General features: G+C 41.7%; 1 protein-coding gene across 2 annotated transcripts; it reads right to left on the bottom strand.

Moving 5' to 3' along the window:
• Positions 1 to 18831: 18831 nt before the first annotated feature.
• On the bottom strand, positions 18832 to 114582 carry LOC106568132 (ras-specific guanine nucleotide-releasing factor 2). 2 transcript variants are annotated; one of them, XM_045692452.1, is made up of 26 exons: positions 113813 to 114582; positions 97014 to 97120; positions 95133 to 95280; positions 94117 to 94206; positions 93751 to 94004; positions 93585 to 93664; positions 84638 to 84831; positions 84349 to 84458; positions 78306 to 78424; positions 77967 to 78130; positions 77732 to 77798; positions 77421 to 77557; positions 77156 to 77238; positions 76762 to 77010; positions 72109 to 72399; positions 71791 to 71951; positions 71480 to 71707; positions 71150 to 71256; positions 32066 to 32178; positions 26000 to 26060; positions 20324 to 20427; positions 20155 to 20239; positions 19718 to 19995; positions 19465 to 19582; positions 19282 to 19350; positions 18832 to 19173 (listed from the first exon to the last, which is right to left on the bottom strand). In XM_045692452.1, the coding sequence occupies exons 1-26, from the start codon at positions 114089 to 114091 to the stop codon at positions 19078 to 19080; spliced, it is 3792 nt and encodes a 1263-aa protein (XP_045548408.1). In that variant the 5' UTR covers positions 114092 to 114582; the 3' UTR covers positions 18832 to 19077. The 2 variants fall into 2 exon arrangements, with proteins under 2 accessions (XP_045548408.1, XP_045548407.1); XM_045692451.1 differs by having other exon boundaries at positions 71791 to 71922; positions 72110 to 72399.
• Between the last annotated feature and the right edge of the window lie 8125 nt (positions 114583 to 122707).

Raw genomic sequence — 122707 nt, 5'->3', positions numbered from 1 at the left:
TAAAAAGGTAAACACATGCCATTCCGGTGCACATCTAAGTGCTATCCACCATCAGGTTTTGGCAATGGAACACTTTTCAGTGGGAGTTTGCCGATCAGCATCTCACAGGTCTTGATGAGCCAATGTTTTGGATGCAATCGTCAGACCGAGGTAAAGTTGGTTTTATATTCACACATTCAACAGACATTCATCAGACATTCAACAGACATTTGCCAAAAGCCATTTAAAAATGTAAAAACTAATTCACCATTTGTCACAGAATCATCAAACTATTTATGATTTATTCTAAAAATGTCTAGCATATTTTTACAATCTTTGTTTTGAGTAGAAATTCCAGTTTTAACTTGATGGAAATACATACAATCTATAAAATGCCATTTAAAGAAGTATAAATCAATAACTAATTCACAGATTGTCACAGAAACATCAAACTAAGTATAATTTATTCTATAAATGTCTAGCATACTTTTACAACCTTTATTTTGAGTAAATATTCCAGTTTTGACTTGATAGAAATACATAAAATCTATCAAATGCCATTTTAAACTGTATAAATCAATAACTAATTGACTGTTTGTCACAGAAACATCAAACTATGTATGATGTATTCTATAAATGTCTAGTATATTTTAACAACTTTGTTTTGAGTAAAAAATCCAGTTTTGATTTGATAGAGGGCATGTAGTCCGTCTAGAGGGCGTGTGGTCAAAGTTCTAACCAGTCTGTCATACCCTATTAGAAGGGGCCTCTGCATCTTCAGTCATATTAAAATAGATAGCTGGAAAAAACTACGGGATGAAGGGGTCAGGCCTGTTGATGTTGAGACTGGTGTTTTGGGGGTACTCTATTTAATGAAGCTGCCAGTTGAGGACTTGTGAAACGTCTGTTTCTCAAACTAGACACTCTCATGTACTTGTACTCTTGCTCAGTTGTGCACCGGGGCCTCCCACTCCTCTTTCTATTCTGGTTAGAGCCAGTTTCCACTATTCTGTGAAGGCAGTAGTACACAGCATTGTACGAGATCTTCAGTTTCTTGGCAATTTCTTGCATGGAATAGCCTTTATTTCTCAGAACAAGAATAGACTGATGAGTTTCAGAAAAAAGTTATTTGTTTCTGGCCATTTTGAGCCTGTAATCAAACCCACAAATGCTGATGCTCCAGATACTCAACTAGTCTAAAGAAGGCCAGTTTTATTGCTTCTTTAATTAAAACAGCAATTTTCAGCTGTGCTAACATAATTGCAAAAGGTTTTTCTAATGATCAATTAGCCTTTTAAAATGATACACTTGGATTAGCTAACACAACGTACCATTGGAACACAGGAGTGATGGTTGCTGATCATGGTCCTCTGTACGCCTATGACGATATTCCATTAAAAATGCAGTTTCCAGCTACAATAGTCATTTACAACATTAACAATGTCTACACTGTATTTCTGATCCATTTGATGTTATTTTAATGGACAGAATTGTGTTTATCTTTCAAAAACAAGGAAATTAACCGTAAACTTTTGAACGTTAGTGTATATTAGCATGAGTGTTGAAAGATATCAGAGGGTGGATAACAAAAAAAAGCATTACATTTACATTTACATTTTAGTCATTTAGCAGACGCTCTTATCCAGAGCATTAATATAAGAAGTGGACGGTACATGTTTTGTTTTTGGGCTGAATGTATACATTATTGTTACGCTCGTCGTAAAGATGATTGGACCAAGGTGCAGCGTGGTTTGGGTTCATCATCTTTTATTAATGTGAACCAGCAACAAAACAATAAAGAGTAACAAAACTAACGTACAGCCTTGTAGGGCTCAACAGCAACAATACAAAAACAAGATCCCACAAACTACGGTGGGAAAAAAAGGCTGCCTAAGTATGATCCCCAATCAGAGACAACGATAGACAGCTGCCTCTGATTGAGAACCATACCCGGCCAACAAAGAAATAGAAAACATAGATTTCCCACCCTAGTCACACCCTGACCTAACCAAAAGGAGAATTAAAGGGATCTCTAAGGTCAGGGCGTGACAGTACCCCCCCCCCCCCCCAAAGGTGCGGGCTCCGGCCACAAAACCTGACTCTATAGGGGAAGGTCCGGGTGGGCATCTAGCCTCGGTGGCGGCTCTGATGTGGGACATAGACTCCGCTTCGCTCGCGGATCCGCCATCTTCGCTGGCGACTCTGGTGCGGGGATTGTTGCCGGAAGCTCCGGACCGTGGATCATCACCGGAGGAACCAGACCGTGGATCGTCGCCGGAGACTCCGGACCGTGGATCGTCGCCAGGGACCCCGGACCGTAGATCGCCGCAGAAGGTTCCGGACTGGGAACCATCGCTGGAGGCTCCGGACCGCCGACCATCGCTGGAGGCTCCGGACCGCGGACCGTCGCTGGAGGCTCCATGGCTGGAGGCTCCAGATCACGGATCGTCCCTGTAGGCTCCGGGCCACGGATCATCACTGGAGACTCCGGGTCACGGATCGTCACTGGAGGCTCCGTGCCACGGATCGTCACTGGAGGCTCCGTGACACGGATCGTCACTGGATGCTTCGTGCCACGGATCGTCACTGGAGGCTTCGGGCCGTGAACCGTCTCAGGAGGTTCCGGACTGTGGACCTTCTCAGGAGGTTCCTGACTGTAAGCCGTCTCAGGAGGTTCCGGACTGTGGACCGTCTCCGGAGGTTCCGGACTGTGGACCGTCTCCGGAGGTTCCGGACTGTGAAACATCGTCGGAAGCTCCGGACTGGGAACTGTCGCCGGAAGCTCCGGACTGGGAACTGTCGCCGGAAGCTCCGGACTGGGAACTGTCGCCGGAAGCTCTGGACTGGGAACTGTCGCCGGAAGCTCTAAACTGTGAAGGCGCTTCGGAGGCCTGATGCGTGGGACCGGCACAGGTGACACCGGACTGGTGACACGCACCTCAGGGCGAGTGCGGGGAGGAGGCACAGGACGTACCGGGCTGGGGAGACGCACTGGAGACCGGGTGCGCGGAGCTGGAACAGGATATACTGTGGAGGCGCACTGGAGGTCTGGAGCGTAGAGCTGGCACAACCCGTCCTGGCTGGATGCTCACTTTAGCCCGACAAGTGCGGGGCGCTGGCACAGGGCGCACTGGGCTGTGAATGCGCACTGGAGACACAGTGCGTATCACCGCATAACATGGTGCCTGAACGGTTGCGCACTCCTTAAAGCGAGTGCGTGGAGGAGACACAGGAGGACGTACTAGACTGGGGAGGCGCACTGGAGGCCAGATGCGTAAAACTGGTGCATATGACACCGGACTGGTATCACGCACCTCAGCACGCCCGCTCTGCAGCGCTCTCAACGCCAACACCTCTCTCCAGAATCTATCGTCAAGTTCCTCACTCGACTCCCTGAATGGCTCTGGTTTACCCCTCGGCTCCGCCGACCACTCCGTGTGCCCCCCCAAAAAACCCTATCAAATCTAAACTGGAATTTCTACTCAAAGCAAAGTTTGTAAAAGTATACTAGACATTTATAGAATAAATCATATCTAGTTTGATGTTTCTGTGACAAACAGTGAATTAGTTATTGATTTATACTGCTTTAACTGACATTTGATAGATTTTATTTATTTCTATAAAAATTTTCAAAACAAAGATTGTAAAAGTATACTAGACATTTATAGAATAAATCATATCTAGTTTGATGATGAATGTCTGATGAATGTCTGTTGAATGTCTGATGAATGTCTGATGAATGTCTGTTGAATGTCTGATGAATGTCTGTTGAATGTCTGATGAATGTCTGATGGATGTCTGTTGAATGTCTGATGAATGTCTGTTGAATGTCTGATGAATGTCTGTTGAATGTCTGATGAATGTCTGTTGAATGTCTGATGAATGTCTGTTGAATGTCCGAATGTGTGAATATAAAACCAACTTTACTTCGGTATCGTCAGCTAAATGAACAGTAGTAACACATTCAATTTCCATACGCCATCACACAACATGTTGATGTCAAGAGGGGTTTCTTTTATTTATGATGCCATCAATGGGTTCCCAAATATGAACTGAATAGACGGCACCCACATCGCCATAAAGGCACCGTCCTAAAACGGGTTTAACTTTGTGAACAGAAAAGGCTTCCACTCCTAATATGTAGGTGATAGGTTATGTGATGTGCAAAAGGTGGCCAGGTGGAATGCACAACTCTTCTTCCTGCCTTTAGGCCTATAAGCCTACAGCGGAAGCTGTTGAGGATGGATGGCTTATTTGTGAGTGTTGCCTAAACATTTGAAGAATATTTGCCATTGCTGAAGCAACTTGAATTGTCCTAATGGTCATCTATTTGTAGCTATGTTTTTATTTCTAATGGTCAAGCCACAACTGAGCGAGCCAAATAAAACATTTTTGTTGTACTCCATCTCTGACACCAGCACCTATTTCAGTCTCGGAAACGTTTTTTTTTCTTCTTATCTTTTTTTGGTTAACCATTGTATTTCCTGGTACGGCATTGTATATTCCACACGGGCTTTAAAGGGATTGTTTGGACCATACGGTTAATTAGATTAATTAGAAATGCAAATAACCAAGATCGTGCGCGGGCACTGAGGCTGAGAACCAATGGTATTTATCAATTGTGTGCATTGGAAGTTCGAAAGGCGGGGTAGCCTAGTGGTTAGAGCGTTGGGCTAGTAATCGAAATGTTGTAAGCTCGAATCCCCGAGCTGATAAGGTACAAATCTGTCGTTCTGCTCCTGAACAAGGCCGTCATTGAAAATAAGAATTTGTTCTTAACTGACTTGCCTAGTTAAATAAAGGTAAAATAATAAGATTGTTTGATATATCATACTTTTTCATGCCTACGAACATTCTAAATTCCGTTCGTAAGTAGTATTTTAGAATAGTTTCTATGCAATATTGACCAATTTAGACCAAATTGGGACCATTAATGGTCAAAATCATCCCTTCAATAAAGCCCGTGCGGAATTTACAACGCTGTACCATGAAATACAACACCGCTGTACCATGAAATACAACACCGCTGTACCATGAAATACAACACCGCTGTACCATGAAATACAACACCGCTGTACCATGAAATACAACACCGCTGTACCATTAAATACAACAACGCTGTACCATGAAATACAACAACGCTGTACCATGAAATACAACACCGCTGTACCATGAAATACAACACCGCTGTACCATGAAATACAACACCGCTGTACCATTAAATACAACACCGCTGTACCATGAAATACAACACCGCTGTACCATGAAATACAACACCGCTGTACCATGAAATACAACATCACAACCAAAAAAACTACAAGACTGAAATATGTGCTGGTGTCAGAGATTGAGTACAACCAAAATGTTTTATTTGGCTCGCTCAGTTGTGGCTTGACCAGTAAAAATAAAAGCACCTCTACAGAGAGAGGGCTATTAGGACAATTCAAGTTGCTTTAACAATGGCAAATATGCTTAAAATTAGTAGGCAACACTCACAAATCACAAATAAGCCATCCATCCTCAACAGCTCCCTCCTGTAGGCGTATAGGCAAACATTGCTGTTCTGCAGAATTGACGAGTAATGCATTCCACCTTTCCTCCACATTCAGCAGCGTCTATTGCACATCACAACCTATTACTTGCAGATTAAGAGCGGAACCTTTTCTGTTCACATAGTTGAAATAATTTGGGATGGTTCTTTTGTGACTATGTGGGTGCTGTCTATTGCTCCGTTCATATATGGGAACCCATTGATGGCATCATGGCAAAAAAATCCCTCTCGACTTCAACCTGTTGCGCGATGGTGTATGGAAATTGCATGCGTTACTGTTCGTTTTGCTGATGTTTGTATCCAAAACATTGTCTCATCGAGGGCTGTGAGATGCCGATAGGCAAGGTTCCGTTGAAAAGTGCCCTTTGCCAAAAAACCCAGGGTGGATTGCACTTGGATGTGCACAGGAATGGCCAGCCTGGTCTCATAGACTAGACATAGTACAAGTAAATCCGGGAGTCAGACACTCAAATTAGTATGTTTCAGTAAATTATTTTGGTTACATGAGACAGAATTTGAATTCAGGCAAAACAAAAATTGCTGTGGCAGATGGATGGGCATGTAACGCGAATTTCTAGCAACCCAAATGTTGCGAGGTTAAATCTCAACACAGACAACTTTAGCATTTTAGCTAATTGGCAACGTTTCAACTACTTACTACTTTTTAGCTACTTTGCAACTACTTAGTATGTTAGCTAACCCTTCTCCTAACCTTAACCCTTTTAGCTAACAATTCCCCAATCATAAACCTTTAACCTAATTATTAAATTTAACCCTAACCTTAATCCCTAACCCCTAGCCTAGCTAATGTTAGCCAGCTAGCTAAAATTCATAACATGTCATATGTTTTACAAATTCGTAACATATAGTAAGTTTTTCAAGTTCGTAACATATACTGAACAAAAATATATATGCGGCAATTTCAACGATTTTACTGAGTTACAGTTCATATAAGGAAATCTGTCAATTTAAATAAATAAATTATACCCTAATTTATGGATTTCACATGACTGGGCAGTGGTGCAACCATGGGTGGGTCAGGAAGGACATAGGCCCACCCACTTGGGAGCCAGGCCCAACCACTGGGGAGCCAGGCCCAGCCAATCAGAATGAGTTTTTCCACACAAAAGGGCTTTATTACAGACAAAAATACTCCTCAGTTTCATCAACTGTCCGGGTGGCTGGTCTCAGATGATCCCTCAGGTGAAGAAGCCGAATGGGGAGGTCTTGGGCTGGCGTGGTTACATGTGGTCTGCGGTTGTGAGGCCGGTTTGGTGTTACTGCCAAATTCTCAAAAATGACATTGCAGGTGGCTTATGGTAGAGAAATTAACATGAAATTATCTGGCAACAGCTCTGGTGGACATTCCTGCAGTCATCATGACAATTGCACGCTCCCTCAAGACTTGAGACATCTGTGGCATTGTGCTATGTGACAAAACTGCACATTTTAGAGTGGCCTTTTATTGTCCCGAGCACAAGGTGCACCTTGTGTAATGATCATTGTGTTTAATCATCTTGATATGCTACACCTGTCAGGTGGATGGATGATCTTGACAAAGGCTAAAATGGTCACTAACAGGGATGTAAGCAAATATGTGCCCAACATTTAAGAGAAATAAGCTTTTTGTGTGTATGGAACATTTCTGGGATCTTTTATTTCATCTTATTGTAGCGGGTTTCTTATGCACCACAGGAGAACCAAGAAATGAAGAGGGACACCACGGCTGTCTTTTAGGCTTTTATGTTGATCTGAAATAGTATTGTGAAAAGACAGGACAGGAACACATCAGTCTCCAATGCACCACCTGACAAGTTGTTCTTTCTCTCTCAGTGTTTTCTCAGACTCTCACAATCACACTCATACATAAAGCCATAATGTATAGTATAAAATAATAACCAGTCCTTAATACAAAGAATGTATAATCTTAATTCTTAGACAATAGAACCATACCTGCAATAGTATTGTGAAAAGACAGGACAGGAACACATCAGTCTCCAATGCACCACCTGACAAGTTGTTCTACACAGGAGTATGAAGAAAGGTAAAACACATATCCTGTCTCACATCCCCAATACATTGCTAGGTGCTTTCAGTGTTGACAGTACCAAAATACAACAACTCATGTACAAAACCACTGCACCACAAAGAAGTTACAACGTAAAATCGCCTTAGAGGGCAAAAACGACATCCCCCATAATACAACACCATAACTAGTTGGCAGCTCAGCTAGCCGTCTGCATCACAGAAAGAAAGGCATGCTAGCTAGCAACACTTTTAGCACCCTGTAACTATATTAATAACAACAATAAAACTCTGAAAGTTACGTGTTTCGATAGTCTCACATCCCCTTATAACAATATCAACAGCATTAACCTTGGGACGTTTATTTATTTCACGTTACGGACTTCTACAAAGGAGTAATCTGCAACCCGTACCTTTCTCTCTCAGTGTTTTCTCAGACTGAGGAGAGCGGGAGCTATGGGTAGTACCAGGGTGTTAGTAGGTGACGTAAGCACCCAGATAAAATAAAATACATTTAATGAAACAATACCCGAAGATGTTAACATCATTCACCTACTGTAGCTGCCTACCTAACATCAACAGGCATCACCAGTACGCGCAACAATTAAAATTAGAAACCAAAAGTAAAGTTCCTGGCGATCATAGCGATCTGACTCCTCCCTTCTGTCTGAACTTGGAATATTCCTGTTCGCGGGTTTTGGCCACAGACCCTCAACCTGATTGTTCTGTTCTGCGTTGTGTACTATTCTAATAATTTGAAGTTTGCTGGAATAACCATTTTAACTCTACTACACTATGAAACATGGGACCAACACTTTACAAGTTGCGTTTATTTTTTTGTTCAGTATAAATGGAGTGGCTCGGATTTACCTACAGAATAATGAAAAATTATCTGAGACCAGTTGGAAGGTAGATCTTAAATACTTGCAAAGATCCTATAGGATTTGTTTTGGGAAACAATATCTAATGAGCCAATCTATACTTTCTGTAGAAAAAAAACCCATCTGTCTCAACCTCGCAACTAAAAAAAGCGACAACAAAGGAATTGGAGACTGAAATAGAGGTGCTAGTGTCACATTGAGTACAAGCAAACGGTTTTATTTGTCTCGCTCAGTTGTGGCTTGACCAGTAGAAATAAACATAGCTACAAAGAGAGGATCTTTAGGAACATTTTAATGAGTAGGCAACACTCATCAATAAGCCAGCCATCCTCAACAGCTCCCTCCTGTATGCGTATATGGCAACATTGCTGTTCTGCAAAATGAACGAGTCGTGCGTTCCACCTGGCCACGGTGCAACCACATTCAGCAACGTATTTTGCGCATCATATAACCTCAACTGCACATAAAGAGTGGAATCCTTTACTTTTCACTTAACTTAAATAGTTTTGGGACGATGGTTTTATGGCTTTGTGGGTGCAGTCTATTGCTCAGTTCGTATTTGAGAACCCATTGATTGCTTCATGGCAAATAAATCCCTCTTGACTCCAACCTGTTGTGCGATGGTGAATGGAAATTGTAATTGTTACTGTTCGTTTTGCTGATGATTGCATCCAAAACATTGTCTCATAGAGGTCTATGAGATGCCAATCGGAAAGTTCCTGCTGAAAGTTGGCAGTTGCAAAATACCCAAGGATGGATAGCACTTGGATGTGCACCGGAATGGTATCCGTTTGCCTTTTTAAAGTAGGTCCTAAATCCGCGCAAAAATCCTATAAGATTGGTTTTTGGAAACGATATCTGATGAGCCAATCGTACTTTCTGCAGAAAAAGTCCCATCTGTCTCTAAAAACGTCTCTCTGTGAAATGCAGAGTGTGCCAAATCTTCCAACTGAGCAAGATCATCATCTTTCATTCGATTTCCCATTATCTCCGTTTTTAAAATAGTATTTCAACGGTTTCACTTTCACATGTGCCTCTAATTTAACAAATTATTGTACTTTATGGATTATCGTAACTAATTGATTGATATGGCCAAATTATAAAGCATGTTAAAATTATTAAGATATACTGCATGAATTCACAATCTAAATACAATGAAATAGAACAATTATTTAATTATTACTCTCACAATTTCACAAATGTTCAACATATATTTTCCCCAAGCAGTTCGCTTATTCCATAACTTGGCACTGTGCGTATGCATGGTCATGGCTGTGCGTACATTTACGCACACTAACAAGCAAAGTTCATACTGATAAATCTCACACTTTGCGTGGAAATGATCCCATGCATGGAAATATGTACATTCTCCAAGGAAATGCATGGAAAAATACTGCGGTAAAACATCAGGTTTCATAACAAAGTACATGGTCATGTATAAAAGCAGGGTTACAGAATGTTTCAGAATGTGAGAAAGATTCCTGACATTCAGGACTGTAGAAAAACGAAGCAGTCTGAAAGGGGGTTCTGCTACTGCTCTCAGCCAATAAGCTTCACAACAACAAAAATCATCTGAAGAACAACACTGTAAGGAAAGAAACATTTACCTCTTTAATAATAAAAAAGTTCAAATAAATGTATTAATTATTGTGAATATCTGGATTATAGACATATACCCTTTAAACAAAAAATTTTTTGTACATAGAGCACAAACGTTGAGTGTACAAAACATTACAAACACCTTCCTAGTATTGAGTTGCACCTCATTCTGTGTTGTAAGAGCCCCAAGGCACTGCCGCTGTGTTTGTATCCTTCAGATATAAAGGACTATGTAATCAGTTCAATAAAATAGGTATGGTATCAAAATATATCAGCCTAACTTGAGTGTATAATTTTGTTATGCAATACACTGAGTGTATAAAACATTGCACCCCTTTTTCCCTTCAGAACAGCCTCAGTTCGTAGGGGCATGGACTGTATAAGGTGTCAAAAGCGTTCCACATGGATGCTGGCCCATGTTGACTCAAATGCTTCCCACAGTTGTGTCAAGTTGTGTCAAGTTGGCTGGATGTCCTTTGGGTGGTTGACCATTCTTGATACACATAGGAAACTGTTGAGTGTGAAAAACCCAGTAGCATTGCAGTTCTTGACACACTCAAAACGGTGCACCTGTCACCTACTACTATACCCCGTTCAATGGCACTTAAATCTTTTATCTCTGAATGGCACATATTCATAATCCATGCCTCAATTGTCTCAAGGCTTAAAAATCCTTCTTTAATCTGTCTCCTCCCCTTCATCTACACTGATTGAAGTGGATTTAACAGGTGACATAATTAAGGGATCATAGCTTTCACCTGGATTCACCTGGTCAGTCTAGGTCATGGAGAGAGCAGGTGTTGAGGGTACATTATGGTTAGGGTCATTTAGATCATATTGCTAATGATAATGTGTCCGGAGCTGTTGCTTCTACAGACATCCTGTTTGACTGTTTAGGCTTGCATTTCTGTTGTTATATTTAGCCAACTCTTTTTTTTTCGCGTTTTTTCTTCATTACCCACCAAGTCAGCAAACTTTCATGTCTGTCTAAAGGGGTAAATGTTTACTTGTTTACTTTATTTATTTCTCAATACCTTGAGACCCCCCAAAAAACATGCTGCTTAAGAGATTGCATAGGTAAGGCTGCAACATGTTATGTTGCAACCCTGTAATGTCCCGTGTGGCTTAGTTGGTAGAGCATGGCGTTGTGGGTTCGATTCCCATGGGGGACCAGTATGAGAAAAGTATTTATTAATTCTCTACTGTAAGTTGCTCTGGATAAGAGCATCTGCTAAATGAATAACATGTAAAATGTAATGATAGGGAAGAGGGCTGGGGGGAATGGTTCACAGGGGGGTTCTGGGTGGGGAATGATCAATGGCTGGGTTTCATTCTTATTTTTTTAAACAATGGCAACGCTAGCTATTCTCTCTTTGAATTTGAAAGGCCTAAACTGTCCTATTAAACGTTCCAGCTGTCTTGATATCCTAGCAAAAAACCATGTTGATATAGCAATGCTCAAAGAAACACACCTGCTTCAAAAGGACTCACATAGAATAGAGAACCATTTATACAAACTGGCTGCTTTTTCATCAGCCCCAAACAAAGCTAAAGGTATAATCATAATGATACATAAGAAACTCAAAATTACCATCTTGGGTAAAGGCAGCAAAGATCAAGAAGGCAGTATCACTTTTCTTAAATGTATCCATAATGGAAAGAAAATTGCCTTCATTAATGTGCATGCTCCAAATTCATATGATGCTTCGGTTTTTTGATTCTCTGAACAGCATATTGTTAGAATTAAGTTAATTGCATCTGTTTATTGGGACAGACATGAATGCCATTTTGGACGTGAGGGACAAATGGAATAAAACCAACTATAATCCACACACTACCAAGTCTCTCCAGCATATACTCTCTGATTACAACCTCATTGATGCCTGGCGGGCACATAATCCTAAAGCAAAAGAGTACACTTTCTACTCAAACAGGCATAAATCATTCTCACAAATCGATTTCATACTATTATTTACACCTCTATTTCCTTTAATCAAGAAAATTGAAATTCGACATGCTTACTATTGCCAACGTCAAATGTCAGAATCTCCTAAAAGAGCCACAAGATGGAGTTTCAACATTTCATTACTACAAAATCCTCCATTTTGTGAATTGAAATTGAACTAAATGAATTCATAATGATCAATAAAAATTCAGTTAATGACATCCAGATTCTATGGGATGCCACCAAAGGTTTCATATATATATATATATATATATATATATATATATATATATATATATATATATATATATATAAAATGCAACTGAATTTGCATCTGGGTTGAATAAATCACAAAGAAAACATCAGATTTGGAAATGTTGTTAACTGTGTTAGAGCGTTCTCAACAAACACTATTTTCGGACCAGGTAGCTATTACTCTTTCCAAAGTCAAAACAGAAGTTCATGTATTGATAAGACAGAGAGCTGAATGTGCCATCCATGGAGTTAGACTCAACCTTTACTTCCATGGTAATCGTTAATCGTCCCAGTCGTTTACTGACCAACAAGCTACGCAGTAATAATCAATTAGCTGATACGCTGAGTTTACAAAACATTAAGGACACCTGCTCTTTTCATGATATAGACTGACCAGTTGAATCCAGGTGAAAGTTATGATCCCTTATTGATGTCACTTGTTAAATCAATGTAGATGAAGGGGAGGAGACAGTTAAAACAATTATTTTTAAGACTTGAGACAAATGAGGCATGGATTGTATGTGCCATTCAGAGGGTGAATGGGCAAGACAAAATATTTAAGTGTCTTTGAAGGGGGGATGGTAGTAGGTGCCAGGCACAAGGGTTTGAGTCAAGAACTGCAACGCAAAGGTTTTTCACGCTCAACAGTTTCCTGTGTGTATCAAGAATGGTCCACTACCCAAAAGACATCCAACCGACTTGACACAACTGTGGGAAGCATTGGAGTCAACACGGGCCAGCATCCCTGTGGAATGCTTTTTACAACATGTAGAGTCTAGGCTGTTCTGAGGGAAAAAAGGGAACAATATTAGTAAGGTGTCCTTAATGTTTTGTGAACTCAGTGTATAGCAACTATTGAATCTGAAGCAGGGGAATTACTATCAGAAACCAAATTAATCAAAGATTCTCCCGATTCTATAAAGAACTATACTCTTCTGATTGTAAATCCACAGACTATGTCCTTTCTAACAGAATTAAGAACTCCTCTCAACAGAGGAAGCCACCTCGCTGGGAGCCCAAATCTCTCTCAAAGAACTCAAAAGGGCATTGGATAGCATGAATACAGACAAATCACCTGGATGGGATAGTATCCTCCTAACATCCATTTAACATTTTGGAATCAATTAGGTCCATTATTGCCATAAATGATAAATACAGCTGTTCACAAAGGTTCATTTGGGAGATGTGAATAAAGCACTAATTTTGCTTTTATTAAATAAAAGGTAAGGATGCCACCCAGTGTTCTCACTATCGCCCCCTATCTTTGATAAACACAGATATTAAACTGTTTTCAAACATTTTGGCATCCCGTTTCAAGACTTACTTACCCAAATTGGTCTACACTTACTAAAGCGGGTTTGTTAAAAATGTTTTATCCTCGGATAACCTCCTGCAAATATTACATATCTTAGATGCTTCATCAGAAACAACAGCTCCTTGAGCTGTATTAGCTCTCGATGTAGAAAAAGCTTTTGATAGACTAGAATGGTCATATTTCTGGTCTGTCTTGGAACATATGGGAATCGGCTCCAATTTTATTAATATGATTAAAATACTCTATACCAATCCCTCAGCCATAGCTATAACAGGCAATATCTGCTTTGCTCCATTATTTACATAAGTATTCAGACCCTTTACTATGAGACTGGAAATTGAGCTCAGGTGCATCCTGTTTCCATTGATCATCCCTCAGATGTTTTTACAACTTGATTGGAGTCCACTTGTGGTAAATTCAATTGATTGGACATGATTTGGAAAGGCACACACCTGTCTATATAAGGTGCCACAGTTGAAAGTGCATGTCAGAGCAAAAACCAAGCCATGAGGTCGAAGGAATTGTCCGTAGCGCTCCGAGGCAGGATTGTGTCGAGGCACAGATCTGGGGAAGGGTACCAAAACATTTCTGCAGCATTGAAGGTCCCCAGAACACAGTGGCCTGTCACGACTTCCTCCGAAGTCGGTCCCTCTCCTTGTTCGGGCGACGTTCGGCGGTCAACGTCACCGGTCTTCTAGCCATCACCGATCCACCTTTCATTTTCCATTTGTTTTGTCTTGTCTTCCCACACACCTGGTTCCAATTCCATCAATTACATGTTGTGTATTTAACCTTCTGTTCCCCCCATGTCCTTGTCCGGTATTGTTTATTGTTAGTGCTTGTGCATGTTATGTCTGGTGTGCGTCGGGTTTTGTACCCATTTATTGATTGTTCTGTTTTCCAATGGTTTTTATTATTAAACTGCGCCGTTGGAAACACAGTTTTTGCTCTCCTGCGTCTGACTTCTCTGCCGCCAGTACGCACCCCTTACAGGCCTCCATCATTCTTAAATGGAAGAAGTTTGTTTTAGTTTTCACAAAGACTCTTCCTAGAGCTGGCCACCCGGCCAAACTGAGCAATTGGGGGAGAAAGGCCTTCCTCAGGGGGATGACCAAGAACCCGATGGTCACTGACAGAGCTTCAGAGTTCCTCTGTAGAGGTGGGAGAACCTACCTTCCAGAGAGACAAGCATCTCTGCAGCCTGAATGCCAAGTGTCACGTCTGGAGGAAACCAGGCACCGCTCATCACCTGGTCAATACCATCCCTACGGTTAAGCATGGTGGTGGCATCATCATGCTGTTGCGATGTTTTTCAGAGGCAGGGACTGGGAGACTAGTCAGGATCAAGGGAAAGCTGAACGGAGCAAAGTACAGAGAGATCCTTGATGAAAACCTGCTCCAGAGTGCTCAGGACCTCAGACTGGGGCGAAGGTTCACCTTCCAACAGGACAATGACCCTAAGCACACAGCCAAGAGAATGCAGGAGTGGCTTCGGGACAAGTTTCTGAATGTCCTTGAGTGGCCCAGCCAGAGCCCAGACTTGAACCCAATCTAACATCTCTAGAGAAACCTGAAAATAGCTGTGCAGCGACACTCCCCATCCAACGTGATAGAGCTTGAGAGGATCTGCAGAGAAGAATGGGAGAAACTCCCCAAATACAGGTGTGCCAAGCTTGTAGCGTCATACCCAAGAAGACTCAAGGCTGTAATCGCTGGCAAAGGTGTTTCAACAAAGTACTGAATAAAAGGGTCTGAATACTTAAGCAAGTTATCATTTCTGTTTTGCAAAAATGTCTAAAAACCCGTTTTTGCTTTGTCATTATGGGGTATTGTGAGTAGATTGATGCGGAAAAAAAACAATTGAATCCATTGTAGAATAAGGCTGTAACGTAACAAAATATGGAAAAAGTGAAGGGTTCTGAATACTTTCTGAATGCCCTGTACATCCCTTAAACAATGTAAACTGCGCTTCTGTCCTTTTATTGCTCACATCATTTCTATTTGGCGCAAAATGTAATAACAATGTAACTGGGAATCAAAATGGCATGCCCATACTCCAATATTTCACAATAATGTCTTGCGATCTGTAGGGCAGTACCTTTACCGATATTATGGACAGTACTGGTTTGAGAACATTCCAAGATTTGAAAAATAGGCGTGGTGGGAGGCATGGTTTCCGGGTGGGGAGGGAGGATGCGGGGAGGTGGATGGGGAATGGGTTGGGGTTATCTTTGTATACATTTCTTTAATTGTTTTTTTTTGTACCTGTAACCCCCCCCCCCCCTCTTGGAAAATATGGCCAAAAGTAAATAAAAATGTCAAATAAGTAAAACAAATCTATTGACATACTTTACAAATCAATAGTGCAGGTTTTTTAATAATACTGTTGGAACAAGTAATCATATAACAATCAAACAAATACTAATACATAAACACATCCAAAGATAAACTACAAACATAAATATTCAGACAAAAGCTGTTAGTAACTTTAAAGACTGTACTTCACACTAGCAGTGAGAAATTGTTCAGCTCAAATCCCTTTACCCAAGAACAGAATCTGAATCTTGTCATCGCCAAAATAGAGATGTTCGAAATAAACATTTCTGAAACTGCAATTTGGGTAAAGACTTGGAGTAGTGGAGCCATATACATGTATATTCTCTATATTGTTTGGCTCTGAGGAGAATAAGTTAATGTATATTACACATTACACGGTTGAGAAAAGTGGCTGTTCACCCGCTATCATCTAGAAGGCAAGGTCAGTACAGGTGCATCAAAGCTGAGACTGAGAGACTGAAAAACAGCTTCAATCTAAAGGCCATCAGACTGTTAAATAGCCATCACTAGCACAGAGAGGCTGCTGCCTACATACACCGACTTCAAATCAATGGCCACTTTAATAAATGGAACTTTAGTCACTTTAATAATGTTTTCATACCTTGCGTTAATCATCTCATATGTATATACTTGTAAGGACCGACGCTGGGAGACGAGAAGCAAGTACAGGGAGTGAACATTTAATAAATAACGGACATGAAACAAACACGGACAGCGTCAGGACAGGGAAAACAAAACAATATTAATGCTGACACCGGGAACAAACTGAGGAACAGACATATAGAGGAGCAATCAACAAAGTGAAGAAGTCCAGGTGAGTCCAATATTCCACTGAAGCCCGTAATGATGGTGACAGGTGTGCGTAATGATGGGCAGCCTGGCCTCGTGCGCCAGTGAGGGGGAGCGGGAGCAGGCGTGACAGTACCCCCCGGCGTCCCATCTGGGCGAGCCTGACAGGCCGGCCAAGACATGGGAGTCGGACAAGCTGGGTGAGGTGTGGAAGCCCGACGAGCCGGCCGAGGCGCGTGAGCCTGACGAGCCGGCCGAGGCGCGGGAGCGTGACGAGCCGGCCGAGGCGCGTGAACCTGACGAGCCGGCCGAGGCGCGGGAGCGTGACGAGCCGGCCGAGGCGCGTGAACCTGACGAGCCGGCCGAGGCGCGTGAGCCTGACGAGCCGGCCGAGGCGCGGGAGCGTGACGAGCCGGCCGAGGCGCGGGAGTGTGACGAGCCGGCCGAGGCGCGTGAACCTGACGAGCCGGCCGAGGCGCGGGAGCGTGACGAGCCGGCCGAGGCGCGTGAACCTGACGAGCCGGCCGAGGCGCGTGAGCCTGACGAGCCGGCCGAGGCGCGGGAGCGTGACGAGCCGGCCGAGGCGCGGGAGCGTGACGAGCCGGCCGAGGCGCGGGAGCGTGACGAGCCGGCCGAGGCGCGGGAGCGTGACGAGCCGGCCGAGGCGCGGGTGCGTGACGAGCCGGCCGAGGCGCGGGAGCGTGACGGCCCGGCCGAGGCGCGGGAGCATGACGGGCCGGCCGAGGCATGACATGGTGTGAGAGCCTGCCAAGCCAACTGAGGCAAGGAAACCTCTCGAGCCAGCTAAGGCGTGGGAGCCCGACAAACCAGCTGAGGCATCCCCGGTTCCTCCGGCAACGCACCCGGACCCGACGTCACCAGAAAATAAATAATAATAATACTCCCTGATGCTTCAAATTGGGGTGTTAGCATTCTGTAAGGACAGACGCTGGGAGACGAGAAGCAAGCACAGGGAGTGAACATTTAATAAACAAGTGACAAGAAACAAACAAGGACAGCGTCTGGACAGGGAAAACATAACGACAATAATGCTGACACAGGGAACAAACTGAGGAACAGACAGATATAAAAGTGGCAATCAACAAAGTGAAGGAGTCCAGGTGAGTCCAATATTGCGCTGACACACGTAATGATGGTGACAGGTGTGCGTAATGATGGGGAGCCTGGCACTCTCGAGCATCAGGGAGGGGGAGCGGGTGGAGGCGTGACAATACTGTATTATAAACTGGGTGGTTCGAGCCTTGAATGATGATTGGCTGACATATGACAGATGACCAAATATTTATTTTTACTGCTCTAATTACGTTGGTAACCAGTTTATAATAGCAATAAGCCACCTCAGGGGTTTGTGGTATATGGCCAATATACCACGGCTAAGAGCTGTGTCCAGGCACTCTGCGATGCGTCGTGCATAAGAACAGCCCTTAGCCGTGGTATATTGGCCATATACCATACCTCCACGGTCCTTATTGCTTAATTCTATACTATCTACTGTATAATAGTCTATGCTGCTCTGACATTGCTCATCCATATATTTATATATTCTTAATTCCATTCCTTTACTGTGTGTATTAGGTATTTGTCGTGAAATTGTTAGATATTACTTGTTAGATATAACTGCACTGTCGGAACTAGAAGCACAAGCATTTCGCTACACCCGCAATAACATCTGCTAAATACGTGTCTATGACCAATAACATTTGATTTGATTTGAAAAACCTTTGGGGAATGCGCACAATCACTATTGGATATGAGGCTGACCTTCCACCAGTTCACCAGTAGAGGGCAATATAGAGACAGCCACTGTCCCTCCTCACTAGTCTCTTCCCACAGCTGCCATTAGTCTGGCCAGCTAAACTTCTCCCTCTCGAAGTCACAGGTACAGCCAAACCTAAATCTAACTGGGTTCAGTCTTCCTCAGAACAATGTGAATCCTCTGGAGCTCAGTTGGTAGAGCATGATGCTAGCAACGCCAGGACAGTGGGTTTGATTCCTGGGACCACCCATACTTAAAATGTATGCACGCGTGACTGTAAGTTGCTTTGAATAAAAGCGTCTGTTAAATGGCATATATTATTATTATATATTACATTGAAATGTATGCAAGATCATCAGGAAATCATTATAACAGTTATTACTACACTAATACAGTTTATTACAGCATCTTGATATGTACATATTTACAAGCAAGGCACGTCTTCACATGAGTTGTTCATTGGCAATGCTGCTAAAGTAACAAGAACCCTAAACCAGGTGATTCTCAGGGCTCTCCCGTCCATCGGTTCCATGGTTACCAAGCTGATGAGAATAAGAATACTAAATACTAAGTGCCACTAAATGCCAGCTGGAGTGAAACCAACTGTGTGGTGTTTCTGTGTGTTTAGCCATGAAGGAGGCGGGGTTCAATCTTCAGGGACAGCTCATACAAAGTGTCTTCATCCATCACCAGCGTCCTATCCAGCAGGAACTGAGTAACCTGGGAGATAGTAAGTAAGTAAGCATTTCATGATAAAGTCTACACCTGATGTATTCGGCGCATGTGACAAAAAACAACTCCATTGATTGACTGTGTAGTGTGTGTTACCTTGGCTTGGTGCTCTATCCTGTAGGGCGCACCCTGGAACTGACGGATCTCTCTGATGATGTGAGACATCTGGAACAGAGAGAAGAGACATGAGACAAACAGAGAGAGATACAGGCTGAGTGATTGACTGTGTGTGTGTGTGTGTGTATGCGTGTGTGAGTTTGTGTGCGTGTGTGTGTTTACCATCCTCATCTTGGAGAAGTTGACGAGTCCCTCCTCAGTGAAGTTGGGTGTTGCCTCTTCGATGAAGGCCAAGTCAGTCAGATACATCCCCAGGTAGGGCACACATGGAGGGTTGCAGCTGCACATACATCAATCCATCAATCAATATTCACATAAAATTCATGCTTTTCCTAACTTGTCACAAAGTCCTTAGTGATAATCTAGGAGTAAATCCCCAGAGACACACTTTCACCCTTTTTTTTCTCCTTCTTACTTTTTTAGGGTTTCTCTCAGGTTCTTGAATCGGCCTTCTGATGACACTGTCTTCTGTAGCTTGCCCATCAGTGACTTGGTCTGTTTGCAGACTTTGGCCCATGTCTTCTTCAGCCTGTAGATGGCGCTGCGGTTGAGAGCTGAGGTGATCTCCAGAACTCCATTATAGTTGTTGAGGCAGCGACAGATACCAGCCACAGCCAACCACTTCTCTATGGAGTTAGCCCTGGAGCCCACGTCTGTATGGGCAATGATCTGAGACGCTACCAGGTTACTCATCTAGAGCAGGACAAAACAGAGGGGGTGAGAGAAATGGGGGGTGGGAAAGAGGCAGAGTTAAAGAAAAGACGGGATAAAGAGATATGTTAAGATATGAGTTTAGATCTGAAGTGCTGTCTGGTATAGAGCTATAGAGTATAGATCTGTTTTAAATCTTACATCATTAAAGTGCTGACTGGTCTTCATGATGTATGGAGTTCTCTCCAACTTGTCCAGCTTCATCCAGCCCTGGCCCAGAAACTCTCTGGTGGACACAGAACACACCACAATTATGCAAAAACAACAACAGGACAACAATACTATTCTCTGATTTAGAATATACACTCACTCGTAAGGGATGCTCCTGAACACAATGTGGTCTAGCAGGGTGATCTGTTCAGCCAGCTCAATCGCAGACAGAGAATCAAAACACTCTGCTTTGGGACACTCCGTCTGTTAAACCAACATTCAATTGGTTGATATATTTTCAAAGTGCCACGAACAGTATTCCATGTCTACATTCTATGAACTGTATACTTTGGGCTTATTGACAGCTAATATAAACTAATATACACAAGGACACAGTGGACTAATGTGGTTCTACAGGGGATAAAACCTGGTTCACATGTTGCTGCACATGGTGCATGTCAAATACTTTACAATACATGAGCTGAGCTTGATTTATTTTCCCTGTAAAATAGAAGCAATGGAGTTTTCTCAAAAGTGCAATCTCCAATCTATACTGAACAAAAATATAAAGGCAACATGCAACAATTTCAAAGATTTTACTGAATTACAGTTCATATGAGGAAATTAGTCAATTGAAATAAATTAATTAGGCCCTAATCTATGGATTTCACATGACTGGGAATAGATATGCATCTATTGGTCACAGATACCTTAAAAAAATGGGCCTCACAATGACCCTCAGGATCTCATCACGGTATTTTTGTGCATTAAAATTGCCATCTATAAAATGCAATTGTGTTCGTTGTCCGTAGTTTTGCCTGCCCATACCATAACCCCACCATGGGGCACTCTGTTCACAACATTGACATCAGCAAAACAATCGCCCACACAATGCCATACACATGGTCTGCGGTTGTGAGGCCGGTTGGATGTACTGCCAAATTCTCTAAAATGACGATGGTAGAGAAATTAACATTAAATTATCTGGCAACAGCTCTGGTGGACAGTCCTGCAGTCAGCATGCCAATTGCACGCTCCCTCAAAACTTGAGACATCTGTGGCATTGTGTTGTGTGACAAAACAAAGGTTACGTACGTAACCACGGTTATGTGAGCTATATGGATCACTCCAATATATTGGTATCACTCCACGGCGGAGGGATACATCTGAGGTGAGGATTTACAGATTTACTCCCGTGTACACCTGTGTCACGGCTGGGGTCCGCCCCTATATATATAGACCCCATGGCCGTGACACACGTTCTCGACATCATTTTTGAGGCACCTCTAGCACCGTAGAGGATTGGAGTGATCCATATAGCTCACATAACCGTGGTTACATACGTAACCTTCGTTATGTTTCACTATATTGGATCACTCCAATATATTGGTATACCCGTACTAGATTTAGTCGGTGCTAGAGGAACCTGGCCAGCCAACGGTGAAGTCCCAGCGCGGGACCGAGATGCAGGGGCCATCAATGTGGAAGGGGATCCCGGGGCAGTCCCCGGAAGGGGAGGCGACGCCCAGGACCGCTGACCCAACCGCAGAGGGAGGTGCCACATTTACCCGATAGTACCTAGCAAAGGTTCAAGTGGAAGCCCAGCTGGCCGCAGCACAGATATCAGCGAGGGGCACTCCTCTCAGTAGAGCCTGGGACGCAGCCACACCTCGTGTTGAATGTGCCACCATAGATCCCAGCACTGGCCTGCCAGCCAGGTGGTATGCTGTCGTAATCATGTTCACGATCCAGTGAGAGAACCTCTGCTTTGATAGCCCAGTCCCCAGGACTCCCTCACCATAGCATACAAAGAGCTGGTCTGTTGTTCTCACTGACCGTGTCCGCTTCACCTAGGCAGCCAGTGCCCGCACAGGGTACAGCAAGCCGGAGGGAGGCCCAGACTCCCCCACCACTGCCGGGAGCAGAACAACCACTAGTGCAACTGGTATGCTGCGGTTGTAGCCGGTGCCCTTGCACTCCGCATGGTGTTCATTACGCCCTCCTGTAGTCCTAACATGGACCATTGGTGCCGTTCAGCGGCCAGGCCCAACAGACGGGGATACCACCCGCCCCTGCAGAAAGTGGTCAAGGCATGATAAGATCGCCTGAACCCTTCTGGTGGGCAGGCATGCTCTCGTGAGGACTGAGTCCAGTTCCATGCCAATGAAGGCCACCCACTGGGTGGGTGTCAGACAACTCTTATTGTCGTTTACAGTAAAGCCCAGCCTGCCGATGTGGGTCAGGAACATGTCTCTGTCTGACAGGACCTGGGTCCTGGTCGGGGCACAAATCAGCCAATCGTCCAGGTAATTGAGGATCAACAATCCTCGGGACGTGAGAGGTGCCAGGACAGCGTCCATGCACTTTGTGAAAGTGTGAGGTGCCAAGGAGAGGCCGAAGGGAAGAACCATGAATTTGTAAGCTGTCCCTTCGAAAGTGAATCGGAGTTACTACCAATGAGCTGGGTGAACAGGAACATGGAAGTGCGCATCCCTCAGGTCCAGCATCACAAACCACTGGTCCCTGGACACGGCCTGCAACACACGGGCTGGGGACAGCATGTGGATCCTCGGTACCTTCAAGTACCCACTGAGGTTGCGGAGGTCCAGAATCGGTCGAAACCCTCCGTCTCTTTTTGGGACCACAAAATAGTGGAGTAGAACCCACCTAGCCGTTCTGATGTCTCGATCCTGCGGATGGCACCTTTGTCCAGGAGTGAGGAGATCTCCAGCCCCAGGGTTTTCTTCAGGGGGTCGGACACCGTGGTGACATGAAGGCCCCTGAAGGACGGGGGCAGGCACCGGAATTGGAGTCGGTACCCCTCGATCATTGTGGATATCACCAAGGGGGACTCCACACCTTCCTCCTACTTTACCCTTTGAGACCGGGAGAAGCGGAAGGGTGTGTCAGGAGTCCTGCCGGGGCCTGCCTCTCCTCTGGTGCCCTGAGCGCCTGGGTGCCCCAAGCACGTCCCTATAGCGGTGACGGTTGACAGGTTGTTGCTCCACCGCACGCTGTGCCCCTCCCCGCTGTCGTCCTTCAGCACGAGGCGATGGGGCAGGAGAGGGACCCCACCGTCGTTCGGGGTGCAGGTGGGTGGCAACGGTCCGTCTGCCTTGATCCCGGGGCCTGAGGAGGCGGCATAGGTCTCCCGGTCCCTACGAACCTTATCGGTCTGCTCCAGAATGTCATTAACCCCTGGGACAAATGTCAGCCCTGGGGTGAGGGGAGAGTGGCAAATGTGCTCTGGAGAGCAGCTGGCAGACGGGATTGGGCCAGCCAGAGCTGGAGCCGGGAGGTAACCACCCGCACCATGGCCCATCCATTGGCGCGGGCCACATCTCTCTGGAGCATGGAAAGCAGGCAAGACACTTCGCTTCCCAGAGGAGCTCGTCTGTGCCCTCCTGCAGCCGGTGCAACAGAGTCTGCAGGTAGGCCTGCAGCAGCATGACCACATTAGTAAGGTGACCAAGAGAGCAGAGGGACCCATATATGGCTTTCAAGCCGGGACTCTGGGGGTGTCGCGGGTTCCGCCCTATAATCTTGCCGTCCGGGAGGACCATGGCAGCTATCATGGTGTCCATGGTTGGGTACTCCCGGAGGCCAAGTGACTCTGCACCCGCAACATAACTCAATGGTCCAGTCTCTGCTGTGAGTTGGAAGCACCCCCTGGCATAGGCCCAGCTCTCCTGAAAGGCCTCGCGGAACTCAGCAGAGACGGGGACAGATAGATAGTCATTACTGTCCACCAGTTTCATGTCCAGTGCAGTGGCTACCCGAGTGAGTAGGCTACTCATAGCCTCTCGAGCCACTGGGGGCGATGAAGCCCCGCTGCCGGCTTCTGATGGCCTGTCAGCCTGGTAGCCCCGCTCACGGTGGTGAACAGTGCCAGCATCGTCCCCCAGGAACAGCTTATCACTGGCCAACAGGGAACAGCTGTCGTCGCCATCAAAGCTATAAACCTCCTGACGCAGGGCATGCGCCCTCTGTTCAAGGTGGTCCCAGCGGTCCGACTCCTGCTCTCGTCCAGGACTGGCAGCAGATGGGCTCTGCCTGCGGTGGCTCCGGTCACGCTTCCTGGGAGGGGTATTGGGCCCAGTAGAGGGACTAACAGCTCACTGGCTCACCACTCCTGAGGGAGGGAGCTCGTCCCCAGCCTGAGCCTGGCCAACCCACTCGCGCATGGCCTCCAATCGGGCAAGGCGCAGGCGTTCTGAGAACACCACACAAAACAGGCATCCAGTAGGGTGCTCCACCGCCATCTCCGCGTGGCTCAAACCCAGGCAGTGCATTCACAAGGTATGCAGATCCCCAGGGGGGATGCCACCATCACACCTGTCACAAAGGGAAGCCATGAGCTCAGCCAAGCCAGCAAGGCCACGGAGCAGGGGTCAGACGCCCTGGGAGAGCTTATGTCGTGACCTGCTTGGAGGAATAGGAACACGGTGAGGGATACATTTTCCAGTACCTCTGCAAAAAACAGGGACGACCCGTATGGGAAAAACAGGCAGACAAAAAAACAGCAACCAGTTAATGGATTTGATTTATTCGTTTTTTTGTTTTACGCCAACTGCAATATTACCTAGCTGGTTTAATATCCAAGCAGTAAAAACAGCCATATGATGGAGTAACTCCATTAAGGAACTCCAAAGTAATGTCTCAACGTAGTGGAAAGCCCACCACGATACTCTTACACTCTGCAGGGGAAAGAACAAGAAAGAAACCCAGCAGGGTAATTAGCAGAGAACCGAGCAGCATGTTAAAGCAATTCACAACACACACATAGAACAAGCTAGTGGGCAAGTTGTGTAAGGTAAATTACAGTTTGTGGCAGCAAGAGCCACCATACTAATGGATGCACACGGAGTTGTAGTGTAACGCTAACGAAACACAAGTACGACAAACCACGGACGGAAGATACAGATCATTCAAGAGGAGGGGCTGGCCATGTGGCTGCGAACAGCCAGTGAGTATACTTCCACGCAAGATATTACACTTACCAGTTACTTACCAAGCGAACTTCAGAAAGTCTGTACCTCAAACCATATGGACGTCCCCCAAGAAAATGAAATAGAACGTGTGTCGTGGCCATGGGGCATATATATAGGGGTGGACCCCAGCCGTGACACAGGTGTACACGGGAGTAAATCTGTAAATCCTCACCTTGGATGTATCCCTCCGCCGCGGAGTGATACCAATATATTGAAGTGATCCAATATAGTGAAACATAACTGCATATTTTAGAGTGGCCTTTTACTGTCCCCAGCACAAGCTGCACCTGTGTAATGATCATGCTGTTTAATCAGCTTCTTGATATGCAACACCTGTCAGGTGAATGGATTATCTTGGTAAAGGAGAAATGTTCACTAACAGGGATGTAAGCAAATTTGTGCACGTAACTTGAGAGAAATAAGCTTTTTGTACGTGTGGAAGATTTCTGCGATCTTTTATTTCACTTTACATGTTGCATTTGTATTTTGTTCCGTGTAAATTAAGCACACCTCAAATACTTCTAAATGCATTTTAAAGTATTTGAAATAATGTATTAGTTGGGTCTTCAGGGGACAGGCTCCACCACAATACACACCAATACAACTGATATGTTCTGATTCCTTACGGAGACAATTCTTTTCACACAGACTATATCAAGACAACGTCACTAGACAACATCTTACCAGGATGAAGTGGAGCAGCGGACTTCTCTGTTCCAAAGTCAGCATTCCAAATTACATCACCATTTATTTACTGACTCAACATAGTTTTACCACTACATCCCTGTAAATTAAATGGCATCTATTCTAGATAGTATTTATGTGTGTGATTGAACCATACTTACCATCTGTAGGATGTCTTCTATCTTAAGTTGAGCATCATCTTGATCATCTTGAGAAAGGGCCCTGAGGGACAAGCAGAGTCTCATTAATAAATATAATAGTGGAGGGGGGTATGGTTTTGCTATCCTTATGGGGACCATTTTGCCGGTTTCCACAAAGAAAAAGGCTATTTTAGGCTTAGGGTTTAGGGTTACAATTAGGGTTAAGAGTTATGGTTAGGAGTTAGGGTTAGGTTTAGGTGTAAGGAAAAATAGGATTTTGAATGGGAATCAATTGTTTGGTCCCCACAAGGATAGTAAAACAAATGCCTGTATTTGTGTGTGTGTTAGCATGTGTGTGTGTGCATGTACTTTAGCACAGTGGTTCCCATCCTTGTTCGGTTACTGTACCACCAACTACATTTTTCTCTGCTTGGAGTACCCTGGAAGTACTCATTAATGTGGAATTGACCAGTCTGCCTATGGTCTCATGCGTCTTCTCAAGTACTCCATGTGGATAGGCCAAGTACCCCCAGGGGTCCTAGTACCCCTGGTTGGGTACAAATTCTTTAGCATGTGCATGTGTGTATGTTGTGTGTGTGTCTGTGTATACACTACCGGTCTAAAGTTTTAGAACACCTACTCATTCAAGGGTTTTTCTTTATTTTTACTATTTTCTACATTGTAGAATAATAGTGAAGACATCAAAACTATGAATTAACACATATGGAATCATATAGTAACCAAAAAAGTGTTAAACAAATCAATATTTTATGTTTGAGATTCTTTAAAGTAGCCACCCTTTGCCTTGATGACAGCTTTGCACGCTCTTGGCATTCTCTCAACTAGCTTCACCTGAAATGTTTTTCCAACAGTCTTGAAGGAGTTCCCACATATGCTGAGCACTTGTTGGCTGCTTTTCCTTCACTCTTGGGGGATTGTGGAGGCCAGGTCATCTGATGCAGCACTCCACCACCTTCTTGGTAAAATAGCCCTTACACAGCCTGGAGGTGTGTTGGGTCATTGTCCTGTTGAAAAACAAATGATAGTCCCACTAAACCCAAACCAGATGGGATGGCGTATCGGTGCAGAATGCTGTGGTAACCATGCTGGTTAAGTGTGCAGTGAATTCTAAATAAATCGAAGACAGTGTCACCAGCAAAGCACCCCCACACCATAACATCTCCTCCTCCATGCTTTACGGTGGGAAATACACATGCGGAGATCATCTATTCACCCACACCGCGTCTCACAAAGACACGGCGGTTGGTACCAAAAATCTCAAATTTCCACCGGTCTAATGTCCATTGCTCATGTTTCTTGGCCCAAGCAAGTCTCTCTTTTTTGTATTGGTGTCCTTTAGTAGTGGTTTCTTTGCAGCAATTAGACCATGAAGGTCTGATTCACACAGTCTCCTCCGAACAGTTGATGTTGAGATGTGTCTGTTACTTGAACTCTGTGAAGTATTTATTTGGGCTGCAATCTGAGGTGCAGTTAACGCTAATGAACTTATCCTCTGCAGCAGAGGTAACTCTGGGTCTTCCTTTCCTGTGGCGGTCCTCATGATAGCCAGTTTCATCATAGCGCTTGATGGTTTTGCGACTTAATGTAATGTCTTCATGTCTTAATGTAATGATGGACTGTTGTTTCTCTTTGCTTATTTCAGCGGTTCTTGCCATTATGTGGACTTGGTCTTTTACCAAACAGGGCTTTCTTCTGTACACCCCCCCACCTTGTCACAACACAACGCATTAAGAAAGAAAGACACTCCACAAATTCATTTTTAACAAGGCACACCTGTTAAATAAAGAAAAACCCTTGATTGAGTAGGTGTTCTAAAACTTTTGACCGGTAGTGTATGTGTGTGCCAGTTGCGGTCAGTGCTGTTTAAGATGAGGGAGGATGATTCTTTTTTTCATGAGCATGGCCTTATTTCCAATACAGCCTATTGGATGACTGTCATTCATATTCCATTCACCCAGCTCAACGCCACGTTGTTAGGTTTCGGCTACTATATGATACTCAAATGTTTCCCTATACCCATCATGAGGTTGCTACAACCTAGCCTATGAATGAAAGTTTACAACATAGGTGCATACAGGTCGAGAGAAAAATTTGAGGTGACCAGACAGTGACACATTCAATACCGCCTTGCACACTCCTGCCTGCATCTAGCTTATCTAGGGTGTAATCATTAGTCCAACAGTTGCAAACGAGAGTTTCTATTGGACAAATTCAGGTATTTTCATCCCTGTTTCGTTTGCTTCCGTTTAAGAAATATTTTTTAACAGAATCGACGTAATGAATACACCCCTGATCACGTGTAAACACAGTTCACTTTCATAGCAGCCACGTTGTATTCCTTCTTGCCTCTATGCGCTCTCCTCCTCTCACCTTTTCCCTTCGTTTGTGGACTTCAATGCACGACACATCAGCTGTATGTGACCAGGCGAAAAAATCTTTCCAAGCCAAACCATGTCATAACCACTATACACAGCCTACATCGTTCGTCCCATATTAGCTAAAGTAACGTCCTAGTCAACATAGCTAATAGAACTAATGCGTTAGTGAACCCACTACAATCATGCAGTAACATTACAGTGTATAGTCAGTAAGCAGTTTAGCAGTTACACCTGCGGGCCCCGATGGCAATAAATGAATAAAACCAAAAGCTTACCTTGACTTGGAAAAGTTCCAGTATTGTGTTGGATAGTCATAGCCAGCTAGCTAACATAGCATCCCTCTGTTTGAGCCGGGTGTTTGAGTAGGCTATACTAGCCAGCTGCATTTGCTAGCTAAGTAAGTGAAACTGAAAGTGAAAAAATCTCTCTCTCTTGCTTCTCCTTCATTTTTGAAGAAATGAATTTGTTGAAAACTGTTAAACTATTGTCTTTCTCTCTCTTTGAGTCAACTACTCACCACATTGTATGCACTGCAGGGCTCACAAGCTGCAGCTTATGCTTTCAGTACTAGATTCATTCTCTGATCCTTTTATTGGGTGAACAACATGTCAGTTCATGCTACAAGAGCTCTGATAGGTCGGAGGACGTCCTCCAGAAGTTGTCATAATGTCACGTCCTGGCCAGTATAAGGTTAATTGTTTTTGTAGTTTGGTCAGGACGTGGCAGAGGGTATTTGTTTTATGTGGTTCGGGGTGGTGTGTTTGTGTAAAGGGTGTTTGATTTAGTATTTCCGGGTTTTTGGGTGATTGTTCTGTGTTGAGCTTTGCTTTGCCAGACTGTTTGTTAGTTGTTAGTTTTTCGTTTTTGTTATTTTGTATGTTCATTTTTGAAGATAATTAAAAATCAAGATGAGCATTCACGTACCTGCTGCGTTTTGGTCCTCATTCACCGACGACAACTGTGACAGAATCACCCACCACTCAAGGACCAAGCAGCAGAAGAAGGAGCAGAGGGAATTCGAGTTGGACTGGCGGGAGAAGTGGACCTGGGAGGAAGTTCTGGACGGGGCCGGACCTTGGCACCAGGCTGAGGATTATCGCCGCCCGCAGTGGGAAATTGAGGCAGCCAAGGCAGAGAGGCGGAGGTACGAGGCCAAGTACGCGCTGAGGGAGAAGCACGAGAGGCACCCCCAAGACATTTTTTGGGGGGGGCACACGGGTAGTTTGGCTAGGCGTAAGAAGAGCCGGAAGCCAGCTACCCGTGGTTATATGGAGGAGCGTATGGGGTGGAGAGCGCTATGTTTCGCTGAGGAGCGCACTATCTCACCCATACGCACGCACAGTCCGGTGCGCGTTATTCCAGCCCCTCGCAGGTGCCGTGCTAGAGCGGGCATCCAGCCTGGTAGGAGGATGCCTGCGCAGCGCATCTGGTCGCCGGTACGCCTCCGAGGACCAGGCTACCCAACTCCCGCTCTACGCACGGCTACCATCAGGCCCCTGCACAGCCCAGTCTGCCCTGTACGAGCACCCCGCTCGTACAGGGCTACTAGTTCCATCCAGCCAAGGCGGGTTGTGCAGGAGGTAAGATCTAGACCGACTGTGCGCCTCCATAGCCCTGGGTTTCCAGCTCCTGTCTCTCGTGCGGACCCGGAAGTGCGTCAACCCAGTCCGACTCGTCCTGTTCCCGCTCCCCGCACTAGCCTGGAGGTGCGTGTTCATAGTCTGGTAAGCCCAGTACCAGCACCACGCACCAGGCTACAAGTGTGTCAACCCAGCCACGCCAGTCAACAGTCACCAGAGCTGCCCGCCAGTCAACAGTCGTCATCAGAGCTGCCCGCCAGTCAACAGTCGTCATCAGAGCTGCCCGCCAGTCAACAGTCGTCATCAGAGCTGCCCGCCAGTCAACAGTCGTCATCAGAGCTGCCCGCCAGTCAACAGTCGTCATCAGAGCTGCCCGCCAGTCAACAGTCGTCATCAGAGCTGCCCGCCAGTCAACAGTCGTCAGAGCTGCCCGCCAGTCAACAGTCGTCAGAGCTGCCCGCCAGTCAACAGTCGTCAGAGCTGCCCGCCAGTCAACAGTCACCAGAGAGGTCAGACTGCGCTGAACTGCCGGAGTGGCCAGACTGCGCTGAACTGCCGGAGTGGCCAGACTGCGCTGAACTGCCGGAGTGGCCAGACTGCGCTGAACTGCCGGAGTGGCCAGACTGCCCTGAACTGCCGGAGTGGCCAGACTGCCCTGAACTGCCGGAGTGGCCAGACTGCCCTGAACTGCCGGAGTGGCCAGACTGCCCTGAACTGCCGGAGTGGCCAGACGGTCCAGACTGTCCCGAGTTGCCAGACTGTCCCGAGTTGCCAGACTGTCCCGAGTTGCCAGACTGCCCAGACTGTCCCGAGTTGCCAGACTGCCCAGACAGTCCCGAGTGGCCAGACTGCCCAGACTGTCCCGAGTTGCCAGACTGCCCAGACTGTCCCGAGTTGCCAGACTGCCCAGACTGTCCCGAGTTGCCAGACTGCCCCGAGCTGCCAGACTGCCCAGACTGTCCGGAGCTGCCAGACTGCCCAGACTGTCCCGAGCTGCCAGACTGTCCCGAGCTGCCAGACTGCCCAGACTGTCCCGAGCTGCCAGACTGCCCCGACAGCCTGGAACGGCCTGAGCCGGAGCCACCTCCAGAAATAGGTGGGTTGGGGAGGGGGGGTGTAGCACAGTGCCGTCGTTGACGGCAGCCACCCTCCCTTCCCTCCCTTTAGAAAAGGGGATTTTTTTGGTGTTGCTTGGGGTTATTTTTTTGTTAAGGTGCTTCTGGGGTAGCACCTTTAAGGGGGGGGTACTGTCACGTCCTGGCCAGTATAAGGTTAATTGTTTTTGTAGTTGGTCAGGACGTGGCAGAGGGTATTTGTTTTATGTGGTTCGGGGTGGTGTGTTTGTGTAAAGGGTGTTTGATTTAGTATTTCCGGGTTTTTGGTTGATGGTCTATGTGTTTGTATTCTATGGTTAGTCTAGTGTGTGTGTTTCTATGTTTGGTTAATTGGGGTTGGGACTCTCAGTTGAAGGCAGGTGTTGTCTATCTGCCTTTGATTGAGAGTCCCATATATTAGGGTGTGTTTGTGTGTGTGATTTGTGGGTGATTGTTCTGTGTTGAGCCTATGCTTTGCAGACTGTCAGTTTATCGTTCGTTTTCTTGTTTGTTGTTTTTGTATTCGTGTTGATTTAATTAAATGTTCAAAATGAACAACTGCACACCTGCTGCGTATTGGTCTACCTTTTCTGATGACGATTTCGCATTATCGTCAGAAGACGAAGATACTTGTGACACATAATTACTGTGTAAGTCTATGGAAGGGGGTGAGAACCAATAGCCTCCAAGGTTTTGTATTGAAGTCAATGTACCAAGAGGAGGACGGAAGCTAGCTGTCCTCCGGCTACACCATGATGCTACCCTACAGAGTGATGTTGAGGCTACTGTAGACCTTCATTGCAAAACATTTTGTTTTAACAAATTATTTGGTAATATGTGAACATATTTAGTATAGTTTTATCTAAAAATGTTAACTTTTGAAATGTTTTAACATTTTTATGAAATTCAGTGAGGATGATGGTCCTCCCCTTCCTCCTCTGAGGAGCCTCCATTGGTGTGTGCATGTGTGTGTGTGTGGTGTGTGTGTGTGTCTGTGTATATGTGTGTGTGTACCTTACTATGTTGCCAGTGGCTTTCCTCTCCTGAGGCAGCAGGTCAGGGTCTCGTAGCACCTCCTCCAGTATAGTCATTACACCCATCTTTAGCTCACTGTTCATCTCAAAGTCCTGACACACACACAGACGCACATACACACACACCTTTTAGATAATTTCCTCAGTAATTTCCAGTGCAATACATCTACAGAGGATGCTTTAAACCAGGGGTGTCAAACTCGTTTTGACCCGGGGCCGCATTCGGTCTTCAACAAGGTCCGGAGGGCTGAACTGAAAATGTGTTATATTTCCTCTGCGTCAAAGATTGCAAAGAATTGTCCCTATCTATTGTTTTTGGAATGTTTGATGCGCCCTGAATTTCTAGCTTTCATTTAGGTGATTATTAGCGAGCATGACACAGTCAAGAAACTGTATGAATGTAGGTCCATTATCATTGACCATGATGTCCTTCTGGACAGACTGAAGAGGTGGGTTGGCCTCTTCGGTCCAGTTCTAAATTGGTTTAGGACCTATTTAACCAGTCAATAGTTTTTTGTCACCCTTGGTGAACAGAACACAGAGAAAATATTTATCACAAGTGGCGTTCCACAAAGTTTGATTTTCAGTTTATATATGTTACCCCTTGGCAGTGTTATCAGAAAGCACAGCATTGATTTTCACTGCTATGCAGACAATAGACAACTTTACACTTCTGTGTCACCAGAGGATGTTAGCTCCACGGATAAATGATTAGACTGTATTAGTGATTTAAATACTTGGATGTCTCACAACTTCCTCCAGCTGAATCAAGACATGACCGAGGTACTTATTGTTGGAGCCAAAGCACAGAGAGAGAATCTAGCCGCACATTTTAATTCACGGGCAATAAAAATAAAACACCAGGTAAAAAACCTAGGTGTTATTTTAGATACTGAACTCCATTTTGAATCACACATTAGGAATGTGACCAAAATAGCTTTTTACCACCTGAGGAACAATGCCAAGGTGCGACCATTTCTCTCAGACTGATACAGAGAGACTCATCCATGCTTTTATTACAAACAGATTTGACTAAAGTAATGCTCTCCTGTCTGGTCAACCCAAGTAAGCCATTGGTAAACTGTGGAACATAGAGAATGCTGCAGCACGGGTACTGAAAAAGATGACACAGATTACACCTGTTTTAAGGTCTCTGCACTTGCTGCCTGTGAGTTTTAGAATTCATTTTAAGATTCTTCTATTGGTTTTTAAATCAATCTACGATTGTGCACCCCAATACATGTCAGACATGCTTTTAAGTTATGTACCCAGTAGGTCCCTCAGGTCCTCTGACACTGGCCTTTTAACTATTCCAAAGCCTAGGACCAAGAGGCATGGAGAGGCAGCCTTTAGTTACTATGCCCCACGGCTCTGGAATAGCCTGCGAGAAGGTCTGAGAGGGGCTGAAAATGTGAACATTTTTTAAAGATATCTAAAAAAACACACCTTTTCAGCATTGCTTTTCCTTAGGGTGCTTTTAGTCGTTCAGTTTTTATTGTTAATCTTTTAGATTTTTTATCCTCTTATGTTTGATGTATAGTAAAAATCTGTCTACTCCACTCATGCAATGTCTACTACAGTCCAGTCATGTCTACCATAGCCATGTCTACCACAATCCAGTCATGTCTACCATAGCCATGTCTACTACAGTCCAGTCATGTCTACTACAGTCATGTCTACTACAGTCATGTCATATCTACTACAGTCATGTCATATCTACTACAGTCATGTCATATCTACTACAGTCATGTCATGTCTACTACAGTCATATCTACTACAGTCATGTCTACTACAGTCATGTCATATCTAATACAGTCATGTCATATCTACTACAGTCATGTCATATCTACTACAGTCATGTCATATCTACTACAGTCATGTCTACTACAGTCATGTCATATCTACTACAGTCATGTCATATCTACTACAGTCATGTCATATCTACTACAGTCATGTCATATCTACTACAGTCATGTCATATCTACTACAGTCATGTCATGTCTACTACAGTCATATCTACTACAGTCATGTCTACTACAGTCCAGTCATGTCTACTACAGTCATGTCTACTACAGTCATGTCATATCTACTACAGTCATGTCATATCTACTACAGTCATGTCTACTACAGTCATGTCATATCTACTACAGTCATGTCTACTACAGTCCAGTCATGTCTTCTACAGTCATGTCATGTCTACTACAGTCCAGTCATGTCTACTACAGTCATGTCATATCTACTACAGTCATGTCTACTACAGTCATCTCATATCTACTACAGTCCAGTCATGTCTACTACAGTCATGTCTACTACAGTCATGTCAACTACAGCCATGTCATATCTACTACAGTCATATCTACTACAGTCATGTCATATCTACTACAGTCCAGTCATGTCTACTACAGTCATGTCTACTACAGTCCAGTCATGTCTACTAAAGTCATGTCTACTACAGTCATGTCTACTACAGTCATATCTACTACAGTCATGTCTACTACAGTCATGTCATATCGACTACAGTCATGTCATATCTACTACAGTCATGTCTACTACAGTCTTGTCATGTCTACTACAGTCATGCAATGTCTACTACAGTCCAGTCATGTCTACTACAGTCATGTCATGTCTACTACAGTCATGTCATATCTACTACAGTCATGTCATATCTACTACAGTCATGTCATATCTACTACAGTCATGTCTACTACAGTCATGTCTACTACAGTTATGTCATGTCTACTACAGTCATGTTTACTACAGTCATGTCTACTACAGTCATGTCATATCTACTACAGTCATGTCATGTCTACTACAGTCATGTCATATCTACTACAGTCATGTCATATCTACTACAGTCATGTCTACTACAGTCATGTCTACTACAGTTATGTCATGTCTACTACAGTCATGTTTACTACAGTCATGTCATATCTACTACAGTCATGTCATATCTACTACAGTCATGTCATATCTACTACAGTCATGTCATGTCTACTACAGTCATGTCATATCTACTACAGTCATGTCATATCTACTACAGTCATGTCATATCTACTACAGTCATGTCTACTACAGTCATGTCTACTACAGTCATGTCATGTCTACTACAGTCATGTTTACTACAGTCATGTCTACTACAGTCATGTCTACTACAGTTATGTCATGTCTACTACAGTCATGTTTACTACAGTCATGTCTACTACAGTCATGTCATATCTACTACAGTCATGTCATGTCTACTACAGTCATGTCATATCTACTACAGTCATGTCATATCTACTACAGTCATGTCATATCTACTACAGTCATGTCTACTACAGTCATGTCTACTACAGTCATGTCATGTCTACTACAGTCATGTTTACTACAGTCATGTCTACTACAGTCATGTCATATCTACTACAGTCATGCCATATCTACTACAGTCATGTCATATCTACTACAGTCATATCAGATCTACTACAGTCATGTCATGTCTACTACAGTCATGTCATATCTACTACAGTCATGCCATATCTACTACAGTCATGTCATATCTACTACAGTCATGTCTACTATAGTCATGCCATATCTACTACAGTCATATCATATCTACTACAGTCATGTCATATCTACTACAGTCATGTCTACTACAGTCATGTCATATCTACTACAGTCATGTCTACTACAGTCATGTCATATCTACTACAGTCATGTATACTACAGTCATGTCATGTCTACTACAGTCATGTCTACTACAGTCCTGTCATGTCTACTAAAGTCATGTCATATCTACTACAGTGATGTCTACTACAGTCATGTCATGTCTACTACAGTCATGTCATATCTACTACAGTCATGTCATGTCTACTACAGTCATGTCTACTACAGTCATGTCATATCTACTACAGTCATGTCTACTACAGTCATGTCATATCTACTACAGTCATGTCATATCTACTACAGTCATGTCTACTACAGTCATGTCATGTCTACTGCAGTCATATCATATCTACTACAGTCATGTCTACTACAGTCATGTCATGTCTACTACAGTCATGTCATATCTACTACAGTCATGTCTACTACAGTCATGTCATATCTACTACAGTCATGTCTACTACAGTCATGTCATATCTACTACAGTAATGTCTACTACAGTCATATCTACTACAGTCATGTCATATCTACTACAGTCATGTCATATCTACTACAGTCATGTCATATCTACTACAGTAATGTCTACTACAGTCATATCTACTACAGTCATGTCATATCTACTACAGTCATGTCATATCTACTACAGTCATGTCATGTCTACTACAGTCATGTCATATCTACTAGTCATGTCTACTACAGTCATGTCTACTACAGTCATGTCATGTCTACTACAGTCATGTCATATCTACTACAGTCATGTCATATCTACTACAGTCATGTCTACTACAGTCATGTCATGTCTACTACAGTCATGTCATATCTACTACAGTCATGCCATATCTACTACAGGCATGTCTACTACAGTCATGTCATATCTACTACAGTCATGTCATATCTACTACAGTCATGTCATATCTACTACAGTAATTTTATGTCTACTACAGTCATCTCATGTCTACTACAGTCATATCTACTACAGTCATGTCTACTACAGTCATGTCATGTCTACTACAGTCATGTCATATCTACTACAGTCATGTCATATCTACTACAGTAATTTTATATCTGATACAGTCATGTCTACTACATTCATGTCATGTCTACTACAGTCATATCTACTACAGTCATGTCTACTACAGTCATGTCATATCTACTACAGTCATGTCTACTACAGTCATATCTACTACAGTCATGTCTACTACAGTCATGTCTACTACAGTCATGTCATATCTACTACAGTCATGTCTACTACAGTCATATCTACTACAGTCATGTCTACTACAGTCATGTCTACTACAGTCATGTCTACTACAGTCATGTCATATCTACTACAGTCATGTATACTACAGTCATGTCATGTCTACTACAGTCATGTCTACTACAGTCCTGTCATGTCTACTAAAGTCATGTCATATCTACTACAGTGATGTCTACTACAGTCATGTCATGTCTACTACAGTCATGTCATATCTACTACAGTCATGTCATGTCTACTACAGTCATGTCTACTACAGTCATGTCATATCTACTACAGTCATGTCTACTACAGTCATGTCATATCTACTACAGTCATGTCATATCTACTACAGTCATGTCTACTACAGTCATGTCATGTCTACTGCAGTCATATCATATCTACTACAGTCATGTCTACTACAGTCATGTCATGTCTACTACAGTCATGTCATATCTACTACAGTCATGTCTACTACAGTCATGTCATATCTACTACAGTCATGTCTACTACAGTCATGTCATATCTACTACAGTAATGTCTACTACAGTCATATCTACTACAGTCATGTCATATCTACTACAGTCATGTCATATCTACTACAGTCATGTCATATCTACTACAGTAATGTCTACTACAGTCATATCTACTACAGTCATGTCATATCTACTACAGTCATGTCATATCTACTACAGTCATGTCATGTCTACTACAGTCATGTCATATCTACTAGTCATGTCTACTACAGTCATGTCTACTACAGTCATGTCATGTCTACTACAGTCATGTCATATCTACTACAGTCATGTCATATCTACTACAGTCATGTCTACTACAGTCATGTCATGTCTACTACAGTCATGTCATATCTACTACAGTCATGCCATATCTACTACAGGCATGTCTACTACAGTCATGTCATATCTACTACAGTCATGTCATATCTACTACAGTCATGTCATATCTACTACAGTAATTTTATGTCTACTACAGTCATCTCATGTCTACTACAGTCATATCTACTACAGTCATGTCTACTACAGTCATGTCATGTCTACTACAGTCATGTCATATCTACTACAGTCATGTCATATCTACTACAGTAATTTTATATCTGATACAGTCATGTCTACTACATTCATGCCATGTCTACTACAGTCATATCTACTACAGTCATGTCTACTACAGTCATGTCATATCTACTACAGTCATGTCTACTACAGTCATATCTACTACAGTCATGTCTACTACAGTCATGTCTACTACAGTCATGTCATATCTACTACAGTCATGTCTACTACAGTCATATCTACTACAGTCATGTCTACTACAGTCATGTCTACTACAGTCATATCTACTACAGTCATGTCATATCTACTAAAGTCATGTCTACTACAGTCATATCTACTAAAGTCATATCTACTACAGTCAGGTCTACTACAGTCATGTCTACTACAGTCATGTCTACTACAGTCATATCTACTACAGTCATGTCATATCTACTACAGTCATGTCTACTACAGTCATGTCATGTCTACTACAGACATGTCATGTCTACTACAGTCATATCTACTACAGTCATGTCTACTACAGTCATATCTACTACAGTCATGTCATGTCTAGTACAGTCATGTCTACTACAGTCATGTCTACTACAGTCATGTCATATCTACAACAGTCATGTCTACTACAGTCATATCTACTACAGTCATGTCTACTACAGTCATGTCTACTACAGTCATATCTACTACAGTCATGTCATATCTACTAAAGTCATGTCTACTACAGTCATATCTACTAAAGTCATATCTACTACAGTCAGGTCTACTACAGTCATGTCTACTACAGTCATGTCTACTACAGTCATGTCTACTACAGTCATGTCATATCTACTACAGTCATGTCTACTACAGTCATGTCATGTCTACTACAGACATGTCATGTCTACTACAGTCATATCTACTACAGTCATGTCTACTACAGTCATATCTACTACAGTCATGTCATGTCTAGTACAGTCATGTCTACTACAGTCATGTCAGGTCTACTACAGTCATGTCATATCTACTACAGTCATGCCATGTCTACTACAGTCATGTCATATCTACTACAGTCATGTCATATCAACTACAGTCATGCCATGTCTACTACAGTCATGTCATATCTACTACAGTCATATCATATCTACTACAGTCATGTCATATCTACTACAGTCATGTCTACGACAGTCATGTCATATCTACTACAGTCATGCCATATCTACTACAGTCATATCTACTACAGTCATGCCATATCTACAACAGTCATGTCATATCTACTACATTCATATCTAATCTACTACAGTCATGTCTACTACAGTCATGTCATATCTACTACAGTCATATCATATCTACTACAGTCATATCTACTACAGTCATATCATATCTACTACAGTAATGTCTACTACAGTCATGTCATGTCTACTACAGTCAGGTCTACTACAGTCATGTCTACTACAGTCATATCATATCTACTACAGTCATGTCATGTCTACTACAGTCATGTCATATCTACTACAGTCATGCCATATCTACTACAGTCATGTCATATCTACTACAGTCATATCATATCTACTATAGTCATGCCATATCTACTACAGTCATATCATATCTACTACAGTCATGTCATATCTACTACTGTCATCTCTACTACAGTCATGTCTACTACAGTCATGTCTTCTACAGTCATCTCATGTCTACTACAGTCATGTCTACTACAGTCCTGTCATGTCATATCTACTACAGTCATGTCTACTACAGTCATGTCTACTACAGTCCTGTCATGTCTACTAAAGTCATGTCATATCTACTACAGTCATGTCTATTACAGTCATGTCATGTCTACTACAGTCATGTCATATCTACTACAGTTATGTCATGTCTACTACAGTCATGTCTACTACAGTCATGTCATATCTACTACAGTCATGTCTACTACAGTCATGTCTACAACAGTCATGTCATATCTACTACAGTCATGTCATATCTACTACAGTCATGTCTACTACAGTCATGTCTACTACAGTCATGTCATATCTACTACAGTCATATCTACTACAGTCATGTCTACTACAGTCATATCTACTACAGTCATGTCATATCTACTACAGTCATGTCTACTACAGTCATGTCTACTACAGTCATATCTACTACAGTCATGTCATGTATACTACAGTCATATCATATCTACTACAGTCATGTCATATCTACTACAGTCATGTCATATCTACTACAGTCATGTCTACTACAGTCATATCTACTACAGTCATGTCATGTATACTACAGTCATATCATATCTACTACATTCATATCATATCTACTAGTCATGTCATATCTACTACAGTCATGCCATATCTACTACTGTCATATCTACTACAGTCATATCTACTACAGTCATGTCTACTACAGTCATGTCTACTACAGACATGTCTACTACAGTCATATCTACTACAGTCATATCTACTACAGTCATGTCATGTCTACTACAGTCATGTCTACTACAGTCATATCATATCTACTACAGTCATGTCATATCTACTACAGTCATATCATATCTACTACAGTCATGTCATATCTACTACAGTCATGTCATATCTACTACAGTCATATCATATCTACTACAGTCATGTCATATCTACTACAGTCATATCATATCTACTACAGTCATATCATATCTACTACAGTCATGCCATATCTACAACAGTCATGTCATATCTACTACATTCATATCTAATCTACTACAATCATGTCTACTACAGTCATGTCATATCTACTACAGTCATATCATATCTACTACAGTCATATCTACTACAGTCATATCATATCTACTACAGTAATGTCTACTACAGTCATGTCATGTCTACTACAGTCAGGTCTACTACAGTCATGTCTACTACAGTCATATCATATCTACTACAGTCATGTCATGTCTACTACAGTCATGTCATATCTACTACAGTCATGCCATATCTACTACAGTCATGTCATATCTACTACAGTCATATCATATCTACTATAGTCATGCAATATCTACTACAGTCATATCATATCTACTACAGTCATGTCATATCTACTACTGTCATCTCTACTACAGTCATGTCTACTACAGTCATGTCTTCTACAGTCATCTCATGTCTACTACAGTCATGTCTACTACAGTCCTGTCATGTCATATCTACTACAGTCATGTCTACTACAGTCATGTCTACTACAGTCCTGTCATGTCTACTAAAGTCATGTCATATCTACTACAGTCATGTCTATTACAGTCATGTCATGTCTACTACAGTCATGTCATATCTACTACAGTTATGTCATGTCTACTACAGTCATGTCTACTACAGTCATGTCATATCTACTACAGTCATGTCTACTACAGTCATGTCTACAACAGTCATGTCATATCTACTACAGTCATGTCATATCTACTACAGTCATGTCTACTACAGTCATGTCTACTACAGTCATGTCATATCTACTACAGTCATATCTACTACAGTCATGTCTACTACAGTCATATCTACTACAGTCATGTCATATCTACTACAGTCATGTCTACTACAGTCATGTCTACTACAGTCATATCTACTACAGTCATGTCATGTATACTACAGTCATATCATATCTACTACAGTCATGTCATATCTACTACAGTCATGTCATATCTACTACAGTCATGTCTACTACAGTCATATCTACTACAGTCATGTCATGTATACTACAGTCATATCATATCTACTACATTCATATCATATCTACTAGTCATGTCATATCTACTACAGTCATGCCATATCTACTACTGTCATATCTACTACAGTCATATCTACTACAGTCATGTCTACTACAGTCATGTCTACTACAGACATGTCTACTACAGTCATATCTACTACAGTCATATCTACTACAGTCATGTCATGTCTACTACAGTCATGTCTACTACAGTCATATCATATCTACTACAGTCATGTCATATCTACTACAGTCATATCATATCTACTACAGTCATGTCATATCTACTACAGTCATGTCATATCTACTACAGTCATATCATATCTACTACAGTCATGTCATATCTACTACAGTCATATCATATCTACTACAGTCATATCATATCTACTACAGTCATGCCATATCTACAACAGTCATGTCATATCTACTACATTCATATCTAATCTACTACAATCATGTCTACTACAGTCATGTCATATCTACTACAGTCATATCATATCTACTACAGTCATATCTACTACAGTCATATCATATCTACTACAGTAATGTCTACTACAGTCATGTCATGTCTACTACAGTCAGGTCTACTACAGTCATGTCTACTACAGTCATATCATATCTACTACAGTCATGTCATGTCTACTACAGTCATGTCATATCTACTACAGTCATGCCATATCTACTACAGTCATGTCATATCTACTACAGTCATATCATATCTACTATAGTCATGCCATATCTACTACAGTCATATCATATCTACTACAGTCATGTCATATCTACTACTGTCATCTCTACTACAGTCATGTCTACTACAGTCATGTCTTCTACAGTCATCTCATGTCTACTACAGTCATGTCTACTACAGTCCTGTCATGTCATATCTACTACAGTCATGTCTACTACAGTCATGTCTACTACAGTCCTGTCATGTCTACTAAAGTCATGTCATATCTACTACAGTCATGTCTATTACAGTCATGTCATGTCTACTACAGTCATGTCATATCTACTACAGTTATGTCATGTCTACTACAGTCATGTCTACTACAGTCATGTCATATCTACTACAGTCATGTCTACTACAGTCATGTCTACAACAGTCATGTCATATCTACTACAGTCATGTCATATCTACTACAGTCATGTCATATTACTACAGTCATGTCATATCTACTACAGTCATATCTACTACAGTCATGTCTATACAGTCATATCTACTACAGTCATGTCATATCTACTACAGTCATGTAAAGTCATGTCTACAACAGTCATGTCATATCTACTACAGTCATGTCATATCTACTACAGTCATGTCTACTACAGTCATGTCTACAACAGTCATGTCATATCTACTACAGTCATGTCATATCTACTACAGTCATGTCTACTACAGTCATGTCTACTACAGTCATGTCATATCTACTACAGTCATATCTACTACAGTCATGTCTACTACAGTCATATCTACTACAGTCATGTCATATCTACTACAGTCATGTCTACTACAGTCATGTCTACTACAGTCATATCTACTACAGTCATGTCATGTATACTACAGTCATATCATATCTACTACAGTCATGTCATATCTACTACAGTCATGTCATATCTACTACAGTCATGTCTACTACAGTCATATCTACTACAGTCATGTCATGTATACTACAGTCATATCATATCTACTACAGTCATATCATATCTACTACAGTCATGTCATATCTACTACAGTCATGCCATATCTACTACTGTCATATCTACTACAGTCATATCTACTACAGTCATGTCTACTACAGTCATGTCTACTACAGACATGTCTACTACAGTCATATCTACTACAGTCATATCTACTACAGTCATGTCATGTCTACTACAGTCATGTCTACTACAGTCATATCATATCTACTACAGTCATGTCATATCTACTACAGTCATATCATATCTACTACAGTCATGTCATATCTACTACAGTCATGTCATATCTACTACAGTCATATCATATCTACTACAGTCATGTCATATCTACTACAGTCATATCATATCTACTACAGTCATATCATATCTACTACAGTCATGCCATATCTACTACAGTCATATCATATCTACTACAGTCATGTCATGTCTACTACAGTCATATCATATCTACTACAGTCATGCCATATCTACTACAGTCATGACATATCTACTACAGTCATGTCATATCTACTACAGTCATGCTATATCTACTACAGTCATGTCTACTACAGTCATATCATATCTATTTCAGTCATGCCATATCTACTACAGTCATGTCATATCTACTACAGTCATGTCATATCTACTACAGTCATATCATATCTACTACAGTCATGTCATATCTACTACAGTCATGTCATGTCTACTACAGTCATGTCATATCTACTACAGTCATGTCATATCTACTACAGTCATGTCATATCTATTACTATCATGTCATGTCTACTACAGTCATGTCTACTATAGTCATGTCATATCTACTATAGTCATGTCTACTACAGTCATGTCTACTACAGTCATGTCATATCTACTACAGTCATGTCTACTACAGTCATGTCATATCTACTACCGTCATGTCATATCTACTACAGTCATATCTACTACAGTCATATCATATATACTACAGTCATGTCATGTCTACTACAGTCATGTCTACTACAGTCATGTCATATCTACTACAGTCATATATCTACTACAGTCATGTCATATCTACTACAGTCATGCCATATCTACTACAGTCATGTCATATCTACTACAGTCATATCATATCTACTACAGTCATATCATATCTACTACAGTCATGTCATATCTACTACAGTCATGTCATATCTACTACAGTCATGTCATGTCTACTACAGTCATGTCTACTACAGTCATATCATATCTACTACAGTCATGTCATGTCTACTACAGTCATGTCTACTACAGTCATGTAATATCTACTACAGTCATATCATATCTACTACAGTCATGTCATATCTACTACAGTCATGTCATATCTACTAAAGTAATTTTATATCTGATACAGTCATGTCTACTACATTCATGTCATGTCTACTACAGTCATGTCTACTACAGTCATGTCATATCTACTACAGTCATGTCTACTACAGTCATATCTACTACAGTCATGTCTACTACAGTCATGTCTACTACAGTCATGTCATATCTACTACAGTCATGTCTACTACAGTCATATCTACTACAGTCATGTCTACTACAGTCATGTCTACTACAGTCATATCTACTACAGTCATGTCATATCTACTAAAGTCATGTCTACTACAGTCATATCTACTAAAGTCATATCTACTACAGTCAGGTCTACTACAGTCATGTCTACTACAGTCATGTCTACTACAGTCATATCTACTACAGTCATGTCATATCTACTACAGTCATGTCTACTACAGTCATATCTACTACAGTCATGTCATATCTACTACAGTCATGTCTACTACAGTCATGTCATGTCTACTACAGACATGTCATGTCTACTACAGTCATATCTACTACAGTCATGTCTACTACAGTCATATCTACTACAGTCATGTCATGTCTAGTACAGTCATGTCTACTACAGTCATGTCAGGTCTACTACAGTCATGTCATATCTACTACAGTCATGCCATGTCTACTACAGTCATGTCATATCTACTACAGTCATGTCATATCAACTACAGTCATGCCATGTCTACTACAGTCATGTCATATCTACTACAGTCATATCATATCTACTACAGTCATGTCATATCTACTACAGTCATGTCTACGACAGTCATGTCATATCTACTACAGTCATGCCATATCTACTACAGTCATATCTACTACAGTCATGCCATATCTACAACAGTCATGTCATATCTACTACATTCATATCTAATCTACTACAGTCATGTCTACTACAGTCATGTCATATCTACTACAGTCATATCATATCTACTACAGTCATATCTACTACAGTCATATCATATCTACTACAGTAATGTCTACTACAGTCATGTCATGTCTACTACAGTCAGGTCTACTACAGTCATGTCTACTACAGTCATATCATATCTACTACAGTCATGTCATGTCTACTACAGTCATGTCATATCTACTACAGTCATGTCATATCTACTACAGTCATATCATATCTACTATAGTCATGCCATATCTACTACAGTCATATCATATCTACTACAGTCATGTCATATCTACTACTGTCATCTCTACTACAGTCATGTCTACTACAGTCATGTCTTCTACAGTCATCTCATGTCTACTACAGTCATGTCTACTACAGTCCTGTCATGTCATATCTACTACAGTCATGTCTACTACAGTCATGTCTACTATAGTCCTGTCATGTCTACTAAAGTCATGTCATATCTACTACAGTCATGTCTATTACAGTCATGTCATGTCTACTACAGTCATGTCATATCTACTACAGTTATGTCATGTCTACTACAGTCATGTCTACTACAGTCATGTCATATCTACTACAGTCATGTCTACTACAGTCATGTCTACAACAGTCATGTCATATCTACTACAGTCATGTCATATCTACTACAGTCATGTCTACTACAGTCATGTCTACTACAGTCATGTCATATCTACTACAGTCATATCTACTACAGTCATGTCTACTACAGTCATATCTACTACAGTCATGTCATATCTACTACAGTCATGTCTACTACAGTCATGTCTACTACAGTCATATCTACTACAGTCATGTCATGTATACTACAGTCATATCATATCTACTACAGTCATGTCATATCTACTACAGTCATGTCATATCTACTACAGTCATGTCTACTACAGTCATATCTACTACAGTCATGTCATGTATACTACAGTCATATCATATCTACTACAGTCATATCATATCTACTACAGTCATGTCATATCTACTACAGTCATGCCATATCTACTACTGTCATATCTACTACAGTCATATCTACTACAGTCATGTCTACTACAGTCATGTCTACTACAGACATGTCTACTACAGTCATATCTACTACAGTCATATCTACTACAGTCATGTCATGTCTACTACAGTCATGTCTACTACAGTCATATCATATCTACTACAGTCATGTCATATCTACTACAGTCATATCATATCTACTACAGTCATGTCATATCTACTACAGTCATGTCATATCTACTACAGTCATATCATATCTACTACAGTCATGTCATATCTACTACAGTCATATCATATCTACTACAGTCATATCATATCTACTACAGTCATGCCATATCTACTACAGTCATATCATATCTACTACAGTCATGTCATGTCTACTACAGTCATATCATATCTACTACAGTCATGCCATATCTACTACAGTCATGCCATATCTACTACAGTCATGTCATATCTACTACAGTCATATCATATCTACTACAGTCATGTCATATCTACTACAGTCATGTCATGTCTACTACAGTCATGTCATATCTACTACAGTCATGTCATATCTACTACAGTCATGTCATATCTATTACTATCATGTCATGTCTACTACAGTCATGTCTACTATAGTCATGTCATATCTACTATAGTCATGTCTACTACAGTCATGTCATGTCTACTACAGTCATGTCATATCTACTACAGTCATGTCTACTACAGTCATGTCATATCTACTACCGTCATGTCATATCTACTACAGTCATATCTACTACAGTCATATCATATATACTACAGTCATGTCATGTCTACTACAGTCATGTCTACTACAGTCATGTCATATCTACTACAGTCATATATCTACTACAGTCATGTCATATCTACTACAGTCATGCCATATCTACTACAGTCATGTCATATCTACTACAGTCATATCATATCTACTACAGTCATATCATATCTACTACAGTCATGTCATATCTACTACAGTCATGTCATATCTACTACAGTCATGTCATGTCTACTACAGTCATGTCTACTACAGTCATATCATATCTACTACAGTCATGTCATGTCTACTACAGTCATGTCTACTACAGTCATGTAATATCTACTACAGTCATATCATATCTACTACAGTCATGTCATATCTACTACAGTCATGTCATATCTACTACAGTAATTTTATATCTGATACAGTCATGTCTACTACATTCATGTCATGTCTACTACAGTCATGTCTACTACAGTCATGTCATATCTACTACAGTCATGTCTACTACAGTCATATCTACTACAGTCATGTCTACTACAGTCATGTCTACTACAGTCATGTCATATCTACTACAGTCATGTCTACTACAGTCATATCTACTACAGTCATGTCTACTACAGTCATATCTACTACAGTCATGTAATATCTACTAAAGTCATGTCTACTACAGTCATATCTACTAAAGTCATATCTACTACAGTCAGGTCTACTACAGTCATGTCTACTACAGTCATGTCTACTACAGTCATATCTACTACAGTCATGTCATATCTACTACAGTCATGTCTACTACAGTCATGTCATGTCTACTACAGTCATATGTACTACAGTCATGTCTACTACAGTCATATCTACTACAGTCATGTCATGTCTAGTACAGTCATGTCTACTACAGTCATGTCTACTACAGTCATGTCATATCTACTACAGTCATGTCTACTACAGTCATATCTACTACAGTCATGTCTACTACAGTCATGTCTACTACAGTCATATCTACTACAGTCATGTCATATCTACTAAAGTCATGTCTACTACAGTCATATCTACTAAAGTCATATCTACTACAGTCAGGTCTACTACAGTCATGTCTACTACAGTCATGTCTACTACAGTCATATCTACTACAGTCATGTCATATCTACTACAGTCATGTCTACTACAGTCATGTCATGTCTACTACAGACATGTCATGTCTACTACAGTCATATCTACTACAGTCATGTCTACTACAGTCATATCTACTACAGTCATGTCATGTCTAGTACAGTCATGTCTACTACAGTCATGTCAGGTCTACTACAGTCATGTCATATCTACTACAGTCATGCCATGTCTACTACAGTCATGTCATATCTACTACAGTCATGTCATATCAACTACAGTCATGCCATGTCTACTACAGTCATGTCATATTTACTACAGTCATATCATATCTACTACAGTCATGTCATATCTACTACAGTCATGTCTACGACAGTCATGTCATATCTACTACAGTCATGCCATATCTACTACAGTCATATCTACTACAGTCATGCCATATCTACAACAGTCATGTCATATCTACTACATTCATATCTAATCTACTACAGTCATGTCTACTACAGTCATGTCATATCTACTACAGTCATATCATATCTACTACAGTCATATCTACTACAGTCATATCATATCTACTACAGTAATGTCTACTACAGTCATGTCATGTCTACTACAGTCAGGTCTACTACAGTCATGTCTACTACAGTCATATCATATCTACTACAGTCATGTCATGTCTACTACAGTCATGTCATATCTACTACAGTCATGCCATATCTACTACAGTCATGTCATATCTACTACAGTCATATCATATCTACTATAGTCATGCCATATCTACTACAGTCATATCATATCTACTACAGTCATGTCATATCTACTACTGTCATCTCTACTACAGTCATGTCTACTACAGTCATGTCTTCTACAGTCATCTCATGTCTACTACAGTCATGTCTACTACAGTCCTGTCATGTCATATCTACTACAGTCATGTCTACTACAGTCATGTCTACTAAAGTCCTGTCATGTCTACTAAAGTCATGTCATATCTACTACAGTCATGTCTATTACAGTCATGTCATGTCTACTACAGTCATGTCATATCTACTACAGTTATGTCATGTCTACTACAGTCATGTCTACTACAGTCATGTCATATCTACTACAGTCATGTCATATCTACTACAGTCATGTCTACTACAGTCATGTCTACTACAGTCATGTCATATCTACTACAGTCATATCTACTACAGTCATGTCTACTACAGTCATATCTACTACAGTCATGTCATATCTACTACAGTCATGTCTACTACAGTCATGTCTACTACAGTCATATCTACTACAGTCATGTCATGTATACTACAGTCATATCATATCTACTACAGTCATGTCATATCTACTACAGTCATGTCATATCTACTACAGTCATGTCTACTACAGTCATATCTACTACAGTCATGTCATGTATACTACAGTCATATCATATCTACTACAGTCATATCATATCTACTAGTCATGTCATATCTACTACAGTCATGCCATATCTACTACTGTCATATCTACTACAGTCATATCTACTACAGTCAAGTCTACTACAGTCATGTCTACTACAGACATGTCTACTACAGTCATATCTACTACAGTCATATCTACTACAGTCATGTCATGTCTACTACAGTCATGTCTACTACAGTCATATCATATCTACTACAGTCATGTCATATCTACTACAGTCATATCATATCTACTACAGTCATGTCATATCTACTACAGTCATGTCATATCTACTACAGTCATATCATATCTACTACAGTCATGTCATATCTACTACAGTCATATCATATCTACTACAGTCATATCATATCTACTACAGTCATGCCATATCTACTACAGTCATATCATATCTACTACAGTCATGTCATGTCTACTACAGTCATATCATATCTACTACAGTCATGCCATATCTACTACAGTCATGTCATATCTACTACAGTCATGCTATATCTACTACAGTCATGTCTACTACAGTCATATCATATCTATTTCAGTCATGCCATATCTACTACAGTCATGTCATATCTACTACAGTCATGTCATATCTACTACAGTCATATCATATCTACTACAGTCATGTCATATCTACTACAGTCATGTCATGTCTACTACAGTCATGTCATATCTACTACAGTCATGTCATATCTACTACAGTCATGTCATATCTATTACTATCATGTCATGTCTACTACAGTCATGTCTACTATAGTCATGTCATATCTACTATAGTCATGTCTACTACAGTCATGTCATGTCTACTACAGTCATGTCATATCTACTACAGTCATGTCTACTACAGTCATGTCATATCTACTACCGTCATGTCATATCTACTACAGTCATATCTACTACAGTCATATCATATATACTACAGTCATGTCATGTCTACTACAGTCATGTCTACTACAGTCATGTCATATCTACTACAGTCATATATCTACTACAGTCATGTCATATCTACTACAGTCATGCCATATCTACTACAGTCATGTCATATCTACTACAGTCATATCATATCTACTACAGTCATATCATATCTACTACAGTCATGTCATATCTACTACAGTCATGTCATATCTACTACAGTCATGTCATGTCTACTACAGTCATGTCTACTACAGTCATATCATATCTACTACAGTCATGTCATGTCTACTACAGTCATGTCTACTACAGTCATGTAATATCTACTACAGTCATATCATATCTACTACAGTCATGTCATATCTACTACAGTCATGTCATATCTACTACAGTCATGTCTACTACAGTCATATCACGTCTACTACAGTCATGTCTACTACAGTCATGTCATATCTACTACAGTCATATCATATCTACTACAGTCATGTCATATCTACTACAGTCATGTCATATCTACTACAGTCATGTCATATCTACTACAGTCATATCATATCTACTACATTCATGTCTACTACAGTCATGTCTACTACAGTCATATCATATCTACTACAGTCATGTCATATCTACTACAGTCATGTCATATCTACTACAGTCATGTCTACTACAGTCAAATCATATCTACTACAGTCATGTCATATCTACTACAGTCATGTCATATCTATTGCAGTCATGTCATATCTACTACAGTCATGTCATGTCTACTACTGTCATATCTACTACAGTCATGTCATGTCTACTACAGTCATGTCATGTCTACTACAGTCATGTCTACTACAGTCATATTATATCTACTACAGTCATGTCATATCTACTACAGTCATATCATATCTACTACAGTCATGTCATATCTACTACAGTCATGTCATATCTACTACAGTCATATCATATCTACTACAGTCATGTCATATCTACTACAGTCATATCATATCTACTACAGTCATATCATATCTACTACAGTCATGTCATATCTACTACAGTCATGTCTACTACAGTCATGTCATATCTACTACAGTCATGTCATATCTACTACAGTCATGTCATATCTACTACAGTCATGTCATATATACTACAGTCATATCATATCTACTACAGTCATATCATATCTACTACAGTCATGTCATATCTACTACAGTCATGTCATATCTACTACAGTCATGTCATGTCTACTACAGTCATGTCTACTACAGTCATGTCATATCTACTACAGTCATGTCTACTACAGTCATGTCTACAACAGTCATGTCATATCTACTACAGTCATGTCATATCTACTACAGTCATGTCTACTACAGTCATGTCTACTACAGTCATGTCATATCTACTACAGTCATATCTACTACAGTCATGTCTACTACAGTCATATCTACTACAGTCATGTCATATCTACTACAGTCATGTCTACTACAGTCATGTCTACTACAGTCATATCTACTACAGTCATGTCATGTATACTACAGTCATATCATATCTACTACAGTCATGTCATATCTACTACAGTCATGTCATATCTACTACAGTCATGTCTACTACAGTCATATCTACTACAGTCATGTCATGTATACTACAGTCATATCATATCTACTACAGTCATATCATATCTACTACAGTCATGTCATATCTACTACAGTCATGTCATATCTACTACATGTCATATCTACTACAGTCATATCTACTACAGTCATGCATATCTACTACAGTCATGTCTACTACAGACATGTCTACTACAGTCATATCTACTACAGTCATATCTACTACAGTCATGTCATGTCTACTACAGTCATGTCTACTACAGTCATGTCATATCTACTACAGTCATGTCATATCTACTACAGTCATATCATATCTACTACAGTCATGTCATATCTACTACAGTCATGTCATATCTACTACAGTCATATCATATCTACTACAGTCATGTCATATCTACTACAGTCATATCATATCTACTACAGTCATATCATATCTACTACAGTCATGTCATATCTACTACAGTCATATCATATCTACTACAGTCATGTCATATCTACTACAGTCATGTCATATCTACTACAGTCATGTCATATCTACTACAGTCATGTCATATCTACTACAGTCATGTCATATCTACTACAGTCATGTCATATCTACTACAGTCATGTCTACTACAGTCATATCATATCTACTACAGTCATGTCATATCTACTACAGTCATGTCATATCTACTACAGTCATGTCATATCTACTACAGTCATATCATATCTACTACAGTCATGTCATATCTACTACAGTCATGTCATATCTACTACAGTCATGTCATATCTACTACAGTCATGTCATATCTACTACAGTCATGTCATATCTACTACAGTCATGTCTACTATAGTCATGTCATATCTACTACAGTCATGTCTACTACAGTCATGTCATGTCTACTACAGTCATGTCATATCTACTACAGTCATGTCTACTACAGTCATGTCATATCTACTACAGTCATGTCATATCTACTACAGTCATAATCTACTACAGTCATGTCATGTCTACTACAGTCATGTCATATCTACTACAGTCATGATCTACTACAGTCATGTCATATCTACTACAGTCATGTCATATCTACTACAGTCATGTCATATCTACTACAGTCATGTCATATCTACTACAGTCATGTCATATCTACTACAGTCATATCATATCTACTACAGTCATATCATATCTACTACAGTCATGTCATATCTACTACAGTCATGTCATATCTACTACAGTCATGTCATGTCTACTACAGTCATGTCTACTACAGTCATATCATATCTACTACAGTCATGTCATGTCTACTACAGTCATGTCTACTACAGTCATGTCATATCTACTACAGTCATATCATATCTACTACAGTCATGTCATATCTACTACAGTCATGTCATATCTACTACAGTCATGTCATATCTACTACAGTCATGTCTACTACAGTCATGTCATATCTACTACAGTCATGTCATATCTACTACAGTCATGTCATATCTACTACAGTCATGTCTACTACAGTCATATCTACTACAGTCATGTCTACTACAGTCATGTCTACTACAGTCATGTCATATCTACTACAGTCATGTCTACTACAGTCATATCTACTACAGTCATGTCTATCTACTACAGTCATGTCTACTACAGTCATGTCTACTACAGTCATGTCATATCTACTACAGTCATATCATATCTACTACAGTCATGTCATATCTACTACAGTCATGTCTACTACAGTCATGTCATATCTACTACAGTCATGTCTACTACAGTCATATCTACTACAGTCATGTCATATCTACTACAGTCATATCATATCTACTACAGTCATGTCATATCTACTACAGTCATATCATATCTACTACAGTCATATCATATCTACTACAGTCATGTCATATCACTACAGTCATGTCATATCTACTACAGTCATGTCTACTACAGTCATATCTACTACAGTCATGTCATCTACTACAGTCATGTCTACTACAGTCATGTCATATCTACTACAGTCATGTCATATCTACTACAGTCATGTCTACTACAGTCATGTCTACTACAGTCATGTCATATCTACTACAGTCATGTCTACTACAGTCATGTATCTACTACAGTCATGTCTACTACAGTCATGTCTACTACAGTCATGTCTACTACAGTCATGTCATATCTACTACAGTCATGATCATGTCTACTACAGTCATGTCTACTACAGTCATGTCTACTACAGTCATATCTACTACAGTCATGTCATATCTACTAAAGTCATGTCTACTACAGTCATATCTACTACAGTCATGTCATATCTACTACAGTCATGTCTACTACAGTCATGTCTACTACAGTCATATCTACTACAGTCATGTCATATCTACTACAGTCATGTCATATCTACTACAGTCATGTCATATCTACTACAGTCATGTCTACTACAGACATGTCATGTCTACTACAGTATAGTCATATCTACTACAGTCATGTCTACTACAGTCATATCTACTACAGTCATGTCATGTCTAGTACAGTCATGTCTACTACAGTCATGTCAGGTCTACTACAGTCATGTCATATCTACTACAGTCATGCCATGTCTACTACAGTCATGTCATATCTACTACAGTCATGTCATATCAACTACAGTCATGCCATGTCTACTACAGTCATGTCATATTTACTACAGTCATATCATATCTACTACAGTCATGTCATATCTACTACAGTCATGTCTACGACAGTCATGTCATATCTACTACAGTCATGCCATATCTACTACAGTCATATCTACTACAGTCATGCCATATCTACAACAGTCATGTCATATCTACTACATTCATATCTAATCTACTACAGTCATGTCTACTACAGTCATGTCATATCTACTACAGTCATATCATATCTACTACAGTCATATCTACTACAGTCATATCATATCTACTACAGTAATGTCTACTACAGTCATGTCATGTCTACTACAGTCAGGTCTACTACAGTCATGTCTACTACAGTCATATCATATCTACTACAGTCATGTCATGTCTACTACAGTCATGTCATATCTACTACAGTCATGCCATATCTACTACAGTCATGTCATATCTACTACAGTCATATCATATCTACTATAGTCATGCCATATCTACTACAGTCATATCATATCTACTACAGTCATGTCATATCTACTACTGTCATCTCTACTACAGTCATGTCTACTACAGTCATGTCTTCTACAGTCATCTCATGTCTACTACAGTCATGTCTACTACAGTCCTGTCATGTCATATCTACTACAGTCATGTCTACTACAGTCATGTCTACTAAAGTCCTGTCATGTCTACTAAAGTCATGTCATATCTACTACAGTCATGTCTATTACAGTCATGTCATGTCTACTACAGTCATGTCATATCTACTACAGTTATGTCATGTCTACTACAGTCATGTCTACTACAGTCATGTCATATCTACTACAGTCATGTCATATCTACTACAGTCATGTCTACTACAGTCATGTCTACTACAGTCATGTCATATCTACTACAGTCATATCTACTACAGTCATGTCTACTACAGTCATATCTACTACAGTCATGTCATATCTACTACAGTCATGTCTACTACAGTCATGTCTACTACAGTCATATCTACTACAGTCATGTCATGTATACTACAGTCATATCATATCTACTACAGTCATGTCATATCTACTACAGTCATGTCATATCTACTACAGTCATGTCTACTACAGTCATATCTACTACAGTCATGTCATGTATACTACAGTCATATCATATCTACTACAGTCATATCATATCTACTAGTCATGTCATATCTACTACAGTCATGCCATATCTACTACTGTCATATCTACTACAGTCATATCTACTACAGTCATGTCTACTACAGTCATGTCTACTACAGACATGTCTACTACAGTCATATCTACTACAGTCATATCTACTACAGTCATGTCATGTCTACTACAGTCATGTCTACTACAGTCATATCATATCTACTACAGTCATGTCATATCTACTACAGTCATATCATATCTACTACAGTCATGTCATATCTACTACAGTCATGTCATATCTACTACAGTCATATCATATCTACTACAGTCATGTCATATCTACTACAGTCATATCATATCTACTACAGTCATATCATATCTACTACAGTCATGCCATATCTACTACAGTCATATCATATCTACTACAGTCATGTCATGTCTACTACAGTCATATCATATCTACTACAGTCATGCCATATCTACTACAGTCATGTCATATCTACTACAGTCATGCTATATCTACTACAGTCATGTCTACTACAGTCATATCATATCTATTTCAGTCATGCCATATCTACTACAGTCATGTCATATCTACTACAGTCATGTCATATCTACTACAGTCATATCATATCTACTACAGTCATGTCATATCTACTACAGTCATGTCATGTCTACTACAGTCATGTCATATCTACTACAGTCATGTCATATCTACTACAGTCATGTCATATCTATTACTATCATGTCATGTCTACTACAGTCATGTCTACTATAGTCATGTCATATCTACTATAGTCATGTCTACTACAGTCATGTCATGTCTACTACAGTCATGTCATATCTACTACAGTCATGTCTACTACAGTCATGTCATATCTACTACCGTCATGTCATATCTACTACAGTCATATCTACTACAGTCATATCATATATACTACAGTCATGTCATGTCTACTACAGTCATGTCTACTACAGTCATGTCATATCTACTACAGTCATATATCTACTACAGTCATGTCATATCTACTACAGTCATGCCATATCTACTACAGTCATGTCATATCTACTACAGTCATATCATATCTACTACAGTCATATCATATCTACTACAGTCATGTCATATCTACTACAGTCATGTCATATCTACTACAGTCATGTCATGTCTACTACAGTCATGTCTACTACAGTCATATCATATCTACTACAGTCATGTCATGTCTACTACAGTCATGTCTACTACAGTCATGTCATATCTACTACAGTCATATCATATCTACTACAGTCATGTCATATCTACTACAGTCATGTCATATCTACTACAGTCATGTCTACTACAGTCATATCACGTCTACTACAGTCATGTCTACTACAGTCATGTCATATCTACTACAGTCATATCATATCTACTACAGTCATGTCATATCTACTACAGTCATGTCATATCTACTACAGTCATGTCATATCTACTACAGTCATATCATATCTACTACAGTCATGTCTACTACAGTCATGTCTACTACAGTCATATCATATCTACTACAGTCATGTCATATCTACTACAGTCATGTCATATCTACTACAGTCATGTCTACTACAGTCATATCATATCTACTACAGTCATGTCATATCTACTACAGTCATGTCATATCTACTGCAGTCATGTCCAATCTACTACAGTCATGTCATGTCTACTACAGTCATATCTACTACAGTCATGTCATGTCTACTACAGTCATGTCTACTACAGTCATGTCTACTACAGTCATATCATATCTACTACAGTCATGTCATATCTACTACAGTCATATCATATCTACTACAGTCATGTCATATCTACTACAGTCATGTCATGTCTACTACAGTCATGTCATATCTACTACAGTCATGTCATATCTACTACAGCATATCATATCTACTACAGTCATATCATATCTACTACAGTCATGTCAATCTACTACAGTCATGTCTACTACAGTCATGTCATATCTACTACAGTCATGTCATATCTACTACAGTCATGTCATATCTACTACAGTCATGTCTACTACAGTCATGTCATATCTACTACAGTCATGTCATATCTACTACAGTCATGTCATATCTACTACAGTCATGTCATATCTACTACAGTCATGTCTACTACAGTCATGTCATATCTACTACAGTCATGTCATATCTACTACAGTCATGTCTACTACAGTCATGTCATATCTACTACAGTCATGTCATATCTACTACAGTCATGTCTACTACAGTCATGTCATATCTACTACAGTCATGTCATGTCTACTACAGTCATGTCTACTACAGTCATGTCATATCTACTACAGTCATATCTACTACAGTCATGTCTACTACAGTCATATCTACTACAGTCATGTCTACTACAGTCATGTCATATCTACTACAGTCATGTCATATCTACTACAGTCATGTATCTACTACAGTCATATCATATCTACTACAGTCATGTCATATCTACTACAGTCATGTCATATCTACTACAGTCATGTCATATCTACTACAGATCATATCTACTACAGTCATGTCATATCTACTACAGTCATGTCATATCTACTACAGTCATGTCTACTACAGTCATGTCTACTACAGTCATGTCATGTATACTACAGTCATGTCTACTACAGTCATGTCTACTACAGTCATGTCATATCTACTACAGTCATGTCATATCTACTACAGTCATGTCATATCTACTACAGTCATGTCATATCTACTACAGTCATGTCTCTACTACAGTCATGTCTACTACAGTCATGTCATATCTACTACAGTCATGTCATATCTACTACAGTCATGTCATATCTACTACAGTCATGTCATATCTACTACAGTCATGTCATATCTACTACAGTCATGTCATGTCTACTACAGTCATGTCATATCTACTACAGTCATATCTACTACAGTCATGTCATATCTACTACAGTCATGTCTACTACAGTCATGTCTACTACAGTCATGTCATATCTACTACAGTCATGATCTACTACAGTCATGTCTACTACAGTCATGTCATATCTACTACAGTCATGTCATATCTACTACAGTCATGCTCTACTACAGTCATGATCTACTACAGTCATGTCATATCTACTACAGTCATGTCATATCTACTACAGTCATGTCATATCTACTACAGTCATGTCATGTCTACTACAGTCATGTCATATCTACTACAGTCATGTCTACTACAGTCATGTCTACTATAGTCATGTCATATCTACTACAGTCATGTCATATCTACTACAGTCATGTCTACTACAGTCATGTCATATCTACTACAGTCATGTCATATCTACTACAGTCATGTCATATCTACTACAGTCATGTCATATCTACTACAGTCATGTCATATCTACTACAGTCATGTCATATCTACTACAGTCATGTCATATCTACTACAGTCATGTCATATCTACTACAGTCATGTCTACTACAGTCATGTCATATCTACTACAGTCATGTCATATCTACTACAGTCATGTCATATCTACTACAGTCATGCATATCTACTACAGTCATGTCATATCTACTACAGTCATGTCATCTACTACAGTCATGTCATATCTACTACAGTCATGTCATATCTACTACAGTCATGTCATATCTACTACAGTCATGTCTACTACAGTCATGTCATATCTACTACAGTCATGTCATATCTACTACAGTCATGATCTACTACAGTCATGTCATATCTACTACAGTCATGTCATATCTACTACAGTCATGTCATATCTACTACAGTCATGTCTACTACAGTCATGTCATATCTACTACAGTCATGATCTACTACAGTCATGTCATATCTACTACAGTCATGTCATATCTACTACAGTCATTCATCTACTACAGTCATGTCATATCTACTACAGTCATATCATATCTACTACAGTCATGTCATATCTACTACAGTCATGTCATATCTACTACAGTCATGTCATGTCTACTACAGTCATATCTACTACAGTCATGTCATGTCTACTACAGTCATGTCTACTACAGTCATGTCATGTCTACTACAGTCATGTCTACTACAGTCATGTCTACTACAGTCATGTCATATCTACTACAGTCATGTCATATCTACTACAGTCATGTCATATCTACTACAGTCATGTCATATCTACTACAGTCATATCTACTACAGTCATGTCATATCTACTACAGTCATGTCATATCTACTACAGTCATGTCATGTCTACTACAGTCATGTCATATCTACTACAGTCATGTCTACTACAGTCATGTCTACTATAGTCATGTCATATCTACTACAGTCATGTCTACTACAGTCATGTCATATCTACTACAGTCATGTCTACTACAGTCATGTCATATCTACTACAGTCATGTCATATCTACTACAGTCATGTCATATCTACTACAGTCATGTCTACTACAGTCATGTCATATCTACTACAGTCATGTCATATCTACTACAGTCATGTCATATCTACTACAGTCATGTCATATCTACTACAGTCATATCATATCTACTACAGTCATATCTACTACAGTCATGTCTACTACAGTCATGTCTACTACAGTCATATCATATCTACTACAGTCATGTCATATCTACTACAGTCATGTCATATCTACTACAGTCATGTCTACTACAGTCATGTCATGTCTACTACAGTCATATCTACTACAGTCATGTCATATCTACTACAGTCATGTCATATCTACTACAGTCATGTCTACTACAGTCATATCTACTACAGTCATGTCTACTACAGTCATGTCTACTACAGTCATGTCATATCTACTACAGTCATGTCATATCTACTACAGTCATGCATCTACTACAGTCATGTCTACTACAGTCATGTCTACTACAGTCATGTCATATCTACTACAGTCATGTCTACTACAGTCATGTCATGTCTACTACAGTCATGTCTACTACAGTCATGTCATATCTACTACAGTCATGTCATATCTACTACAGTCATGTTCTACTACAGTCATGTCATATCTACTACAGTCATGTCATATCTACTACAGTCATGTCATGTCTACTACAGTCATGTCTACTACAGTCATGTCATATCTACTACAGTCATGTCTACTACAGTCATGTCATGTCTACTACAGTCATGTCATATCTACTACAGTCATGTCTACTACAGTCATGTCATATCTACTACAGTCATATCATATCTACTACAGTCATGTATCTACTACAGTCATGTCATATCTACTACAGTCATGTCATATCTACTACAGTCATGTCTACTACAGTCATGTCATATCTACTACAGTCATGTCATCTACTACAGTCATGTCATATCTACTACAGTCATGTCTACTACAGTCATATCTACTACAGTCATGTCATATCTACTACAGTCATGTCATATCTACTACAGTCATGTCATGTCTACTACAGTCATGTCATATCTACTACAGTCATATCTACTACAGTCATGTCATATCTACTACAGTCATGTCATATCTACTACAGTCATGTCATATCTACTACAGTCATGTCATATCTACTACAGTCATGTCTACTACAGTCATGTCTACTACAGTCATGTCATATCTACTACAGTCATATCATATCTACTACAGTCATATCTACTACAGTCATGTCTACTACAGTCATGTCATATCTACTACAGTCATGTCATATCTACTACAGTCATGTCATATCTACTACAGTCATGTCTACTACAGTCATGTCATATCTACTACAGTCATGTCATATCTACTACAGTCATGTCATATCTACTACAGTCATGTCATATCTACTACAGTCATGTCATATCTACTACAGTCATGTCTACTACAGTCATGTCTACTACAGTCATGTCATATCTACTACAGTCATGTCATATCTACTACAGTCATGTCATATCTACTACAGTCATGTCATATCTACTACAGTCATATCTACTACAGTCATGTCTACTACAGTCATGTCTACTACAGTCATGTCTACTACAGTCATGTCATATCTACTACAGTCATGTCTATACAGTCATATCTACTACAGTCATGTCTACTACAGTCATGTCTACTACAGTCATGTCATATCTACTACAGTCATGTCATATCTACTACAGTCATGTCTACTACAGTCATGTCTACTACAGTCATATCTACTACAGTCATGTCATATCTACTACAGTCATGTCTACTACAGTCATATCTAAGTCATATCTACTACAGTCATGTCTACTACAGTCATGTATCTACTACAGTCATGTCTTACTACAGTCATATCTACTACAGTCATGTCATATCTACTACAGTCATGTCTACTACAGTCATGTCATATCTACTACAGTCATGTCATGTCTACTACAGTCATATCTACTACAGTCATGTCTACTACAGTCATATCTACTACAGTCATGTCATATCTACTACAGTCATGTCTACTACAGTCATGTCTACTACAGTCATGTCATATCTACTACAGTCATGTCTACTACAGTCATATCTACTACAGTCATGTCTACTACAGTCATGATCTACTACAGTCATATCTACTACAGTCATGTCATATCTACTACAGTCATGTCTACTACAGTCATATCATAGTCATATCTACTACAGTCATGTCTACTACAGTCATGATCTACTACAGTCATGATCTACTACAGTCATATCTACTACAGTCATGTCATATCTACTACAGTCATGTCTACTACAGTCATGTCATGTCTACTACAGTCATGTCATATCTACTACAGTCATATCTACTACAGTCATGTCTACTACACAGTCATATCTACTACAGTCATGTCATATCTACTACAGTCATGTCATATCTACTACAGTCATGTCATATCTACTACAGTCATGTCATATCTACTACAGTCATGGCATGTCTACTACAGTCATGTCATATCTACTACAGTCATGTCATATCTACTACAGTCATGTCATATCTACTACAGTCATGTCATATCTACTACAGTCATGTCATATCTACTACAGTCATGTCATATCTACTACAGTCATGTCTACTACAGTCATGTCATATCTACTACAGTCATGTCATATCTACTACAGTCATATCTACTACAGTCATGTCATATCTACTACAGTCATGTCATATCTACTACAGTCATATCTACTACAGTCATGTCTACTACAGTCATGTCATATCTACTACAGTCATGTCATGTCTACTACAGTCATATCTACTACAGTCATGTCATGTCTACTACAGTCATGTCTACTACAGTCATGTCATGTCTACTACAGTCATGTCTACTACAGTCATGTCTACTACAGTCATGTCATATCTACTACAGTCATGTCATATCTACTACAGTCATGTCATATCTACTACAGTCATGTCATATCTACTACAGTCATGTCATATCTACTACAGTCATATCATATCTACTACAGTCATGTCATATCTACTACAGTCATGTCATATCTACTACAGTCATGTCATATCTACTACAGTCATATCTACTACAGTCATGTCTACTACAGTCATGTCTACTACAGTCATGTCATATCTACTACAGTCATGATCTACTACAGTCATGTCATATCTACTACAGTCATGTCTACTACAGTCATGATCTACTACAGTCATGTCATATCTACTACAGTCATGTCATGTCTACTACAGTCATGTCTACTACAGTCATGTCATATCTACTACAGTCATGTCATATCTACTACAGTCATGTCATGTCTACTACAGTCACGTCTACTACAGTCATATCATATCTACTACAGTCATGTCTACTACAGTCATGTCTACTACAGTCATGTCATATCTACTACAGTCATGTCATATCTACTACAGTCATATCATATCTACTACAGTCATGTCTACTACAGTCATGTCTACTACAGTCATATCTACTACAGTCATGTCTACTACAGCGTCATATCTACTACAGTCATGTCATATCTACTACAGTCATGTCTCTACTACAGTCATGTCTACTACAGTCATATCTACTACAGTCATGTCATATCTACTACAGTCATGTCATATCTACTACAGTCATGTCATATCTACTACAGTCATGTCATATCTACTACAGTCATGTCTACTACAGTCATATCTACTACAGTCCTGTCATATCTACTACAGTCATGTCATGTCTACTACAGTCATGTCATGTCTACTACAGTCATGTCATATCTACTACAGTCATGTCATATCTACTACAGTCATGTTCTACTACAGTCATATCTACTACAGTCATGTCATGTCTACTACAGTCATGATCTACTACAGTCATATCTACTACAGTCATATCTACTACAGTCATGTCATGTCTACTACAGTCATGTCTACTACAGTCATGTCATATCTACTACAGTCATGTCATATCTACTACAGTCATGTCATATCTACTACAGTCATGTCATATCTACTACAGTCATGTCATATCTACTACAGTCATGTCATATCTACTACAGTCATGTCATATCTACTACAGTCATGTCATATCTACTACAGTCATGTCATATCTACTACAGTCATGTCATATCTACTACAGTCATGTCATATCTACTACAGTCATGTCATATCTACTACAGTCATGTCTACTACAGTCATGTCATATCTACTACAGTCATGTCATATCTACTACAGTCATGTCTACTACAGTCATATCATATCTACTACAGTCATGTCATATCTACTACAGTCATGTCATATCTACTACAGTCATGTCTACTACAGTCATGTCTACTACAGTCATATCATATCTACTACAGTCATGTCATATCTACTACAGTCATGTCATATCTACTACAGTCATGTCATATCTACTACAGTCATGTCATGTCTACTACAGTCATGTCATATCTACTACAGTCATGTATATCTACTACAGTCATGTCATATCTACTACAGTCATGTCATATCTACTACAGTCATGTCTACTACAGTCATGATCTACTACAGTCATGTCATATCTACTACAGTCATGTCATGTCTACTACAGTCATGTCTACTACAGTCATGTCATATCTACTACAGTCATGTCTACTACAGTCATGTCTACTACAGTCATGTCATATCTACTACAGTCATGTCATATCTACTACAGTCATGTCTACTACAGTCATGTCATATCTACTACAGTCATATCTACTACAGTCATGTCATATCTACTACAGTCACGTATCTACTACAGTCATGTCATATCTACTACAGTCATGTCTACTACAGTCATGTATCTACTACAGTCATGTCATATCTACTACAGTCATGTCATATCTACTACAGTCATGTCATCTACTACAGTCATGTCATATCTACTACAGTCATGTCATATCTACTACAGTCATATCTACTACAGTCATGTCTACTACAGTCATATCTACTACAGTCATGTCATATCTACTACAGTCATGATCTACTACAGTCATGTCATTCTACTACAGGTCATATCTACTACAGTCATGTCATATCTACTACAGTCATGTCATATCTACTACAGTCATGTCATATCTACTACAGTCATGTCATATCTACTACAGTCATGTCTACTACAGTCATGTCTACTACAGTCATGTCATATCTACTACAGTCATGTCATATCTACTACAGTCATGTCATATCTACTACAGTCATGTCATATCTACTACAGTCATGTCATATCTACTACAGTCATGTCTACTACAGTCATGTCTACTACAGTCATGTCATATCTACTACAGTCATGTCATATCTACTACAGTCATGTCATATCTACTACAGTCATGTCATATCTACTACAGTCATGTCATGTCTACTACAGTCATGTCTACTACAGTCATGTCATATCTACTACAGTCATGTCATATCTACTACAGTCATGTCAAATCTACTACAGTCATGTCATATCTACTACAGTCATGTCATATCTACTACAGTCATATCATATCTACTACAGTCATGTCATGTCTACTACAGTCATGTCATATCTACTACAGTCATGTCATATCTACTACAGTCATGTCATGTCTACTACAGTCATGTCATATCTACTACAGTCATGTCATGTCTACTACAGTCATGTCTACTACAGTCATGTCATATCTACTACAGTCATGTCATGTCTACTACAGTCATATCTACTACAGTCATGTCATGTCTACTACAGTCATGTCTACTACAGTCATGTCATATCTACTACAGTCATGTCTACTACAGTCATGTCTACTACAGTCATGTCATATCTACTACAGTCATGTCATATCTACTACAGTCATGTCATATCTACTACAGTCATGTCATGTCTACTACAGTCATGTCATATCTACTACAGTCATATCATGTCTACTACAGTCATGTCTACTACAGTCATGTCTACGACAGTCATGTCATATCTACTACAGTCATGTCATATCTACTACAGTCATGTCATATCTACTACAGTCATCTCATGTCTACTACAGTCATGTCATATCTACTACAGTCATCTCATATCTACTACAGTCATGTCTACTACAGTCATGTCATGTTTACTACAGTCATGTCATATCTACTACAGTCATATCATATCTACTACAGTCATGTGTCATGACGTTGGCCTGTGGGTAAGGTTTATGACCCCCCCCACCCATAAATACCTTTCTCCCTTCCCCTCTCTGACCCTACTGAAGGACTTGAATAGCCTGTGTTAAATATAGAGAGTCTGGGAACATCAAACAAATGGGGAAAAGGAACCATATTTTGGTAATAAAACCAGTTGGAAATATGCTTGGGAACGTAATGAGTATGGATTTCATTTCAGTTGTCATCTGAGACATTATGACTGATGACAGGACGACATAAACTGTACCTGGGAAAGTATCCACCCTCTAGTTATCAGAGTCACATGGAATTGTTATGCAATTGAAATGTTTGATATTGAAATTGTTTGTTAGGAGATTAAATGTAATTTTAGCTTCCAAATGAGAGATTTGGGTTTTCATAAGGAAAGTGCCCTGCTTGATCAGTGGCCCACCCCTGTGAAGAGGAGGGGTTATAAACGATGAAACACATCCTTCCCCCCTCTCCACTATATAAGCCTTTGACGAAAAGATAACCAGGTGGTTCCAGTACGTAAGGTCTGCAGCCTCTACGTTAGAAGGACACACATGTCAAGAACAGAACTAAGCCAACCTCGGCGTGAGCTTTGGTGGCGAATGGTATGAACTTTGAGCTTATTCACTACAGAAGTGATACTTCGTAGCCGTTGAGTTAGCAGCGGCCGCTGTGGACGTGGGCTAGGAAAGGACGGACGACGGATCCAGTCTAACAGACAGACGAAGATACCACCACGTATCCAATTTACCACCAGAGACATTCTTGCGAGGACAGGAAGGTCTGTTGGCCAACCTGGCCAGCATCTACGACCAATCTACCGAAGCGCAGCTCAGCTCAGAGTAAATATTTATTGCATTTTCCTTTTCCAAATGGGCGGTAATTTAGAATGCATAAGATAATGTATTTACGATAGCATAGCTGCTGTTTCTGTGTTCCTAAATCTTCCCGCTCTTTCATTCAAGCCCAACCCCCTTTCCTTTGTGTAACCAGCTTTCATACAGGTTCCGTTCACCAGGGGTGAATTCTGTATGACATCATTGTATTCTGTGTATTTGTAATTCTGTGTGATTAGTTAGGTATTTAGTAAATAAATAATTAAACCCAATTTTGTATTGCTGATTCAACTTGTTAGCCAGGGTTCGTGAAGATAGCCAAGAATTTACAACTTTCATTATGAGACTGAAAATAAGATAAGGGTTAATATTGACTGCTATCGATGTAAAATATTACAAAGTATTTTAAGAGTTTATTCGGAAGATAACGGCTCTATAAACGTTCTTCCGTGGTGCCCCGACTTTCTAGTTAATTACATTTACATGATTAGCGTAATCAGGTAATATTAATTACAGAGAAATCATTTTATAAGTTAGCATGTCGTATCACTTAATCCGGCATAGCCAAAGACACGACATATGTCATATCTACTACAGTCATGTCATATCTACTACAGTCATGCCATATCTACTACAGTCATATCATATCTACTACAGTCATGTCATATCTACTACAGTCATGTCATATCTACTACAGTCATGTCATATCTACTACAGTCATGTCATGTTTACTACTGTCATATCTACTACAGTCATGTCATGTCTACTACAGTCATGTCTACTACAGTCATGTCATATCTACTACAGTCATGTCATATCTACTACAGTCATGTCTACTACAGTCATGTTATATCTACTACAGTCATGTCATATCTACTACAGTCATGTCTACTACAGTCATGTCATATCTACTACAGTCATGTCATGTTTACTACAGTCATGTCATATCTACTACAGTCATGTTTACTACAGTCATGTCATATCTACTACAGTCATGTTTACTACAGTCATGTCATATCTACTACAGTCATGTCTACTACAGTCATGTCATATCTACTACAGTCATGTCATGTCTACTACAGTCATGTCATGTCTACTACAGTCATGTCATGTCTACTACAGTCATGTCATATCTACTACAGTCATATCATATCTACTACAGTCATGTCTACTACAGTCATGTCATGTCTACTACAGTCATGTCTATTACAGTCATGTCATATCTACTACAGTCATGTCTACTACAGTCATGTCATATCTACTACAGTCATGTCATATCTACTACAGTCATATCATATCTACTACAGTCATGTCTACTACAGTCATGTCTACTACAGTCATGTCATATCTACTACAGTCATGTCATGTCTACTACAGTCATGTCTACTACAGTCATGTCATATCTACTATAGTCATGTCTACTACAGTCATATCTACTACAGTCATGTCTACTACAGTCATGTCATATCTACTACAGTCATGTCTACTACAGTCATGTCTACTACAGTCATGTCTACTACAGTCATATCTACTACAGTCATGTCTACTACAGTCATATCTACTACAGTCATGTCATATCTACTACAGTCATATCTACTACAGTCATGTCATGTCTACTACAGTCATGTCTACTACAGTCATGTCTACTACAGTCATGTCATATCTACTACAGTCATGTCATATCTACTACAGTCATGTCATATCTACTACAGTCATGTCTACTACAGTCATGTCTACTACAGTCATGTCTACTACAGTCATATCTACTACAGTCATGTCTACTACAGTCATACCTACTACAGTCATGTCTACTACAGTCATGTCTACTACAGTCATGTCTACTACAGTCATATCTACTACAGTCATGTCTACTACAGTCATGTCTACTACAGTCATGTCATATCTACTACAGTCATGTCATATCTACTACAGTCATGTCTACTACAGTCATGTCTACTACAGTCATGTCTACTACAGTCATGTCATATCTACTACAGTCATATCTACTACAGTCATGTCATGTCTACTACAGTCATGTCTACTACAGTCATGTCTACTACAGTCATGTCATATCTACTACAGTCATGTCATATCTACTACAGTCATGTCATATCTACTACAGTCATATCTACTACAGTCATGTCATGTCTACTACAGTCATGTCTACTACAGTCATGTCTACTACAGTCATATCTACTACAGTCATGTCTACTACAGTCATATCTACTACAGTCATGTCTACTACAGTCATGTCTACTACAGTCATGTCTACTACAGTCATGTCATATCTACTACAGTCATGTCTACTACAGTCATGTCTACTACAGTCATGTCATATCTACTACAGTCATGTCATATCTACTACAGTCATGTCATATCTACTACAGTCATGTCATATCTACTACAGTCATGTCTACTACAGTCATGTCTACTACAGTCATGTCTACTACAGTCATGTCATATCTACTACAGTCATATCTACTACAGTCATGTCATGTCTACTACAGTCATGTCTACTACAGTCATGTCTACTACAGTCATGTCTACTACAGTCATGTCATATCTACTACAGTCATGTCATATCTACTACAGTCATGTCATATCTACTACAGTCATGTCTACTACAGTCATGTCTACTACAGTCATGTCATATCTACTACAGTCATGTCTACTACAGTCATATCTACTACAGTCATGTCTACTACAGTCATGTCTACTACAGTCATGTCATATCTACTACAGTCATGTCTACTACAGTCATGTCTACTACAGTCATGTCATATCTACTACAGTCATGTCATATCTACTACAGTCATATCATATCTACTACAGTCATGTCATATCTACTACAGTCATGTCATGTCTACTACAGTCATGTCATGTCTACTACAGTCATGTCATATCTACTACAGTCATGTCATATCTACTACAGTCATGTCATATCTACTACAGTCATGTCATGTCTACTACAGTCATGTCTACTACAGTCATGTCTACTACAGTCATGTCATATCTACTACAGTCATGTCTACTACAGTCATGTCATGTCTACTACAGTCATGTCATATATACTACAGTCATGTCATATCTACTACAGTCATGTCATGTCTACTACAGTCATGTCATGTCTACTACAGTCATGTCATGTCTACTACAGTCATGTCATATCTACTACAGTCATGTCTACTACAGTCATGTCATATCTACTACAGTCATGTCTACTACAGTCATGTCATATATACTACAGTCATGTCATGTCTACTACAGTCATGTCTACTACAGTCATGTCATGTCTACTACAGTCATGTCATGTCTACTACAGTCATGTCATATCTACTACAGTCATGTCTACTACAGTCATGTCATATCTACTACAGTCATGTCTACTACAGAGGCCAGAACACCAGGGGGCCCCTGGGGAGCAGAGTGACATTTCTCTGGGCATCACGAGTACAGAGCAGGTCTGGCAGGGGGTAGGCAGTGTGTGTGTGTGTGTGTGTGTGTGTGTATGTGTGGTTCAGACCTGTGAGTGCTTGGAGACCCAGTGACGCAGTACATTGAGGACTCTGTTGGTAGCAGCTCTACGGATGATAAACTCCTTGTCACAGGTCCTTTCACTATTATTGAAACCTAAGAGAGAGAGAGAGAGAGAGAGAGAGAGAGATAGAGAGATAGAGAGATAGAGAGATAGAGAGAGAGAGAGAGAGAGAGAGAGAGAGAGAGAGAGAGAGAGAGAGAGAGAGAGAGAGAGAGAGAGAGAGAGAGAGAGAGAGAGAGAGATAAGGAGAAAGCGAGAGTCAAAGAAGGAAATTTACGATGCAGGTATTTACCAGGTGTTGATGTTGTCTTTTACCCTGGGAACTGCCGTGTCCGGCGGCTGCCGTTGCAATAGCATAGGCTGAGGCTGGTGACATCGTACCACGATTGTTCTCCCCCGTGGAACCTCCAGATTGTCTGTATCGCATGTGTCGGTGTGTAGAGGGGGAGCGACAGGGGGACTCTGTCAGGGGGACTCGATCCTCGCTGACTTGAGGGTTAGACTCTGGAAGGAACTTCTCCAGAGAAACGGTCTCCAGAACAGCTGTTAATTAAAATACACAGGCACTCAGTAAGTGTGCGTTTATTTGTGTGTGTGTGTGTGTTCGTGTGTGTGTGCCAGCCTACCCCTGCGGATGCCTCGTCTGAGTTTCCCACAGCTGGCGTCGATGCGCGGCATGTCTCCTCCTCCGTCTTCCAGCGTTGGGGGGGCAGGTTCCGGAGAACCGGGAGAATGGTCCACAGAGGTGGTGTGAGGGGAGTTGGAGAGCCCCGGGATTGTTGGCAGGCTGGGAGCCCGTGTGCAGGTGGGAGGGGGGGACGAGAACCCTGACGGAGCCCGGTTGGAGGTGGGAGGGGGACGGGAACCCTGACAGAGCCAGGGTGGAGGTGGAGGTGGGAGGGGGGGATGAGAAACCTGATGGAGCCAGGGTGGAGGTGGGAGACGGGGAGGAGAAGGAGGGAGGGTGGGAGGAGGTGGTGGAGTTAGCAGCAGAGGAGGAAGGGGTGTAGAGGTCTAGGACTCCTGCCTTGGAGGAGAAGGGGGAGGAGAGGGAAAGTTTGCGGGAGTGGAAGGGGGAGGAGAGGGAGAGTTTGCGGGAGTGGACAGGGGAGGAGGTGAGGGAGGGGGTGGTGAGAGGAGGAGAGGAGAACTTGCGACAGAGACGGGGAGATTTGTTGTTGAAGTGCTCGCCGCCCCACGTCCCCTGGTTGGTAGCAAAGAACAACTCCAGAGACCTGAGAGGAGGAGAGGAGAGAAGAGAGGTGTGGGATAAGAAGAGGAGAGACCAAAGGTAGAAGAAGATGAGGAGAAAGAAAAAATTGACACACTTATTTCTACTGAGAAAAACGTCATGTGACAAACCTCTGCAACTGGGTCATTCCACGAAATGAGTGCCTTTTGATATTTTAGGTAGAAATTGTGCACAAATATTGAATTTTAAAAACTTGTTATATTACATTAAGTGACCTATATACCGCATGGAAAATTCAAGAAATCTGATGTTTTTATATGAATATAAACTTGCTAAAGTGCCAAAATTCAGCATCTTGACATCTCCCTCTGTGCACCCTCTGACTTCTAGGAAGATTTGAACCCACTTAACCCCAACATTTCTCCAAGTTTTCACCATCATTGTAAAGCCCTCATTATTTTGTTGCTTTAAGAAAGTCATTTCTGAAGTATTAAGTCATTTCTGAAGTACTAACTCATTTCTGAAGATGTATTATGTATTTAATGTGATTAGCGATTAAATGTAAGTTAAAAGAAAATACCTGTCAAGTGTTAATGTTTTTTAAAGAAACATTGAACATCTAATAGTCAGATCATATTGTCAAAGCAGGTTAACTGATTCTCTTTTTGGCCATTTTCTAGTGTTTTGTGGTGGAAAACTGAGCGGGTCGAGCCTTATAAGTCAACCCTGTTACCCATAGATAGGCTAGAAATGTTTAAACAATAAAAAAAAGAAATGTGTGACGCTTGCATTCAGTTGCTCCTCCTTGTTGCACAAAGCAAGCTTTCTTTCCCCTGTCACAAGGGGATTTATGGCTGATTTGAGATGAAATCTGTCATGATTCCACCTGTCACAAGAGGGCAGCAGAGACCGTCCAGGAGACATTAAATGACACTCAGGTGTGTCCTATTACTAATTATGATTTCCCTCTAAGAGAGGTGTGTTTTCTGTTTCGCTTTGCAGTAGCTTGATTTCTGTTCCCTGTGTGTTCGTCCCCAGAGTGAGTTGTCCAGTGTTGGTTGTTTTTCCCCAGTATCAATGCTCTACTTTCCGGCTACCCGGATAAAGCACTAAATAAACTTCAGTTAGTGCTAAATACAGCTGCTAGAATCCTGACTAGAACCAAAAAATTTGATCATATTACTCCAGTGCTAGCCTCCCTACACTGGCTTCCTGTTAAGGCAAGGGCTGATTTCAAGGTTTTACTGCTAACCTACAAAGCATTACATGGCCTTGCTCCTACCTATCTTTCCGATTTGATCCTGCCGTACATACCTACACGTACACTACGGTCACAAGACGCAGGCCTCCTAATTGTCCCTAGAATTTCGAAGAAAACAGCTGGAGGCAGGGCTTTCTTAGAGCTCCATTTTTATGGAATGGTCTGCCTACCCATGTGAGAGACACAGACTTGGTCTCAACCTTTATGTCTTTCTGAAGACTCATCTCTTCAGTAGGTCCTATGATTGAGTGTAGTCTGGCCCAGGAGTGTGAAGGTGAACGGAAATGTTCTGGAGCAACGAACCGCCCTTGCTGTCTCTGCCTGGCCGGTTCCCCTCTCTCCACTGGGATTCTCTGCCTCTAACCCTATTACAGGGGCTGAGTCACTGGCTTATTGGTGTTCTTCCATGCCATCCCTGGGAGGGGTGCGTCACTTGAGTGGGTTGAGTCACTGACGTGGTCTTCCTGTCTGGGTTGGCGCCCCCCTTGGGTTGTGCCGTGGTGGAGATCTTTGAGGGCTATACTCGGCCTTGTCTTAGGATGGTACGTTGGTGGTTGAAGATTTGCCTCTAGGGGTGTGGGGGCTGTGCTTTGGCAAAGTGGGTGGGGTTATATCCTGCCTGTTTGGCCCTGTCCGGGGGTATCATTTACATTTACATTTGAGTCATTTAGCAGACGCTCTTTAGCAGATGCGACTTACAGTAGTGAATGCATACATTTCATTTCAGGCATTATTTCTTTTTTGTTGTTGTACTGGCCCCCCGTGGAAATCGAACCCACAACCCTGGTGTTGCACACACCATGCTGGCGTTGCAAACACCAAGAAGACCTGTGTATCATCGGATGGGGCCACAGTGTCTCCTGACCCCTCCTGTCTCAGCCTCCAGTATTTATGCTGCAGTAGTTTATGTGTCAGGGGGCTAGGGTCAGTCTGTTATATCTGGAGTATTTCTCCTGTCTTATCCGGTGTCCTGTGTGAATTTAAGTATGCTCTCTCTAATTCTTTCTTTCTTTCTTTCTTTCTTTCTTTCTTTCTTTCTTTCTTTCTTTCTTTCTTTCTCTCTCTCGGAGGACCTGAGCCCTAGGACCATGCCTCAGGACTACCTGGCATGATGACTCCTTGCTGTCCCCAGTCCACCTGGCCGTGCTGCTGCTCCAGTTTCAACTGTTCTGCCTGCGGCTATGGAACCCTGACCTGTTCACTGGACGTGCTACCTGTCCCAGACCTGCTGTTTTCAACTCTCTAGAGACAGCAGGAGCGATAGAGATACTCTCAATGATCGGCTATGAAAAGCCAACTGACATTTACTCTTGAGGTGCTGACTTGTTGCACCCTCGACAACTACTGTGATTATTATTATTTGACCATGCTGGTCATTTATGAACATTTGAACATCTTGGCCATGTTCTGTTATAATCTCCACCCGGCATGAGTGAAAGGAAGGATCTACTGTATGAGTGAAATGAAGGATGTACTGTATGAGTGAAATGAAGGATCTGCTGTATGAGTGAAATGAAGGATCTGCTGTATGAGTGAAATGAAGAATGTACTGTATGAACTACTGTATGAGTGAAATGAAGGATCTGCTGTATGAACTACTGTATGAGTGAAATGAAGGATGTACTCTATGAACTACTGTATGAACTACTGTATGAGTGAAATGAAGGATGTACTGTATGAACTACTGTATGAGTGAAATGAAGGATGTACTGTATGAGTGAAATGAAGGATGTACTGTATGAGTGAAATTAACGATCTGCTGTATGAGTGAAATGAAGGATGTACTGTATGAACTACTGTATGAGTGAAATTAAGGATGTACTGTATGAACTACTGTATGAGTGAAATGAAGGATGTACTGTCTGAACTACTGTATGAGTGAAATGAAGGATGTACTGTATGAGTGAAATGAAGGATGTACTGTATGAGTGAAATGAAGGATGTACTGTATGAGTGAAATGAAGGATGTACTGTATGAACTACTGTATGAGTGAAATGAAGGATCTGCTGTATGACTGAAATGAAGGATGTACTGTATGAACTACTGTATGAGTGAAATGAAGGATGTACTGTATGAGTGAAATGAAGGATGTACTGTATGAAATACTGTATGAGTGAAATGAAGGATCTGCTGTATGAACTACTGTATGAGTGAAATGAAGGATGTACTGTATGAACTACTGTAGGAGTGAAATGAAGGATGTACTGTATGAACTACTGTATGAGTGAAATGAAGGATGTACTGTATGAACTACTGTATGAGTGAAATGAAGGATGTACTGTATGAACTACTGTATGAACTACTGTAGGAGTGAAATGAAGGATGTACTGTATGAACTACTGTATGAGTGAAATGAAGGATGTACTGTCTGAACTACTGTATGAACTACTGTAGGAGTGAAATGAAGGATGTACTGTATGAACTACTGTATGAGTGAAATGAAGGATGTACTGTATGAACTACTGTATGAACTACTGTAGGAGTGAAATTAAGGAATGAAAGAAAAAAGAGTGTTACTCTTGTTGGTCCAAAGCAAGCCGTGTGATCTTCAGACTGTAGTCAGGACAGAGAGACGTGATGGACAGACGATCAGAGGAGTGATACTGAACCCTGTGAGGAGAGGAGGAGGAGTGGAGTGGAGGAGCAGAGTGGAGGAGGGGGAGGAGTAGGGGAGGAGTGGAGTAGCAGAGTGGAGGAGGGGGGGAGGAGTAGGGGAGGAGTGGAGGATGGGGGTGGAGGAGGGGAGGAGTAGGGGAGGAGTGGAGTGGAGGAGCAGAGTGGAGGAGGGGGAGGAGTAGGGGAGGAGTGGAGTAGCAGAGTGGAGGAGGGGGGGAGGAGTAGGGGAGGAGTGGAGGATGGGGTGGAGGAGGGGAGGGGAGGAGTAGGGAAGGAGTGGAGGATGGGGGGAGGAGTAGGGGAGGAGTGGAGGAGAGGAGGATGGGAGGGAAGTGGAGGAGGACAGGGGTGGAGGGAGAGAAATGAGAGTGAAAGAGACAGAGATGGTGATGGTCAGCATGCATGTCTAATATATGAGGATTGACGGGGGAAGAGAGAGAATGGATAAAAGAGTGATGGAGTGATGGATGAATGAGAAGACACATATTGTGGATGTGTGTGTGGGTTCATACTGTATATCTTTCTACCTGACCGGTATAGAGGTAAAGGGTTTCTTGTATATGTCGGCCAGTTTGTCCATGACCACAGCAGCGGTAGTAAAGATCCTGTACGTGTGGAGGAAGGTGTTGAGGAAGTCGATGGACAGGAAGCGCAGGTCAGTCAGTCTTTCCAGCAGCCGCTCCACGCTGGCGTAGCGGATCTGGGGGACCTTGCAGGAGTTGAGCGTCTTGCTGAAGCAGATGTCCACATCATCTTTGTGCAGCCGTGCGTCCGACCTGGTGGAACACGTATGAATAAGATCGTCAGTCATTGGGTGATCTCCCAGAGAGGGCGAAGGGAATTGGATAACCTGGGGATTATGAACCCTCACTGGTGTAGAAAAGGGGGAAAAAATTATTTAAACTTTATTTGAGCTCTTACTTGATCATGTGCGGCACAGTGACTTTTGAGTTTTCCTCAAACACACTGGTCATCAGGCCATTACAGCGGATATTATCTATACACTATAGACAGAGAGAAATAAATAGTTACAGAATGAAAGACAGAGGGAGAAAAGAGTGGTGAGACACTCATGTCCCTGTCCATGGTGCTGAACCGCTTTCAAAATCAGTGTTTAGAGGTTTGCAGAAGTAGTAGGGGTAGGAGTTGATTTGGGACTGGGCACCTCATCCCCAGGTGTTTTTACCTGACTGATGTCACTGGTCCAGCCAGCTTTCTCCTGGCGGGAGGGAGCCAATAGGATGACAGAGAAGGCGGGGCCATCAGGGGGTTCCACCATGATCTTAAACTCCAGGTGGTTGAAGCCCTGACTTCCTGCATTGTCTACAGAGGGGAGAGAGGGGGAGGGCAAGAGGGAGTGAGAGAACAAGTGTGAGAGAGAGAGAGAGAGAGAGAGAGAGAGAGAGAGAGAGAAACAAAGAAACAAAGAGACAAGATTAACAGACTTCTTGCTGATTGGGTGATTGATTTGTTTCATTGATTAAGAAAGACACTTACAGTCCTCATCATTGGCGTCCAGCTCCTCTACAAGTGTACATTCTATCAGGGTCAACATCCCGCCCTGCTGTTAGGATCAAAGGGCAGAGTTTAGAGGTCATACATCATGTATATAGGGAAGGTCAGTTGAGTTAAAATCTGCTTGACATACAAACGTTTCCTACTACCTTGTGTGCAGGTGTTTGACCATGAGAAAGTACATGCATGTGTGTCTGTGTGTGTGTTTGATTCTCACTTTGATCAGGTGCAGCTTGCCCCCGGAGGTGCGTGTGCAGACAAGGAAGTGTTTTGTAAACAGGAAACACTGTCGCTCTCCTTCCTTCTTGAGTGACAGAGAGCCCAGACGGACCTTACTGAGCATGCCCCGTTCATTGCTGGATGGGAGCTGGATCAGAGAGCCTGATGGGTAGATGGAGAGGGGGGATGGTGTGTGTGTATATTTGGTGGGAGGCGGGGAAACAAAAAATATCGGTTACACATACTGTACTACTGATGACAGTTACCGGCAACCATCTTATAATGCTGTGGATTCTGCCTGGTGTGTGTGTGGGTGTTTACACGCGTATGTACTCACCCTGTCTGACAAAGGTCTGGCTGGTATCCAGTAATATGTCACAGCCTTCTACGATCATTCTCTCAATGGCCAGATTCTTACGAATGTTCTCTGTATCGCTCACCTCATCATGCATCATCCTGACAACAAAACCACAGTTAGCTACATTATCAACACAACAACTGTTACCTACATTATGAACACAACCACCGTTAGCTACATTATCAACACAGTGACGGTTAGCTACATTTACTACACAACCACTGTTAGCTACATTATCTACACAGCTTCCGTTAGCTACATTATTGACACAGCCAACGTTAGCTACATTATCGACACAACCACTGTTTGCTGAAAATACATTATCTACACAACCACTGTTAGCTTAAGCTACATTATCTACGCAACCACTGTTAGCGATAGCTACATTAGCTACACAACCACCCTTGGCAACATTATCAACACAACCACTTTCAGCTACATTCACACAGCCACTGTTAGCTACATTATCTACACAACCACTGTTAGCTACAGACACATTATCCACCCAATCACTGTTAGCTACATTATCAACACAACCACTGTTAACTACAGCTACATTTTTTACACAACCATTATTTGCTACAGCTACATTATCTACACAACCACCCGTATCTAAATTGTTAACATCCACTGATAGTGACATTCTCTACACAGCCACTGTTATTAACTACAGCTAAATTATCTACACAACCACTGCTAGCTACAGCTACCTTATCTATGCAACCACTGTTAGCTACAGCTACATTAGCAACACAACCACTGTTAGCTACATTATCAACACAACCACAGGTAGCTAAATTATATACACAACCACTGTTAACTACAGCTACATTTTTTACGCAAGAACTATTAGCTACAGCTACATTATCTACACAACAACCCTTAGCTAAATGATCAACAACCATTGTTAGCGACATTACTGTTATTAACTACAGCTAAATTATCTACACAACCACTGTTAGCTACAGCTACCTTATCTATGCAACCACTGTTAGCTAAAGCTACATTTTCTACACAACCACGGTTAGCAACATTATCTACACAACCACTGTTAGCTAGATTATCAACACAACCAGTTAGCTACATTATCAACACAACCCCAGTTAACTGCATTGTCTACATAACCACTGTTAACTACGGCTACATTATCTGCACAACCACTGTTAGCTGCAGCTATATTATCAACACAACCACTGTTAACTACAACTACATTATCAACACAACCATCCTTAGCTACATTATCAACACAACTACTGTTAGCTACATTATCAACACAACTACTGTTAGCTAAAGCTACAGTATCCACACAGCTACTGTTAACTACATGATCTACACAACCACTGTTAGCTACAGCAACATTATCTACACAACCACCCTTAGCTACACTATCGACACAACCACTGTTAGCTACATTATCAACATGACTACCATTAGCTACAGCTACATTATCCACACAGCCACTGTTAGCTGCATAATCCACACAACCACGGTTAGCTACATAATCTACACATCCACCGTTAGCTACATTGTCAACACAAACACTGTTAACTACATTATCACCACAACCACTGTTAGCTATATATACAACATACACGCTGTTATCTACAGCTACAGTTGAAGTCAGAAGTTTACATACACCTTAGCCAAATACATTTAAACTCAGTTTTTCACAATTCCTAACATTTAATCGCAGTAAAAATTCCCTGTTTTAGGTCAGTTAGGACCAACACTTTATTTTAAGAACATGAAATGTCAGAATAATAGTAGAGAGAATGATTTATGTCAGCTTTCATTTCTTTCATCACATTCCCAGTGGGTCAGAAGTTTACATACACTCAATTAGTATTTGGTGTCATTGTCTTTAAATCAGGGCGCTGTGATGGCCACTCCAATACCTTGACTTTGTTGTCCTTAAGCCATTTTGCCACAACGTTGAAGTATGCTTGGGGTCATTGGTCATTTGGAAGACCCATTTGCAACCGAGTTTTAACTTCCTGACTGATGTCTTGAGATGTTGCTTCAATATATCCACATAATTTTCATCCCTCATGATGCCATCTATTCTGTGAAGTGCACCAGTCCCTCCTGCAGCAAAGCACCCCCAAAACATGATGCTGCCAACTAGGGCTGGGCGATATGGACCAAAAGTCATATCCCGATATACACTGCTCAAAAAAATAAAGGGAACACATAAACAACACAATGTAACTCCAAGTCAATCACACTTCTGTGAAATCAAACTGTCCACTTAGGAAGCATCACTGATTGACAATACATTTCACATGCTGTTGTGCAAATGGAATAGACAACACGTGGAAATTATAGGCAATTAGCAAGACACCCCCAATAAAGGAGTGGTTCTACAGGTGGTGACCACAGACCACTTCTCAGTTCCTATGCTTCCTGGCTGATGTTTTGGTCACTTTTGAATGCTGGCGGTGCTTTCACTCTAGTGGTAGCATGAGACGGAGTCTACAACCCAAACAAGTGGCTCAGGTAGTGCAGCTCATCTAGGATGGCACATCAATGCGAGCTGTGGCAAGAAGGTTTGCTGTGTCTGTCAGCGTAGTGTCCAGAGCATGGAGGCGCTACCAGGACACAGGCCAGTACATCAGGAGACGTGGAGGAGGCCGTAGGAGGGCAACAACCCAGCAGCAGGACCGCTACCTCCACCTTTGTGCAAGGAGGAGCAGGAGAAGCACTGCCAGAGCCCTGCAAAATGACCTCCAGCAGGCCACAAATGTGCATGTGTCTGCTCAAACGGTCAGAAACAGACTCCATGAGGGTGGTATGAGGGCCCGACGTCCACAGGTGGGGGTTGTGCTTACAGCCCATCACCGTGCAGGACGTTTGGCATTTGCCAGAGAACACCAAGATTGGCAAATTCGCCACTGGCGCCCTGTGCTCTTCACAGATGAAAGCAGGTTCACACTGAGCACGTGACAGACGTGACAGAGTCTGTAGACGCCATGGAGAACGTTCTGCTGCCTGTAACATCCTCCAGCATGACCGGTTTGGCGGTGGGTCAGTCATGGTGTGGGGTGGCATTTCTTTGGGGGGCCGCACAGCCCTCCATGTGCTCGCCAGAGGTAGCCTGACTGCCATTAGGTACCGAGATGAGATCCTCAGACCCCTTGTGAGACCATATGCTGGTGCGGTTGGCCCTGGGTTCCTCCTAATGCAAGACAATGCTAGACCTCATGTGGCTGGAGTGTGTCAGCAGTTCCTGCAAGAGGAAGGCATTGATGCTATGGACTGGCCCGCCCGTTCCCCAGACCTGAATCCAATTGAGCACATCTGGGACATCATGTCTCGCTCCATCCACCAACGCCACGTTGCACCACAGACTGTCCAGGAGTTGGCGGATGCTTTAGTCCAGCTCTGGGAGGAGATCCCTCAGGAGACCATCCGCCACCTCATCAGGAGCATGCCCAGGCGTTGTAGGGAGGTCATACAGGCACGTGGAGGCCACACACACTACTGAGCCTCATTTTGACTTGTTTTAAGGACATTACATCAAAGTTGGATCAGCCTGTAGTGAGGTTTTCCACTTTAATTTTGAGTGTGACTCCAAATCCAGACCTCCATGGGTTGATAAATTGGATTTCCATTGATTATTTTTGTGTGATTTTGTTGTCAGCACATTCAACTATGTAAAGAAAAAAGTATTTAATAAGATTATTTCTTTCATTCAGATCTAGGATGTGTTGTTTAAGTGTTCCCTTTATTTTTGTGAGCAGTATATTTAGGCTGAATATCGATATAAGATATATATCCCAATATTTTTTCCGCAAAGTGAGAGCAAATGTTCAGTCAAAGTCAAAACCAGATATGACATGTCTTAAGTAGTTTTATTGAAACCGGCTATTTCAGTGAACAGTTGAAAAATCAAATGAATAAATAATAAACAGGGCTCTTCACCTGGTTCAGATTAAATGCTCAGCTGTTCAAATAACAATAACATGTAAACATAAACACTGTATAACAACAGGAGTACCTTTTTTGAAATCAAAGCTCCATAAGGTGCACATTTAAATAAATACAAATATCTTAAACAAAAATAGCCTATAAAATAAAATAGGCCTATCTTTTTCTGAAATAAATATTATATATATTTATGAGAAAAGTCAACTTTTTTTTAGTTTGACAACTTTAAATGGCTTATTAAAATCAAATTACAGATTTCTTCTCCTTTCTAACAAATCCACAGATGCAAATAACGAACATTACAAAATAATAAAGTATGACAAACTCTAGTAAGGGCAGCAATTATATATAAATAAAGAACAAAATAAAGTGCTCAGTTTGAGAAAATGTTTTTTAAACATCAGCCTGAGATTACCATTTGCTTTTTGTTAACTAAATTTCTTATCTGAACAGCCTCAACCAGTTGCACAAGAAACAGACTATCAACTCAATAAACATTTTCCCCCTCTTTTTTTACTTTGATAAACAGTAATGCTGTCTTGAGGTAGAAATTAGGCACACTGCGGGAAAATGAAGTTTGCAGTGAGCTTTGTTTCGGGGCTGGAGCTTTTTTGGGTTGTCGACGGCTTGCGGCTGGGGCTTCTGCAGCGCGCAGTTTCACACACTCTTCGTATTGCAGTTTGTGCCACTGTTTTGGTGGTGGTGAAAAAGATTTATAGTGCTTCCACCCCTGGCTGTAACTTTTTTATGGCACTGCCTACATATAACGTGATTTTGTTGCTCATCTGATACTTTGAATCCGAACCATCTCCAAATTACTGAGCCAATGCTTTTTCTTTTACTAACCAATTCCTCCTCAAAACGCTCCGCATACGCTGTTGCTTCCTCCATGTTTGTTGAAGTGTCTGTTCCTGCCCCTCCCCCCTCTGTGCATGAAAGAGGAGGGGCGGGGCGCGGGGAGCAGCGCAGAGAGCTCCGGGTCTGCAGCTTGCTTGGAGCAAGGATCAAAGCGCAAATTTGAACTATATCGATATATGCGAAATGGTCTAATTTCATATCACATTTAAAATATATCGATATATTTTTTATATCGATATATCGCCCAGCCCTACTGCCAACCCCGTGCTTCATGGTTGGGATGGTGTTCTTCGGCTTGCAAGCGTACCCCTTTTCCTCCAAACATAACGATGGTCATTATGACCAAACAGTTCTATTTTTGTTTCATCAGACCAGACGACATTTGCAAACCGTAGTCTGGCTTTTTTATGGCAGTTTTGGAGCAGTTGCTTCTTCCTTGCTCAGCGGCCTTTCAGGTTATGTCGATATAGGACTCGTTTTACTGTGGATATAGATACTTTTGTACCTGTTTCTTCCAGCATCTTCACAAGGTCCTTTGCTGTTGTTCTGGGATTGATTTGCACTTTTCGCACCAAAGTACGCTCATCTCTAGGAGACAGAACGCATCTCCTTCCTGAGCGGTATGACGGCTGCGCGGTCCCATGGTGTTTATACTTGCGTACTATTGTTTGTACAGATGAACGTGGTACCTTCAGGCATTTAAAAAAAGGAGAGCCGCACACCCAAGGAGCTCAGATGCAAAAACTTCAGGCGTTTGGAAATTGCTCCCAAGGATGAACCAGACTTGTGGAGGTCTTGGCTGATTTCTTTTGATTGGCACTGAGTTTGAAGGTAGGCCTTGAAATACATCCACAGGTACACCTCCAATTGACTCAAATTATGTCAATTAGCCTAACAGAAGCTTCTAAAGCCGTGACATAATTTTCTGGAATTCTCCAAGCTGTTTAAAGGCACAGTCAACAGTCACAGTAAACTTCTGACGTACTGGAATTGTGATACAGTGAATTATACGTGAAATAATCTGTCTGTAAACAATTGTTGGAAAAATTACTTGTGTATTGCACAAAGTAGATGTCCTAACCGACTTGCCAAAACTATAGTTTGTTAACAAGAAATTTGTGGAGTGGTTGAAAAACTAGTTTTAATGACTCCAACCTAAGTGTATGTAAACTTCCAACTTCAACTGTACATTATCTACACAACCACTGTTAGCTACAGATACATTATCCACACTCACTTTGACAGCTCCTCTAGTTTGGACTTGGCGAACTCCAGGCTCTTGCGCTCCACGTGCTCATGAGGTGTGTGTGCCAGCAACTCATGGAGAGTGATGATGTAACGAGGAATCTAAAACACAATGGAAAGATGTCTGACTGTCTGTCAGTCAGGCGACATATAGCTCTACAGGTGAGGAGAGAGGAGGTCTGGGCCATATGGTAGATGTGGAAGTTGAGGGGTTGAAGGTCGGAGGTTAATGAGGTCTGGATGTGTGTATGTGTGTGTGCGCGTGCGTGCGTGCGTTTTACCTGAAACATGGGGTATGTGAGGAAGGTCTCCAGCATGCGTTCCTCACAGGCAGTATTAGTCTCATACTGCTTCAGCAGCTTGTCAAAGTCTCTGTTCTGTTTACAGTTGGCCAGGACCTGCAGGCTGTACTGGTGGTTCCTCACAAACTCCTGGTAGATATTCAGCATGGGCAGCAGAATGTCAAACAGGTCCGCTAGAGAGAGAGCAAGAGAGACATTAATACACACATAACTTACACTGAACAAAAATATTTAAAAAAATAAACGCAACCGAGTTACAGTTCACATAAGGAAATGTATTAGGCCCTAATCTATAGATTTAACATGACTGGGAATACAGATATGCATCTGTTTGTCACAAATATCATTTTTTAAAGGTAGGGGCGTGGATCATAAAAACAGTCAGTATCTGGTGTAACCACCATTTTCCTCATGCAGCGTGACACATCTCTTTCGCATAGAGTTGATCAGGCTGTTGATTGTGGCCTGTGGAATGTTGTCCCACTCTTCAATGGCTGTGCAAAGTTGCTGCATATTGGTGGGAACTGGAACATGCTGATGCACACGTCAATCCAGAGCATCCCAAACATGCTCAATCGGTGACATGTCTGGTGAGTATGCAGGCCAGCTTCCAAGAATTGTGTACAGATCCCTGCAACATGGGGCCGTGCATTATGATGCTGAAACATGAGGTGATGGCGGTGGATGAATGGCACGACAATGGGCTTCAGGATCTCGTCATGGTATCTCTGTGCATTCAAATTGCCATCAGTAAAATGCAATTGTGTTTGAAGCTTATGCCTGCCTTCCCATACCATAACCCCACCGCCACCATTGAAAATTAGTCCCTTTCTTGAACAAGCCATACAAAGCTGGTTACAATTTCAGTTTTATCCTCCAGAAAATATATAATAAATTTTTTTTTTTAATTATATTTATTAATGATATTATTAATAGAAACTGTGGAGTTATGTCACATAGTGTAGCTATCGAAAATATATGTGAATGTCTGCTCAATCCAAACTTACAACCAACTGATTGCAGCATTACCACATGGAGGAGGCAAGTGGAAAAGGGAGAAGGTAGGGACTGTTTTGCCTGCCATATATTAAAGATACAAATTGGCTGAAAGGAATTGAGATAAATAGATGAATATACCAGTTTCATTTGAGGACAGAAATTTTGACAGCTGCGCCATACAGGTTGCAAAACAAATGGGATGAGATTTTTGATGTACCGATTCCATGGCACATGGTTTATGAACTGGTACAAAAAACAACATCTGATTCAACACTTGAGTTTTTCAATGGAAATTATCATACAAAATTATTGCCACCAACAGAATGCTATATACAGTTGAAGTCAGAAGTTTACATGGAGTCATTAAAACTCATTTTTCAACCACTCCACAAATTTCTTGTTAACAAACTATAGTTTTGGCAAGTCAGTTAGGACAACTACTTTGTGCATGACACAAGTAATTTTTCCAACAATTTTTTACAGACAGATTATTATTATTTTACTAGGCAAGTCAGTTTAGAACAAATTCTTATTTTCAATGACAGCCTAGGAACAGTGAGTTAACTGCCTTGTTCAGGGGCAGAACGACAGATTTGTACCTTGTCAGCTCAGGGATTTGAACTTGCAACCTTTCAGTTACTAGTCCAACGCCCTAACCACTACGCTGCTACGCTGCCGCTCACTTAAAAATCACTGAATCACAATTCCAGTGGGTCAGAAATGTACATACACTAAGTTGACTGTGCCTTTAAACAGCTTGGAAAATTCCAAGAAATGATGTCATGGCTTTAGAAGCATCTGATAGGCTAATTGACATCATTTGAGTCAATTGGAGGTGTACCTGGGGATGTATTTCAAGGGTTACCTTCAAACTCAGTGCCTCTTTGCTTGACATCATGGGAAAATCCAAAGAAATCAGCCAAGACCTCAGAAAAAAATTTGTAGACCTCCACAAGTCTGGTTCATCCTTGGGAGCAATTTCCAAATGCCTGAAGGTACCACGTTCATCTGTACAAACAATAGTACGCAAGTATAAACACCATGGGACCACGCAGCCGTCATACAGCTCAGGAAGGAGACGCGTTCTGTCTCCTAGAGATGAATGTACTTTGGTGTGAAACGTACAAATCAATTCCAGAACAACAGCAAAGGACCTTGTGAAGATGCTGGAGGAAACAGGTACAAAAGTATCTATATCCACAGTAAAACGAGTCCTATATTGACATAACCTGAAAGGCCGCTCAGCAAGGAAGAAGCCACTGCTCCAAAACCACCATAAAAAAGCCAGACTACGGTTTGCAACTGCACATGGGGACAAAGATATTACTTTTTGGAGAAATGTCCTCTGGTCTGATGAAAGAAAAATAGAACTGTTTGGCCATAATGACCATCGTTATGTTTGGAGGAAAAAGGGGGAGGCTTGCAAGCCGAAGAACACCATCCCAACCGTGATGCACGGGGGTGGCAGCATCATGTTGTGGGGGTGCTTTGCTGCAGGAGGGACTGGTGCACTTCACAAAATAGATGACATCATGAGGGTGGAAAATTATGTGGATATATTGAAGCAACATCTCAAGACATCAGTCAGGAAGTTAAAGCTTGGTCGCAAATGGGTCTTCCAAATGGACAATGACCCAAGCATACTTCCAAAGTTGTGGCAAAATGGCTTAAGGACAACAAAGTCAAGGTATTGGAGTGGCCATCACAAAGCCCTGACCTCAAGCCTATAAAACATTTGTGAGCAGAACTGAAAAAGCGTGTACGAGCAAGGAGGCCTACAAACCTTACTCAGTTACACCAGCTCCGTCAGGAGGAATGGGCCAAAATTCACCCAACTATTGTGGGAAGCTTGTGGAAGGCTACCCTAAACGTTTGACCCAAGTTAAACAATTTAAAGGCAATTCTACCAAATACTAATTGAGAGTGTATGTAAACGTCTGACCCACTGGGAATGTGATCAAAGAAATGAAAGCTGAAATAAATAATTGTCTCTACTATTATTCTGACATTTCAAATTCTTAAAATAAAGTGGTGATCCTAACCTAACTGACAGGGAATTTCTGAGTTTAAATGAATTTGGCTAATTTGTATGTAAACTTGCGACTTCAACTGTATATGGGGCATACAACAATCTCAGCTCTGTAGATTTTGCAAAGTGTCACGTCCTGACCAGCAGAGGGTGTTGTTGTGTAGTTTTTGGTCAGGACGTGGCAGAGTATGTCTGTGTATGTATGTTCTGGGTGTTGTGTTTCTATGTGGGTCTGTGTGGCTCCCGATCAGGGACAGCTGGTTATCGTTGTTCTTGATTGGGAGTCATATAATTAGGAGTATGTTTGTCACTTGGGTTTGTGGGTGGTTGAGTTAACACTGCTATTTGTTTTGTTCATATGTAGCCTGTTAGCGTGTTGTGAGTGTTTTCTGTGTATATTTTACTTAATTATATTAAAAGATATCCACATTCCGCATGCAGTTTGGTCTCTTCAACACAGCTTCAACATTTATGACAGAACCACCCACCACAACAAGACCAAGCAGCGGAAAAAGGAGAAGAGGAACACTAATTATATGGACTATGGTGAAGAATGGACTTGGGAAGAGATTCTGGACGGGGCTGGACCTTGGCACCAGCCTGGGGAATACCGTCGCCCACGGGAGGAGTTGGAGGAAGCTAAGGCAGAGAGGAGGCGATATGAGGCTAGGAACGCGCTGGCGAAGAAGCCGGAGAGGCACCCCCAATAATTTTTTTGTGGGGGGCATACGGGTAGTTTGGCTAGGCCTAAGAAGAGCCATAAGCCAGCTACCCGTGAGTATATGGAGGAGCGTATGAGGTGGAGGGCACCGTGTTTCGCTGAAGTGCGCACTATCTCGCCCATACGCACGCACAGTCCGGTGCCCGCCATTCCAGCCCCTCGCAGATGCCGTGCTAGAGTGGGCATCCAGCCTGGTAGGAGGGTGCCTGCGCAGCGCGTCTGGTCGCCGGTACGCCTCCTAGGACCAGGCTACCCTACGCCCGCTCTACGTACGGCAACCATCAGGCCCCTGCACAGCCCAGTTCGCCCTGTACCAGCACCCCGCTCGTACAGAGCTGCTAGTTCCAGCCAGGACGGGTTGTGCAGGCGGTGCGGTCACGGCCACCTGTGCGCCTCCATGGCCCAGTCTTTCCGGTTCCCGCCTCTCGTGCTATCCCGGAAGTGAGTACCTCCAGTCTGGCACGACCATACCAGCAACCCGGACCAAGCTTCCCATTAGTCAGCCTAGTCCTGTTCAGCCTGTTCTCGCACTAGTCCTGGGGTGCGTGTATCCAGCCTGGTACCTCCTCTACCAGCCCCACGCATCAGGCGTCCAGTGCGTCAGCCCAGCCTCGAGAGCCCGGCACCAGTGTGCAGTCCAGAGTATCCGGCACCAGTGTGCAGTCCAGAGTATCCGGCACCAGTGTGCAGTCCAGAGTATCCGGCACCAGTGTGCAGTCCGGAACCGAAGGGGTCTGCCTGCGACCCGGAACCGAAGGGGTCTGCCTGCGACCCGGAACCGAAGGGGTCTGCCTGCGACCCGGAACCGGGTGAGTCTGCCTACGATCCGGAAATAAATATAATTAACTGTGAACTAAAAGAATCTGCCTATGACCCAGAACCCAATGAGTCTGCCTACAGCGTTAACCGGAGGGAGTATGCCTACGACCTGGAATGGAAAGAGTCTGCCCATGAGCCACAACGGAGTGAGTCTGTCTATGACCCGGACCCCAATGAGTCTGCTTACAACCTGGAGCGCAGGAGGCCTCCAGGATAGGTGGGTTGGGGAGGGGGGGGGTGTAGCACAGTGCCGTCGTTGACGGCAGCCACCCTCCCTTCCCTCCCTTATTGTTTAGGGGGGTATTTGTATTTGTTTTTGTTGTGGTTTTGGGGGATTTTGTGGTTTCTTTTTTAGGTGCATTCGGGGTATGCACCTTTAGGGGGGGGGGGGGTACTGTCAGCAGAGGGTGTTGTTGTGTAGTTTTTGGTCAGGACGTGGCAGAGTATGTCTGTGTATGTGTGTTCTGGGCGTTGTGTTTCTATGTGGGTCTGTGTGGCTCCCGATCAGGGACAGCTGGTTATCGTTGTTCCTGATTGGGAGTCATATAATTAGGAGTATGTTTGTCACTTGGGTTTGTGGGTGGTTGAGTTAACACTGCTATTCGTTTTGTTCGTATGTAGCCTGTCGTGAATGTTTATTGTTTTCTGTGTATACTTTACTTAATTATATTAAAAGATGAGTATCCACATTCCGCATGCAGTTTGGTCTCTTCAACACGGCTTCAACATTTATGACACAAAGAGACAGAATCACTAGAAATGTATTATGGTATTGCCCCTATGTAACTTGTTTCTGGTCACAGGTTCAGGAACGGTAATAAATATCACAACTTTCACTCAAAATGAACCTTACAAATAGCAGTGTTGAGCGATTTGGAAAGCCATAGTCAGTCAATAAATAATATAATAATACTCGTGGGAAAGATTTGAATCTTTAGCTCACAATCTATGGATATTATACAATTAAAGGATCAAAATGTATGTAAAACAGCACAATTTAAAAATATATGGCACATGGAAACCAAATGAGGGTGGTCTATGGTGATAGGTGAGAGTGGGCTGAGAGTGGCTGAGGGGTGGGATTAAAGAGTTTATGTTTGGTAATGTATTATTGTTATCTGATTGCTTTATATAAAAGTAACATGTATATGTAAAATGTATGTATATGAAGCAGAAAAGCTGTAAAAAAAAAACAAAGAAGATATGAGTCCCTGGTGAGGAAGACGAGCACACAGATGAGCTTTCCTGAGGCTTTCCTGAGGTTTCTAACAGTTTGAGCAGGAATTCTTCAGTTGTGCAAACCCACAGTTTAATCAGCTGTCTGGGTAGCTGGTCTTAGACGATCCCGCAGGTGAAGAACTTGGATGTGAAGGTCCTGGGCTGGCGTGGTTACAGGTGGTCTGCAGTTGTGAGGCCGGTTGGACGTACTGCCAAATTCTCTAAAATGACAAAGCCACCTCGGCTTATGGTTGAGAAATGTGTTAATTCTCTGGCAACAGCTCTGGTGGACATTCAGTCAGCATTCCAATTGCACACTCACTCATAACTTCAGACATCTGTGGCATTGTGTTGTGTGACAAAACTGCACATTTTACAGTGGCCTATTATTGCCCCCAGCACAATGTGCACCTGTGTAATGATCATAGTGTTTAATCATCTTCTTGACATGCCACACTTGTCAGGTGGATGGATTATCTTGGCAAAGGAGAAATGCTCACTAACAGTGATGTAAACAAATTTATGTAAACTGGAAACCACATATCCTGAGGCTGCATTTATTGTAGCTGGGGATTTTAACAAGGCTAATCTGAAAACAAGGCTCCCTAAATTTTATCAGCCTGTGCTCAGGTCTGTTCAACTCTGGTCCGACCAATCTGATTCCATGCTTCAAGATTGCTTCGATCACGTAGACTGGGATATATTCCCGGATAGCGTCGAACAACAACATTGATGTATACGCTGATTCGGAGAGCGAGTTTATTAGCAAGTGCATTGGTGATGTTGTACCCACGGCAACTATTAAAACCTTCCCCAACCAGAAACCGTGGCTTGATGGCAGCATTCGCGCAAAACTGAAAGCGCGAACCACTGCTTTTAATCAGGGCAAGGCGACCGGAAACATGACCGAATACAAACAGTGTAGCTATTCCCTCCGCAAGGCAATCAAACAACCTAAACGTCAGTATAGAGACAAAGTAGAGTCGCAATTCAACGGCTCAGACACGAGAGGTATGTGGCAAGGTCTACAGTCAATCATGGACTACAAAAAGAAAACCAGCCCTGTCGCGGACCCCGATGTCTTGCTCCCACAAAAACTAAATAACTTCTTTGCCCGCTTTGAGGACAATACACGGCCCACTACCAAAACCTGTGGGCTCTCCTTCACCGCAGCCAACGTGAGTAAAACATTTAAACATGTTAACCCTCGCAAGGCTGCCGGCCCAGACGGCATTCCTACCGCGTCCTCAGAGCATGCGCAGACCAGCTGGCTGGTGTGTTTACGGACATATTCAATCAATCCCTATCCCAGTCTGTTGTCCCCACATGCTTCAAGAGGGCCACCAGTGTTCCTTTCCCCAAGAAAGCTAAGGTAACTGAGCTAAACGACTATCACTTCCATCATCATGAAGTCCCTTGAGAGACTAGTCAAGGATCATATCACCTCCACCCTACCTGACACCCTAGACCCACTCCAATTTGCTTACCGCCCCAATAGGTCCACAGACAACGCAATATCACACTGCCCTATCCCATCTGGACAAGAGGAATACCTATGTAAGAATGCGGTTCATCGACTACAGCTCAGCATTTAACACCATAGCACCCTCCAAACTCGTCATTAAGCTCGAGACCCAGACCCGCCCTGTGCAACTTGGTCCTGGATTTCCTGACGGGACGCCCCCCAGGTGGTAAGGGTAGGAAACAACATCTCCACCCCGCTGATCCTCAACACTGGGGCCCCACAAGGGTGCATTCTCAGCCCTCTCCTGTACTCCCTGTTCACCCATGACTGAGTGGCCATGCATGCCTCCAACTCAATCATCAAGTTTGCAGACGACACTACAGTGGTAGGCTTGATTACCAACAACGACGAGATGGCCTACAGGGAGGAGGTAAGGGCCCTCGGAGTGTGGTGTCAGGAAAATAACCTCGCACTCAATGTCAACAAAACAAAGGAGATGATCGTGGACTTCAAGAAACAGCAGAGGGAGCACCCACCTATCCACATCGACGGGACAGCAGTGGAGAAGGTGAAAAGTTTTAAGTCCCTCGGCGTACACATCACGGACAAATGGAAATGGTCCACCCACACAGACAGCGTGGTGAAGAAGGCGCAGCAGTTCCTCTTCAACCTCAGGAGGCTGAAGAAATTTGGCTTGTCACCAAAAACACTCACAAGTTTTTACAGATGCACAATCGAGAGCATCCTGTCGGACTGTATCACCGCCTGGTACGGCAACTGCTCCCCCCACAAATGTAAGGCTCTCCAGAGGGTAGTGAGGTCTGCACAACGCATCACCAGGGGCAAACTACCTGCCCTCCAGGACACCTACACCACCCGATGTCACAGGAAGGCCAAAAAGATCATCAAGGACAACAACCACCTGAGCCACTGCCTGTTCACCCCGCTATCATCCAGAAGGCGAGGTCAGTACAGGTGCATCAAAGCTGGAACCGAGAGACTGAAAAACAGCTTCTATCTCAAGGCCATCAGACTGTTAAACAGCCATCACTAACATTGAGTGGCTGCTGCCAACATACTGACTGAAATCTCTAGCCACTTTAATAATTAAAATTGGATGTAATAAATGTATCACTAGTCACTTTAAACAATGCCACTTTATATAATGCCTACATACCCTACATTACTCATCTCATATGTATATACTGTACTCTATACCATCTACTGCATCTTGCCTATGCCGTTTGGCCATCGCTCATCCATATATTTGTATGTACATATTCTTATTCATTCCTTTACACTTATGTGTAAAAAGTAGTTGTTGTGAAATTGTTAGATTACTTGTTAGATATTACAGCATGGTCGGAACTAGAAGCACAAACATTTCGCTACATTCGCATTAACATCTGCTAACCTTGTGTATGTGACCAATAAAATTGGATTTGATTTGTGCACACATTTTTTTGTGTATCGAAAATACATGGGATCTTTTATTTCAGCTCATGAAACATGGGACCAACACTTTACTTGCTACATTCATATTTTTGTTCATAGCTAGATTCATGCACAGATCCTAGAAATACAATACATTGATAGAACAGGTCAAAAGACGATTCCATATTGATAATCGAAGAGGTCAGCATTAAATAACCCACTGTTTGAGCACTCTACTCACCCAGCACCAGAGTGGGCCAGTTGGCTATCCGAGCCTTCAGCCCCTGGTGGAAGATCTCATGGAGGAACATGATGGTCTCACTGAGGACAGAGAGAAGAAGAAGAGATGTAGTTGAGATCTCAGGCCTACCAGGTGAAGAAGATGCTTTCATATGTATGTGTGTTACCTGTTGAGGAAGATGCTGCTGACGTCATCGTGGCTGATGGGAGGTTTCTTGGAGCTGGCGGCCATACGTAGTGGTCTGAGGAAGAAGTTGACCAGGACAGAGAGCTGGCATACGTACTCTGTCTCTGCCTCCACCATGTTAAATACGATGTGGTTCCTCTTCCTCATGTTCTCAGCTTGTGGAGAACAGATGTAGTCCTGAACAATGATCTTCCACTTCCTCCGACACAGCCAGCCTCGCATGAAACTCTGGACCTGGAGGGGAGACAGGACACACCGGTCAGAATACACACATAAATATAGGTCAGAATACCTATCAAAACCTTGAGGGAAAGTAATCAAATACCGTAAAGACAATTGCTGATACCTTTTTGATCTTTTTAATGTCTGGATCCTCCTCCTCTTGATTAGTCTGCCAAGGCAGCATCCTTTCCTTTTCCTTATTCAACAGTACGATCTCAAAGAACACAGTCAACAGTCAGATCCATGTGAGTGTGTGTGTATGTGTGTGTGCGTATGTGTGTGTGTGTGTGTGTGTGTGTGTGTGTGTGTGTGTGTGTGTGTGTGTGTGTGTGTGTGTGTGTGTGTGTGTGTGTGTGTGTGTGTGTGTGTGTGTGTGTGTATGTGTGTGTATGTGTGTGTATATGTGTGTGTATATGTGTGTGTGTGGCATTGGTGTAAAGTACTCAAGTAGTTTTTTGGGGGTTATCTGTACTTTACGTTACTATTTATATTTGGGGCAACTTTTACTTTTACTTCACTACATTCCTAAAGAAAATGATGTACTTTTTACTCCATACATTTTCCATGACACCCAAAAGTACTCGTTACATTTTGAATGCTTAGCAGGACAGGAAAATGGTCCAATTTACACACTTATCAAGAGAACATCCCATGTCATCTACTGCCTCTGATCTGGTGGACTCACTAAACACAAATACATCTTTTATAAATTATGTCTGAGTGTTGGAGTGTGCCTTTGGCTATCCGTAAATTTTAAAAACAAGAAAATGGTGCTGTCTGCTTTGCTTAATATAAGGGATTTGAAATGATTGATACTTTTACTTTTGATACTTAAGCATATTTTGAACCAAATACTTTTAGACTTTTACTAAAGTAATATTTTACTGGGTGACTTCCACTTTTACTTGAGTAACTTTCCATTAAGGTATCTATACTTTTACTCAAGTATGACCATTGGGTAATTTGTCCACCACTGGCTATGTGTGTGTGGCTGCGTATGTGTGTGCGGTGTGCATGTGTATGTATGTATGTATGTATGTATGTATGTATGTATGTATGTATGTATGTATGTATGTATGTATGTATGTATGTATGTATGCATGTATGCATGTATGTATGTATGTGTATGAGTGTGTGTACCTCTGCTTTCAGCCTCTCTATCTCTGTGTCCTGGTCCTCTAGCTGGGTGCGTAGCTGGTTGGCTGCCACCTTCTCTGTCTCCATGATCAGGACCAGGTGGATGTACTTCTGCATCAGGACCTCGCGTTCAATGATGATGTCAGAGTAACTAGAGGTGGAATGGTAAGTGTTGAATGTTAAAACTAAGTTGACATGGTGAACATTGCACAGTGAACATCCCAAAAGCATTACGCTTGATACATATTACCAAGAAACATCATTTTCAAAGTTAACATTATAGCATTAATTTATTCATAATCCATCAATGTTAATTAGTAACAGCAGAACATACACATCTAGTTCAGTGGTAGTCTCTGGGAGGGAGGGAGGGAGGGAGGGAGGGAGGGAGGGAGGGAGGGAGGGAGGGAGGGAGGGAGGGAGGGAGGGAGAGAGAGAGGGAGGGAGGGAGGTTAGGGAGGGAGGGAGGGAGGGAGGGAGGGGAGGGAGGGAGGTGTAGAGAGAGCGAGACAGAGATGTTATGATTAGTGGGATCAAGAGAAGAGACAGAGAGAGCGAGGCAGAGTGTTGAGGTCAGGGCTGTGTTGTAATCACTGTGGCAGTACAGCACCAAAATGTGACCTAAATGTGAACTGCTCTGAGCAGAGCACGCACAGACACACACACACACACACACACACACACACACACACACACACACACACACACACACACACACACACACACACACACACACACACACACACACACACACACTGTGGCGGATGAATCAGAATTAGTTGGGTAACATAGATAATTAAGATGTTTTATTTGCATAATATGCTTATGTGAGATACTTGTCATTAGAATGTATCCCTTTGGACTTTGGTGTTGACAGTTGCACGTCTTCCCTTATCTAGGGCTCAGTCACTTGGGGCCCAGAGAGGGGAGAGGTCAGGCTTGTCTTTCACATGTCCCTGGTGCTATGCAGAATATCAGAAAGGGAAGAGGACAGAATGGAACATTGTCTACATATGTGTGTGTATCTTACTGAGGATGGGCCTCTATGAGATAGCACTGACAGAGGAGATTTATGATGTCTTTGGGTAATAAAGCCTAAAGAGCATTCCAGAGGACATGAGCTAATGGTTCTGTTCTATACCGTACCAGGGAGAGACGGTTCCAGTTTGGAGTAGGAGGACCAGACTCTGGTCTATACAATGAACACTGTTGACACAGCAGTTGCTGTCTGCTTTGTTTTATAGATATCTTTCATACAAAACTTAGCCTTGTGACCCATTCTATGTATCTGTGGTTCGTCATGTACGTTGAGAGGGGTGTATCTTGGCTATAAAAGATCTTTGTACTTTTGTGTTGACACTTGCAATGGTTCATTAGAGATAGCGCAACATTGAAAGTCAAAGTGCTTTTGCAAAGCTCTTATTATTAAAGATGTAGTTTAAGTATAACTCTGATTGGTGTGTGAAGTTTGTAACTCTCCTCATTTGGTAATGCAGAAATTAGCCACCACAACACACACACACACACACACACACACACACACACACACACACACACACACACACACACACACACACACACACACACACACACACACACACACACACACCTCTTACAAATGGAGCAGACATGTGGAGAGGGGATTGTGTGTGTGTGTGTGTTTAGCGTGTGGATCACTATACAGTCACTGTGTGTCTTAGAGTAGATCAAGCCACACTGTCTACGTAGGGGAGAGTCAGCTGTTGAATTTACATGTGTCATGAGTACAACAAGTAAGCCAGACCCAAATCAAGCCCTAACTCATATCCTTCCCCTAGCCCCTAGCTGCTACCTCTTGTAAAGAGGTGTTGAGGTTTTGTTGTTGGATAGACTCCACCCTCTTACCTGGCCTGTTGGATATACTCCACCCACTTGTTGCATTCTGACTCCTCCTCTGTCCGCAGCTCCAGAGGCTTCTGACCGTCATGGCCAAACACCACCAGGAAGTAGTGCTGGAGGAAACAGGAAACAGAAATACTATTACAAGGAAGTAAACAGGAAATAGAATCAACATGTGAAGGTGCTACTCAATCAATTGCAGGTATCAGATCAAATCAAATCAAAGTTTATTGGTCACGTGCACCGAATACAACAGGTGTAGACCTTACAGTGAAATGCTTACTTACAGGCTCTAACCAATAGTGGAAAAAAGGTATTAGGTGAACAATGGGTAAGTAAAGAAATAAAAACAACAGTAAAAAAGACAGTTGCGAGGCTATATACAGTAGCGAGTCTATAACAGTAGTGAGGCTACATACAGGCACCGGTTAGTCAGGCTGATTGAGGTAGTATGTACATGTAGATATGGTTAAAGTGACTATGCATATATGATGAACAGAGAGTAGCAGTAGCATAAAAGAGGGGATGGTTGTAGTGCTTTCAGAAGTGTTTGATTTGCACAGCAGCATGTCCTGGAATGCCACACAAGCACGCACACATTCACACACACACGCACACATTCACACACACACATAGACACACATTCACACACACACATAGACACACACACACACACACACACACACACACACGTAGACACATACACAAGTTGCTCTTTCTCTGACAGGAATCCGATTAACACGCAATTTCCTCCATGTTAGGCGTTCCCACCACATAAACAATACTCTCAGAATATAAAGAATGAGTTAATTGTTTAAAACGTTTAAAAAAATGTAGAGAACATTTCTTGAGTCCTTGCCACTGGGCATGAAAAGCAGGAAATGTCGTCCCAAATGACCCCTTCTATCTGTGACTCAGTTCACTGACCAAAACACATTAGAGAGAACAGGAGAGTGCTATAAAGGTCATAGTACAGAACCAGGTTTCCTGCAAAATAAACAATTGTCTTATTTACCCATATGGCCCCATATGGATATTCAGTGGGCAAGGTGGGCACGGGCTAGTCCACAGCAATCCCACATCAGCCCAATTAATAAATTCCTATTAAATAGCAAAGGCTCATCGACCTAATGTGGGCAGCCCACATGGGGACAATATTTTAGCCCGGACTGGGCCCACATTGTCAATCAAATCAAATCAAATCAAATCATTGTGTCAATGTGGACATGTCTGCTGGGTAACTACTGTGTTCTGCCCACCCATTCCTTGGTAGGAAAGGAGAGTGACTGTTTATGTAAGAAAGACTGTGAAAAGAATGTCTCTATTCTATTCTATTTGACAATATTGTTACATTTTGAATGTTCAATTTCTATTTTAAATTAGAATGTAATTTAATACAATTATTAATCTAATGTCACCACTGATCTGCTTATTTAGAAAATAAAGATGTGAATCTGTATCCGATACATAAAATGCTGGACTCAATGACAATATGTTTTCATAGAATTAGATTCAAATTCCACCACAAGCTGTTGTTTATATCAAATAAAATCAGATGATAGAAAAATGTGTATGTATATAAGCGGGTAAGAGACACTACCGTGTTTGCCTGTTAAGAGACCAGAGAGAGGCTTAAGGGCTTGTTTGTGTTGTGTGTGTATATGTGTGTGTGTATGTATTTGTGTGTGCAGGTTACATAACGACCAGGGCTTGTGCAGCTTCTTACTGCTGTTAATCCGGCCTCCCCAGCCAAAGAGAGAGAGAGTACTTTTATTTTAGTATTTGCCCCAAAACAAGTACTTTTATTTTAGTATTTGAATGGTTATTTGTAAAAAACAAATAGTCTACCAAATTGAATTCAAGGGTATTTTAAAATACTTATTTGTTATACTATTTTCAAATACCTGGGATAAATGCATGGGTGTGTATTTGAGTATTTCCAAATACATTAAAATATTCAACTACTTGTCTAAAAATATTTCTGAATACTCACTTTGAAAGTATGTGAAAGTAACAGATATTTTAAATAGTATTTGAACCCAGGTCTTGTGTGTGTGAATGTGTGTGTGTTCATGCATTTTAATGTGTGTGTTAATGTGAGGACAGATGAATGATTTCTGCTGGTTAGCTGGCTATCATGGCTGTTTACAGCAACAAAACACACACATGCCCCCCAACCGCCCCTCTCTCTCTCTGGTTGATTTTTGTGGTATTATATGCTGGTTCTAAATGTAGTTTCATTGCTTTACTTGGCCTAGCAAAATGGTCTCTCATCTTCTCTCAGTCTCTCTGTAACTGTCACAGTCAGTCAGACACCATCACAGCAGAGTTTCACACACAAAACCTCTAAAACCCTCCCTTCAGTCCCTCCTCCTCTTCTCATCATAATAAATACTGTCAATCACATCCCAGTGCGCTCTCTCTCTCCTCATCATCTACATTTCTCTCTACTCATCTTCAGCCTCTCTCTCTCCTCATCATCTACATTTCTCTCTACTCATCTTCAGCCTCTCTCTCATCATCTACATTTCTCTCTACTCATCTTCAGCCTCTCTCTCTCTCCTCATCATCTACATTTCTCTCTACTCATCTTCAGCCTCTCTCTCTCTCCTCATCTACATTTCTCTCTACTCATCTTCAGCCTCTCTCTCTCTCCTCATCATCTACATTTCTCTCTAATCATCTTCAGCCTCTCTCTCCTCATCATCTACATTTCTCTCTACTCATCTTCAGCCTCTCTCTCTCTCCTCATCATCTACATTTCTCTCTACTCATCTTCAGCCTCTCTCTCTCTCCTCATCATCTACATTTCTCTCTACTCATCTTCAGCCTCTCTCTCTCTCCTCATCATCTACATTTCTCTCTACTCATCTTCAGCCTCTCTCTCTCCTCATCATCTACATTTCTCTCTACTCATCTTCAGCCTCTCTCTCCTCATCATCTACATTTCTCTCTACTCATCTTCAGCCTCTCTCTCTCTCCTCATCATCTACATTTCTGTCTACTCATCTTCAGCCTCTCTCTCTCTCTCCTTATCATCTACATTTCTCTCTACTCATCTTCAGCCTCTCTCTCTCTCCTCATCATCTACATTTCTCTCTACTCATCTTCAGCCTCTCTCTCTCCTCATCATCTACATTTCTCTCTACTCATCTTCAGCCTCTCTCTCTCTCCTCATCATCTGCATTTCTGTCTACTCATCTTCAGCCTCTCTCTCTCCTCATCATCTACATTTCTCTCTACTCATCTTCAGCCTCTCTCTCTCTCCTCATCATCTACATTTCTGTCTACTCATCTTCAGCCTCTCTCTCCTCATCATCTACACTTCTCTCTACTCATCTTCAGCCTCTCTCTCCTCATCATCTACATTTCTCTCTACTCATCTTCAGCCTCTCTCTCTCTCCTCATCATCTACATTTCTGTCTATTCATCTTCAGCCTCTCTCTCTCTCCTCATCATCTACATTTCTCTCTACTCATCTTCAGCCTCTCTCTCTCCTCATCATCTACATTTCTCTCTACTCATCTTCAGCCTCTCTCTCTCTCCTCATCATCTACATTTCTCTCTACTCATCTTCAGCCTCTCTCTCCTCATCATCTACATTTCTCTCTACTCATCTTCAGCCTCTCTCTCCTCATCATCTACATTTCTCTCTACTCATCTTCAGCCTCTCTCTCTCCTCATCATCTACATTTCTGTCTACTCATCTTCAGCCTCTCTCTCTCTCTCTCTCTCCTTATCATCTACATTTCTCTCTACTCATCTTCAGCCTCTCTCTCTCTCCTCATCATCTACATTTCTGTCTACTCATCTTCAGCCTCTCTCTCTCTCCTCATCATCTACATTTCTGTCTACTCATCTTCAGCCTCTCTCTCCTCATCATCTACACTTCTCTCTACTCATCTTCAGCCTCTCTCTCCTCATCATCTACATTTCTCTCTACTCATCTTCAGCCTCTCTCTCTCTCCTCATCATCTACATTTCTGTCTACTCATCTTCAGCCTCTCTCTCTCTCCTCATCATCTACATTTCTCTCTACTCATCTTCAGCCTCTCTCTCTCTCCTCATCATCTACATTTCTCTCTACTCATCTTCAGCCTCTCTCTCTCTCCTCATCATCTACATTTCTCTCTACTCATCTTCAGCCTCTCTCTCCTCATCATCTACATTTCTCTCTACTCAGCTTCAGCCTCTCTCTCTCTCCTCATCATCTACATTTCTCTCTACTCATCTTCAGCCTCTCTCTCTCTCTCCTCATCATCTACATTTCTCTCTACTCATCTTCAGCCTCTCTCTCTCTACTCATCATCTACATTTCTCTCTACTCATCTTCAGCCTCTCTCTCTCCTAATCATCTACATTACTCTCTACTCATCTTCATCCTCTCTCTCTCCTCATCATCTACATTTCTCTCTACTCATTTTCAGCCTCTCTCTCTCCTCATCATCTACATTTCTCTCTACTCATCTTCAGCCTCTCTCTCTCTCCTCATCATCTACATTTCTCTCTACTCATCTTCAGCCTATCTCTCTCTCCTCATCATCTACATTTCTCTCTACTCATCTTCAGCCTCTCTCTCTCCTCATCATCTACATTTCTCTCTACTCATCTTCAGCCTCTCTCTCTCTCCTCATCATCTACATTTCTCTCTACTCATCTTCAGCCTCTCTCTCTCTCCTCATCATCTACACTTCTCTCTACTCATCTTCAGCCTCTCTCTCCTCATCATCTACATTTCTCTCTACTCATCTTCAGCCTCTCTCTCTCTCCTCATCATCTACATTTCTGTCTACTCATCTTCAGCCTCTCTCTCTCTCCTCATCATCTACATTTCTCTCTACTCATCTTCAGCCTCTCTCTCCTCATCATCTACATTTCTGTCTACTCATCTTCAGCCTCTCTCTCTCCTCATCATCTAGATTAATCTCTACTCATCTTCAGCCTATCTCTCTCTCCTCATCATCTACACTTCTCTCTACTCATCTTCAGCCTCTCTCTCTCCTCATCATCTACATTTCTCTCTACTCATCTTCAGCCTCTCTCTCCTCATCATCTACATTTCTCTCTACTCATCTTCAGCCTCTCTCTCCTCATCATCTACATTTCTCTCTACTCATCTTCAGCCTCTCTCTCTCTCCTCATCATCTACATATCTGTCTACTCATCTTCAGCCTCTCTCTCTCTCTCCTTATCATCTACATTTCTCTCTACTCATCTTCAGCCTCTCTCTCTCTCCTCATCATCTACATTTCTGTCTACTCATCTTCAGCCTCTCTCTCTCTCTCCTCATCATCTACATTTCTGTCTACTCATCTTCAGCCTCTCTCTCCTCATCATCTACACTTCTCTCTACTCATCTTCAGCCTCTCTCTCCTCATCATCTACATTTCTCTCTACTCATCTTCAGCCTCTCTCTCTCTCCTCATCATCTACATTTCTGTCTACTCATCTTCAGCCTCTCTCTCTCTCCTCATCATCTACATTTCTCTCTACTCATCTTCAGCCTCTCTCTCTCTCCTCATCATCTACATTTCTCTCTACTCATCTTCAGCCTCTCTCTCTCTCCTCATCATCTACATTTCTCTCTACTCATCTTCAGCCTCTCTCTCCTCATCATCTACATTTCTCTCTACTCATCTTCAGCCTCTCTCTCCTCATCATCTACATTTCTCTCTACTCATCTTCAGCCTCTCTCTCTCTCCTCATCATCTACATTTCTCTCTACTCATCTTCAGCCTCTCTCTCTCTACTCATCATCTACATTTCTCTCTACTCATCTTCAGCCTCTCTCTCTCCTCATCATCTACATTACTCTCTACTCATCTTCATCCTCTCTCTCTCCTCATCATCTACATTTCTCTCAACTCATCTTCAGCCTCTCTCTCTCCTCATCATCTACATTTCTCTCTACTCATCTTCAGCCTCTCTCTCTCTCTCCTCATCATCTACATTTCTCTCTACTCATTTTCAGCCTCTCTCTCTCCTCATCATCTACATTTCTCTCTACTCATCTTCAGCCTCTCTCTCTCTCCTCATCATCTACATTTCTCTCTACTCATCTTCAGCCTCTCTCTCTCTCCTCATCTACATTTCTCTCTACTCATCTTCAGCCTCTCTCTCTCTCCTCATCATCTACATTTCTCTCTAATCATCTTCAGCCTCTCTCTCCTCATCATCTACATTTCTCTCTACTCATCTTCAGCCTCTCTCTCTCTCCTCATCATCTACATTTCTCTCTACTCATCTTCAGCCTCTCTCTCTCTCCTCATCATCTACATTTCTCTCTACTCATCTTCAGCCTCTCTCTCTCTCCTCATCATCTACATTTCTCTCTACTCATCTTCAGCCTCTCTCTCTCCTCATCATCTACATTTCTCTCTACTCATCTTCAGCCTCTCTCTCCTCATCATCTACATTTCTCTCTACTCATCTTCAGCCTCTCTCTCTCTCCTCATCATCTACATTTCTGTCTACTCATCTTCAGCCTCTCTCTCTCTCTCCTTATCATCTACATTTCTCTCTACTCATCTTCAGCCTCTCTCTCTCTCCTCATCATCTACATTTCTCTCTACTCATCTTCAGCCTCTCTCTCTCCTCATCATCTACATTTCTCTCTACTCATCTTCAGCCTCTCTCTCTCTCCTCATCATCTGCATTTCTGTCTACTCATCTTCAGCCTCTCTCTCTCCTCATCATCTACATTTCTCTCTACTCATCTTCAGCCTCTCTCTCTCTCCTCATCATCTACATTTCTGTCTACTCATCTTCAGCCTCTCTCTCCTCATCATCTACACTTCTCTCTACTCATCTTCAGCCTCTCTCTCCTCATCATCTACATTTCTCTCTACTCATCTTCAGCCTCTCTCTCTCTCCTCATCATCTACATTTCTGTCTATTCATCTTCAGCCTCTCTCTCTCTCCTCATCATCTACATTTCTCTCTACTCATCTTCAGCCTCTCTCTCTCCTCATCATCTACATTTCTCTCTACTCATCTTCAGCCTCTCTCTCTCTCCTCATCATCTACATTTCTCTCTACTCATCTTCAGCCTCTCTCTCCTCATCATCTACATTTCTCTCTACTCATCTTCAGCCTCTCTCTCCTCATCATCTACATTTCTCTCTACTCATCTTCAGCCTCTCTCTCTCCTCATCATCTACATTTCTGTCTACTCATCTTCAGCCTCTCTCTCTCTCTCTCCTTATCATCTACATTTCTCTCTACTCATCTTCAGCCTCTCTCTCTCTCCTCATCATCTACATTTCTGTCTACTCATCTTCAGCCTCTCTCTCTCTCCTCATCATCTACATTTCTGTCTACTCATCTTCAGCCTCTCTCTCCTCATCATCTACACTTCTCTCTACTCATCTTCAGCCTCTCTCTCCTCATCATCTACATTTCTCTCTACTCATCTTCAGCCTCTCTCTCTCTCCTCATCATCTACATTTCTGTCTACTCATCTTCAGCCTCTCTCTCTCTCCTCATCATCTACATTTCTCTCTACTCATCTTCAGCCTCTCTCTCTCTCCTCATCATCTACATTTCTCTCTACTCATCTTCAGCCTCTCTCTCTCTCCTCATCATCTACATTTCTCTCTACTCATCTTCAGCCTCTCTCTCCTCATCATCTACATTTCTCTCTACTCAGCTTCAGCCTCTCTCTCTCTCCTCATCATCTACATTTCTCTCTACTCATCTTCAGCCTCTCTCTCTCTCTCCTCATCATCTACATTTCTCTCTACTCATCTTCAGCCTCTCTCTCTCTACTCATCATCTACATTTCTCTCTACTCATCTTCAGCCTCTCTCTCTCCTAATCATCTACATTACTCTCTACTCATCTTCATCCTCTCTCTCTCCTCATCATCTACATTTCTCTCTACTCATTTTCAGCCTCTCTCTCTCCTCATCATCTACATTTCTCTCTACTCATCTTCAGCCTCTCTCTCTCTCCTCATCATCTACATTTCTCTCTACTCATCTTCAGCCTATCTCTCTCTCCTCATCATCTACATTTCTCTCTACTCATCTTCAGCCTCTCTCTCTCCTCATCATCTACATTTCTCTCTACTCATCTTCAGCCTCTCTCTCTCTCCTCATCATCTACATTTCTCTCTACTCATCTTCAGCCTCTCTCTCTCTCCTCATCATCTACACTTCTCTCTACTCATCTTCAGCCTCTCTCTCCTCATCATCTACATTTCTCTCTACTCATCTTCAGCCTCTCTCTCTCTCCTCATCATCTACATTTCTGTCTACTCATCTTCAGCCTCTCTCTCTCTCCTCATCATCTACATTTCTCTCTACTCATCTTCAGCCTCTCTCTCCTCATCATCTACATTTCTGTCTACTCATCTTCAGCCTCTCTCTCTCCTCATCATCTAGATTAATCTCTACTCATCTTCAGCCTATCTCTCTCTCCTCATCATCTACACTTCTCTCTACTCATCTTCAGCCTCTCTCTCTCCTCATCATCTACATTTCTCTCTACTCATCTTCAGCCTCTCTCTCCTCATCATCTACATTTCTCTCTACTCATCTTCAGCCTCTCTCTCCTCATCATCTACATTTCTCTCTACTCATCTTCAGCCTCTCTCTCTCTCCTCATCATCTACATATCTGTCTACTCATCTTCAGCCTCTCTCTCTCTCTCCTTATCATCTACATTTCTCTCTACTCATCTTCAGCCTCTCTCTCTCTCCTCATCATCTACATTTCTGTCTACTCATCTTCAGCCTCTCTCTCTCTCTCCTCATCATCTACATTTCTGTCTACTCATCTTCAGCCTCTCTCTCCTCATCATCTACACTTCTCTCTACTCATCTTCAGCCTCTCTCTCCTCATCATCTACATTTCTCTCTACTCATCTTCAGCCTCTCTCTCTCTCCTCATCATCTACATTTCTGTCTACTCATCTTCAGCCTCTCTCTCTCTCCTCATCATCTACATTTCTCTCTACTCATCTTCAGCCTCTCTCTCTCTCCTCATCATCTACATTTCTCTCTACTCATCTTCAGCCTCTCTCTCTCTCCTCATCATCTACATTTCTCTCTACTCATCTTCAGCCTCTCTCTCCTCATCATCTACATTTCTCTCTACTCATCTTCAGCCTCTCTCTCCTCATCATCTACATTTCTCTCTACTCATCTTCAGCCTCTCTCTCTCTCCTCATCATCTACATTTCTCTCTACTCATCTTCAGCCTCTCTCTCTCTACTCATCATCTACATTTCTCTCTACTCATCTTCAGCCTCTCTCTCTCCTCATCATCTACATTACTCTCTACTCATCTTCATCCTCTCTCTCTCCTCATCATCTACATTTCTCTCAACTCATCTTCAGCCTCTCTCTCTCCTCATCATCTACATTTCTCTCTACTCATCTTCAGCCTCTCTCTCTCTCTCCTCATCATCTACATTTCTCTCTACTCATTTTCAGCCTCTCTCTCTCCTCATCATCTACATTTCTCTCTACTCATCTTCAGCCTCTCTCTCTCTCCTCATCATCTACATTTCTCTCTACTCATCTTCAGCCTCTCTCTCCTCATCATCTACATTTCTCTCTACTAATCTTCAGCCTCTCTCTCTCCTCATCATCTACATTTCTCTCTACTCATCTTCAGCCTATCTCTCTCTCCTCATCATCTACATTTCTCTCTACTCATCTTCAGCCTCTCTCTCTCCTCATCATCTACATTTCTCTCTACTCATCTTCAGCCTCTCTCTCTCTCCTCATCATCTACATTTCTCTCTACTCATCTTCAGCTTCTCTCTCTCTCCTCATCATCTACACTTCTCTCTACTCATCTTCAGCCTCTCTCTCCTCATCATCTACATTTCTCTCTACTCATCTTCAGCCTCTCTCTCTCTCCTCATCATCTACATTTCTGTCTACTCATCTTCAGCCTCTCTCTCTCTCCTCATCATCTACATTTCTCTCTACTCATCTTCAGCCTCTCTCTCTCTCCTCATCATCTACATTTCTGTCTACTCATCTTCAGCCTCTCTCTCTCCTCATCATCTAGATTAATCTCTACTCATCTTCAGCCTCTCTCTCTCTCCTCATCATCTACACTTCTCTCTACTCATCTTCAGCCTCTCTCTCTCCTCATCATCTACATTTCTGTCTACTCATCTTCAGCCTCTCTCTCTCCTCATCATCTACATTTCTGTCTACTCATCTTCAGCCTCTCTCTCTCTCCTCATCATCTACATTTCTCTCTACTCATCTTCAGCCTCTCTCTCCTCATCATCTACATTTCTGTCTACTCATCTTCAGCCTCTCTCTCTCCTCATCATCTAGATTAATCTCTACTCATCTTCAGCCTATCTCTCTCTCCTCATCATCTACACTTCTCTCTACTCATCTTCAGCCTCTCTCTCTCCTCATCATCTACATTTCTCTCTACTCATCTTCAGCCTCTCTCTCCTCATCATCTACATTTCTCTCTACTCATCTTCAGCCTCTCTCTCCTCATCATCTACATTTCTCTCTACTCATCTTCAGCCTCTCTCTCTCTCCTCATCATCTACATATCTGTCTACTCATCTTCAGCCTCTCTCTCTCTCTCCTTATCATCTACATTTCTCTCTACTCATCTTCAGCCTCTCTCTCTCTCCTCATCATCTACATTTCTGTCTACTCATCTTCAGCCTCTCTCTCTCTCTCCTCATCATCTACATTTCTGTCTACTCATCTTCAGCCTCTCTCTCCTCATCATCTACACTTCTCTCTACTCATCTTCAGCCTCTCTCTCCTCATCATCTACATTTCTCTCTACTCATCTTCAGCCTCTCTCTCTCTCCTCATCATCTACATTTCTGTCTACTCATCTTCAGCCTCTCTCTCTCTCCTCATCATCTACATTTCTCTCTACTCATCTTCAGCCTCTCTCTCTCTCCTCATCATCTACATTTCTCTCTACTCATCTTCAGCCTCTCTCTCTCTCCTCATCATCTACATTTCTCTCTACTCATCTTCAGCCTCTCTCTCCTCATCATCTACATTTCTCTCTACTCATCTTCAGCCTCTCTCTCCTCATCATCTACATTTCTCTCTACTCATCTTCAGCCTCTCTCTCTCTCCTCATCATCTACATTTCTCTCTACTCATCTTCAGCCTCTCTCTCTCTACTCATCATCTACATTTCTCTCTACTCATCTTCAGCCTCTCTCTCTCCTCATCATCTACATTACTCTCTACTCATCTTCATCCTCTCTCTCTCCTCATCATCTACATTTCTCTCAACTCATCTTCAGCCTCTCTCTCTCCTCATCATCTACATTTCTCTCTACTCATCTTCAGCCTCTCTCTCTCTCTCCTCATCATCTACATTTCTCTCTACTCATTTTCAGCCTCTCTCTCTCCTCATCATCTACATTTCTCTCTACTCATCTTCAGCCTCTCTCTCTCTCCTCATCATCTACATTTCTCTCTACTCATCTTCAGCCTCTCTCTCCTCATCATCTACATTTCTCTCTACTAATCTTCAGCCTCTCTCTCTCCTCATCATCTACATTTCTCTCTACTCATCTTCAGCCTATCTCTCTCTCCTCATCATCTACATTTCTCTCTACTCATCTTCAGCCTCTCTCTCTCCTCATCATCTACATTTCTCTCTACTCATCTTCAGCCTCTCTCTCTCTCCTCATCATCTACATTTCTCTCTACTCATCTTCAGCTTCTCTCTCTCTCCTCATCATCTACACTTCTCTCTACTCATCTTCAGCCTCTCTCTCCTCATCATCTACATTTCTCTCTACTCATCTTCAGCCTCTCTCTCTCTCCTCATCATCTACATTTCTGTCTACTCATCTTCAGCCTCTCTCTCTCTCCTCATCATCTACATTTCTCTCTACTCATCTTCAGCCTCTCTCTCTCTCCTCATCATCTACATTTCTGTCTACTCATCTTCAGCCTCTCTCTCTCCTCATCATCTAGATTAATCTCTACTCATCTTCAGCCTCTCTCTCTCTCCTCATCATCTACACTTCTCTCTACTCATCTTCAGCCTCTCTCTCTCCTCATCATCTACATTTCTGTCTACTCATCTTCAGCCTCTCTCTCTCCTCATCATCTAGATTAATCTCTACTCATCTTCAGCCTCTCTCTCTCCTCATCATCTACATTTCTCTCTACTCATCTTCAGCCTCTCTCTCTCTCCTCATCATCTACACTTCTCTCTACTCATCTTCAGCCTCTCTCTCCTCATCATCTACATTTCTCTCTACTCATCTTCAGCCTCTCTCTCTCTCCTCATCATCTACATTTCTGTCTACTCATCTTCAGCCTCTCTCTCTCTCCTCATCATCTACATTTCTCTCTACTCATCTTCAGCCTCTCTCTCTCTCCTCATCATCTACATTTCTGTCTACTCATCTTCAGCCTCTCTCTCTCCTCATCATCTAGATTAATCTCTACTCATCTTCAGCCTCTCTCTCTCTCTCATCATAATTCTCTACTCATCTTCAGCCTCTCTCTCTCCTCATCATCTACATTTCTCTCTACTCATCTTCAGCCTCTCTCTCCTCATCATCTACATTTCTCTCTACTCATCTTCAGCCTCTCTCTCTCTCCTCATCATCTACATTTCTCTCTACTCATCTTCAGCCTCTCTCTCCTCATCATCTACATTTCTCTCTACTCATCTTCAGCCTCTCTCTCCTCATCATTTACATTTCTCTCTACTCATCTTCAGCCTATCTCTCTCTCCTCATCATCTACATTTCTGTCTACTCAGCTTCAGCCTCTCTCTCTCCTCATCATCTACATTTCTGTCTACTCATCTTCAGCCTTTCTCTCTCTCCTCATCATCTACATTTCTCTCTACTCATCTTAAGCCTCTCTCTCTCTCTCTCTCAATCCATCCATCTTTCACTATTTCCCCAGCCTCCTCTTAGCCTTATCATCTCTCATTCTCTCCCTCATTCTCTTTTTCTCTAATTATCTCTCCCCCTCTTTCTGAGAAAACTTGTAGGCTACCTTACATAACATTTCTTGAAGTGCTTCTGTGTGTGTATGGTGTGCGTGGTGTGTTGACAGCGATGTGTGGGTGTGTGAGAGGTGTGTGTGTGTGTGTGTGTGATGTGTTCTAAAACTGTGCCACTTCAACCAACAACCATGGTAACCATGGTAACCCATAAATCAGCCAACTGGCTGGCGCTGAAGTAGCCATCTTATTAGCACAAAGAATTTTCCTCTGTGGAGAGGTATATTATATAACAACTTACATAAAGAGAGAGATCAGAAAGAGAGAGAAAGACAGATAGAGAGACAGACAGAGAGACAAAGACAGACAGAGAGAGACAGACAGACAGAGAGAGAAACAGAGAGAGAGAGAGGCAGACAGAGAGACAAATAAAGAGAGCGAGAGAGACAGACAGAGAGACAGACAGACAGACAGAGACAGACAAACAGATAAAACAGAGAGACAGAGAGAGAGAGAGAGAGAGAGAGAGAGAGAGAGAGAGAGAGAGAGAGACAGACAGACAGAGACAGACAAACAGATAAAACAGAGAGACAGAGAGAGAGAGAGAGAGAGAGAGAGAGAGAGAGAGAGAGAGAGAGAGACAGAACACTTACAGGCAGGCAGTATTCCCTATATTTTTGCAGCCCCTCCCTACCCTCCTTTGCTCGTCCTCCATATAAAACAATTCATGCTTTATTTGGCCTCATTTGCATCTGCAGCTCTCAATGTTGCTTCAGGGTCCTTTGCACGCCCCCCTCCCAAAAGCATTAAAGGAAACACTGATTCCCAAACTGCTGCTGTTTGCTAATTTACAGTCTGACCCCCCCCCCAACCCTGCCTTTTCACCAGCGACTGAGCCTTCACATGGAACTATCTCCCCTCTCTGCAGAGTCTACGGCCTCAGAGCCCACAGCAAGGCTACAGAGACCCACGCTATCCTCCACTACCTCACAAGACCAACACCACACACACACACAGACAACCAGGACCAGAGACATAACACAATGCACAGCCCAAACCCCCCAGACACGTACAGTTGCTACAGTAGTTGATAAAGGTTTTTAAATGATGACAACAGCAACTATAAGGAGATGAGGCTGCTGCTAGGCACGATATATTCTAAACTGTACTGCTCAGTGTGTGTGTGTGTGTTTGTGCTATCTGCAATGTTTTTGTCTGGTTTAAATGTTTAATAAAGGCAAAGCAGCTTGCAAGGTACTTCTCTGTTCGGTCATGGGCAGCCTAGCTGTAGGCCTATGGAAAAGAGGGTGCTTTCTAAATCTATGAGTGTCCAGATATCCATGACCTTTGACCTGTTTGAATCCTTTTCGACTGTAATTGTGATACATAGGATTCAAATAAAGTATCTAATGTGTGTGTGTGTGCACGTGTGTGTTACTGTTTGCGTGTGTGTTACTGTTTGAGTGTCTGTGTGTGTTGTGTGTCGTGTGTGTCTGTGTGTGTTTGTGTGTGTCCATGTGTGTGTGTGTGTGTCTTTAAAACCCTCTCACTTTGCAGCCTTTGGAGCTGTGTGTTTGTTGTCCACTAAGTGGCCTTTATCCAACAGGACCAAACACTGTATTGTTTGGGATGTACCATGAATATGCTAAGCTGAAGCACCAGGTAGAAATTAATTAGGTTTACAACACCTTAGTAATAACATTGTAATAATATATATTGTTATAATACTGTTATAAGACTGTTCTATACCTGTTTGTTGCTCAGCTGTATCAAACCTGTTAAGGAGCATGTTCCCTACTACGTGGTCAAAACGTTGACCTCACACACACTATAAACCAGGGGTACCCATTCCCAACTTTTGTCTCCCAGGGCCCCCTTTTTTGCCTTTTAAATACACCACCAAAAGCTTGATTGTGTATAATCTGAGGGACCAAGGAAAGTTTTTATATATTGAAGCTCATTTCCTGCAATTCCACATAGTTTTACAACACTCACGACATCCTTTAGGTAGGCTATTTAATGATAATAAAAATAATAATGGATAAGGAAAATAAAGTCTAGACCCGATTTCCCCAGATGTTATTCCGCTACCTAATATGTTTTATTATTATAATTTATATTAATCCTCTATTTAAATATACATAGTCTTTTACAGAAAGTGAATATATCAATTGATAGCGACAGAGTCACACATTGTATAACTCCTTGAATTTAAGTCGTAGCTCAGATTCTGAATGTCATAAAGACAAACCATATATCCCCCATGTGCATCAGAGTTGCGTCTTCCTCCAGCGGTTTACAGCTTGTTTCTAGCCAAACGCATCACAGATTTAAGTGTCATTATAGATCGGTATATAAAATCGCAAATACCCCTCAAATCAAGGAAGGTTCCACGCCCCCCCAGATAACTTTGGGGGGTGCGACCCCTAGATTGGGAACCTCTGCTATAAGCCACATGCACACATCATACACACATCACACACGTCACACACACTTCACACACACTTCACACACACACCTGAGCTGAGCAGAATACAGTGCACACAGGAGGTTCAGTGACCTCATTTATAACATGCAATCACTGGAGTAACAGAATCTGAGGGGGGAAGAGAGTGATATGCTACAGTTGCAATTTCTCATGTTGCAATAAGGTTTGTTCAATGTTTAATGGAGACATATGACTACAACTGAGTACCACCAGAGCTAGCTGTGAGAGTTAGATAACGGTGTCAGACATGGGGTGCGGGGAGCATCTGATGTGGCCAAATGTGATCTAATCAATGTGTGTTCCCAACACCAGCAACCACCAACCTCTCAGATAACATGGCCAGATCTGATGTGACAATACAAATCCCTCTTCCTGGTGCCTCCAGGCTATGAGCTAATCACTGTCTTACTAGATGATGATTGCCGTGGTGTGTTGGGGATTTTTGTTGTTGTCCTATTTTCACCAATGAGCTACCCTTCTGATACTTCTGATCTAATTAGTGTTTTCAACTAAAATAAAAATGAAATAAGCACAAGGACCTGGACATGATTTTTGAAGCTAAATGATGTTGATACCCCTGATTTAGAGATTGTAAAGTGATGTTAATATGAAGTGAGTAGCCTATATTTAGTACAGGACACGGATGCAGGTGTTGGTTTCGGGGTAATTTCAAAGGCAGGGGTTGAATACTTTGCCAAGGTGACGTCAAGCGGCACACATTGGAGATACACAGACAGATACTGAGTATGCAAAGAGCTTGAGAAACACAGAGATATATACAAATACAGATGAATGGAAAAATATTTATATAAGAAACATTTGCATTGATGTGTATATCCAAAGGTAGACTACTGTACTGTATACAGAGAAAGTGAACATGCTGTCTCCACTCTCCAACTGTGAGGATGTAAAGTAAACAGGAAAACGTCTGTTGCCAGTTACTGACTCCATGCAGCTCATCACAATAACAAAAGATGTCGGCCAGTAATGGAGCTCTTCATGTGGCTACTGGACTAGTATTTCCATATTTAGCTTCAGTTCACTACATTGGAATATAGTACAGCAACTGTCATGAGGATATGGCAAAGTAGTCTGTGCTGCCATGCTCTAAAATCACAACACGTCTAGTGTAAAGCCACATTTAGAAATATTCTACACATTCTACATGTATTCCAGGTAGCATATGGAGGAAATCAATTGTCATCCCTCCAGCCAACCTCTCCTCTCAACTAAAGTGCACCTTCTCTGCTTAATCCTCGTCCTTAATCTGTTTTATGTAAGAAAACAGGGAGACAAACCTGTGTCAGCACTGCGAGCAGAGACCAAAACACAGAAGCATGTGTGGTGCACTGCACTACCAGATACCATGGTAACTTGGGTACCTAGCCCACCTGCTGCTTGTCCACGGTCTCCTTGTTGACAGCGGAGCCTTTGTGCGCGGGAACCCTCTCGCACGTGCACCCCTCCAGCAAATAGATCCCAGAGGGCCGCGTGCTCTGGTCGTTGTCGAAGTAAAAGAGCACATTCTGGTAGAGAGCGAAGTACTTGTCGTTCCACCGACTGTTCTCCGTAGACTTCTTGCTCAGGATACCGCGTTTTGTGCCCTCTTTGCGCGCGACAACCGACAGATATAGAGCGTGGCCCTCATTATATCGCACGCTCTTCTGCATTTTCCGTGAGACCCCTTCTCGCTGTAGATTTCAATAAGTGATCGTTGTTGTTGATGTTATATCTGTGACATCTCTCATATTTTCAAAGAGAGTTGGACAGGAAATGAGAGAGAGGAAGTAGATGTGGAGGAGCGAGAGAGGTAATCCAAGTTTACCACGGACGTGCAGGGAAAAGTTTGGAGTCCTGTCCACGCAGCGCGCTGCAAAGCAGCAGACTAGCACCTTCCACTCACTCAGATGGACTCACCAACCAGAAATAAATCTATAAACCCACGTTGCAATGCCTCAAACTTCCAGAAAGTGTTCCAAAGGCCCCAAATGACAAGAAAATGTATATACAAAATGGAAAATCGCAAAATCGCATCGTTCAGGCTGTAGCTGCGTAAAACCAAAATAGATTGAGGGAACAAACGGTGAAAACAGCGCTAATCGGATTTGTCAGGTCGCTCTGGACTGGAGCTACTGTCTGTCACTGTAGCATAGCCTGGTTACTGTCTGACTTTCTGGGCGGGACGACTAACCGTCATTGTACAGTCTAGCTGCAGCGTTTGCGCCTCCCTCGCGCTCAGTTGTGGTAGAAAGGTGAAACTATAGGTTTTACTCAGGGGCGGACTGGGACAAGATTTCGGCCTTGGAATTTTATCCACAACAGCCCACATCACTGCATGTGCCACCAACTCATCACTAACCATACACACACAGCCCATCACCACAAATACACCCTACACCCTGACCCTACACACCCGACTTAGACACAGGCAGTAGTGCTGATATATAACATTGTCAGTACAGTACAGATTTCTCAACCATTTCTGTACCAGTGACTGGTGAGACATGGTCCTCTTTTTTTAACCAGCTCATGTTGAAAACAAATACAATATGTAAACACACCACTGGAGATATAGCTCACGAGTGGTGTAAAGTACTTAAGTAAAAATACTTGAAAGTAATACTTAAGTCATTTTTTTGTGTGTATCTGTACTTTACTATTTCTAATTTTGACTACTTTTACTTCACTACATTCTTAAATCAAATAATGTACTTTTTCCTCCATACATTTTCCCTGACACCAAAAAGCACTCGTTACACTTTGAGTGCTTAGTAGGACATGAAAATGGTCCAATTCAGACACGTATTAAGAGAACATACCTACTCATATTGCCTTTGATCTGGTAGACTCACTAAATACAAATGCTACGTTTGTAAATTATGTTTGAGTGTTGGAGTGTGTATAAGGACACGAAAAGTGTGCTGTCTGGTTTGCTTAATATAAGAAACTGAAAATGATTCATACTGTTACTTTTGATACTTGATACTGATGCTTGATACTGTAACGGCTGTCTTCAGAAATGGACCAAGGCGCAGCAGGTATGTGAATACTCATATTTAATTTCAAATAAGGAGTAAAGCATCCACTTAACAAAACAATAAAGGTGACAACAGCAACAGTTCTGCAGGCTATAAACGCAGTGCAAAAACAACCACCCACAACCCCAAAGAAAAACACACACACCTATATAGGACTTCCAATCAAAGGCAACTCAACACACCTGCCTTCAATTGGAAGTCCCAATCAACAACACAATCATTCACATACAAAAACTGCCACGTCCTGACCCCAAAACGAATACAATAGCTCCATCTGCTGGTCAGGACGTGACAGATACTGGTTAAATACTTAAGAATATTTTAGCAATTACATTCAATTTTGATACTTAAGTATATTTAAAACCAAATACTTTTAGACTTTTACTCAACTAGTATTTTACTGGGTGACTTTCACCATTTCTTGAGTCATTTTCTATTAAGGTATATATACTCATACTCAAGTATGACAATTGGTTACTTTTTCTACCACTGCAGCGCACCACTGTGCCTCTGCTATAGCCATTTTGTTACCTCCCTGTTGTGCTGTCTGTCTCATCGTCTTCTCTGCTGTCACTCTGTGCTTCTTCTTGTTTTCTGTCTGTCTGCCTGTCTGCTTACTAAAGACTTATACGTTATTAAAGCAAAGGTAACGACCTAGGCTATATTGCAAATCAGTGGCGGTCGGTGCTGTTTAAGATTACAGGGGATGATTTTGTTTATGAGCACGGCCATATTTCTATTACAGCATATTAGATGACTGTCATGCATATTCCATTAACCCAGCTCAAATTAACATCGAGAGGTTTAGGCTACTACATGATACTCAAATTTTCCCTTTACCCATCATGAGGTTGCTACAACATAGCCTAGGTTTTGTACTGAAATCAATGTACTCAGAGGAGGACAGAAACTAGCTGTCCTCTGGCTCCACCTTGGTGCTACCCCAGAGAGTGCTGTTGAGGCTACTGTAGACCTTCATTGCAAAACAGTGTGTTGTAATCAGTTATTTGGTGACATGAATATATTTAGTATAGTTTTATCTAAAAAGGATAGTTTCACTATTTAATTTTTTCTGAAATTCACTGAGTAGGATGGTCCTCCCCTTCCTCCTCTGAGGAGCCTTCACTGTTTGAAATTAGTGCCACATAAGTGTTCCCCTGAATCAACATCAACACCTTGAATCAACATCTAGTGTGAATTACTATTACAGGGCTCCAGAGTAACATTTTCCCCTGGTGTCACTGGTGCCACTAACTTTAACAGTGGGTGGCACCAGCCCATGACAGCCTTGCCACAACACAGCTGATTGGCTCGAATGCATTAAGAAGGAAAGAAATTCCACAAATGAACTTTTAACAAGACAAACCTGTTAATTGAAATGCATTCCAGGTGACTACCGCATGAAGCTGGTTGAGAGAATGCCAAGAGTGAGCAAAGCTGTCATCAAGGCAAAGGGTGGCTACTTTGAAGAATCTAAAATCAAAAATATATTTTGATTTGTTTAACACTTTTTTGGTTACTACATGATTCCATATGTGTTATTTCATAGTTTTGATGTCTTCACTATTATTCTACAATGTAGAGAATAATAAAAAATAAAGAAAAACCCTTGAATGAGTAGATGTGTCCAAACTTTTGACTGGTACTGTACATCTTTATGTGCACTAACTAATATAATAGGCTAATTCATTTGGGGTTCAACACCTGAGGAAGTGGAAACTCAAAATACATCAACTAGATCCCTAACTATAAATATAATACCCACTGCTAGTAGCCATGTATTCATCCAACAATAAATGCAATGTTCATGTTGTTGTTGTTGTTGCAGTTGTAGGCTACTACCCATGAGACATATAGGCTTATGCCCTCGCAATGGCCGGTGTGCATTTCGTGCCCATGCCGCTCCATATCTCAAAGCTATCTCGGTTGTAAAATAGTTGCTATTGAGCTGAATATCAAATAAATATCCAATATAATATTGAGAGTTGAAAAAGAAAATTATACCTAGAGAAAGCTGAGGCCCTCCTCACTTTGACAGGGACAAGGGGACAAAGCTTGTAAAACTGTATTTTTCCTGCAATTGCATTTTGAAATGTTATATGATCAGAACACATTTTTCTCTCGAGCGCATGGGGGAAGAGGAGAGTGGCTCGCTCATTACAGCAGCAGGCCCCAGCAAAACAGGCACAGGGGCAGAACAGACACTTTCCTTACAGGAATCATGAAGAAAACTTTACTGTTTGACCATAGGACTTTTTGAGTGAGGTGACATAGTAGAATGTGCTCTTTCTACGTTTACAGTATACGCACCCTTTTAATTTTTTACGATCCGTGATCTTGGCTGTCTAACTGATGAGTTGGAGTAGGTCTCTATGCTAATACCACGTTTGACTTTGAACGTGAGTTTGCGTGACCTCAGAAAACCGGAAGAGCCCAAAATGTAATTATAATTTTTTTTTGTCCATTTTTACCAGCCCACCCAACTAAAAAATGGTCCAGCCCATCTGGCATTTGCCAGATTTGCCAGATGGCCTAATTCTGCCCCTGGTTTTACTCAGCTGGACCTCACAGTGTTGCTGTGAAATGGAATAGAAATTATTAAACATAAATAGCCTTTTCTATGATGATGTAGACATAGGGCTACATTTTTGAGACAGGCAGAGGATAGGGTCAGTAAGAAGCAACCATTTAACACCAAATATACAGTCAGAGCATGGCTGGTCTCCTACAATGGGGGCCAAACTTACAGTCAGTGCAGGCTGTATGATGGGATTTTAAAGGAACAATGGATAGTTATATTTTAGATTAGTGGCAATTTATTCCTTATTATTTAGAATTGGAAAGTTTGGTTGGAAAGTAAATATTCCCAAATCAGGCTAGAGTTCATGGGGAGCCTTCCCCTTCCAAGCTTGTAGGCTTCTTACTCCCTGGTCAAGCCCAAGGCATACCCTCCATTCACTCAGTTGTTTGTGGCTGACCTTGGGATGTTCAATGTCCACCTTCCACTGTCCTGTGGTGCTGAACTGCGGAATTCCGGTACAGCCATTGTCATCACAGTGGTGCTGAATTGCCGTGGCACGTGACTACTACAGTGTCGGTTCAGGGACCACCTGTCAGTGGACAGCGACCGTCTCAGAAGCAGACAGGAAATAACCAAAGAAACAGAAACGGTTTTGTTTCTTTTTAATGTATTTTTAAGTGACTACTGTTGTTGATATTAGACATGGGGAGAGACAGAGATAGTGGTCTTGTAGGGGCATTCAAAACCTTTCTTTCTCCTCAGTGGGCAGAGGCAGCACTGAAGAATTATGGGGGATTACCAATACTGTATTGTATGTCTTGTCCATCAACCCCACCCAGGCCATGAATCTCTAAAATTACCCACCACTCCACAATCTGTTTTGTTGATGTTTGGAGTGTAAACAAATCCTTAACGGCAAAAGAGAGCGAGGGATGGAGAGAAAGAGAGAGATTATTTCCCTGTCATCTATTTTATAAATTTCTATATGTTTAGTTTGGAAAGAGAGATGATGAGAGGTGGTTGTCTGTAGCTCAGTTGGTAAAGCATGACGCTTGCATCTCCAGGATAGTGGGTTCGCCTGGTGTAGCGGTGCCTGCCATCTAGGACCTCTACACCAGGCGGTGTCAGAGGAAGGCCCTAAAAATTCTCAAAGACCCCAGCCACCCCAGTCATAGACTGTTCTCTCTACTACCGCATGGCAAGCGGTACCAGAGTGCCAAGTCTAGGACAAAAAGGCTCCTCAACAGTTTTTACCCCCAAGCCATAAGACTCCTGAACAGGTAATCAAATGGCCACCCGAACTATTTGCATTGTGTGCCCCCCCCCAACCCCTCTTTTACGCTGCTGCTACTCTCTGTTTATCATATATGCATAGTCACTTTAACTATACATTCATGTACATACTACCTCAATTGGGCCGACCAACCAGTGCTCCCGCACATTAGCTAACCGGGCTATCTGCATTGTGTCCTGCCACCCACCACCCGGCCAACCCCTCTTTTACGCTACTGCTACGCTCTGTTCATAATATATGCATAGTCACTTTAACCACATCTGCATGTACATACAACCTCAATCAGCCTGACTAATAGGTGTCTGTATGTAGCCTCGCTACTGTATATAGACTCGCTACTGTATATAGCCTGTCTTTTTACTGTTGTTTTATTTCTTTACTCACCTATTGTTCACCTAATACCTTTTTTGCACTATTGGTTAGGGCCTGTAAGTAAGCATTACACTGTAAGGTCTACACCTGTTGTATTCGGCGCACGTGACAAATAAACTTTGATTTGATTTGATTTGATTCATGGGACCACCCACACTTAAAATATATGCACGTGTGACTGTGAGTTGCTTTGGATAAAAGCGTCTGCTAAATGGTAAATATTATGAGAGAGAGAAAAGGTTGATGAGAGAGAGGCTAGTAGTGTGGGTGAAAAATAAACAGTGGGGTGACATTCATCAGACCAGCCATCTCTCTTCCTCCCAGCCAGTCTCCTGTTGCTGCAGACAGGTCGGTCAGACTGGGCCTGGACAAGACCAGGGTACCCCTCTCATTTCACGTGCATGCCTTCTCATTGAGACTCAATGACATTTACAATGTATTATCCTGTAGTCATAAAGCAGGCACTTTATTTATTTTTTTACAGAATTCAACCATAGACTTTATCACAGATCATAAACTGGGTGGTTTGAGTCCTGAATGCTAATTGGCTGAAAGCCATGGTATAGCAGAACATATACCACGGGTATGACAAATCATTTATTTTTACTGTTCTAATTACATTTGTAAACCGTTTCTAATCGCAATAAGGCAACTCTGGGGTTTGTGGTATATGGCCAATATACTGTACCATGGCTAAGGGCTGTTCTTATGCACGATGCAACATGGAGTACCTGGAAACAGCCATTAGTTGCCTAATTGCTTAATAAAATGCTGTTCAGATGCTCCATGTGTGTGTAAAACTTAGAACTCTCCTGGAAATCCATATTCCTGAGAATGCCATTGGCATGTCCGTATGTACAGTTGAAGTCGGAAGTTTACATACACCTTAGCCAAATAGATTTATACTCAGTTTTTTACAATTACTGACATTTAATCCTAGTACAAATTCCCTGTCTTAGGTCAGTTAGGATCACCACTTTATTTTAAGAATGTGAAATGTCAGAATAATAGTAGAGAATGACTTTCAGCTTTTATTTTTCATCACATTCCCAGTGGGTCAGAAGTTTACATACACTCAATTAGTATTTGGTAGCATTGCCTTTAAATTGTTTAACTTGGGTCAGACGTTTAGGGTAGCCTTCCACAAGTTTCCCACAATAAGTTGGGTGAATTTTGGCCCATTCCTCCTGACAGAGCTGGTGTAACTGAGTCAGGTTTGTAGGCCTCCTTGGTCGCACACTCTTTTTCAGTTCTGCCCACAAATTGTCTATAGGATTGAGGTCAGGGCTTTGTGATGGCCACTCCAGTACCTTGACTTTGTTGTCCTTAAGCCATTTTGCCACAACTTTGGAAGTATACTTGCGGTCATTGTCCATTTGGAAGACCCATTTGCGACCAAGCTTTAACTTCCTGACTGATGTCTTGAGATGTTGCTTCAATATATCCACCAAATTTTCATCCCTCATGATGCCATCTATTTTGTGAAGTACACCAGTCACTCCTGCAGCAAAGCACCCCCTCAACATGATGCAATCACCCCGTGCTTCACAGTTGGGATGGTGTTCTTCGTCTTGCAAGCATCCCCCTTTTTCCTCCAAACATAACGATGGTCATTATGGCCAAACAGTTCTATTTTTCTTTCATCAGACCAGAGGACATTTCTCCAAAAAGTATGATCTTTGTCCCCATGTGCAGTTGCAAACTGTAGTCTGGCTTTTTTATGGTGGTTTTGGAGCAGTGGCTTCTTCCTTGCTGAGCGGCCTTTCAGGTTATGTCGATATAGGACTCGTTTTACTGTGAATATAATAGTTTTGTACCTGTTTCCTCCAGCATCTTCACAAGGTCTTTTGCTGTTGTTCGGCGATTGATTTGCACTTATCGCACCAAAGTACATTCATCTCTAGGAGACAGAACGCATCTCTTTCTTGAGCGGTATGACGGCTGCGTGGTCCCATGGTGTTTATACTTGCGTACTATTGTTTGTACAGATTGACATGGTACCTTCAGGCTTTTGGAAATTGCTCCCAAGGATGAACCAGACTTGTGGAGATCTACAGTTTTTTTCTGAGGTCTTGGCTGATTTCTTTGGATTTTCCCATGATGTCAAGTAAAGAGGCACGGAGTTTGAAGGTAAGCCTTGAAATAGATCCACAGGTACACCTCCAATTGACTCAAATGATATCGGTGGCATGTAGCCTAGTGGTTAGAGCGTTGGATTTGTAACCGAAAGGCTGCAAGATCAAATCCCCGAGCTGCCAAGGTAAAAATCTGTTGTTCTGCCCCTAAACAAGGCAGTTAACCCACTGTTCCTAGGCTGTCATTGAAAATAAGATTTTATTCTTAACTGACTTGCCTAGATAAAAAAATATATTTTAATTTTTTTATATATTTTTTTAATTGGCCAATCAGAAGCTTCTAAAGCCATGTCATCATTTTTGGGAATTTTCCCATTTTAATATTTTATTGACCAGTCTGAGATATTTTTCTTTGCCATTCTGCCTAGAAGGCCAGCATCCTGGAGTCGCCTCTTCACTGTTGAGGTTGAGATGGGTGTTTTGCGGGTACTATTTAATGAAGCTGCCAGTTGAGGACTTGTGAGGCGTCTGTTTCTCAAACTAGACACTCTAATGTACTTGTCCTCTTGCTCAGTTGTGCACCGGGGCCTCCCACTCCTTTCTATCTGGTTAGAGACAATTTGCGCTGTTCTGTGAAGAGAGTAGTACACAGCATTGTATGAGATCTTCAATTTCTTGTCAATTTCTCGCATGGAATAGCCTTCATTTCTCAGAACAAGAATAGACTGATGAGTTTCAGAAGAAAGTTATTTGTTTCTGGCCATTTTGAGCCTGTAATTGAACGCACAAATGCTGATGCTCCCGATACTCAACTTGCTTCTTTAATCAGCACAACAGTTTTCAGCTGTGCTAACATAATTACAAAAGCGTTTTCTAATGATCAATTAGCCTTTTAAAATGATCAACTTGGATTAGCTAACACAACGTGTTATTGGAACACAGAGGTGATGGTTGCTGATAATGGGCCTCTGTATGCCTATGTAGAT

Source organism: Salmo salar, chromosome ssa13, assembly GCF_905237065.1.
Source record: "Salmo salar chromosome ssa13, Ssal_v3.1, whole genome shotgun sequence".
Taxonomy (NCBI): domain Eukaryota; kingdom Metazoa; phylum Chordata; class Actinopteri; order Salmoniformes; family Salmonidae; genus Salmo; species Salmo salar.
Note: the sequence above shows the minus strand (reverse complement) of the source record. Positions and strands in the feature narration are given on the sequence as shown.

Coding starts and splice junctions, on each gene's coding strand:
- LOC106568132 (XM_045692452.1), bottom strand. CDS start 114,091: ATGCAGAAGAGCGTGCGATATAATGAGGGCCACGCTCTATATCTGTCG. Junction 93,665..93,750: donor AGCAGCATCTTCCTCAACAG/GTAACACACATA, acceptor CTCTGTCCTCAG/TGAGACCATCATGTTCCTCC. Junction 77,558..77,731: donor GGACGCCAATGATGAGGACT/GTAAGTGTCTTT, acceptor TCCCCTCTGTAG/ACAATGCAGGAAGTCAGGGC.